General features: G+C 33.5%; 10 protein-coding genes and 3 pseudogenes across 13 annotated transcripts; 10 read left to right on the top strand and 3 right to left on the bottom strand.

Moving 5' to 3' along the window:
- Window positions 1–10,421: 10,421 nt before the first annotated feature.
- LOC120131660 (putative serine/threonine-protein kinase-like protein CCR3) lies at window positions 10,422–13,080 on the top strand. The gene has a single exon (XM_039148605.1). It carries the CDS (start codon window positions 10,551–10,553, stop codon window positions 12,957–12,959), a length of 2,409 nt encoding a protein of 802 aa, XP_039004536.1. The 5' UTR covers window positions 10,422–10,550; the 3' UTR covers window positions 12,960–13,080.
- A 20,003-nt stretch (window positions 13,081–33,083) lies between these two features.
- On the top strand, window positions 33,084–34,340 carry LOC120131634 (MLP-like protein 28). The gene is made up of 2 exons (XM_039148588.1): window positions 33,084–33,320; window positions 33,869–34,340. Exons 1-2 carry the CDS (start codon window positions 33,128–33,130, stop codon window positions 34,165–34,167), a joined length of 492 nt encoding a protein of 163 aa, XP_039004519.1. The 5' UTR covers window positions 33,084–33,127; the 3' UTR covers window positions 34,168–34,340.
- A 7,618-nt stretch (window positions 34,341–41,958) lies between these two features.
- Window positions 41,959–44,478, top strand: LOC120131643. 2 transcript variants are annotated; one of them, XM_039148597.1, is made up of 4 exons: window positions 41,959–42,168; window positions 43,558–43,651; window positions 43,862–44,086; window positions 44,173–44,478. In XM_039148597.1, the coding sequence occupies exons 3-4, from the start codon at window positions 43,979–43,981 to the stop codon at window positions 44,440–44,442; spliced, it is 378 nt and encodes a 125-aa protein (XP_039004528.1). In that variant the 5' UTR covers window positions 41,959–42,168; window positions 43,558–43,651; window positions 43,862–43,978; the 3' UTR covers window positions 44,443–44,478. The 2 variants fall into 2 exon arrangements, with proteins under 2 accessions (XP_039004528.1, XP_039004530.1); XM_039148599.1 differs by having other exon boundaries at window positions 41,959–43,381.
- Window positions 44,479–45,444: 966 nt separating this feature from the next.
- LOC120131609 lies at window positions 45,445–48,274 on the top strand. Of its 2 annotated transcripts, none has more exons than XM_039148570.1 (4): window positions 45,445–46,191; window positions 46,276–46,581; window positions 46,659–47,757; window positions 48,015–48,274. In XM_039148570.1, the coding sequence occupies exons 1-3, from the start codon at window positions 45,449–45,451 to the stop codon at window positions 47,689–47,691; spliced, it is 2,082 nt and encodes a 693-aa protein (XP_039004501.1). In that variant the 5' UTR covers window positions 45,445–45,448; the 3' UTR covers window positions 47,692–47,757; window positions 48,015–48,274. The 2 variants fall into 2 exon arrangements, with proteins under 2 accessions (XP_039004501.1, XP_039004496.1); XM_039148565.1 differs by having other exon boundaries at window positions 47,930–48,274.
- A 230-nt stretch (window positions 48,275–48,504) lies between these two features.
- Window positions 48,505–62,684, bottom strand: LOC120131402 (probable LRR receptor-like serine/threonine-protein kinase At3g47570). The gene is made up of 6 exons (XM_039148404.1): window positions 60,300–62,684; window positions 50,611–50,911; window positions 50,055–50,486; window positions 49,063–49,067; window positions 48,702–48,950; window positions 48,505–48,600 (listed from the first exon to the last, which is right to left on the bottom strand). The coding sequence occupies exons 1-6, from the start codon at window positions 62,682–62,684 to the stop codon at window positions 48,505–48,507; spliced, it is 3,468 nt and encodes a 1,155-aa protein (XP_039004335.1).
- Window positions 62,685–73,263: 10,579 nt separating this feature from the next.
- On the bottom strand, window positions 73,264–75,851 carry LOC120131625 (annotated as a pseudogene).
- Window positions 75,852–86,475: 10,624 nt separating this feature from the next.
- On the top strand, window positions 86,476–90,450 carry LOC120131392 (annotated as a pseudogene).
- A 3,200-nt stretch (window positions 90,451–93,650) lies between these two features.
- Window positions 93,651–98,156, top strand: LOC120131598 (mucin-5B-like). Its single transcript, XM_039148556.1, is given in 8 exon segments — window positions 93,651–94,022; window positions 94,170–94,296; window positions 95,557–95,576; window positions 95,579–95,667; window positions 96,299–96,410; window positions 96,413–97,009; window positions 97,012–97,391; window positions 97,668–98,156. Coding segments are annotated over 8 exon segments (1,731 nt in total). The 5' UTR covers window positions 93,651–93,874; the 3' UTR covers window positions 97,926–98,156.
- A 1,584-nt stretch (window positions 98,157–99,740) lies between these two features.
- LOC120131380 (LRR receptor-like serine/threonine-protein kinase EFR) lies at window positions 99,741–101,727 on the top strand. The gene is made up of 5 exons (XM_039148389.1): window positions 99,741–99,945; window positions 100,171–100,235; window positions 100,304–100,494; window positions 100,571–101,471; window positions 101,722–101,727. Exons 1-5 carry the CDS (start codon window positions 99,741–99,743, stop codon window positions 101,725–101,727), a joined length of 1,368 nt encoding a protein of 455 aa, XP_039004320.1.
- A 5,064-nt stretch (window positions 101,728–106,791) lies between these two features.
- Window positions 106,792–120,525, top strand: LOC120131370 (probable LRR receptor-like serine/threonine-protein kinase At3g47570; the record flags this gene model as incomplete). The annotated part of the gene is made up of 3 exons (XM_039148382.1): window positions 106,792–107,308; window positions 119,176–119,607; window positions 120,407–120,525. Coding segments are annotated over 3 exons (1,068 nt in total), but the record flags the coding sequence as incomplete, so codon positions are not given.
- A 9,296-nt stretch (window positions 120,526–129,821) lies between these two features.
- On the top strand, window positions 129,822–132,218 carry LOC120131582 (peptidyl-prolyl cis-trans isomerase FKBP13, chloroplastic-like). Of its 2 annotated transcripts, XM_039148539.1 has the most exons (5): window positions 129,827–130,245; window positions 130,348–130,440; window positions 131,499–131,559; window positions 131,635–131,703; window positions 131,984–132,218. In XM_039148539.1, exons 1-5 carry the CDS (start codon window positions 129,880–129,882, stop codon window positions 132,046–132,048), a joined length of 654 nt encoding a protein of 217 aa, XP_039004470.1. In that variant the 5' UTR covers window positions 129,827–129,879; the 3' UTR covers window positions 132,049–132,218. The 2 variants fall into 2 exon arrangements, with proteins under 2 accessions (XP_039004477.1, XP_039004470.1); XM_039148546.1 differs by lacking the exon at window positions 131,984–132,218 and having other exon boundaries at window positions 129,822–130,245; window positions 131,615–131,700.
- Window positions 132,219–137,676: 5,458 nt separating this feature from the next.
- On the top strand, window positions 137,677–138,368 carry LOC120131361 (WUSCHEL-related homeobox 7-like). Its single transcript, XM_039148373.1, has 2 exons — window positions 137,677–138,019; window positions 138,103–138,368. Exons 1-2 carry the CDS (start codon window positions 137,677–137,679, stop codon window positions 138,366–138,368), a joined length of 609 nt encoding a protein of 202 aa, XP_039004304.1.
- Window positions 138,369–141,231: 2,863 nt separating this feature from the next.
- On the bottom strand, window positions 141,232–142,622 carry LOC120131571 (annotated as a pseudogene).
- Between the last annotated feature and the right edge of the window lie 1,557 nt (window positions 142,623–144,179).

Genomic DNA, 144,179 nt, shown 5'->3' with positions numbered 1-144,179 from the left:
GACGTGTGTAATCGTTGCTATATGTGGTCATCCCTCGAGGTTAGCACGACTCTTTGAAAAATGCGTACACTCGAATTATCATAGTGGACAATGGTAGAATTGCTATCCTCACCCGATAAGGAAGAAACCTTTTGAGAAAATTTATAAAAAAGAAGAAATATTTGTTGATTGTTGGATGGTGAAAATGAGAGAAAAACCTCTCTATTTATAGGCTAATTAGAGGGATAAAATCATAAATTAATAAATTAATAATAAATCACATATTTAATTATGAATTTAAATATAGAATAATTGTTGTAATTTATCTGATGTAATTGGCTGAACCTGGCCCCAAAATCATCAAGGTTCATGCTTAAAATAGCTATTGAAATAACTTTTAAACCAACAAAACAATTTGCTAAAATTAAGCTCCGAAAATAAAGATGTTATGTATTGTAATAAAGATTCAAACATGGCCTCAAAACCATCTAGGTTCAATCTCTGGAATGTCAAATTCTAGTATTAACAACTAGCATAATTGTTAAAATACCAGCTAGCACAGTTGTTACAACATATTAATTTTCATATTACTAGCTAGCAAAACAAATATACAGATAATTAATCTAACCAATTTAAAATTATTTTAAAAATTCTCATTTCATTTTAATTTTAAAGAAATTCTTTTTTATTTTCTCTAAAAAGATACAAAGCGCGCAGACGTGTCGAAGACACGTACGACCACGACCACGAACTGAACCGATCGGTCGATCGGGTGACGTTGGTGGCGCGTGCTTGCGAGGGAGTTATATAACCACATTCAACAAAAGAGGGTAAAAGAGATCCTTTAAATACCCTTCCCAAGATATTTACCCTCTCAATGTGGGATATAACCAACAATCTCCTATAAATACAGAAAACATATTTGAAAAAGAGAAACTTTGATTAAAAATAAAATAAGAGCAATTACGAGATTAGCTGCTTAAGCACTAATGAACGTATCTAGAACTAGTACATAGTGATAATGAGTAATTCTTCTCTTAGATAAGTAAACGAATCTTAAACTTCAAAAATTAGGGCATACTCACAACACATAACGAACCTCTCATCCACCAAAGTCCTCAATGTGTCTACAAAGAGCATATACGAGAATATATGTATAAGTAAACCTTTTTCCTCAGGATTCTAGTAATTGTATTAGAAAAATAACCCAACATTTTTTTTATAGAAGGTGGCTAATTCTTCTTACTTACATAAGATATTTCATTAAGTTTATCTCAACATAAACCACCCAAAATCACACTATGAAATAATTAAGAGCTTTTACAACAACTCATTCTCACAAATAGCTAAGGTGAATTTCTTCAAGTTCATATTTAAATGAACCACCCAAACTCTGAGTTAAGAAATCATTAATGATAAATATTCAACCTCATTAATTGATGAATTCAATATGTCATTCTCACTAGGAACACCTAAACTCTTGGGTTTGAATTCATTAAGAGTTTTAAGAAAACTCATTATTTCTAGCGTTAAGTTCACCCAGTCCTTCGCGATTAGGACTACTCACTCAACACTGAGTTGTGAACTTATTAATAATAGATATTAGCTAAAAATCGAAAAATTCATCAAGTCTTTCTCACTAAGACCACCCAAAGCTTGGGCTATGAATTTATTAAGAGCAATTAAGCTCATTATGTGCATGAACATTATTCGTTATAGGTATATGTAAGAGAATGTACATTAGGAGTCTTTTAATGGGTTTGTCTGACCACACTGGGCTTAGATAACTAAGCTGGGTATCCATCATGAATTCCTCAACCAATGGGCTTTAGACCCATCCTCCTCGATGAATCTAGAACCAATTTCTGACTTAACCCTTTGGTAAGCGGATCAACTAGGTTCCTCTCCGACTTCACATACTCTAAAGAGAGTAATTCATTCCTTATTAAATGTCTCACTCATTCATGTCTAATGCAAATATGTCTCTTTTTACCATTGTAAGCTTGGTTTTGAGTCACACATATCGCAACTTGTGAATCACATAACTAGGGCATCGAAGGAATCAATTTTCCCTACAAGGGTATTTCAGCTAAGAAGTTTCTGAGCCACTCAACTTCTTGCCCAACTAAGCTAAGAGCAATAATGTAACACCCCAACCCAAATCCGACCCGGATATGAGTCTGAGGTGTCACATTGACTTTTCAAATCATTTATTTTTAAAAGATAGTGAAAAATTTTAAACTTTTATTTGTATAAAAATAGTGAAACCCTTGATCAAAGTAAATAAGAAGATTCAAACTTAAATTGAAAATAACAATTTACATAAATACCATAAAGTTTGTTTACAAAACAGATCAGAGTATATGTAATTCACCTTTACTTACATGCTAACACATTTATTACAACAAAATACATACTGTGTAAATTACTTCTGATATGATCTTTTGGTAGAGTTATGTTGTCCTGACTGAACCTAGCTTTACTCCTCCTGCTTCTTCGTACCTACGCGTGAAACACTCATAAACTAAGTCATTGACTTAGTGAGGCATATAAAATACAAAAATCAAACATTTAAAAATATATACAAAAATCAAACATTTAAAAATACTTAAGCATATTCTAAGCAATTCATAAAATTATATAAAGAAACCATAGAATACATCACATATCAAAAGCATATATGCATACATATATACATATCATCATCATCATCCTCATCAGTAACATCATTCTCATTATCATTATTAATATCACTATCATTATCGTTTTCATTCACTGACCATTTATATCTTTTCTTTTAATAGTCCATGGTACATCATTGAGAACTTAAGGTATGTGGGTGCATTGAGGTTGTGCACTAATGCTTTCACCACAGCTCGTATAAATTGCACCGAAGTGCCGCTTAGAATATGCACCAAAGTGCCACATAGAAATGTCCCTAAGGACCACATAGTATTATCCTGAAGGACCACGTAGAAATTGTCCCGAAGGACCGTGTATAACTCTCGACTCTTGGCATACCAATTATACCCTTAGCTCTCATATCACATACTTATGGGCTTTACCTTTTATACCATATCATATAGCTTATCACATAGGCATGTATTCACATATATCATTTTCACATTTCACATATTCTTATAATCACGTAGTTCAATATCACATACACATATAAGCACATAGATTATGGTCACATAGCATATATCACATTTCCAGGTATCACATAAGTAAATGTCACATAGCTTATTTTACCTTTTCATTTAATCACATAGACCAAGTAGAACAATACATATAACACATATACATATACTTTTATTCCGGTATACAAAAATCATATCACATCATATTAATATTCATAAATCATGAAATCCAAATATTGGAAATATACTCATCGCAAGTCTTATTTCCCATATCACCATATGTTATAGTAGTATGCACTCACATTAGCCTCACTTAGTCAAGCAAAACACTTAGCACTCTTGTTTGACCTTATATTTTTTAGTTGTCATGAACTTATCTTCGTTCGATATCTACACAATAATACGATTGGTATAAATATCGAAATTCATATCACTACAATCAATCCCTAATAACATAAGTTAAACAAATAACTAAATTCACTATTTCAATCTAAATAGTATCGGTACTCAAGGTCCAGTACCGATACTTCTACATTATGGTATCGATATTATACGTCAGTATCAATACTATACGTCAGTATCGATATTATATGTCAGTATCGATACTATACGTCAGTATCGATACCCATTCTCGATTCTGGAATTTCATCTCTCAAAATGATACAAATACTTATACCTTAGTATTGATACCCTTAGTATTGATGCCCTTCCTTTGGTATCGATACTACACTATTGATTCATACAATTTCACCTTATGATATCGATACTATTCTTACAGTATCGAAACCCAAACCCAGATCTCACCTATTTTTGTTTTGAAGTATCAATACTTTTCATCCAATACCGATACCCCTTTACCAGAACTTACTTATTTTATCTCAAAAATTTATCAAAACTTACATAAACTCCATACTTTTAACTTCTTTCAAACCTTTAAACTCAACTACACTTATTAAAACTAACTTATATCACTTTAATATCCCTTAACATCCAAAATCCCACTTCAATACTTGAATCTAAATATCACACCATATTTTCAAGAATGTTCTTAATCCTTTATAACACTTTAGATTTCTTATTTCAGCTTATGACAAGTGAAATATGTCTTAAAAATCCATTTATCAACCTTTTCTCACTAATTCACTTAAAAAACCTTTTTATTCAATCACCTATAACTTGTAATTCTTTTAGTTTTTACTTCTCTTTAAGCTTTCTTAAGTTTTCCTAACACTCCAACCATCAAAACCACTCAAAATCTTCAAGAAATAACAAACTTAAAGATCCCTAACCTTAGCTATAGAGTCACGGTGTAGAGGAGGAAGAAATATGAAGAATTTTCTGGATATCTTTTACTCTTTCTTTCCTTTACCCACGTGTATAAATAATACCCCACTATGAATTTTAAATTCATTTCCTTATCAAATGACAATTATGCCCTCTCCACTTCCAAGCTTAGCCATGGTGTTCGACATTTTACAGTTTAAAATTTATTTCTAAATTGTTGGAAATAGAAACTGCAAAATGAAATAGTTTGCACTGACTGGAAATTAATAAAATAATTAAGCAGTAAATCGAACAACCGTGTCACGGTATAGACCACTTCCTTATAAATTAATTTCGCCTCGATGTGTGTAATCGCTGCTATAAGAGGTCATCTATCGAGGTTAGCACGACTCTCTTAAAAATTCGTACATCTAAATTTTCTGAGTGGACAATGGTGGAATTACTCTTCTCAGCGGAAAACGAATAAAGCTTTTGAGAAAATTTATAAGTGATCATTTAAATAAAGAGAGTTATCTTGATGAGCACAACCACAAACTGGCCGAACAAATAGCGAGGGCAGCGTGCACGTGAGAGGGAGTTATGTAACCACATTCAACAAAAAAGGGTAAAAGAGATCCTTTAAATACCCTTATCAAGAGATTTACCCTCTCAATGTGGGATATAACTAACAATAACATATAAGTGTCATCTTGATCAGTCGTGACAATGTCAAATCAACCCTTAGAAAAGATATGTGAAAACAATGATCAAATGCCGAAAAACGCACCAAAAGACAAAAAAAAGTGTAATAAAGATAGCTAAAAATGTGTCATTCAAGTAAATTTATTGAAAATAAAATAAAAAATAAATGATAATAAAGAAATAACGATGATTGACAATCAATATTAAAATTGATGTTGCTGCCTATTAATAAAGGTAGAAAGAAAAGGGACGAACCGCTATGATTACTCCTAAACATGGTTAGGGTCCCTATGTTATTAATATAATAGAAAATTAACATATGTTATTAATATATATGTGAATGAATAAAATTTTTATATTATATATTTTTATGTTGTCGGGATTTGATTGGTGTCAAATTTTATTATATAAAATGTATCAAAATTTATATATAAATATAATAAAATATATTTTTATTATCTTATAAAAAAATAAATATATACACGTTTTGTACTATGCTTAATCTACCCACACTCCCCCACTACTTATAAATTAAATGATATTATATGCTTAAACATGTCTTGCCCCGTCTAACTCAGTTGGTAGAGCACAAGGCTCTTAACCTTGTGGTTGTGGGATCGAGTCTCACTTAAGGCAATTCATAACGGAGGTCTTCCACGAAAGCTGCTCTCAACCTGGCGTTGGAGGCATCCTACTACCATATCCCTCTTATCCTATTACATATGGGAATAGGGTCAGCTAATATATGCTTAAACATATTCGAGGACTCGTTCACACACAGACACACACACACACACAAGTTTACATATAAAAAATATTTGATTGAATCATATAAAAAATAAGCTAATCAAGTTTACAAGTACTATTTACCATTCAATCTTTATTTAAAATTTTATTCAATCGAGTTTACAAAATTCAAGATAAATCAAATCAAATACATTTGTATGTTCAAGTTTAAATATAATTATTTATAATATTATAGTACTAAGTGATTTTGATTGGAATGATTCTCTTTTTAATCATATGAGATATACACATAATTTTCATATTATTTTTCACATGTATCGGTAAGATTTGTAATATTATTTATGAGAGTATGAAATGAATCAAAATTGACGAAAAGAAAGAATTTGCACGTTACTGCTCGAGGACCAAATCAAATAAAACACAAATTTAAAATACTAAATTACACAAAAAAAGGAATTTTATTTTCAAAAAGATAAATTTATGTTACATTGATATTTAATTAAGATCGAAAAATATGTGATTCAATTTTGTTCAAAAGTGAACTTAAAACGAATAAGGAATCGAAGAAATAAAGAAATCAATTATCAAATCACAAAACAATCAAATGCATACTTGAACCAAACCCGAAATTCGAATGAAAGATTGAGTTACCTTGAATAACTCAAGCAATTCGAATAAAAAATATCAGTATTTTTAAATCAAATCGAATTTTATTAATCTCTAATTGTAAAAACAATAATATTAACCGAATTAAACTCGATATATATAAATAGTAGAAGCTTAACAACTTGTGGGCAAAGGCATAATAATAAAATTCAAAATATTATAGTGATGTAATCATAAATTCAATTGAGAAAAGGTCATATCCCTAAAAATATTCAATTTTTAATCAAAAATCATTTAATCTTTTCCACGTGGGAAAGTAAATGGAATCAATTAATATGTATAAAATAAAAAATATTATCATAATTAATGTTTCCATGGTTTTATAACAACTACAACTACTCTTTGAAGTTCTAAGAAAGAGAAGTCTTTGGTCAATAAACTATAACTCCGTTGAATGAATTCATTTGACCGTCAAATTATTCAAAAAGAAAAACAAATTAATACGAGCAGCAGCCACAGCCAACCATTTTTTATATAAAAGGGTAAACTTCATCAAATACCGTCGAACTCTAGACATTGTATCGTTTATATCACTGAACTTTCAATTTTACCAGTTATAGAGCTGAACTTTGATTTTTCGTTTCAATTATACAACTGAACCGTTAAATTGTTAACGGCACGATGGCGTGGCTGACGGCTGTTGACGTAGACACCTCACCAAAATGACGTTGTTTTGATCCAGTTGTCAACTATTTAACGACCCAGTGATATAATTGAAACGAAAATCAAGGTTCAGTGCTAGAATTGACATAAATAAAAGTTCAGTGGTATAAACAATATATTGCCTAAAGTTCAGTGGTATATGATATAGTTTACCCTATATAAAATTAATAAAATAATATTATTTTGAAGTTTTATAATGCATAGTTTGTGTTTATTATATTCACAAAATAATTATATTATTATTATTATTATTATAATATTTTCCATCACTTTCTCAACGAAAAGTACCCGTAAATTTCATGTTGTTTGACTTAGTAATTTAGACTCAAAGTTTGATTTGCTTTTGAACTTTTAGAACATGAAACATAATTTGCTTAATGTCATTATTTAATAAAATAAAAAATAGGCAATTATAAAATTTGCCTTGATTTGAAGTTTCTTGTAATGGGTTAAATACATATAGGTGATTATATAAAAATATAATTAAAAACACTAATTGAATTTCAACAACTATTAAAATAATATGAAATAAAATTTACTATAATCAAATCTAAATAATCATAGGGATGATAATGTGTCGGATTAGATCAGAGTGATTTGATGTAGATTTAGAAGGATCTCCACCTGATTCGAAAGTCGATATAATATTTTTATTAGTTAAAACGTGCACTTAACTCTAAACCTGGATTTGACCCGATTCAATCACGCTTTAAAAAATTTGATCCAATTCGAATCTAAATTTTTAAATTAAAAAAGTGACCTGATTGGGTTAGGCGAGCTAAACTCATCGAATTCGAGTAAAATGATCATCTTTAGTAATCAAAGATAAACCAAGATATATTAGAGACGGTCACACATTTTTAAATTTAAAATTTCATGTAATTCAAGTATTTTTTTTTAAATATAATCATCGATATTCAATCTATTAATCAATTATGTAAATCAAGTATTACAAAAGCCTAATATAAATGTGACTCTCATAATCCAGTTTACTATATTAATAAACACTAATATTCGAACTCTTAATCGTACTTAATAAATCTAATATCTCCCTCACTAAATCAACTAATTATTGATTTTTTTATCAATAATATAATTTTATACTCTTAAATTTTTAATATTTTTCTGGTATAACCAACTGTATCTGATTTATTGATCGATTAATTCGAATCAGGTACTGCAGAGGCAAGAGCGACACTCACAACCCAATTTACTTCATTCACAATCGCTAAGATTCAAACCTCTAACTTTACTTAAAAGATCTAGTGCATATATATATATATAATTACAAATTTGGACAAATTGAATATTATGTTCTTAAAATAAGTATAAAAAACTATGAATTTTAGCATTTAAATCACATTTGTTTGGTATTGGGAAATGCATGCCTAATACAATGTTAGGTAACATGTTTCACTAATTCAATGATACGTGTCCATGTGTCCAAAGTGTCGACCGTCGACCATTCAAGCATGTAGCATTCATCGCGTACGCGCGTGAGAACGTTTCATTTCTAACACGTGGTGGTCTTATACGGCGAGTGACGAAGCCTTGCGAGTTTCTTATTTATTATCTTCAATTCCCATAGCATGACTCCTTTGGCTTTTCCAAAATATACTGTTTTTATCTCAGCACACAAAAAGGGCAAAAGTTTAATTAAAATTTTAAAAATTATTTAATATCAAAAGTACACAAATGGTTCCTCAACTATAGAGTATTACTTTATCAAGTCTCTCGACTATTAAAAGTTATAAAATAATTACTTAACTATTTATTATGTTCCAAACTCGTCATTTTCCGTTAAAAATTGATGGTATTATGAGATGAACATTAATTTAATGTGATATGACAAAATCTGTTATTAGAATCTCAAACAATTAGCATATCTCAATCATCATGTTAATGTCCAACTTAGATAACCGCCAATTTTTAGCGGAAAAGGACGAGTTTGGAATATAATGAATAGTCGAGTGATCATTTTGTAACTTTTAATAGTAGCGGACTTAACAAAATAACATTTATAGTTGAATGATCATTTTGTATTTTTTAGTAGTCCATTAACTTAATAAAGAAGTACCCTATAGACAGGTTATCATTTGTGTACTTTATCCATTATTTAAATATACAAGTATATATAAGGTGTATAAAGAAGTATTCTTATGAGTTTCAAATTTTAAATTTAAAGCTATTTATTATTATTTTAATATATATATATAGTATTTAAAAGGTATAATAAAAACTACTTTAAAATTTTAATTTTGAAAAAAAATTGAATAATTCAAAATTTAATTTGGAAACCAAATCTAGAAATAACTTTTAGATCTCAAAGTATCTCACAATATTTGAAAGAATCTTATATTTGAATATTTCAACTAAAGAAAATAAAATTAAATAAAAAGATTAAATTATGGTTTTGTTCACTTTATCATGCTCGTAGTACAGAGTTAGTCCTATAATCTAAGAAAAAATGTTTAATTAATTTTATAATATTATTAATTAGTTTAAATTGTTAAAACTACAATATATCTTGATTAAAATGTTAATTTAAAATAAGTATGCAGATCCTTGACAAATATAGCTGAGGATCACCAGGAGATTTTAATTTGTTTCCAATTAAATTTATATTTTTCTAATTTAAAAACCTGAAAAAGTATATTTTTTAACATATGTAAAGAGATTAAATTTTAAATATATAGAAAATATAAATACTTGAAATATATATATATAAAACAAATATAATAGGAAAAAAGCATTAGAGGTCCCTGTACTTTTGGAAAAAAAATCAATGTGACCCTTGTATTATTTTTTTCTCTCAATGTGGCCCTCCAACTCATAAAACAAAACCAATGTTTTTCGGACGTTGACCATTATGGTGCTGTCGTGGCAATTCACAGTGATATCCGCCACGTTATTAATCACCATAGACTGTCACGTCAGCATTGTGAATCGTCATATCAATACAATGAACTTCCACGTCTGCTCTGTAATGGTTAACGATGAAAAACATTGGTCAAAGGGATGTATTATTTTTATTTTCTGAGTTAGAGGGTCACATTGAGAGAAAAAATAATACGAGGGACATATTAGTTGTTTTCAAAGTATAAGGACCTGTGATGTATGTTTACCAAAATGATATTATCTTCATAATATGGAAAGTAAAAAATGGCGGTTACATGTAATTAGTAAATTAATTAATTAATTATCCTCTGGTCCCCCTCATAAAACACACTTAAAAATTGAAACTTTCTTTTACTCTCTCTCTCTTGAAAAACTATTGATTTTTCATTTTCAAACATCTTTCCTTTCTATTCCTCTCTGATTTCCTTCTCGCCAAATGAAGCTGACGGGCGGAAACGCCACTTCCCCCACCGTTAATTTTGATTCTTTTAGATGACGAAACTAAGCTTCCCTCTTCTTTTCGCGGTTTTCTTATTCCCGACGTTAACTAATGCATTGGGATCCGGCTCGACACTCGCCGTCGTCTACGGCACCGCCACCGTTTGCGCCATCGTAGCATCGGAAGCGAACCAGCGCATTATCTGCTACCGAGCAGGAAGCGCGACCTCCTCCGCCGTCATCCCCATCGAACCTAACGTCTCTTACTCCGCCGTCGCCGGTGGTAGAACCAACTTTTGCGCCCTACGGTCCGGTGGATATAGCCTACTGTGTTGGGATACAAATACAAGTCTCCCATCTTTTCCCATTAAACGGATATACAATAACAACACCGCCCTCCTTCAATCACTCTCCATCGGCGACGAGCGGATATGTGCGACGGCGCAGAACAGCACACCGCCGGTAAATTGCTGGAGAACCGACGGGGGTAATCGAAATAACACCGGAGGGTTAACCAATGTTAATCTGGCAATGGATAAAATCACATCCGGGTTTGGGTTTTCGTGCGGGATCGTACCGAGTCAAAACAGCAGAGTAACGTGTTGGGGCAACTCAGTGGGACAAGAGATCGAAAGGCAATTCGGGAACATGTCAATGGCGAACATCGAAGCTGGGGTTTCCCATGTTTGTGGAGTTAACACAGCTGGTGAGTTAGTTTGTAGAGGAGATAACTCATCGGGTCAACTCGATGTTCCTTTAAACAGAGGTTTGGATTTCGCTTCAGGGTTAGCTCTTGGTGATGGTTTTAGCTGTGTAATTAGGAGAACGATTAGGACAGTTGTTTGTTGGGGTTCGATGAACGAAAGTTCTGTCGAAGGAATCGAATTCGAATCGATTGTTGCTGGTTTGAATTTCACTTGTGGATTGACCACCAGGAATTTTTCAGTGTTTTGTTGGGGTCCTGGTTGGCCCGGACCGAGTTCGAATTTCTCCATTAACGAGTTACCTTTGAGAGCTGAGATTTTACCAGGTCCCTGCATTGATTCTCCTTGTAGTCAATGTGGTTTATATCCTCAATCAAGCAGGCTTTGTTTTGGTTCTGGTAACATTTGTAGACCATCACCCTGTTTTAACTTAACCAACCCGTCGCCGCCTCCGCCGTTATCTCCGTTGCCGACACCGGATGTTCCAAGGCGGACAACGCGGTCCAGAGAGTTGAGTAGAGGGTTATTGGCTTTTGCAATAGTTGGATCAGTAGGAGGTTTCATGGGGATTTGTACTGTTGTTTATTGTTTATGGACTGGTGTTTGCTTTGGGAAGAAGAAGGTACATAATTCTGTTCAGCCAACGATCACTAGAGCCGGTTCGAATGGAAGTCCGGGATCGAACAACGGTCCGCCGTCGAGGTCGTTGACGATCAGACGCCAGGGTTCGAGATCGATGAAGCGACAAAGAAGTGGCACATCATCAAAACATGCTGATAAAGCCGAGGAATTCAGCTTGGCGGAGCTCGCTGATGCGACAAATAATTTCTCGCACGAAAACAAGATTGGTGCTGGGAGCTTTGGCGTCGTTTACCGGGGAAAGTTGTTAGATGGGCGGGAGGTAGCGATCAAAAGAGGCGAAACGGGCCAGAAGACGATGAAATACCAAGAGAAAGAGACGGCGTTCGACTCGGAACTGGCATTCTTATCCAGGCTTCATCACAAGCATTTGGTTAGGCTTGTTGGGTATTGCGAAGAGAGGGATGAGAGGCTTCTGGTTTATGAATACATGAAGAACGGCGCGCTTTATGATCATTTGCACAACAAGAACAACATCGAAAAATCCAGTAGCTTGCTGAATTCATGGAAAATGAGGATCAAAATCACGTTGGATGCGGCCCGAGGGATCGAATATCTTCACAATTATGCAGTCCCGTCGATAATCCATCGGGATATAAAGTCGTCCAACATTTTACTCGATGCGAACTGGACAGCAAGGGTTTCAGATTTCGGACTTTCGATGATGGGTCCAGAATCCGACCAAGATTACAGGCCAACGAAAGCGGCAGGAACAGTAGGTTACATCGATCCGGAATACTACGGTCTAAACATACTAACAACAAAGAGCGATGTCTACGGTCTCGGAGTCGTAATGTTGGAACTCCTAACGGGGAAGAGAGCTATATTCAAGAACGAAGAGAACGGAGGGAACCCGATGAGCTTGGTCGATTTTGCGGTGCCGGCAATAATGGCAGGTGAATTGGCTAAGGTTTTGGATATTCGAGTCGGACCGCCGGAGATGAACGAAGCCGAGGCGGTCGAGCTGATGGCATACACTGCAATGCATTGTGTGAATTTGGAAGGGAAAGAGAGGCCAACAATTAGTGACATTGTTTTTAATTTGGAAAGGGCTGTAACTGTTTGTCATGGCAGCCATGGGAGCATCTCTAGTGGTGGATTCGAAACTGTTTCAGAGTGAATTTTTTTTCACTCGCAGTAAATTTATTTTACTTTTATTGATTTTTTCCCCATCAGTGATTTATCCAATTATATTTGGAGTTGTAAAGATTTTTAGAAAATTTGATTTTGATCTTTGTGAACATTGACAGCAAGAGAAATGGTCAAATGTTTCACCATTTTGCCTTTCTCGTTTTAGGTCAAATTATGCTACTAATCCCTATATTATACATAAGTCACATTATTGTACTATAATTTGGTAATCTTTTATCTTTATATATTTTTATTTTTTGAAATTTCAATTTTAAATTAAATGGTGATAGCTAAATTTGATAATCAATTTTTGTATCATGCGTAAATTATAGATTTCGTCTTTATCCTTATAATAGGATTGGAATGTTAAAATTTGAAAAGTTTTAATCGAAATTAATCAGATATGAATTAGATCTTCCATTTATGTATAGGGTAAATTACAAATTTGGTAACTGAACTTTAATCTCTCTTATTCCACTAATTATACTTTAAATCTTTTCAATTTCTTTACTGAACTTAATATAATACATCGGAATTTCTTTGTTACTTATTCATTTCCTCACTAGCAATATTATAAACGAGCTTTCACTATCGGCATTATAAATGAACTTTTATATAGATGCAAAATGACGTTATTTTGGTGAAAATTTTATTTTTTTGAAAACAATGTCATTTTAACGTTGTTAACTATTTAACGACGGAGTAATAAAAAAACTCATTTTATTAAGTCCAGTGAATAAATTGTAAACTTATAAAGTTTAGTAAGCAAAATAAGAGAGAGTAAAGTTTAGTGATGAAATTTGTAATTTACTCGTATTTATAAATACAAAGGCTAATAACAAAATTTGGATCACTTATTTATTATTATTTTTCTCTATTATTTTGGTATAGGGTAAATATATATTTTGGTAATTGAACTTGACTTGAAGATTTGATTTGATACTTAAGTTTTATTCTTCTTTGAATTAGGTATATGAATTTGGCTTAAAGTTTTAATTTAGTATCTGAACTTGACTTTTCTGGTTCAAATTAGTGTATTTATGATTTATTAAATTGGTTCAAATAAAAAGTGTTAAAAGGCCGTTAAATGACCGAAATCGTGTTAAAAGGTCGAAGAAAACTAAATAAGCTCCACCTTGATCAGTTGATGCATCGTTAAATTCAATCCTGAAAGAAAAATAAAACCGAAATGACTAGCCAAATGATCGAAATCGTGTTAAAAGACCGAAGAAAACATGCCATAAAATTAGAAAAACGTGTCACAAAAATAAAAGTATTAAAAACTAAGAATTAAAAAAATAAAAATATAATATAAAAAATTAAACAAAAAATAAAAAATACTTATGATTGACAACTCACACTAAGATTAATCTCTGCCACCAACCAAACAAATACAGAAAAAGGATCAAACATATAATAGTATAGCTTTGCCTAAAGGTTTTATTAGCAGGGTATGTGATTAGCATATACCGATAGTTTGGGATGGATTAGAAATGTCCACAAGTAGGGGGACTGATTTATAATAAGGGTCATACTTTAGGGATGAATTTAAAACATTCAAAAGTTTGATAACTAAATTATAACGAGTCATAGTTTGGGTATGAAATTAAAGTATTCAAAAGTTTAGGGACCAATTTAAAATAAGAGTTACACTTGGAGTATGTATGATGCAATTAACACATTATTATATATAAACTAAAGGGTAAATTTCATCACAAGTCATTATACTATTAACAAATTTATAGTTCAATCATTATATTTTAAAAATCAAATCTAAATCAATCAATTGTAATGATAAAATTATTATAGATTTAATTTCAAACTGATGGTAACTTTTTATTTGTTTTGATCACTTAATGATGGGTAAATTTATGTTTCGTCGTCCGTCGTGTAAATACAATTACGCTTCCAATTGAGATAATCATCGGCAACAATGACGAAAATGTAACAATTTTCAAGAATAAAGTGTTACGATCCAAATAAAGCGTTACGCTTCCATGCCTGTTATGTGATATTAATCTTCAGTTGTTGGCATAACACCGCGAGATGCAACACAAAGGTTTCCACTTAAATTTTTAAACATATCATCTTAATTAAATATTTAATTCATAATGTAAATTTGATTGAGACTATTATATCTCAATCATCAAGTTAACGTCCAACTTAAACAGCCATCATTTTTTTTAGAAAAAATGATTTCCTATTTATATACTTTACCCTCATTTTAAAACGCTAAAAATAAACTTAAGGTTCAACTATAGACTATGATAAAAGTAAAGACAAGATATTTATTTATTTATTTCAAATTAAATAGCTTTATTTAAAATGGGTCAAAAAAGTAGTTTTATTTTGGGTTTGATCAACTTACACCGTCCTCAATATTTTCAATACATTACAGATTAGTCCCTTAGTGAAATTAGAGATCATGTTTAGGCTTATCAAGATTCTGTTCTGAAAAATGTTGAGCTTCTTCATAGGCTTTAGCCAGTTGTAAATCAAGCTCCGGCGTCAGAGTTTTTCCTCCCCCTGGGAAAAGTTTTTCGTACACACTTCGGCCCAACAATCCCGAGTTCACCATCTTCTCCACGGTGACTAAGAACGTTGCGACGAAAACTGCTTTCCCGTTGTTTTCTTTGGTTTTAGCCAATTCGTAAGCTTTATGGAAATCGACTTTGTTGATTTCGTCCTTGAGTTCCTTAGCGTCGAAGAATCCGGCTTCCGACATTTGCTTGAGGGCAATTCCGACGGCTAAATAGAAGGCTTGCTCTTCGTTCAACGACGAACCTGTTGCCGCTGCTGCTGCGTCTTGGCCTGCGACGAATTGGAGTGAGAGCACCGTGGCTAAGGAGAACACAATCAAAGCAATCTTCACCATCTTGTCTTCGAAAGGATAAGCTGAATGAGAATGATTATTATGCTTGTGATGCATTAGGATGAAACGGAATTTATATGGTTATGGTGAGGTGTTTACGGCAAATTTATTGGCCCTTTAGAGCGTTGAATGGTATGGTGCCCAATAACCTCCCAGATAATTTCTCTTGACATTTTCATAGTTCGCGTTTTTACGTGCAAACTGTTATTTATTTATTTATTTGTTTTTTTTTCTTTTGGCAAAAAGGCACCCAAAACTCTGGATTTTCGAAAAATCCTATTGTGCCCTTGTATTATTTTCGAAAATTTAAATAAACCCTTGAACTTAAAAAAAACTAATTTAGCCTTCAAACAAAATAAAAAAATAATTTAGCCATTTGTCATGTCATTTACCACGTTATCAGCCACAGTGAACTGCCACGTCAGCATTGTGGACTGTCATGTCAACATTGTAACGGTCAACGATAAAAAACGTTGGTCAATGGACCATATTGAATTTCTTTTCAAAATTGAAGGATCAGATTAAGAGAAAAAAATAATATGAGGACCACATTAGATTTTTTGAAAGCACATAGGCTTTTACTTCAATTTGCTTTACATCATGATGACTTGGGGTGATCAAAAACATGTTTTAAAGAAAAATGTTTATATAGTATAATTGATTTAGGAGTGAAATTATTTCATGAATCTTTTGCACTACGTTATTTATGGTCTCAATCAATAAAAACTATTTATTTCATCTGTTTTCGTGTCACTAATTTATTCATAGTTAACTTTCAAATAACCACTCACTTTCAAGAAAAAAAATAAAGATTTATATATAAGAAAATTGGAAAAAAAAGTGACATGAATAATTTTTACTGGTTGAAATCATGAATGATATAATGAACAGAGTTGATGTAATAATTATTTGATTTAGGCATTCAATTTATACAAAAAAATCTTTGTTAGGGTTTTTTCTTTAAAATTCCATTTTAACCCAAGCCAAAGAAACTCATATTACAGATGTCGATAACTGCATTGGATCAACTCTTTTAACCTGAAATTGTGAGTAAAAGAGTGAGCTTTGAGAAGCTGAGTAATACAGAACTACCAGATGAATGTAATAGGTCCTCAGGTATATGGTAAAGCATGGCTTTCTTTAGTGGGACATATATCATCAGATTCTATCGATGATTTCAGATTCTATTAGTCTTCCGTTACACACAGGGATTTACGATTTGAAAGAAGTATTCAGAGGGACATATTCAGAATATTAAATTGGGGAGTCTAGTGTGTTCCAACAAAATGTAGAAATGTGTGCAAGTCTTTAAAAACATTAATAGTTTAAAACATATTTTAAAACCACAATAATACCCTCCAACCAAACACCTATATGCAGTTTCCCCAGAATTGCATCCACAAGGATTTACCCTAAGCACACAGCAAAAGCGCCACCCTAAGTGAGTACCTTAGGGCGCATGATCCTACCCAAGGGTCTCCTTAGGTCCATAAGGAATTACCAGCTTGATCAGAGTTGAACTTCCATACTCCAAAATCCTACCCATATAGTATCCAGTAAAATCAGATTGAGCAGTAACTTTAATATAAAAATCATGATCCAGTAAAATGTTCTAAAATAACAATGTAGTTATTTAAATAGCATGAATACCCTCCATCCGTACATCAAAATACAGTCCCCATACTAAGGGAGTGTCTTGGGGCCTGAGAGCCTACCCAAGGAATACCTTAGCTCCGTAAGGAATTACCAGCTTGATCAGAGCTGAACCTCCATACTCTAGAATCCTACCCAGATAGTGTCCCAATAAAACAATTCAAGTAGTAACCAGTAGATTCCATGATCCATAAATCAGAAACGATTATCTTTTACAGTGAAAGCATGTATCCAGAGAGCACATATCAGGTAGCCATAGTTCATAAACACTAAATCAATACATCAACAAATCAGAATATCGATTAGTTAAAAGATTATGTAAAACAGTAACTTCAGAAAACAACATTTCAGGACAAGTAAAAAAATCATATAGCATATATGGAACACGCTAGAGGATTCAATGATTTTCCAGAGGTACTTGGTATTTTTTTCAGGTAGGGAACCATAAAACTTTTTTAAATTGATAGGGTTTCAAAAACAAGATTCCTATAATAAGGGGGTTTGATAGCTAACGGATTCATCGGTCATTCGAGAAGTGATTTATCAAGATTATATAGTATTTATATAAGTACTAAGTAATCAATAAGGTATTCAGAATCTTTTGCATCAGAGTTACTTGGGATTTCATATATGACATGGGTGATTCCATTATTAAGGCAATCAGATGCATTTTAGATATTTTGGTTTCTTTAAGAATTCTTAGTAATTTAACCTACTGAGAGTAAAACAACAATTTATAATATTTAGGATTTATATCGAATTATCATGATTTCGATTCAAATTAAACTAACCAATCCTAACATTGCGATACTTGCCAATCATTAAGACCGAGGTACTTCACTATTATTCATTTCTTAATATTGACTACTCTAGTTGAACTGATTACCTTCATATTCATCTTTGAATTGATCTTAGGGAGACAAACATGTATTTCGATGGTATTTATTTCATTTATGTATTGTAACAGTATCAGAAAATGTAGATGTGCTTGATTCTGGGGTTCCTAACCCTTATGGATGATACAACATATAAGTTCATCAACGTTTCCAGACTTATCCAAGTCATCCGCTAAATTCTAGTTCATAGAGGGTACTTAGGTTATTTAGTATTCATGTTTATCGCAGTAATTTTGGAGTTTCTTGAGTAATTCATTCATTTCAACGATTCATATACGTACAATACTTCAATTCAACTTTGTCATATAATATAGTCATTTCGAGTAATTTAGATGTGTAAAGTACTTTCAGTAATTTAGCATCCGGGTGTTCGCTCAGGAAATAGAAATTCTATGTCATTTTGGTATTTGAGGTTGATTTATTCATTTTTGAGCTTGAGGGTATTTTAGTCATTTCCTTCATTCCAGTCTTTCCATTTAATTCAACTTTCTGAACAATTCAAACATACGTAATACTCCCGATGTCTTAGTCTTTAGTTGTTTGATGTTAAATCAATAATTCTAGGTATTGTACCTTCTCGGATGTTGCGATCTGATTATCAACAATTTTCCGAACAATCAGGAATTTAACAGGTGAATCACCAATTTGTCGGATTAAATACAAATTATCATGATACTTTTACTATCAGGGTCAGTCCATATCATTTTTACCTCATAGGGGTAATTTCGTAATTTCTTAACCAAGTGATTTCGTATTAAAACTTTTAATGAAAATAATTAAAATCTAAAGATTATGAGGTTGATTACTTTATCAGTTAATCGCTAAACCTAAAATTATTTCTTATGACTCTTCTAGTGTCCTATACGTGTAATTTGAGTCTTATTCAGTTTAATTACTTTTCCTCGCATTTGGATCGAGTTTAGAAATATAATAATTACACTCATGTAACCAAACATATTCATCTATGCATTAACCAATGCCATCATGTTCCATAAAGCATACATAATGTAGTAATATATTACCTCAATTTTTTAGCCATATCGATTAACCAATTAAACTTCATTTGATCACCCTCGAACTTTAATTCCACATCCCATATTGTCTTGGATACATGGAAAAACTAATGAAACAAAACTTAAACTTGAAAATTTGTATTGAATCAAGAGATAAAATGGAGAAAACAACTTATATGGATTGAATTTGACAAAAAGAACTTCGGATTCAGACTCAGACTCAGGACATCGAAAAACATAAAATACAACTTCTAGTAAAATTTAACTTTTTGGTCAAAGTCAAACTCAATGTTGGTCAAAGTCAAAGTCATCTCTGGTAAAAGTCAACACTTTGACTCTATTCGAGTTGACTCAACCGGGTTGACTCATCTCGATCGATTCGGGTCAGACAGACCTAATTCAGACAGGGTTGGGCCGATTCTATCTACCTATATCATTCTAGAAGGCTTCTAGATCGGTAAAAGAGCCCCACGAGCACTGACGGTGCGTGTCGGCGTGTGCAGTGGTGGCAGGGGTTGTTAAGGATGGTCGATTACTTCCTGTTCAAGTACTCACCAAAATCATCCAAAAATATATCAACAATTCAATTAAAACACAGTGAATCAGGCTGAAGAAAATGGTCGGATCACTTACCACAACGGACGACAATCGAGTGATGGTGGGGCAATGAACCCGGTCGGGTTTTGGGCAAATGGCGAGTGAGAGTCTAGCTGAGGTAGCGGTGGGGTGAACCGATGCATAAACTGGCCGTAATTATGGAAAATATGGCAACGACGCTAAAGATTCGATGAACTTTGGCGAGCTCCCCCACGATGAACGACGGTAGATAGCACCGAACGTCCTTAGGGGTTTTGGTCAGGCTTCGACGACGCTTCACTAGAACGGGCGGTGATGCGCAATGCCGGCTAGAGGAGGGAAAATCGATAGAGGGAAGCGCGAACGGTTTTCCCCATTATTCTCTATGAACGGTTGCCAATCCGAGTAACCAAAGGATCGAGGTTTATTGTCGGGATGCCACTGGTTATGCTAGTGGTGGGGTGGCTGCTACGGATGGCCGGAGAATAGTGGTCGATGGTGGGGGTAGTTTTTGGAGGGAAATGGTTCGGGTTTGGGGTTGAATCACGAACACAGAGGGGATTTGAAAAAATTGGATTATCCCCTTTTCTTTTATATAAAAGAAACAATTATTATTTTAAATCCTAATTGTCGCCTAGTCCAAACAGTAGGGTCATGGGTTCAAACCTCCCTAACCACCTATTATTTTATTTTTGGTGTTAAGTGAGTTATGGAAAGTTACAGGGCTAGTCCCTAAACTTCCTACATATTCAAAATTAACCCATAAAACTTTAAAATTATTTAATTTGGTCCCTTAATTAAAACTAAATAAATTAAATGTATTTTAAATAAAAAAATTTGGAGTGTGACATTTTCTTTACCCATTTTATCACCTTTTAACTTTTTTTTTCTTTTTATCATCACCTTTCTGTTCTTCCTTACCCTTCACATCACCAGATGTCTTTCTCTTTTTAGCCTTTTTAATCATCACTGTACTTTTTTTTTACCGTTTTCATCATCTTTGTTCTTTTCTTCTTTTTCCTTTTCATCAGAGTCTCTTTCTCCTTATTTAGCCTTTACATGACCAACTAACTTTCTGTTTTTAGCTTTTTCATGATCCTCGCTCTCTTTTTCTGTAGTCATGTCATTACCCGCACTCTCTTTCTCTTTATGCTTTTCATCTTCCGCATTTCCATGGTGTTTATCATCTACTAACTAAACTTTATCATCTTTGCTTATCACAAATTGGAATGTGTGAACTAGGGCCAGTGAAAATATAATTACCAGAGCATTTTTTACCATCTTGTTCTCAAAGGACAAGTTGCTATAGAAAATTAACTTTTTATTAGTTGTGAATAAGAATGTAAATGAGATGAAATTTAAATAATTTATGATTAGGTACTTGCAGCAAAGTTTAGGCCGAATTAACTGGTTGTTGACTGATTTAATGCTCAATAATCACAAACGAGTTATTAACATATAACTTCTTTACTAGAAATAGAATGGTATTTGAGTACCAAAAAAGGGATGGTCAAAAAAGCCTTTAGAAAAAATTAATTTAGGGATAATTTGGTTCATAAAAGCAACCGTTATTAAAGATATTAATATAATGTTAGAATCTCAAATGACTATCATATATCAATAATCATGTTAACGTCCGACTTAAACAATCACCACTTTTTTTAAAAAAATGATTTCCTATTTATGTACTTTACCCTCGTTTTAAAACGCTAAAAAACCAACTTAAAGTTCAACTATAGACTATGATAAAAGTAAAGACAAGATATTTATTTATTTAAATTAAATAGCTTTATTTAAAATGGGTCAAAAAAGTAGTTTTATTTTGGGTTTGATCAACTTACACAGTCCTCAATATTTTCAATACATTACAGATTAGTCCCTTAGTGAAATTAGAGATCATGTTTAGGCTTATCAAGATTTTGTTCTGAAAAATGTTGAGCTTCTTCATAGGCTTTACCCAGTTGTAAATCAAGCTCGGGCGTCAGAGTTTTTCCTCCCCCTGGGAAAAGTTTTTCGTACACACTTCGGCCCAACAATCCCGAGTTCACCATCTTCTCCACGGTGACTAAGAACGTTGCGACGAAAACTGCTTTCCCGTTGTTTTCTTTGGTTTTAGCCAATTCGTAAGCTTTATGGAAATCGACTTTGTTGATTTCGTCCTTGAGTTCCTTAGCGTCGAAGAATCCGGCTTCCGACATTTGCTTGAGGGCAATTCCGACGGCTAAATAGAAGGCTTGCTCTTCGTTCAATGACGAACCTGTTGCCGCTGCTGCTGCGTCTTGGCCTGCGACGAATTGGAGTGAGAGCACCGTGGCTAAGGAGAACACAATCAAAGCAATCTTCACCATCTTGTCTTCGAAAGGATAAGCTGAATGAGAATGATTATTATGCTTGTGATGCATTAGGATGAAACGGAATTTATATGGTTTATGGTGAGGTGTTTACGGCAAATTTATTGGCCCTTTAGAGTGTTGAATGGTACGGTGCCCAATAATCTCACAGAATTTCTCTTGACATTTTCAATGTTCGCGTTTTTACGTGCAAACTGTTTTTTTATTTCTTTTTCTTTTTTGGCAAAAAGACACCCAAAACTCTGTATATTCAAAAAAACCCTTGAACTTAAAAAAAACTAATTTAGCCTTCAAACAAAAAAAACAATTTAACCCATTTGTCAAGTCATTTACCATGCTATCAGCCACATTGGACTGCCACGTCAGCATTGTGGACCACCATATCAACACTGTAACATTCAATGACGGAAAACGTTGGTCAATGGACTATATTAAATTTCTTTTCAAAATTGAAAGGCCAAATTAAGAGAAAAAAAAGAAAACCACATTGAATTTTTTTTAAGTACATAAGCTTTTACTTCAATTTTCTTTACATCATGATGACTTGGGGTGATCACAAACATGTGTTAAAGAAAAATGTTATACATAGTATAATTGATTTAGGCGAGAAGTTATTTCATGAACCTTTTGCATTACATTATTTATGGTCTCAATCAATCAAAACTATTCATTTTATCCTTTCTTCGTGTCACTAATTTATTTATAGTTAACTTTCAAATAACCACTCACTTTCAAGAAAAAAAATAAGATTTATCTATAGGAAAATTGACAAAGAAAAAAAGTGACATGAATAATCTTTAGGGTAAAGTATAGTAATGGTCATTGAACTTTTTTAAAGCTTATATTTAGGTCCCCCAACTTTTAAAACTTTCAATACAGTCCTCCAACATTTAGTCCGTTTGTAATATGGTCTCCGACGTAATAGGCCTTTTGACGTCGTTACACTACCGTTAGTACGTTTGCAATATGATCACTGAACTTTTTAGGAGCTTGCATTTAGGTCCCCTAACTTTTAAAACTTGTAACACAGTCCTCAATTTCATTCTAAACCCCAAATTCCTTTTTAATCTTGAATTTCCTTTTTCGCTTCTCTATTCTCATTTAGGCCTTGGGAAGGCAAAAATTCTAATCTAAATTTTTTTGATCTTTTTGTTTGGTTTTTCTTTAAATCAGGGAATTGGATGTGAATATCGACATAGTGAAATCGCCATACTCAATCAGAGAGACTGATGGTCCTAGTTTACTGGGAATTGTATTGATTCGACATGTGGTTTTTGGCATCCTGTGAGCTCGTATTCTTTTTAATAAGTTCATGTTGATTATGAGACTGATATATCATGAACGAATTGGATTTTTTACATGCTTTTGGAAATTTTATAGTTGAATCTGTATTGAATTATATCTTTAGAAGAAAATTATGCATGCACGTAACTCGAAAGACATCATGACAGGGTAGTATATTTGGAGCAGCTACTTGATATGTTTCCCGGTCATTGCACACTTGCACCTTCATTTCTGGCATATATATGTTTGTTTTGGTGTCCTATATGTTTTACAACGTGTTTTATTGCTGTCATGCCATGAATTTACAAGAATTATGGGGTCCTATTATTTTAGTTCCGCTATATGCTTTAGATTCTCATCATGTTTGGCTATTGAGGAACATTAAACATGGAGCATTAGAAACAATTATATGTTAAAATGGTAGGCCATTAATGTATTTTCAACAGGTAATGTTGTATTTAGCATTTAATATCTATCTTAAACAACCTATTTGACGCCTTAGCTTTTGGAGTGACTATGACCAAACCTCTTTCCCTTTATTTTTTAAGTCCTCCTTTTGAATGAGTTATTAATTGATATTGTTGGTTTATTTTAGTTATTGCTTGGTTGTATGTTGTAGTCCTATGAACTAAAACTCTTTACTGTTTTCGCAGCCGTTGGATGTGCATGCTCAAGTTCCATCCAAACCTATTGGATTGGCATACCAAAATGCGGCAGCTACGAACAAGATAAATTGACCTTGTTACTTTTACTTCAATGGTTTATGTAATAAACGTGATAGGTGCATTTTTCATATTCAAAGTGCTGAAGCCGTTGGATGTGCATGCTACAAACCTCAAATTTATATTGAAGTAAACACTGTCAAATAGCAAATTCATGTTCAAAATTCCAAAACACTTCAATTACATTCTAAACCCCAAATTCCAAAATACTTTAATTACATTCTAAACCCTAAATTAAAGTATTTAAGAATTTGGGGTTTAAAATGTATTTGAATTATTTTGGAATTTAGGGTTTAGAATGAAATTGAGGATTATGTTGTAAGTTTTAAAAGTTGGGGGACCTAAATGCAAGTGCCTGAAAAGTTCAGTGACCATATTGCAAATGGACTAAATATTGGAGGATTGCCATATCATCTTTTTCTAATGGCAGTGTAATGACGTCAAACGGTCGGTTACATCGGGGACCATATTGCAAACAGACTAAATGTTAGACCATTACTATACTTTACCCTAATTTTTAATGGCTGAGAATATGAATGATATAACGAACAAAGTTCATGTAATAATTATTTGATTTAGGCATTCACTTTATACAACAAAAAAACCTTTGTTAGGGGTTTTTCTTTAAAATTCCATTTTTAGCATTTGTTTTCCCTCAAATTATTTGTCTATGATTGTTTTTTCTTCTCTTAAAAGAGTTCTTCTCTTAGAATCACCCTCAAATGATAATTAGTTGTCTTAATTTTTTAAGGCTTAACTGAAAAAATAAATTTACAAACTATCTCTTATTTGTTTTAGATGTCTAAATCTTTTTTTTTTTTACAAATTAGATGGTTAATATTTTATTTTATTAGCATTATTCGTTAAAAATTAGTCATCCAACATTGCTTTACATGTGAGCTAATTTTTAATTTAATTTATTTTTTTAATTTTATAAACTTATAGTTTCTAATTTCTCAAAAACTCCTAAAATCTTTAATTTCTCACAAAAATCTCTAATATTCTAAGATAACCTTAAAGCCATTCCTCCTATGTCGTTTTTTTTAGTAATGTATGACTTTTATTTAAGGAAAAATGATCTTACAAGATCACACAATAGTCGGTCAAAGTTATAGAAGATACACCTATATAGACATATTCTCATAGCACTTGGTAGAGACGGAGTCGTGATTTTAGTTAAAGAGAACAAAGTATAATTAACAATAGAAAATAGGAGGTAAAATCAAAATTTAAAGACCTAAACAACTAATTATTTGTATATATTTTTAATGGTAAACAAATTTAGAGGGGAGGGCAGGGACCCCTCAAAGATCTACATGGCTCTTTCTCTGGCACACTTATTTTTATATTCAATCGTTATAGGGAAGTTTTCATGTAGCCTACATGTTTTCGGTAAAAGTGATTATGTGTTTTATAGCTTTTTAAGTAAATTACGTATTTAATATTTAAATTATTAATTTTGGTCTATTTTAATACTTAATTTTTTTTCTTCAAAATCATGTCTAACATTTAGTTTTTGTTTCGTTTTAGTACCTCACCGTTAAAAACTTAAAGGGTGACTTGCACGTGACACATTTTTATTGGTAAATCACATCATTCATCACTCAACTATCTTCTCAATCCTATTTTGATCACTAAAGTTTTTTTTAATTTAATTTCTAAACTTTCAAATTACTCTTAATTTAATCACTCAAACTTTCAAATTTAATTTTTTTAATTTTTTAATTATATATTAATAAAATAATAAAAAAAACATCACGTCACAAAAATTATTATAAAAAAGTGTATTTAAATTGAAATTTTTAAACTTTAGTACCAAAATAGGAGTGAAAAGATAGTTGAGAGATTAATAATGTAATTTACCCATAAAAAATGCACAGCCGTTGAAGTTTTAACGGTTAGATACTAAAATGAAACAAAAACAAAATGTTAGGTATGGTTTTAAAATAATTGAAAGTTTAGGCACTAAAACAGACCAAACTGATAGTTTGGGTACTAAAAGCATAATTTACCCTAAATTATTTTGGCTTTGAGCAGATTACACAGCCTTTAGATTTTCAAATACATTACAGATGATGCATGGCTTTAATGCAACTAGAGATCACGTTTAGGCTTGCCATCAACATTATGTTCTTCACGTGGTCGAGCTTCATCAAAGGCTTTGGCTAAAGCTTTTTCAAGCTGGGGTGTTAGAGTCTTCCCTCCACCCGGAAAGAGTTTATCATACACACCACGCTCCAATAACCTTGCGTTTAACATCTGTTCCATGGTGTTCAAGAATGTTGCAACGAAAACTGCTTTCTCATTGTTTTCTTTGGCTTTAGCCTCTTCAAATGCATGATGGAAATCCACTTTGCCGAGTTCGTTCCTCACTTCTTTGCCGTCGAATAATCCGGCTATCGCCATTTGGTCGAGGGCGATTCCGACGCCCAAATAGAACGCTTGTTCTTCGTTCAGTGACGAAGTTGGTGCTTCTTTCAGAGACGAAGTTGGTGCCTTTGCCTCTTGACCTGCAATCAGTTGGATTGAGAGCGTCAAGGCCAATGAGAATACAACCAAAGCAATCTTCTCCATCTTATTGTTTTGAAAGGCTAAGCTAAAAGAAGAATTTTGTTTACTTGTGATGTTTAGAGATGGAAATGAGATGAAATTAAATAGTTCATGACGAGGTATCTGCGGCAAATTCGTGGGCTCTTCAAGTTTCCAACAATCATACACTTGGAAGACAGAGATAACTTATCTCGACATTTTAAAGGTAAATGTTATATAAAGACATTTGTTTCATTCATTCTCAAATTATGACTTTCATTTTAAATTAATTCTTAAACTTTCGAGTATTTCAATTTCATCCGTAAATTATGACTCACCTTATACATTAATCCTCAAACATTTTAACATTCCATTCATCTCTAAACAATGACTCTCGTTCTAAATCGGATCCGGTGATTCCCCTTTTAATCATTCAACCATTGAAGAATAAATTAGAGTACTTAAAAGTTTGGGGACTAATATAGAATGAGGGTCATATTTTTAGATGAATTTAGAATGTTCTAAAGTTTAGAGAACAATTTAGAATGTACTTAAAAGATGAATAAAAGTTTACAGGGTTAATATTAGATCTTTATTCCTAGGATGCAACCCTATCACCAAACCTGATGAGAGTTTAATATTACATGTTTTTATTATTATTTACTTCTCATTTATCGTTTGAATATTACTGATTTATCTTTATTTTAAGTTTATTTTGGACAAAAACTTTATTGGATTAATTAGCCTAAAAACTAGTAGATTTCGACAATCCATTCAACATCTTATAGAAGACAAGCAGAACTTCCTTGAATATTTAATTTGGAATTTACCTGGGACAACGTTATCTAGAAGATGAAGAAGAACTCAACTAGAAGAATTAAATATTTATCTTTTGTGATAAACCTTTTAAATTTAGGATTTTTAGTTTGATTATACTATCATTATTTTATTTAAGAATTAGTTATTTTATTAGAAATCTTATTATGATTTTTAGTTTGATTATTTTAGGAATTAGTTATTTTATTTGCTTAGAACTATCGGGTTATAAATACCCATTAGGTTCAATAGTTGAGACTAAGGGGATGTTTGTTTGCTTCAGAATGATTAAGCGCTGAATGATTCAAATGCTGAATGATTCAGAGGCTCTGTATGAATGTGACATGTTGTTTGATAATGGCTCTGAATCATTCATAATGTACTTCTGTGCTAAATCAGTCAGCACTGAATCATTCAGATGTGAGAAACAAACGCGCTGAATGATGAACGGTTCAGCATTCAACGCTAAATGGTTCCATTAAGAGGCAAACAAACAACCCCTAAGATTATAATTTATTTTCCTTGGTTATTTATTGAAGTTCTACTTTTCTTTCATCTCCATCTTTCTTTCTTTGTTTTCTTCCATTATTTTCTTTTCACAATGCTAAGCATGATTCAATCCATGTTTGGCTAAACTTCTACTTAGCCAAAGGTTTTTGCGAAACTTAATTCCATTCTTGAGAATTGAATCTTGATCTTCATACATTCAAATCGTATTCTTGAAAAATTAGGAGTTGCTATCTGTCATTTTCTTAAAAGTTATTACATCTTTAACTCAAAAGGTGCACGTTGATTTGAAGACTGTTTTGCTTGAAGTTTGGAAGTTGGATCGGTTGGTCGTAATTCGGCTTTCTGTGAACAAACTTAGCGACGGTCTGTTAAGGGGAATCAAGATCGAGTTCAATTCTCGGTGAGATGATATAACTCGAGTCGGGCTTTTTCAGAATTTAAAGTTACTTTGGATCTAATGGCGATAGACATGGCTAGACCAACAAAGATCGGATTTCAGAGATAGACTTGGAAATTTCGATTAACCAGAGAGAAGAGTTAGCTGCAGGTTTTGGGCCTTGTTGACATTAACCGACATACATCACAAAGGGAAAATTTTTATTTTGATGGATCGATCGAAATTGAGGCTAAGCAAAACCTAAGGCTATATCATATTTATTGAATTCTTCTACTTTATTTATTTTCTCATTATTATTTTTATTCATTATTTATTTATTTATTTTCATTAATTTTAAATCCCTTTTTTATTTTCTTATAGTTTATTCAATCCGAGTAACAACATTATCAAACTTCTTCAATCTCTGTGGATCGACCATACTTCTCTGTATTAATTTATTTATTTATTTAAGAATTATGAATTATTTTTATTTGGCAAATTCGACGCTTGTCAAATTGGTGTCGTTGCCGGGGACTTCGATAAATTTACTAATATTGTTTCTTGTTTTGATTTATGATCAGGAAAAATCTAGGCGAACTAGTAGATTGGGTACCTGAGATCGAAGTACTATCCCGAAGAATACGCGCACGTACACTACGAGAAAGGCGACAACAACAACAATCACAACAACCCAAACTTAATCCGGAGATACCCTTTGACTCAGAAACCTTCTCTAACGCCAAAGATGACTTCAAAAAACCAATTTCAATGAATCAACCAATAATATGAGAATTAGCTTTGGTTTCTGCCGAACCAACACCGTTATGCATCACATTCCCTCATGAAGAAACATCGTTTGAGCTTAAGACAGGGTTAATTCATCTTTTCCCTACCTTCCACAGATTATCAAGTGAAAATTCGCATAAGTATCTCATTGAATTTCACATGGTTTGCTCTAACATGAAACCATAGGGAGCATCTGAGGATCAGATTAAACTTTGTGTTTTCCCGTTTTCCTTAGCCAATCGGCTAAGGATTGTTTATTTTTATTTAACACTAAATTTTGTTACTACGTGGACTGATATAACTCAACTTTTTCTTAACAAGTTCTTTCCTACGGCGAAAGCAAGCGAATTAAGGAGAAGCATCTTAGGAGTTTGCTTGAAAGATAACGATGTACTATATGATTATTGGGAATGGTTCAAGAAGCTATATGCTAGCTGCTCGAAGCACAAATTAAATGAACAAAATCTTCTCCAGTACTTCTATGAAGGCTTACTTCCTATGGAGATGAAGATGATTGGCTCAGCAAGTGGATGAGTTCTCATCAACATGACTCCCGGCGCAGTTAGAAATATGATATTTACTATGGATGCTAACTCTCAATAATTTTTCCCATCCAGTGAACCCTTAGGATGGGTTCATGAGATAAGTACTCATTCTCTAGAGGATAAAAATTGATAAGGTAACTAATGTGGTTCAATCTCTCATTGCAGATAAAATTAGACTGGAAGGGTTGTGTAGAATCTACACGATGTCGGATTATCCCATAAACTATTGTCCAATGCTTCAAGAAGATACTACGACTTATGTGGATACAATGGGAAATTCTCCGAGACCTCCCTAGAGACCTCACAATCCTTACGCTGATACCTATAATTTGGGGCGGCGAGATCATCTGAATTTTAACTATGGGCAGAATCTGAGACCAAATCAAGCTTATCAATCGAGGCCACATCCACCTCAGCAGTACTAGCCGCCAAAGTCTGTAAATGATCATTTTGTCTGAGATTTTCCCCTTCGAGTTTTCGTTTGTGTTTGTATATATTTAATTAGTTCGAATTGTTGGGTTGGGCTATTTAATTATATTTGGGTAGTTAATTATATAAATATCCATGTAGTGTGTATATTATATTTGGGTAGTTAATTATATTTTACCAACATTTAATGAGATTAAGGATGTTCAATTATTTAAATACATCAAGACGAGACCTTAGATCCAATCTAATAGTCTTTTCTCGGTGAACTTATTTAAAAGAACATGATCTTTTTATCAATCTACCAATTTTAAAATGGATTTAATTTAATTTATGTCACTTAATGTGATAGACTTTCATTTTAAAACTATCGAAAGTAATTTTCTTATACGTTAAGACAATCACTTTACGATAATATTAAAATGAACGAATATTACCCTTAGTCAAATTATTTTGATTCGAGTCAAGAAATGCTTATGAGGGTATCATGCAAATAAATAGAGAACAAAAATAATTAGGGACTAAAATGAAATAACATAAAAGTGTCATGCAAAAATTAAAATATAACAACATGCAAATATGACTAAAATAAAAAAAATCATCATGTCAAAAATTAAAACAAAATAAAATACAAAAGTGAATAAAATGAACATTTTTAATATTAAGTGTTAAAATTAAAAAAGATAAAAATAAATAAAACATGGGGGCCAAATTAAAATAAAATAAAACTGCATGGTTAAATTAAAATAAATAAAAAAATAGATCGAAAGCCAAAATACAAACATGTTGAAACTACATGGACCATTTCATAATTATTCATTTTTCTAGATTAAAACATGCTTTGAAAGAAAAATAGGTAAATTACTACATCAGTCCATAAATATTTAAAAATAAATAAATCATCACTACACATGACCAAAATGTAAAAACATGTCTAAATAGGGGACTAAACAATAAATAACCCAAAAATATACAATATGCATAAGAAACAGGTAAACAACAATTTCAGTCCCTACAAGTGACCAACATGCAAAAACACGCTAAACTATGGGGGACTAAACAATAATTATACCAAATATATATAACATACATAAGAAACGAGTAAATAGCAGATTTGGTCCCTACAGATAACTAACATGCAAAAACGTGCAAGAGTTAAGGGGACCTAAACGTGATTTTACCCTAAAGTTTTTCTATAAATCCAATTTTTCTGTTTTTTTTTTCATTTTATCGAATGTTCAAAAAAACCTAAAATCTCTCCTCTCTCTCTTATTTTCTTCGGCCGACCCACTGTCGGCTGCCTCACCAAGACCCCAATCATCGTCCGGCCGCCATTCCAATCACCACACACGATGGTTAAAAACCCTAAACTGAGTAAAATATTTCTCTCAGTCCGATATACCCACCTAAACCTAGATCTAGGGCTAAAACCACCTAAAATGACCCCAAAAAGATCTCGACCCCTCGGTTCTCTCACGCTCCAGCCGTTGCAAAGACGAATCGATCCTCCGGTTTGACTCCCCTATTTGAGGTAATCGTGGATCTACCCTTCCTATTCTAGTTTTTTGTTTCATGCAAATCTAGGTTTTTTATTTTAATATGCTTTTTGTTTCGAAATCGGAAGAAAAAAAAAGAAATACCTTGAAGTTTTATTTTTTTTATTACTTCTGAAAACCAAAGGGATAACCCTTCTCTTTACATTTTTTTTTCGGGTTTTATAACCCCTAATGTATACATATTTTTCTTCTTTCAAAACAAATGAAATCATTACAACTTTGGTATTTGTGATGGCTTGTTGCGGAGGTTGCAGTGGCGTGTTGGAGCTACTGACGCGTGGTTGGTAGAACCAGTGGTGGCGGGGCTAGGGTACAAACCTAGTCAGGAGTGATTTGGACCGTTGGATGGGGTCCAGATCCGACGATCCATGACGAGTGACGGCTAGAGCTAAGGGTAAAACCCTAGTTCGTGATTAATCTGGGCTGTTGGATCTCTCCCAGATCCAACGACTATGATCGTGAGGCGCCAGGAACATGAGGAAACCCTAGATGTGTGGGTTATGTCTGGGTTTGGTTCTGTTAGGCTCCAGGTTTGGGCCGAATGACCCTCTGTTATTGGGCTCAATTTTGTGCTGGTTGCATAGGCCTGCACAAATTAATAATAATAATGTCGGGACGAAAATGGGTGTCGACGTAGCTATTAGACAAAAAACGATCGAGTGAGCAAAATGATTCGATTGTAAAATTCAATGAGCAAAATGATCAAATTAAAAGTTGGGTGAGAAAAATAGGAGAGAGAGTATAGTTATGTGAGGAACGGTGTAATTTATCCTAGGATATTATTACTGACGATATAGTCCATTGCACACAATCTTCTTCGAATAATATAGACTAAAATTGTTATTATATCATACAAAATCATGAGTTTTATTAATTTTTTAGTGCTCCGTGATTAAAATAGAAACAAAACAAAAAGTAAGTATGCTTTTGGATGAAAAAATAGTTACATGATCAAAATAAAAATACGAGAATAAATGAGATATCAGTACCAAATAAATTTTGATTTTTTCCCAATAAAAAGATGCCAATTTTCAATTATTGAAACAAAAGGCAACTACAAACTCTATTCTGATATATATTCCGTTGGACCATTGCGAGAATCCATCCCACTAGGCTAAAAGATGAATAAAAGTAAGGCCATTGCCCCAAATGTTTGCCTATATAAGGCACTCCCCTATGGACAACATTTACCCCCGAGTCCACTCATTGAGTTATCAAGTAATAGTTTTCATTGCTAGAAGAGACAATGGCTCAAATTAGGAAGATGGATTGCCAAGTTGAGGTCAAGTCCTCAGCTGAAAAAATCTTTGATGCTTTCAACACCAAAGCTCACCTAATGCCAAAGATGTCGAGTCGACTTATTTCGGATATAAAACTTCTCGAGGGCGAATGGAATTCTCCGGGGTCGGTCCGGTTATGGCATTATGTTGTTGCCGGCGGTAATTCATCCTTTCTTATTTTTTCTTGTTTTATATAGGCTTAATGAAAAAAAATAAGTTTCCAAATTATACTATTTGCTCATTTTAGGTTCATAAAGTATTTTCCGCTCAAAGTAACTGTCTAACATTTTGATGTTACTTTTCTATGTGTTTGGATTGCCACAATCGTTTAAAAAGGTATCAATTGCTCAAAGTGCGATAAGTGTCGTGTTTATATTTTTTTGAATATTTTATTTTAAAAAACTCAAAACCCTAAAAATTCCTAAAATCCCTAACCCTAATTCCATTCTCCCTTACCGACATCGTCGCCCTTTACTTTTGTTTATAATATGTGAGTGATTGACGATTTTTTTCAAGGATGTGATGAACCAGACACTTAAAATGTTAAAGTTAAAAACATTAGGTATCTACATTGAGCGAAATATACTTTAAGCCCTTAAAGTGAGAAAAGGGTGTAATTTGAGTACTACATATTTTTTTAATTAAGCGTTATATATATGGATTACAATGATTTCTTCTAATGGCATTTCTCTGTTGCTGTCTTCTAGATAAGCAACTTCAAGAGAACGTGGATGAAAAAAACAGTACAATTGTGGCTAAGGAACTTCGAGAGAGCGTGGATGAAAAAAACAGGACAATGGTTTACAAATTACTCGATGGTGAAATCAAGAATTCTTACAATTCATGGAAAACCATCCTTAGTGTCACACCCAAGGGGGAGGGCAGCTTGGTGAAATGGACCTTCGAGTACGAAAAGAAAAACGACGACGTCCCGGAGCCCGTCGAGTACTGCGATTTTCACACTGCATGGGCTAAAGATGTTGATGATTACCTTCTCAATGCCTAAACAAGTAATTAAAAATAAAAAGACATATATCAATAAATTGATTATATGTCTCGTTCGTAATTAAATAATATGGAAGGTAAGTTACATCATCTACCATCCAATTTTAGGCGTTGTATCGTTTATATCACTGAACTTTCAGTTTTACTAATTATAGCATTGAACTTTGATTTTTATCTCAATTATATCACTAAACCGTTAAATCGTTAACGGCACATTGACTTGGTTAATGGATGCCGATATGGTTGTCGACTATTGGCATAGAAGACTCATTAAAACGACGTCATTTTGATCCGACTACTAATTATTTAACGACCCAATAGTATAATTGAAACGAAAATCAAAATTCAGTTCTATAGTTAGTAAAATTAAAAGTTTAGTGGTATAAACGATACAATGCCTACAATTCGTTGGTATCTGGTGTAGTTTACCCTAATATAAATTATCAAAATAAAAACTCTTATTGTCAAATAAATTTGGTTTCCTAAAAAAGATGAATAGTTGGGAAATTGAAGCAGAGGAAGAAGAAAAAGGATGAAAAATTTGGGGCTTGAATTAAATATTTAAGGAGATCAAACTATAACCAAAATATAAAGTCAAGTATGATTTTGATTAAAAAAATAGTTAGATGATCAAAATAAAGACACGGGAATAAGTGAGATACCAAATAGATAGTTTACCAAAAAATTAATGAGTTCTTGTGTACCAATATCTTTTGATTTTTTAATAAAAGATGCCAATTTTCAATTATTGAAAAAAAGGTAATTACAAATTCTATTCCGATATATATTCTGGTGGACCACTGCAAGAATCAATCCCACTTAATTATTGAAATTTGCAATCACGAACGTAAGATTTTATACTATGGAACGAATTTAAACTAATAAAATTTTAGGGGACGAACTTAAACTTATAAAATTTTAGGGGGCGAAAATAGATTTTCAATAAAAAATACATATAAAAAGTTCAAAATAATAATTGAGTGACCAAAATAGAAACAGAACAATAAGTGGGATACCAAATTGGTAATTTACCCAAAATAATGAGTTGTTAGATACCAAATAGCTTTCGAAAAATTTTCAATAAAAATACGTTAATTTCTGATTATTGAAACAAAAGTCAATTACACGAACCAAACGATCTGGATGATAAACGAAATATTGTTATTCATTGAGGTCTCGGGTTCGAGTACTAGGAATGTCAGGAGTGTGAGCGTATAATATCAAATGGTTAAGAGTTATCTTTGAACACGACAAATTACAAATTCTCTTCCGATGTATATTCCGGTGGACCACGGCAAAAATTAATCCCCTTACGCTTAAAAGAGGAACAAAAATTTAAGGTCATTGCCGCAAATGTTGCCTATATAAGGCACTCCCCTAAGGACAGTATTCACAAACGAGTCCACTTAGTGAGTTATCAAGTAATAGTTTTCATTGCTAGAAGAGACAATGGCTCAATTTTGGAAGATGGATAGCTAAGTTAAGGTAAGTCCTCAGCTGATAAGTTCTTCGATGCTTTCAAAACCAAAGCTCACCTAATGTCGAAGATGTCGAGTCGACTTATTTCGAACGTAAAACTTCTCGAGGGTGATTGGAGTTCTCCGGGATCTAATTTCTTGTTCAAACTACGCTCTTTGCTCAATTTAGGTGCATGAAGTATTTTTCGTTCAAAGTAATTGTCTAACGCTTTGACATTGTTTTTTTAAGTGCTTGGCATGTCACAGTCGTTAAAAAACCTTTCAATCGCTCAAAATATGACATGTGTCACGTTTATATTGTTTTAAATATTTTATTTATTTATTTATTTAAAAAATCATTTTTTTCTGAAATTATATTAGAAAAAACTCATATCTCTAAAAGTTCTTAAAACCCTAACCCTATTTTATTCTCTCTTATCATCTCCTCATTGGTCGTCGTCGTGGCCCTTTCCTTTTATTTTTTATATGTTTCAGGGTTTGAGGAAGAACTAGATTTCCCATCGCCCTCTCCTTCACGTGTAGTTGAGGGAAGGCAGCTTGGTGAAATGGACCGTCGAACATGAAAAGCTAAACGACGACATCTGTCGAATACCATAATTTACGTATCACGTTGGCTAAAGATATCGATGAATACTATCTTCTATTTTATTCACTGAATTTTTAATTTTTTTAATTTGTTCATTAAACTTTATAGATTGATTTTTTTATTAATATTTTGTTATGACTTGACATATTTTAATATTTTGTTATGACATAACATATTTTATTAATATATAATTCCATGTAATATTTTAAATAAAAAGAAAAACTAAATTCTTAAAATACAAACCCTAAATCTCAAGTCAACCACCCAAAATCCAAGTCAAAAGAAAGCCCCCAAACCCTCTGTCCACCACCGGTCCTTCTCTTTCCGACCATCCTCTATCCATCGTTCCTTTCCTTTCTGACCACCCTTTGTCCACCGGCTCTTTCCTTTTCGACCACCCTCCGTCCACTTGAATATAATGGTTATTTAGCAGGTGATTCCAAAAAGATTGATGAAGCACCAGGGAAAGAGTTGGAGCACATGCTTTTACAAAATACTATGGACAAAGAATTACACGAGTTGAATAGACGCTTAGACTTCATTAAAGAAAAAAAATATGCATTCTAACATTTCTTAACCTTTTTACTCACTGCAGCAAGAAAGGAATTGGTTATTAGTTGAATTTGAAAATCTTTCTACCAGTTCTGACCAGGGTTTTAAATAGCGTTCAAAGCCGCGTCGTGTTTATCACGGTTGCTAATATAACGGATGTTATTGCGGTCATTACGGATATCGCGATCGTCAATTTTTTTCGAATAAGCTGATTTTTTTAATAAAAACCTATATTTTTTTAAATTAAAATAATGGAATAATAGCGGAGCCGCAATCCGCTATTGCCGCGATCTGTTATTGCCGCGATTGGCCGTGATCCGTTGCTATTGGTGTGATCCCACTTCACACCGTTATTTTCCGCGATAGCGGCTTCGGACACCTCCGCGATCGCGATATAACTTCCGCGACACCGTTATTCGACCGCTATTTGAAACCCTGGTTCTGATGAACAAAAAGTACAAAATATTAATGCTTAAAAACTTAAATCTCTTGAAGCACATGTGACAAAGAGCTTTAGATAAATGGCATTATTGTTGGATTGAAGAAAAGGTCTAATATTGTAGGATTGAAGCACAGATTTTGAAATTCAAGTAGAAACAAATGAACAAGTTTAACTTTTAAAGCAGAAATAGAAGAGAAACGAACCATCAAAATGACAACAAAACGGAGTTCATTTCATAAAGATACAAACCAAGGGTTGTCGGAAAGAACAGAAACGATGGACGAAGGGCGGTCGGAAAGAAAATGGCCGGTGAACGGAAGGTCTGGGGGCTTTCTTTTGACTTGGACATTGGGTGGTTGATTCGGCGTTTAGGGTTTGTGTTTTAAGGATTTTAATTGTCTATTTTATTTAAAATAATACATGAAATTATATATTAATAAAATATGTTATGTCATAATAAAGTATTAACAAAATATATCAAATTGTAAGAAAATATTAATAAAAAAAGTCATGTCGTTCAATTTAATCTATAAAATTCAGTAAAAAATTGAAAAAACTGAAATTCAGTGAGTAAAATAGAAGGGAGAATAAAGTTCAATATGAAACCATGTAATTTACCCATTTATTTATTTAGTTAAACCGTTCAATTTTGGAGTTTTGGTCATTTAAGAAGCATTTAAGGAGCAAATCATCACACAAGGAACAAGTAGGGATTAGATTTGTTTTTTTGTTTTTTATTTTATTTATCCCTAAAACTATATAGATAGTTAACATAAAACACGAATTATAAGAAAGAGAAAATATTACATCAGACCAAATCAAATCAAAATTTTTACTTTAAATCCAAACTCAACTTTAATTCACCTTAAAAAAACTCGACCGAAATCTAATTTTTAAAAAAAAAAATTCGATCCGATCGAATCGAATAAAAGTCCACTAAATTCGACTCGGAAAACACATCCCTAACTATAGCAACCGCGTGGCCACGGCGTCTAATAATTGACTAAGACACAACGCCGAATCTTTTGACTTCGGATGTCCTGTTCTCATTGCTTTATTTGCCAACGAAAAGTAAACTACCTCTCAATTTCATTTTAAGAAAATGATACAATTAGTCCCTGAATTTTTTTTTTACTTTTTGGTCATTTAACTTTAAAATTTTCAGATCTTGACATCTAACTTTTGAAATGTATATTTGGAATCTCCCAGTTGTCGGTTGTATAACAAAAGTGCTGAAATGTTGATTTTTGGACGTCTTTATTTATGAAATTAACTTGATACGTTAATTATATTTTTTTCTCATTTTTGAAATTATTTTCTACTATTAATCGACCAAATTTAATCGTCGTTTGCAATATAATTGGTACTAAAAAAGGATATATGAATGTTTCGATTTTTCTTGATATGATATACAATATTCGATATTTGACCAACGTAGAATCGGGATATATATTACTTTTTTCCTTTTCTTGATTTTCATACTATTCGAATTTGAAAAAAAAATACTTTGATACTCGTGAATAAAAAAATTAAAATCATGGGTTTGAGAGGAAAGTTCTAAGAGGTTTCAGGTTTTGCATAAATTAATTACTAGAAAATTAAATGACATCAAAGACTTAAAGGTCGAGCTACCGAAAAGAACAAAATTTTAAAGTTCTAAGAGGTTTGAGGTTTTGCATAAATTAATTAAATAAATTATTGTTATTTTTTAATCTCGAGTTCAAGTAATGTCTTCTTTTTAATGTCTTTGTAGTTAATTTCTAGGACTTCTACTTTATATACGTTTATGTCATAGGAATTTATGAAGGCTTATAATTAGGGTAACGGAGTAGTGTTGCATTAGTTTAGGTTTTAATCCATTTTATTTTACTCCTTCTCGTAGCTTGATATCGTTGACTTCTGTGTATCCTTCTAACGTTTTCTGTCTATAAGCAGAGATTTTTATGTAGAGATTTATTTGCAGGGATTACTTCCTATTACAGACGCGCATATAAAGACTGCATATGAAAACTGTTCAACTATATATTTATTGATTTATTTATACATGCATTGTATTTTATCTTTATTTTTATTTTCTCACTGCCGGAGGTCTTCTACGGAAGCTACTCTTAACCTGGCGTTGGGGGCAGCCTACTGCCCCCACCTCCCCCTTATCTCATTGCATATGAGAATATGATTTTGTTGTTGTTGTTGTTACTAACTTGGCCCCAATAATTCAAACAACTTCATATTATATATTAATATAAATTCTTTCGAGATATTTTAAAAATTTTAAACTAATATTAAATAGTTTGACAAATCAATTAAATCAATCCTAACATTTAAAGAAAAAAAATATATTTTTATATATTTAAAATGAATAAATCATCAAAATAAACATATGATTTTATTTATTTTTAATTGGATTATTTTTCCATTTCTAAGTTTGCTAGAATAGAGATGCACTTGTTTGTGGTACTAATAAATATTTGACTGATTAATGAAAAATCATCTTAATTTTAAAATAGTAAAATTTAATTAAAATATATAAAACTATTTTTTAATTGGCACCCCCAAGATAGCTTTTCCATTTATTTTCTTCAAATATATCTTTTAAAACTACGTTGATAATTAATATAAGACATAAATTATAAGACAGAAAATATTATGTCATGTCAAATAAAATTAAGATTTTCACTTTAAACCCAAACTCAACATTAACTCACTTATAAAAACTATCTTCTCTTCAAAAACAAAATTCGATCCGGTCAAATCGAATAAAAGTCCACTAAATTCGATTCGAAAAACGCATCCCGAACTATAGCAACCATGGGAAAAGTCCCACGTACGACAGTTTTAATATATGACTAAAGAAAGACGTTATCATTTTGTAATTATTTTTTTAATAAAATCGGTAAAAATTTAACGAAAATATTATTATTTCTACCGATTTTGTTATTATTGGACGCTTTATCGATTTTGTTAACATATCCGGTAAAACACTATCGATTTTATTATTTTTTATCGATTTTATTATTATTGTTTACTTTATCAAAAATATTAAAAAACATTAATAATTTAGATAAAAAATAATATTTTAAATAATTTCTTTTATCAATTTTATTAAAAAATAATAACAAAACTTGTAACTCTTTATTTAGGCTGCTGCAGTAGAACTTACCAACCGCGTGGCCACGGCGTCTAATAATTGACAAGACAAAGGCCGAATCTTTTGACTTCGGGTGTCCAGTTCCCATTGCTTTTTCGCCAATGAAGAGTTGTAAAGTACCTCTCAATTTCATTTTGCGAAAATAATACAATTAGTCCCTGAATTTTATCTTTACTTTTTGGTCATTTAACTTTAAAATTTTCAGATCTTGACATCTAACTTTTGAAATTTATATTTGGAGTCTCCCAGTTGTCGGTAGTATAACAAAAGTGCTGAAATGCTGTTTTTTGGACATCTTTATTTATGAAATTAACTTAATACGTTAATTTTCTATTTCTCATGACTGGAATTATTTTCTACTGTTAATCGATCAAATTTAGTCATCGTTTGCAATATAATTGGTACTAAAAAGGATAAATAAAAGTTTCGATTTTTCTTGATCTGATATACAATATTCGATATTTGACCAACGTAGAATCGGAATATATATTACTTTTTTTATCCTTTTTCTTGATCTTCGTACTATTTGAATTTGAAAAAAAAAACTTCGTTACACGTGAATAAAAAAATTAAAATCATGGGTTTTGCATAAATTAATTACTAGAAAATCAAGTGACATCAAAGACTTAATGGTCGAGCTACCAAAAAGAACAAAATTTAAAAACCGAGGGATAAAATCAACTTTTCTTAAAGTTAAATGGTTAAAATTCGATTTTACTCGAATTAAATTTTATATAAAATTTCAAATAAAGTTTGAGTTATAAAATAGAACTCGTCAACTTGTATAACTTAAAATTTGTTGACTTGACTTAATTGAATACACCCCTAGAGATGGGTATTATAGAAATTATTCATAAAGAAAACATTATATTATTATCCCGAGTCTGCTAGAGTCAAAGATTTTTCACCATAAAATCGAATCCAACCTGGCCCCATCCTTTACAATATTTACTCAATCCTGATTTAAAAAATTACCCTATCAAGTCAGATTAGAATCATTAAATTCGAATTAAATACCGTCCTTAAACATTACAGTAACAATTTTATAACGATTTGATAAATATAATGATTATTTTATAACTTATAATTTTTAGTGATTAAACAATATTTAGATACAATTTAGTGGCACAAATCAAGTTATTTCGTTGGTAAAAGAAATTGTTATTATTTCTCAAGATCCCGAGTTCAATCACTAAGAATATAATGAGTGGGAGTTTATATTTACTTCAGATTAATTAAAAAATACAGTTTTAGTGACCTATTATATATATTTTAACCATTTATTTTTGAAACCATGGTATTTGGGGGGTAAATTATGCGTTTGACACCTAAACTATCAATTTTGGTCTGTTTTAATATCTAAACGCATTAAGTTTTAAATCACAATGTACTAAAATAAAACAAAAATTAAAATGTTAGACATTATTTAAAAAAAGAAAAGTTTAAATATTAAAATAGATCAAAATTAATAGTTTAGATACTAAATGTGTAGTTTACCCTGTTTTGGTCAAGGGCAAAATGGCCATGCAGTTCATCTAAATAAGTCTACATAGAGGCCAGTGTTGGTCCAATTCGGCTAGCCCTTTGACGCCTTCCGCAGACCAGAAACAAGAAGAACAATTTTGGATTAGATCGGCGAATTCGAAGCTCCAGATCGTCATTTTGAAGCCCCGGTGATAGGGTTTTTCGTTATTTATTTGATTTAGATATCGAAATTCAACGAAGTTCTTTCTTTCAAGGCTGAATTTGTTTTTGTTGTTGTTGGCGTTGACGGATTCTTTTATTCGAAAATCTGGGTAAGGATTGGCTGGGGCGATTGTTATTTCTTTATTTGATTTTATTTGAATTTCTACCCTTTGTTTGTGGTTGATTTTTCCCCTTCATCCAAGATCGGACTTGGCGTTGTTTAGATGTCAAAGAATCTTATTCAGAGGATGAGCAGATTTGGGGGTTTTGTTTTTTCGTTGATGAAAGTTGTTGAAAAGATGGGGTCTTCTTTTTCGGATTCTCCTATATCGACCTTTCGCATTGAATATAGTAAAATTTCTTCTGGGATGTTTCGTAAGTGAGGCGATCGGCATCGATTGCTGCAGGAGCTTCGGTGGAAGGGGTTTTTATCGCTAATTTTAGGATGTTTGTCTACTTTAGTGCAATATATCGAAGTCAACAGAGCTGATTCTTTAATCAAGACTTGAAACACTATTCTGGGAGCTATACCGATGCATCGATAGGCTGATTAGATAGAAATTCTAAGGTGTTTACTTTTTGTTAGATGGATTAATTGTCATTTAGATGCGTCGAAAGGCTGGTGTTCTTATCTTCTGATGATAAATTTGGTATAATGTTTAGATGGATTAATTGTTCGTTTAGATGCGTCGGAAGGATGATGTGCTAATCTTCTGATGATAAATTTGGTGTTTTTACTGTTTATATTATTTGGATCTTTGGACCTTGGGGTTACTTTTTTCTGATTTAAGGAGCCTCATGTTCTTGTTTGTGAAATTCAAAACACCTTAGCTGCAGAAAAGTGTAGGGAAATTGAAGGAAGAATAATATGTCCTTCAAAGGAGAAATGGAGACCTTTACTGATGTTTTTGGCTTTTGTTCAGATTGACTGTCGGATAGGGACACGATATTTTACGTTATGGGCGAAGCGAACTTATAAAGCTTTAGGGTGAAGACAGATTATCAATAGAAAATACTTGCCCTGCTAGCCCCCCTGGGTCCATCCTGCTGTTGGATAGTTTGACACAAAGTAGCTAGGTTGCCATGTCAATTTTTGGGCATAGATAAAAACAATTGTACTTATTGCCCAGAGTTAATATGCAGAAATAATGCATAGAAAATAACACAGTTTGTCAAAAGTCAAAACTGTATGCTTTGATGATGATTGATGAAACTTTTACTTTATATATTCTATTGTATGTGAAGAACTCAAATGTGTCCAATGGTGACATTGAGAAGGGAATTTTCCTGGACATCAAATGTGTCACCCTGATCTGCCTCAAGGTAAATGGCATTCGGAGGCATATGGTGATAGTCTCTTTATTGGTTATGGCCTTATGGGGCTGAATATGTGATGACAATAAGTGCATTGAATGGATGCTTAAGCTTCTTTTATATGAACTTTTGTTCTCTTTTTATGTGTACATATGCTGATTGTGTTTGTTGATGTTGTTTTGCAGGAAGGATAGACACTTCTCTCGTTGATTTTTTTTAGCTGTATAATAATCTGTGTATTTTTAAATATCTGAAAAGATTGGAGGAACCAAATTAACTGTAAGTCTCTTGGCCTTGTAGTTTGTTTGACACCATGACTTAAAAACTAAAAATTTCGTAAAAGAAAGTCTTCATCAGTTGAAATTTTTTAAATCTCATACCACTAGTGGAATTTTTCTGATACAAGATTTCTATACACCAGTTTGTGTATTTCCTTTCAGTTTAATATAGATGCATATTTTATTGGATCTGTGCTTTAATTGTTTCCAGAACCATATTTTTGCTTGCACCGGAAGTTTCTCTTCTACACCAGTAGGTCTGGAACGCAGAAGTTTTGTAAATTCCGACTTTTTTTGGAAAACAGTTCCAAAGAGGAATAGGAGTGGGATGAGTCGTAACAGGAAGCCAGTTGCTAAAAGCTTGACAATGGGATTGGAGCTAGCCAATAATAATTCCAGAGAACTGGAGAATGTTACTGATCCAGAATCGGAGAAGGTTAGAATAGATTCGTTTGTACTTATAAAACTACCCTCAAGGGTTCTCACTTGTTCCATCTAATTTTCCATTTTTTTTATTTGCAGCTTGGTGGGGATGTTCTAGGTCGGCGCTTTAGTGAAAAAGTTGAGAATGTTCCAATTAAGAAAAGGTGGTTTATGTTCCGGTCTCCGTCACCACCAACCCCAATTTCCACTTGTCTGCACCTTGAAGCCTCTGAAGAGCATGTAGGTTTTCAAACTACTGCAGATCAGAATTGTGGTTCAAGTGCTGAGCAGTGGCAACGGCTCATGAATCTGATTGTTCTGTCAAGTCATATGCTCCTAGTACCGATGATGAGAAGATTCCAGAGGTAATAAACGGTGTCGAGGATCTCTCAGGGATTGAAATACTTGCAGCTGCTGCTTGCAGTGATAGCTTCTGTAATGAAGTTACTGAATATGAGGAAAATCCAGTAGTAGAAGAATCAACCCAGGAGAGAATTCAATCCTCTGTGTTTTCAATTCATTTTGAAGAAACTACTGCATCACTGGAGACATTGAGTTGCTTTCCAAAAGACTCGGTAAATGAAAAAAAGTCTGAGGGTTCATCTTTCCAAGACAATTCCTTTGCTGTTTTGCATGAATTTCCCATCAATAGCGGTACGACACCCAAAAGGGTTGTTCCCCTGGTTGAATTTTCCAGTGGCAAGAGAACAGATCTTTCAGTAAATGAAAGTAAGTCTGAGGGCTCATCTTTCCAAGACAATACTGCTGTTTTGCGTGAAATTCCTAATGAAAAGGATACAACACCAGAAAGGTTCAGTCCCTTTCCAGATGATAAATTTCTCTGGGATTTAAATGTTTCAATGGATACTTGGCCTTGTGATGGAGGAAATGTTGATTCTCAAAAGGATTCTTTTGATAATACTACTGTTAGAAGCGAAGAGTTGCAGACTATGGAACCTCAAAATATAAAAATTGATACTACAAAAGAAATGGTTTCATCCGATGTTGGTGGGGGTAATGGGATGACTTCAAAGTTGAGAAGCATACCTGCTGAGACTGATGATTTGGGTACAGAGAAACAGGAATCTGGTTATGGTTCACAAGACATAATAGATGATACTTCAAACGAAGTTGTTTTATCTGAGGTTGATGGTTGTAATAGGATGACCTCAGACTTGAGAAGCATGCCTGCTGGGACTGGCGTTTTGAGTGCAGAGGAACAGAAATCTGGTTGTGATTCACAATGTATAAAAAAAGATGCTACAAAAGTAGTGGTTTCCTCTGATTTTGATGGGGGTAACAGGATGACTTCAGAATTGAGAATCATGCCCGTTGACATTATTGATATGAGTATAGAGGAACAGGAATCTGAAGGATGCTCTGGTTTGATTCGAACTTGCAGGCTCAGGAACCTCAAGATATGAAAAATGGCACCTCAATTGCGGTGGTTTCATCTGATGTTGATGGGGGTAACAGGATGACTTCAGAATTGAGAATCATGCCCGTTGACATTATTGATATGACTATAGAGGAACAGGAATCTGAAGGATGCTCTGGTTTTGATTCGAACTTGCAGGCTCAGGAACCTCAAGATATGAAAAATGGCACCTCAATTGCGGTGGTTTCATCTGATGTTGATGGGGGTAACAGGATGACTTCAGACTTGAGAACTATTCCTCCTGAGACTGAGCGCTTGAGTACAGAGAAACTGGAATCTGAAGGATGCTCTGGTTATGTTTCCCAATTTGAGGATGGTAAGTTGAGGGAATCAGATGCTCAAAGTTGGGAGGAAGCCGAACAGGTGGATTATGACACTGAATTTGAGGAAGAAAAATCATTTGTCTTGGAAGCTGAGAGTGGTGAGCAGGAACTAGAGGTAGAAAGAATATCGAAATTGGAACCTGAGAGCTCAAAATTTTGTAAAACGGGGGAGGCTTTGGGGAAAAATTCAGTGAGCTTGAAGATTAGAACGGTGGAAGTGTCTGTTGGTGAAACTATGAAATTTGATTGCTTGGATAGGTCTAATTATGATCTTAGAGTAGATTTATCCAAGGAATCAGAAAAGGAATCTCTTTCATGTGTTGAAGGATCATTATCCTCTGATGTTCAGAAAAGCATGTAAATTTTTTTGACATAATTGTCTCTTCTTTTCTATATGCATTTCTAGGTTTGATTTATGCTGTGATTATTTGAATATTTCAGGTCCGACAGTTTTAATGGTTCATATCCCGGAACTGAAAGAGACTCTGGTTCTGATAAATTCATGTGGAATGGTAGATCTTCACAAATGCGTGGCAGAAGCCCAGAAAGTGCACAATTCATCAGTCCCTCGGCTAATTATTGGGATTCATCTAAGCGGGATCCTCCACATATTTATCACAGCGCTTACAATTTTGGGCGCCCTGGACTGAAAAGTGCTTTTGGGAACCGAGAATATCCTATCGGAACAGACCAAGCACCCTCAGATGCTGCTGCTGGTGTTGCAAGACCTGACCACCGAATTACCAGGTGAAATTTTTGTACATAATTGTCTCTTCTTTTCTATATACATTTTGATTGATGCTCTGATTATTTGAATATTTCAGGTCTGACAATTTTAATGGTTCATATCTCCGAACTGAGAGATGCTCTGGTTCTGATAAATTCGTGTGGAGTGATAGATCTTCACATATTCATGGCAGAGGCCCAGAAAGTGCTCAATATTTCAATCCCTCGGCTAATTGTTGGGATTATTCTAAGCAGGAGCATCCACATATTTATCACAGCCCTTACAATTTTGGGCGCCCCGTATCAAAAAGTACTTTTGGGAACCGAGAATATCCTATGGGAACAGACCAAGCACCCTCAGATGCTGCGGGTGTTACAAGACCTGATCACCGTATTACCAGGCAATTTATGGATTCTTACAGACCAATCCTTAGAAGGAGATCACCAATTGAAAGAGATGAGTTTTACAATATGCATCTAAGGAGGCCAACTGTGAAGGATACTGTAAGAGATACTAGTACTGATCGGAATAGGTTTAGAAGATATCCACAAGGGGTTAGTAGAGGCATCAGGGATGAATATTGCAGGCATGTTCCTGATGATGACAGCTCACAATGCATGAGCCGGATTCCACATCGTTTAGACAGGAGAGAAAGAAGCATTTCCCCCCATGACAGAAGGCCTCATCATGCTTTACCTTACAAGAGAGCTCGATCAGGATCAAGGAGCCGCTCACCCATAGATTGGTTGTTGCAGAGGGATCGAAATGCGGATTCAAGACGTTGCAACAGGCCACCAGATTTTCGGTCTGATGCTAGAATAGATGGGGTTAGGTTGCCATTTACAAAGCGATTTGGTGCGGGTCATGGAGAATTCATTTCCTCACCTGGTAGTCATGTTTCACCGCAACAAAACTCCAGGATGTTTGAGGATCGTAATCCTGGTTTAGACCATTTTAGCGGACGGAAGTCACATGTGAGGATGCAGGACCAAAGGTTTGATCAAACTCGCCCCGTTCGGAGATTGAATTCAGATGATTACTTCAACCCCATGATTCGACCTAGAAGATTTCCTGATCGGGCAGCAGATGGAAAAGGGTGTAGTAAATATGAAGTCAGTGAAGATATGTGAATATTTTTATTGAATGCAATTGTCAGAGGATTTGGCTGGAAAAGGGTGATATGATATCTTGAAGAGGTAAGCTCTCTCTCTCTCTCTCTCTCTCTCTCTCTCAATATATATATATGTGCTTGTATTTGGCTGGCGGGTGGGGGATTTTGTTTTAGTTTTAGCTTCCCTTGGCAAAGAATTTTTTTTTCCGCCTTTTTACTCTCTTTCTACATAGCTGAAGTTTTGCTTCTTTTTCTAGTTTGATTATATTCTCAAAGCAAAGGGATTCATGTTGATGGGGAGTATTTTGCAAAAGATTAATGCACATATTTTCATTGGCATAGTTACCTGTTGATTGAGCAATGCTATGAAAGTTGGATGAAGCTCGGCTATTCGACAATGTCGTCAATCACATTGCGATCATGGATATAATGGATGCTCTTTTCACGGTCAATCTCGAGCAAGCTAGAAGATATAAGTGAAATGAGATGGCAGACAAGACGAGAATAATTTCGTTGTAAAAAAATGTCGAAGGGCATCAATATTTTTTGAAATTATATTAATGTTAACTTTTAGAAAATGAGTGTTAACTCTTTTTTTCGTTTCTTTTTCTTTCAAATGATATTACAAAATGATTACCTAATTGTAATGATAACAAAACTAGTGGTATCATCAAGGATAAAATTACAAATGCAAACAAATAACAACCCACCAATATTTTATATATTATAAGGTTACTACAAAAACATATTTCAAGGGATTGTTATCGGTTTATGATGATATTTGAGCGTTTATTGTCAAATGATTGAGAATCTCTGAAACAAACATTATCGATCAGAAATGGTTGAGAATCTCTAGAACAAACTTTATCGATTGGAAATGAACATTGTAATAAGTTTTGGCTAGCAATGTCCAATGGCTATCCTTCACCTGAAAACGCCATGAAGAACACAAATAACCAAGCATTTTGTAGAGTATGAAACATGCCTTAGTTCTTTGCATTCGTTATTGATCAAATTCTTTTGTCACACTTTTTGAGTTTGAGATGCTGAATACAACATCCCGTAAAGTCCGGTGCATGTGTAATGGTGAAGCAAACAATCTTGGTTATATGAGTGCAGTGAACTCTTTGGTGTTGTATTCTGCATTTCGGGCAAAAAGAGTGGTGACAGACTTGCGAGATCGATAAAGATCGATACAGCCGGCGCATCATCTGTGTTTGTGATCGAGTCAAGATTCGAAAGAGGGGCGAGGGATGTTCTTAGAAATTGAGATGGTGGCTGGAAGTATCAATCCAAGACTAGCTAATCTGAAGCATTGTAATTTGACGTGTTGAGGCTAAATCTTGAAGGCTAGATCAATGGGGAGCATTAACTCGTTATTAGAACTTACAAAGACTGGAATCATAGAAGAAACAAGGAAAAAGATCTTACAAGACAGTATTGCAAATTCCATGTTAAAGATTTTAAACAAATATCACTAAGAAGATTTAAATAGGTATTTTTACTTTTGTCTTTGTAGTAGACTCAATTTATCATTTTCGTTCTTATGGTTTTTTGCATCAATTTAGCCATTGAAGTTGTTTAGGGGCATTATCCTACTTCACGAAATCCGTTTTGACTAATAGAACCGTTAGTCTTCTGTGTTTATCGACACCAGCATTTTTCAAGCCAACCTATATTACTGACGTGACATTTATTAAAAAATAATAAATAATAAAATATTTACTAAATACAACGCTTGGAAAAAATCTCCAAAAATTTGACCTAGCCCTTTAATCTCACTGAAATAAATAATAAAATTTTAAGAATTTTTTCTAATCAATGTGTTTAATAAATATTTTAACCTAATCCACAGACGTAGAAGACTCACAGTCTTGTTAGTCAAAACGGTTAATGGACTTCGGCTAGGTTGATGCCCTTAAACAAATTCGAGAGCTAAATTGATGCAAAAAAATCATATAAATTGAGTCTACTACAGAGCCCTTAATCCTTTAAGATTTTATACAAATATCACTAAGAAGGTTCCAAATTTGTAGGTACATGAAACTTCAGATTAAGAGAATTACATCATAACTAAATATTTGGTGGAAATATGTAAATATTACATATTTATTCTCTTTCCTCAAAACAGTGTGTTTTTAGGAGAAATAAGACCTGCTAATACCATATAGAATGTGTACAAAAGAGACAAGCCAACACCTTGTCTGATCTAAGCCTCTCATGTTCATCAATACGGCACCTTATATACCTGCAACTTGCAAACATGGAAATCTCTTTTACTTTTTCATATATCTAAACACGACAATTATCTTCAAAGTAGTGGAAATCTGCCTCGAATGATGAAAAGATTTTGTGTTTGTTAAGATAAGAAGACAACATTACCTGCTGGTTGAGCAGCTTTTGGAGTTCGAATCCCACGATGTAATCGAGTTGGACGAAGAAACTCGTCTAGAATAGAACAAAGCTTGGTAACAACATCACTCATGTTCATCCGTTCACTCGGTGAATCAGCAGAACAAGTAAGTCCTACTTCCATTATCAAACTCAAGCACTGAAAATGTTTGTCATTTCTCTGGCTGTTTTCATTGAGAGTGATGTCCGCGATTGTTCTTCGTTGTACGCTCTCTTCAAGAAGAATGGGATCTATAATCTCAACCACTCGTTCGGGCAACGCTGTCTCAACAAAGTTGCGAAGACTTAGTCCTTCTTTAAATCTTTCATCAGTCGGCCTTTTCCCCGTGAACATCTCTAGCAAGAGTATGCCATAACTATACACATCACCTTTTGTCGATAACCCACTTCCCATGCCATATTCTACAATTAAATTATAAAAAATTACGTATAGAAATAATTGCAGAGAAAATATAGGGAAACCTACTTTTAGATTATATGTTTTGGTTTTAAATAATGGAATAAATTAAAAAAATAAACAACATACCAGGTGGAGCATAACCAATAGTTCCTCTTAATCCAAGGGAGCTTGAAAGATTAGTAGAACAGTTGAGCGTATCTGCAGAAACAATTTTTACCAAGCCAAAGTCACCTACATGTCCAACCATTTCCTTATCGAGCAGAATATTGCTTGGCTTGAGGTCACAATGTATGATCGATGTTTCACAATGATGGTGCAGATATTCGAACGCATGGGCAATATCTATGGCCACACTTACTCGTTGGAAAAAGTTCAAGTGTCTAACTGTCTCCGGTCCATTCGCGGGGACAGATGGATGCAGCCAGTCCTCCAGGCTTCCATTTTCCATGAACTCGTAAACCAAGGCTTTAAAATCGTTGCCTTGATAGTCGACACCTGAAATGGCTGTTAGTACCTTGACAAGATTTCGATGTCTGATGTTCTTCAACGCTTCACATTCAGCCACGAAACTCCTAGAAGCTCCACGATTCAAAAGATCAAGCACCTTTACTGCAATAGCTGCTCCACTCCCTTCAAGAATTCCTTTGTACACAGAACCGAAGCTTCCAGAACCAAGCAAATTTTGCGTAGAGAATCCATCAGTAGCCCTTAGGATGCTTTGGTATGATAGCTGTAAAAGAGAATTTTCTACAGAAATTGTTGTTGGCTGCTCTTTCTTCTTTCTAAACCTCAATATGAGGAGACAAGTAAGAGCCAAAGTCACTGCCAAAATCACAATAACAATTGCAATTTTTACTCTAAGAGAAGTGTTTGATGATTTTTTTGAAATGCATATAGACAGGTGTAACTCGGGAATGCCTCCGCAAAGCTTACGGTTTCCCTCAGCGAATGTAGCACTTGCATTCTTAAAGACTCCTTCACTTGGTACCACTCCTTCAAAATCATTGAATGAGAGATTCAAATACTTCAATGCCTTAAAGGTCACAAGAAATTCCGGAACACCACCCGAAAGATTGTTGTCAGATACGTCCAACGCCTCAAGTCCTCTCAATGAACTCAAAGATGACGGAATAGACCCTTCAAACAAATTGTCGTTTAATAGCAGCTTCACCAAACTTACACAGCTATCAAGATTGTTCGGAAGCAAGCCAGATAGCCTATTTTGAGAAACATCCAATACACCTAGATTTTTTAATTTTCCTACTTCAAAAGGAAGCTCGTCGGTTAAAAAGTTTGATGATAGGTCTAAGCCAATGGACAGCGATGAGAGTCCAATTACTTGTGGGGGTATCGGTCCACTAAGATTGTTATGTGAAAGACTCAATCTAAGCAAATTTTGACACTTACCTAGATTTGAAGGAATGTTCCCTTGAAGATTGTTAAAATCAAAAGTAAGTTCTGTTAACTCAGTCAAATTTCCAATAGAATGTGGAATAGTTCCAGACAAAAATTACTATCAGTCAAAAATATCTGTAGCTTCTGAAGCCTCCCAATATCAAAGGGAATGGGACCTGATAGATAATTTTGACCTGCCATTAGCACCTCCAAGTTGATGAGATTTATGATACCATCTGGGATTCTTCCCAATATTTTGTTCTCGTTTATTTCTAATTGCAAAAGGTTCTTAGAAAGATTGCTAATGCATTCAGGCAATACCCCTCCAAAATTATTTACAAATATTTCTAGAGTTTCTAGTTTGGTATTATTAACTAAAGTACAAAGAAAGTGCAAGTCACCCTCTCCCATGTCCCAAGTGGTTTCCATCTACTATAAATCTATATAATTTGCCAAGCTTTCCTAATGAAGGCACATTTCCAGTGAGTCTGTTCTGAGGCAATTGAAGTATACCCAGATTTGAAGCATTTGATATTGAAACCGGGATTTGTCCGGAGATTTGATTTCTCGTTATGGAAAAGAACTCAATATATGGCATATTGATTGCTAAGTCAGAAGGAAGAGTACCTTGAATCTTGTTTCCACCAATGTCGAAGTCTCTAATATTTGAGAGATTGAACATTGTGACGGGAACAATACCAGATATTGCATTTCCGGCTATGGAGAAACCTGAAAGATTTGCCAACTGCCCCAAAGATTCAGGTATAGTCCCAGTTAATCCATTCATCAACAAAGCAAGTATCTCCAGGGATGACAAGTTCCCCAACGAAGGTGGGATACTCCCTCTTAAACTGTTGTTGTACAAAACCAAGTATTTCATGTTTGACAAGAGACCTAGCAAAGCAGGTATTCTCCTGTCAGTTGGTTGCTTCTCATATCAACTGTTGTAAGCTTAGAACAGGCAGATAGATTGGAAGGGATTTCACCACTGATGGAGTTATTGGTTAGGTCTAATTTTTCCAATCTTCTTAAACGACCAATCTGTTGAGGGATCTCATTGTAGAAGCTATTGCCCGCAAGACTCAACTCCCTGAGAAAGCTCAAATTTCCAATGAATGGTGACAAAGATCCCGAGAGTTCGAGGTGTTGCAGTTCCAACTTGGTGACTCTCTGATGCTTGCGACCGCATGTAACACCACGCCACTGACAGAAGTGAATGGAACTATTCCACGACTCCATAATTTTGAGCTGATCACCGGTTATCTTTGCTTTGAACTGGAGTAAAGCTTGCTGGTCAGTGCCATTTGCTCTAACCACAGGGCTTGCGGTTGCTAAACCAAGCAAGTTAAGACCCTGCAAGTTGAAGCATGAGAGGAGAATTATAACTTCAAAGTAAAAAAGGAAAAGAGAGGTGGATGCTACCATATGAGTTTTTGATAGCTCCATCAACTTGAATCAATTTCTTAGTGTGGAGATTTATTGTATTTGAGAATGCTTTGTTCATCAACAAGAACCAGAGTGCAATTTATATAGTTTCCTGACCTTGAAAGTCCTGTGGCTACGATTTTCAAGTTTCCCAACTTTGAAAGTCGTGGCTACTATTTATATCGGTCCTGCTTTAACTAGACGAATCTTCTTGGGTTTGGTTTTTCCATAACTGAGTCATGCTTGCTGTACTTCTCCAGCACTTTCGGCATTAATTTCTTGTACAAGAAAATAGAGGGAGACTTCCCAAGTAAACGAATCCATCCCCTCACTCCGTCATCCAAGACTTTGATAACTGATTGGGTTTGTGGTGGATGCGTACATTCTCGAGCCAGGTCATTCATTTCGTGTCTATACAGCTATATACAAGTACCTAGAGATCATTTCGTAATACGAGCTCTTGAAGATTTGAAATACATATCTCGCGGCAATAGATGCTAAAGATAGTGAGATCATAGGATATCCTAGAATAGAAGCTCGGAAAAATCGAAAAATAAAACAAAATAGAACAGAAACCCAACTCATGCACTGTGTTAATGGCACAAGACATTGGATTGATAGGTGGTGATGATTGTGAAAGTTTGCAACTTGGAAAATGGGTTGGTGGTCCAAGTTGAATAAGTGGCTATCCCAAGTCTTGCACTATAAAAAAGAGTTGAAGAATCTGTCAATGGTTGTGGAAGTCTGCAAATTGGACTGATGGATTGGGAACTTTCATCATCAGCTCCTTTCACCAAGCTTCCACAAAGCTTGTAATTTAAAGCTTTTTTTTACAAAAAAAGAAATGCAGTTTGCCAATTTAGTACTTTCCGAAAGATGAAAATTTTTGACAACAAATAGTATGATTAAAATGTATAGTTAGTACCTCCCGTTGTTATCGATCTACTTGGAAGATCTTGTCTCTTATAGAACAATGCTTAGCAACAACATTATGCATGTTCAATTGTTAATTAATCGTCTATGGTGATGCATGAGTAGCACTTGTCTCATCGAGGAACACTTGACTTTAGTCCAAATTACTACTTCAAATTTGGGGCAGTGTTTCCTTCTGCAACAAAAACAAAGAGGCTGTAATAAGAAGGATATATAACATCCGGTAATATTTGAGAGATTGAACATTGTGACAGCAACAATACCAGATATTGCATTTCCGGCTACGAAAAACCTGAAAATTATGTCAACTGCCCCAAATATTCAGGTATAATCCCAGTTAATCTATTCATCAACAGAGCAAGTACCTTGATTTTTAGGTGGTTTATTTAGTTATCATTTTGCCTTTAAATTGCTCCTTAGTTGTTGGTTTTTGTGCCTGATTTGTTCGTTTGATTCATTTTCTGTACAAGACACTAGATTCTGAAAATTACACTGAAATGACATAATTCTGCATTATTTTATTTTGGAATCCAGGCTTAATTAGTGGGCATGACTCTAGGCATGATGCATCTGACGTGGCGTTAAATCAGCACCTTCCAAAAGGTCCAGTCAACGCTTCTAGAAGGACGAATGGGTCTTCCACATTTTCGAAATTTGAACTCAAGTTAATCTCATGTTTTTAGGATTTTAATTTAAATATTTTAAGAATTGCCTTTAGAAATTATCTCTTATTTTTAGGAATTATCTTTTTATTATTTTTAGGGATTTTGAAGGCTATAAATACACTCTCAGGATAAGCCTAAAACACATTCAAATTTTATTCTTATTCTTTACTCTGAGTTTTTATAAAAGCACTTTTTCTTTATTTTCAAAACTTTTATTTTTTTTTATTTTTAAAATACTAAGTATGATTGTCATACTTAGCTATTTTCTCCATAAGCCAATGACTAAAGCGATACTCAATTCCTATTGTAAGGATTGAAAAACACTTAAAATAGCTTCGGGTTATTTTCTCAATTTTCTGAAGAAATAGGATAGGTAATCGACATATCCTTTAAAATCAAAACGCTTTTAAATCAAAATGTCGACTTTGGTTTGGATGTTGTTCTGATTTAAAGTTGGGAGGAATAATCATTTGGTAGCAAGTTCGACTTCCTGTGAACACATTTGGTGGCGGTCTGTTAAGGGAAATTGAGATCGGGTTTTTCCAAAGTTTTTAAAACTGAGTTGGTACTGACGAAGATAGTCATAGTTAATCCACATAAGGGCTGGAATTCAAAAATAGCTTTTGGATTTTCGGTTTACAAGAGAGAAAAACATGTTACAGGGGTTGGGTCCTGTAGACTGTAACCGACAAATATCCGAAGTGAAAATCTATTCCAATGATCAATTTGAATCGAGGCAAAAGCTTAAGCTTGAGGCTGTTTTTCACTATAATTTTTCTTCATCTCTATTTATTTTTCAATTTATTTATCTTATTTTTATCTCAAATTATTATTTTTAAACAATTTAAAACTCCCCTTTTTCTCTCATCCCTATCTTTTCTCACGTTTATCTAAATCTATATATTTTCTCATCTTTATCCAGATTTAAATCAAAAAAAAATTTGATCATAAAAATTTCAAAGTCTCTGTGGACCAACCTTACTTCTCTTTACTACTCTTTCTTTTATTTTATTTTTTTTATAAGAATGAATTATTAGACAGTAATATGACGATGACAAGTTCCCCAACGAAGGTGGGATACTCCCTCTCAAACTGTTGTTCATCAAAATCAAAGTTTCATTGCTTGGCAAGAGACCTAGCGAAGCAGGTATTTCTCCTGTCAGCTGGTTGCTTCTCATATCAACTGAAGTAAGCTTAGAATAAGCAGATAGATTGAAGGAATTTCCCCACTGATGGAATTATTGGTCAGGTCTAATTTCTCCAGTCTTCTTAATTGATGAGACTGGTTCATTATTTGAGAATGCTTGGGGTTCATCAACAAGAAAAAGACAATTTATAAATTCCTTTTAGTGGAAGAAGCATTTGCTTGAGTTGGTTTTCATCATGGATTTCGGGATTCCTCAAAGTGGAGATCGACTGTTCCAAGTCTTCTGATACATTGATTATGACTGAAAGTTTGCAACTTGGAAAATGGGTTGAAAAATGGCAACCCCAAGTCTTGCACTATAAAAAGAGTTGTTTTCACTAATTACTTTTCCCCCCACTTAGTATAATGGAAGTTGACTGGAAATTTAAACCCAAGGCGTTCAATTGGTCAATTGTTGTGGAAGTCTGCAACTGCACTTTGACACCACTTTCTACATTGATCTTTATATTCAGAAGAAATATATAGTATTAATTTCTTGTAGAAGAAAATGGTCAACCATTTTTTTTAGGTGAAATAATTATTTATTGTTTTTAAAAAACAGTTACGACTTTAATTTAGAAAAATTGATATTTTAGATTAAATTGGATAGAGTCATCATTGATCTTTGGGTTAGTTAGGTCGAATACCTAAAAACGTATTTTAAAAATAATTTTAAGAAAAATCATTTTTTAAACAAAAGTTGGTCTGCGTCACCAAAGATTTGATTAAAACGGGTTCGGGAGTTGGTTATGCGTGGGGAATGATTAGCACCCCACATCACCCAGAATTGATACTGTGACACTTACATTTTATCGTAGATGGTGGAAACGATGAATCGAATATAAAGTTAAATTATGATCCGATTATTGAGATTTAATTAATTTGCTTCGAATTAACTAATTAGGGAAAATTCTTTAACTTGAAAAGAAACCTCGAGATTAGCAATTCATCATCGGGAAAGTTATATCGTCTATTTCTTATCTTTAAAGAATATTCTTTCCTCATTTATTAAGAGACACGAATCGAATATAAATGGAAAATCGATATTTGCGTAAAATAACATAAATTGCCATTTAAGGAAAAATGTCTTGCAATATTTGATAAAAAAAATTAATTTAATGGGTAAAATAAACTAGATTTATTTCAAATTTTCATTTCGTTAAAATGCCATATCGGATCGTCACTTCGATCAAGTGATAATTTCCACGCTCATTCCACAAATAGATTCTTGAAAATATTAGAATAAAATAAAGGAATATAAAAATAATGATGAAAAAAATTACATGCATGCTCGTAATAAAATATATAAAGAATAATGTATTTAATGTAAATAGGGTTAATAATATTTATTTAATTTATGCGTGTATGTGTGTACTTATTTAATGCATAAAAGGATGCATAAAATATAACATGGCTATATATATATATATATATATATATATATATATATATATATATATATATATAGTTTAGTATATAAAATACATTTTTATTACTTATGACATTCCACTTGATTAATGTTTAATTCATGTCATTTTTGTGAACTTGGTTTTCATGATTTGCTAAAGAATGCAATGGTTTGGGGGAGAAGGAAAATTAAGCTCTTGATTAATTTAATTCGAACATACTGGAGGACAAATATGAGGCAAGTGAGGGGGAATTTGAGATTGACTCCTTCTAATTGCTAAATTCTTCATTTTACAAACATATCACTGCTAAATTGGGTTGTGTTTGTTTATTTTCTGTGCAGAGGTCAGCTTACTGGAATTAGCAGCAAAAGGATGTATTTTGCACCCTTTTTTATTTTTTTGGTCACGGCTGAAGATATGGGCACGACACGGGTCTGACATGGCAGTTTCTAGAAGGTCCAAGTCAACGCAAAGAATATTGTGGAAACAACTTAGCACGATATGTGGAGGCTTTTTAAGGAATTTGGATTTAATTTTCAAAGTTTAAAGAATTATCTTTTAATTTCCTTGTTATCTTTAGGATTTGGAAGCCTATAAAAACCCTCTTTTGGGTAAGGCTTAGGATCATCTTCTTACTTTTGTTTTTCGGCATTTTCTATTTTAATTAAAGTCTCCATTTTCCTTTTTATTTTATTTTACTTTTCTAAGTTATTTTTATTTTACAAACCTTGCTAAGTATGATAATCAATATCATGCTTAGCTAATTTTCTCACAGAGAGCTAGTAATGAATCGATTTTATCGTGAGAATCGAACAAAGTGCTTAAATCCCTTCATGATACATTCTCGTTTTTCTGGATAAAAAAGCTTGGCAATCGGCCTTGCTCATAAATTTTAAACGTTTTCGAATCAAAAAGTCAACGTTGGTCCGAACATTGTTTGAAAATATTGTTGGGAGGAAGGATCGGCCTGTGACACTTCGACTTCCTGTGAACACGCTTAGCGGAGATCCACTAAGGGAAAACGAGATCGGAATCGATTCTCGACGAGATAACATCCGAGTTGGGCCTTTTCAACTTCTAATATGAATGTTTTAACGATAATAGATGTGGTTAATCCACTCAAGAATCGTCTTTCAAAGATAGACCTGAAAAGATCGATTACATGAGAGAAGGACAAGTTACAATGGATTGAGCCTCGTAGACTGTAACCGACCTGAATCCCGGAACAAAAATACATTTCTATGATCAAAGGAATCGAATCAAAAGCTACCTCGACGCGATCTCTCTCTTATTGTTATTTCTCAAAATTCACTTTTATTTCCTCTTGATTTACTGTTTTCTTCTGATTCACTGCTTTTGCTCAACTATTTACTTTAATTTCTATTTAGTTTTCTCCATCCCAAATTTGCCTACCACCCCTTTTTTCATTTAATTTGTTACAGCTTCCTGGACTGAAATCAGCATAAATCGCATAAGAGATTCTAAATTTCCCTGTGGATCGACCCTCTTCCACTATTCTACTTATCATTTACTTATTTTATTTTCGAAGAGGTTTATTTTATTTTGACAAGTGAAACGACGCTTGTCAATGAATGTCAAACATTTTTTATTATATGTTCATCTAATGATGGTTCTTGTTTTATTATAACTAGTTTGATACACAAAAGGGATATCAACATGTTTAATACAGATTACAGACATACTATATGTATATTTATCCTCAAAACTGAGTTTCCTTGGGAGAAATCAGTAGCCCTGCAAATACCAGATACCAGATACCAGATACCATTGATTTTATGGCATCTTAGATACCTGCAACATATGAAACTAAGGAAACATCTAAACGACCAAATTTATAGAACAAAATGTATCCAAAATGAATTTTACCTGTTAAAATCATATAAAATAAAACATAAGACATTATCGTATACCTGCTGATTGGGCAGCATATAAAGTTTGGCGCTCTCGAGGCAAGCGAGTTGAATGGAGTAGCTTGTTTCTAATCGGACAAAGCTTGGAAACGACATCACTCATGTCCATCCGCTCACTAGCTGATTCGACAGAACAATCGAGTCCTATTTCGAATATGGAATTCAAGTGTTGAAGATGCCTGTCATTGAGAGTGATATTTGCAAGTGTTCCTTGAATAGCTCTCTCCTGCAGAAGAATGGGATCTATAATCTCAGACGCGCGATTAGGCAACGCTGCGGCAACAAAGTTGCGAATGCTGTAACCTTCTTTGAACATATCATGAGTTGGCCTTTTCCCAGTAAACATCTCTAACAAGAGAATGCCATAGCTATACACATCACCTTTTGTTGACAACTCACCTCCCATGCCATATTCTACAATTAATTTATCACAAGTTATGCAGTAATAATTAAACATATATCAATGCTTCAAATCTATAAAAGCTGCTTCCGGAATATATTTTATTATATGATGAAAGTACATAACTAATGATCATAAAAATAAATAAATGAGTGAAACGAACTGCTGACCTGGTGGAGCATAACCGATAGTTCCTCTCAATCCAAGGGAGCTCGACTGATTAGCAGAATTGTTAAGTTCATCTTCAGAAAGGATTTTTGCTATGCCAAAGTCACTTAGATGGCCAACCATTTCCTTGTCGAGTAGAATATTACTTGGCTTGAGGTCGCAATGTATGATCGATGTTTCACAGCTATGGTGCAAATACTCCAGGGCATGAGCAACATCTATGGCCACATTTACTCTTTGGATGAAATCCAGATTTCTCATCATCTCTAGTTCATTAATACATGTCGACGGATGCAACCAATCCTCCAAGCTTCCATTTACCATGAACTCATAAACCAAGGCTTTAAAATCATTTCCTTGATAATCTGCACCTGAAATTGCTGTTAATACCTTGACAAGATTCCGATGTCGAATGTTCTTCAAGGCCTCGCATTCAACCATGAAACTCTTTGGAGCTCCACGATTCAGAAGATTCAGCACCTTTACTGCAATAGTTGCTCCACCCTCTTCAAGAATTCCTTTGTATACAGAACCGAAGCTTCCCGAACCAAGCAAATTCTGCTGGGAGAATCCATCGGTAGCCCTTAGGATGCTTTGGTATGATAAATGTAAAAGCGAATTTTCTGGACCAGTTGTTGTTGGTTGATACTCTTTCTTCTTTCTAAACCATATGATAAGGATAAAAGAGAATACCAAAACCAGTCCTAAAATCCCAAAAACAATTGCGATTTTTAGTTTAAGAGAGGTGCTTGACGATGCTTCCGAATTACATCTCGACAAGTGAAACTCAGGGATGCCTCCACAAAGCTTATTGTTCCCACTAACGAATGTAGCACTTGCATTCTTAAAAACTCCTTCACTTGGTATCTCTCCGTCAAAACCATTGAAAGATAGATTTAGATACTTTAATGCACCAAAGCTCACTAGAAATCTTGGAATCCTGCCTGAAAGATTGTTGCTAGATACATCCAATGCCTCAAGACCCCTCTCTGAACTCAAAGACGAAGGAATGGATCCTTCAAACAAATTGCCATCCAAGAACAGCTTCGTCAGACTTACACAACTACCAAGGTTATTCGGAAGCAAACCAGATAACCTATTTTGAGAAACACGTAATTCGCCTAGATTTATCAATTTTTCTATGGTAACAGGAAGGTCGCCAGTCAAATAGTTCGATGATAAGTCCAATCCAATGGACAAGGATGGGAGTCTAAGTACTTGAGGGGGTATTGGTCCACTAAGATCGTTATGAGAAAGAATCATAACGATTAACTTTTGGCAATTACCTAGAGTTGAAGGAATGCTATTTTGAAGATGGTTAAAATCTAAAACAAGCTCAGTTAACATTGTTATATTTCCAATAGAATGAGGAATAGTCCCGGATAGATAATTACTTTCGCCGTAAAATCTCTGTATCTTTTGAAGCTTCCCAATATTTAAGGGTATAGGGCCTGATAGTTGATTTTCTGATAACCATAGCTCCTCTAAATTGATGAGATTTCCAATTCCTTCTGGGATTCTTCCTGATATTTTGCTCTCTGCTATTCCTAAATTCAAAAGTGTGTTAGAAAAATTGCTAATGCATTCTGGGAATATACCTCCAAAGTTATTTTTGCCTATTTCTACAGTTTCTAGTTTTGTCTTATTGACTAAAGTGCAAACAAAGTTCAAGTCACCTTCTTTGCCTTGTCCCAAATGGTTTCCGGAAATGAGAAATGTAAACAGTTTATCCAGCTTTTCGACCGAAGGCACATGTCCACTGAGTCTGTTCTCGGAAAATTGAAGTATATTTAGGTTTGAGGCATTGGATATCGAAATCGGGATTTGTCCGGAGATTTGGTTTGCCGATACAGCAAAGAACTCAACGTATGGCATAGCAATGATCAAATCAGAACGAAGGGTACCTTGAATCTTGTTTGAACCGACATCGAAGACTCTAATGTTGGAGAGATTGAACATTGCAGCAGGAACATCACCAGAAATCATATTTTCTTCTATGAAGAACTCTGAAAGATTCGTCAATTGTCCAAGAGTTTCAGGTATAATCCCTGTGAATTGATTAAGTGACAAACCAAGTATCTCCAGGGATGACAAGTTCCCCAACGAAGGTGGGATACTCCCTCTCAAACTGTTGTTGTAAAAGATCAAGGATTTTAGGCTTGACAAGAGACCTAGCAGGGAAGGTATTTCTCCTGTCAGCTGATTGCTTATCAGATAAACTGATGTAAGCTTAGAACAAGCAGATAGATTGGAAGGAATTTCACCACTGATGGAGTTATTGGTCAGGTCTAATTTTTCGAGTCTTCTTAACCGACCGATCTCTGGAGGCATCTCATTGTAGAAGCTATTACCAGCAAGACGCAACTCCCTGAGAAAGCTCAAATTTCCAATGAATGGTGACAAAGATCCCGAGAGTTTGAGGAGTTGCAGTTCCAACTTAGTGACTCTATGGTGCTTGCGACCGCATGTAACACCACGCCACTGACAGAAGTGAATGGAACTATTCCAGGACTCCATAATTCTGAGATGATCACCGGTTATCTTTGCTTTGAACTGGAGTAAAGCTTGTTGATCAGTGTCATTTCCTCTTACCACAGGGCTTGCGGTTGCTAAACCAAGCAGGTTGAAGCTTGAGAGGAGAATTATAACTTCAATGTAAACAAGGAAAAGAGAGATGGATGCTACCATATGAGTTTTTGATAGCTCCATCAACTTGAATCGATTTCTTAATTGTGGAGATTGATTTGTATTTGAGAATGCTTTGTTCATCAACAAGAACCAGAGTGCAATTTATGTAGTTTTCTGACTTTGAAAGTCATGTAGCTACGATTTTCATGGGTCCATGCTTTAGTTAGATGAGTCTACTTGGGGTTGGTTTTTATGGTCAATATTATTTTTCCATAACTGAGTCATGCGGCTACAATTCATATGGGTCCCTGGTTTAATTAGATGAGTCAACTTGGGGTTGGTTTTTATGGTCAATATTATTTTCCATAACTGAGTCATGCGGCTACAATTCATATGGGTCCCTGGTTTAATTAGATGAGTCTACTTGGGGTTGGTTTTTCCATAACTGAGTCATGCTTGCTGTACTTCCCCACCATTTTCTGCATTAATTTCTTGTACAAGAAAATAGAGGGAGACTGTAACATCCGCAATACCGGGTTAGTGACCAAATTGTAAAGTTTCAGAATTGGTGACTAAAGTAGAAGAATGAAAGAATTCAATGATTATTTGAATATATGTTGAAGGTTATTTGGTAATTATTAAAGGAAATTAAGGGTATTATGGTCATTTGACCAGAAGATTTTTTATAATTTTTTTAAGGGTAATAAGCACGTATGAAGAGTCCAGAGCATTCTTCAGTCTTCTTCTTCCTCCTCTCCACCGTGAAGCTTGGTATAAGGTAAGTGAGTCTTTAGTTGGTTAATTCTTTCGTTTTAAAGCTTGTTTTGATTCTTGGGATATTAAGAAAGATTAAGGAAAGCTTTAGGGGGCTTAAACCTCAAAGATTAACAAGTTATGAGAAATTAAGAAAAATGAGTTTTAAGTGAATTTTTGATATGGAAGGAGTTAATAGATTGTGAAGTTGAATTTGACTTGTCAAGGATTAAATTAAGAGGTAGGAAGTGTTAGAATTGGAATTAGAACACATTGGAAATTTGGTATGATTTTTGAATCTTATATGGAAGATAGAATTTTGAGGTTTAAGATGAAATAAATGAATATAGATTGGTTTAAGTATGTGTACTAGAGTTAAGGATGAAAAGGGGATGATATATGAAGTGTTTGAGAGGAAATGAAGTAATTTTCGGGTTGAAAATATGATTTCTGGGCAAGGGAATCGGTACCCATTCAAGGGGAACCGATACCCCTTCAAACGAACAAGAATTTCCAGTATGTCATAGGGGAACCGATACCCCATGGGGGGGGGAACCGATTCCCCCTAAAGGAAAATTGGGGATATGGATTTAATAAGTTCGTTTAAATTGATAGTATCCAATTACAAGGTGTAAGTATCTAATGATGGTCTCGAAATGTACATTATGTAGATTCTACGCATAAAGCAATTCCGGAACGTTTAGCAAGTAAGATCGATCAAGGGAAAGTAAGAGATTGGATTTGGCTAGTGAGGCCAGGTGAGTGCATATTAGTTAGTTTATGGTGCTAAATGGAAACAAGACTTGCGACAAGTCTATTTCCTATGTTAGAATGCATGATATATGATTATACGTATATGAATGACATGAATTGTATGTATGCATGAATATATGTGTTGACATGCTTTGAATGTAATGTTATGAGAAGTATGCTATATAAGGTATATATATATACATATGTGAAACTGAACTATGTGACTGCATGAGAAAGATATGAGCCATATGACATGATATAGGTGAACATGAGAAACAAAGTATGAGATATAAACTATGTGATCATAGTAAAATATAATTATATTTTATATGATAAGTGAAATAAACTGGATAATATTGATCTATAGGATGAAGTGAAAATAGTACACCAACTAGGGGATTTGAACATAAATGATAAGATGAACGTATAAGATAAGCTAGATGGGAAAGATTCATAGGTTTAAATAAACTATAACACATGGGTTGAATGATAGAAATTTGTGAAGTTATATGAGAAGATTATAAGAGCTATAAGAAATTGAATTAAGTAACAGATTAGATTATATATAGAAATAATAGAAGTGAGATATGTTTATAAGTCTGCCCTAGATGAATACGAAATATAAGAGTGCTATATGATTTATATTAGGATAATCTTGAGGATATATATATATATAGATAGATATGAAATGAAATGAAATGAGTTATATGAATACCCAATTATGTGATGAAATGGTGAATTACCTGAACATGTGAATATATATGTTTAAGAGAAGGCATACGATTAAGATATAAGCAATGTGACTATAAGTATATGTGCTTTAAGTGATATGACTTATAAGTATTTCTATTATAATGTTACATGATATGTTATGTATGTTAAAGGAATTATGTGATGGCATAAGAATTGATAGGAAATATATATGTGAAAACAAGTATATGATACGAGACAAACTTATGACTATAAGCTACGTGAAAGTGTTCTAGGTGTTTCGATATATTATATGAAGTATATGATTTTAGGTGAACAAGATATGATAAGTATGTTTATATGAATAAAGGTGATTGGGTGAGAAATGATAGAAATTATAGGAAAACATGACATATGTGACATGTGAATTATATGGAAATGATCTACGGGTAAGTGAACTACGTGACTATGTGATCATATGAAAAGAAGCTATGTGATACGTGATATGTGAAAGTGAATTACAAGTTATGTGTATATTTGAAATGAAATAAATGATAACGCCCATGTTATGTGTCATGAGAGCTAGGGGTATAGTTGGCATGCCAAGAGTCGAGGGTTTATTCGGTTCTTTAGGACATATGTATACCTTTGGAACCTGTGTGAAGTCTTGAAAGACACATACTTGATCCATAGTATATGTATATGATTCTTAAGGAATTCTACGTGGTCCTTATGGACATCATTCTACGGGCACTACGGTGCAATTCTACGGGCACTTCGGTGCAATTCTACGGGGCACTTCGGTGCATTTATACGAGCTGTGGTGACAGCATAGTGCACAACCTCTATAGACTCACATATCGATAGTTCTCACATATGTACATGGGCTAATCCAGAGATATGAACAAATATAAGTTAGTGATAGGATAAATGCTATAGAAATTATATGATGTTGTGTGTATAGTGTTTGATTGAAAAGTATGTGATTATATGATAACATATGAATGATGAATTATGTGTATGTATGAATTTACTGCGATTAATCTGATATGATTCTATACGATATGAAAAATGCCTGGAATTGCTATAATATGATAGAACAGAACATGCATGTATCAATATATGTTTTAAAGTGCATTATAAGTGGTTATGCCTCACTAAGTCTTCGACTTAGCGTGTGATTGTTTCACACGTAGGTTTCGAGAAGAGTAAGGAGTGATGCGGAGCAAGACAGGTCAGTTTTCCTTACCAAAAGATCAGATCAGAAATATTTGATAAAGTATTTTTGGTTATGTATAAAGTGTTGGCATGTAATAAGTCATTAAGTACGAGCACTCTGATAAAGTCTGTATTTTGTTTTAAATAAAATTTTAAATTTCCCGGGATTTTTCTGAAGAGTCAAGGTTTGAAAAGTCAATGTGACACTTCGGACTCGTATTCGGGTCGGATACGGGTTGGGGGTGTTACATTTAATGGTATCAGAGCTATGGTTTAGCCGATTCTCGGCATAAACCGAAGTCCAAAAGGTCATAAAAGGTGTACATGCCAACATAGATTGAAAAATTTCTGATCTGATAGTGTAAGGAATACGTTGTCTTGCTAATAAAATAAGAATAGTTTAACACAGTAGAAATTCGATCGTGATAATTTCGAAGTAAGTGAAAGGTGATATTCCTGATTGTGATAGCTATTCACTTGCCCTGGCCAGGCAGGATGAAGAGCGGACACCTCAGGAAATGCCTAGTAAGATCAAAGGTTGATTTCAGAAAGCTGAAATCATATCTGAATAATGATAGAAAATTTTCATCGTTTGGAATCGGAAAAACGATGTAGAGTAGTTTTGCTATTATGTGAATAAGATAGAATATGGTGAACGGGTGTCACCATAAGAATGTTAAAAAGATCTAATGACGTGATGATTACATATAGAAGAACTCAAGGATAAGTGCATCAGTGACAAGTGTATAAGATGTATATGTCAGAGCTTATGAGTTCGAAATGAAGGAATAACATTGTGTATAAGCCAGAGCGTTTATATGATAAGGATTTGCAGTTAAGACGGAAAAGTTAGCGTTGGCTAACTAGAGTATGCGATAAAAATGTACTGGAATTATAAGATTATAAGATATTTTCTGGATATGATAACCAGATCTGCAATGGATCTGGATACAGTTGCATATTTGGGTCATAATAATGAGGTATAGTAAAGGAAAAGGAAGTAAGAATTGGTATCTTTAAATAAAGCTGAGGATTGATAAGAAGAGTTTGAGAATGTGTATATCGATGATCAGATTATAAGACACAGGAAGTCAGAATGTTGAGTTTGAGCAAAAGAAATTTCAGGATGTATGAGAATAGAGGTGAAATTGATAAGTTGAGTAAGTGAATTTTTAAGATAATTTCGATTTGACAGGATGTATGTGTTTGGTTGATTAGGGTTTGTACCCTAGATTGAACATATATTATTGACTAGCTGTCAGAGTAAAAGGGATAGAATAATAGGATTGAAGGAAAAGATAAAGTTGAGTTAATTGATTATGATGTGAATTTGAATATGGTTGTATATTCTGAGCAGATAGCTATGATGTAGAAACTGAGATAAGTGTTTGCATGGAATCTTCAGGAAGAAAAATACAAGTATAAGAATGATAAAGAATGAAGTTATGTATAAGAAATGGGTTATTAAAGTAATGAGGATGCAATGAAGATTGGTACATAAAGATGAGTATAAGTAATAAGACAAGAGTATGTGAACATGAAAGGAAATATATGATTAATGTATAAGGAATAAGGAATAAAGAAATGAAAGGGATTGATTTAAAGGATCATATACGATAAATATGGAAGTACAGAGGACAATTTTTGATATGGAAATAAGACCAGTGTGCAAGGTGATGTGAAAATATTGTTTGACTCCTTAAAGTATATGTTTAATCACATTGAAGAAGATTTAAAGTTGTATTTTGGTCAAATGATGACGAAATACAAGTTTGGTATGGTTATAAGGTAATTAAAGATTGATAAAGAATTTGATTGATTAAGGATTTTGAGTGATAAGAACTGATGCTATTGGTTATAGGATAAGTAACATGATAAAGATGTATAAAGGAAAAAGGTAGTTGAAGAACTAAGAGAAAGAAGGATTAAGTAAAAGAAGTAACATAAGAACATTAGAAGATATGTTCTTACTAAGTTGTTTAGTGAAAAATCCGAGGACGAATTTTTTTAAAAGGAGGGGAGATTTGTAACATCCGCAATACCGGGTTAGTGACCAAATTGTAAAGTTTCAGAATTGGTGACTAAAGTAGAAGAATGAAAGAATTCAATGATTATTTGAATATATGTTGAAGGTTATTTGGTAATTATTAAAGGAAATTAAGGGTATTATGGTCATTTGACCATAAAGATTTTTTATAATTTTTTTAAGGGTAATAAGCACGTATGAAGAAGAGTCCAGAGCATTCTTCAGTCTTCTTCTTCCTCTCTCCACCGTGAAGCTTGGTAAGGTAAGTGAGTCTTTAGTTGGTTAATTCTTTCGTTTTAAAGCTTGTTTTGATTCTTGGGATATTAAGAAAGATTAAGGAAAGCTTTAGGGGGCTTAAACCTCAAAGATTAACAAGTTATGAGAAATTAAGAAAAATGAGTTTTTAAGTGAATTTTTGATATGGAAGGAGTTAATAGATTGTGAAGTTGAATTTGACTTGTCAAGGATTAAATTAAGAGGTAGGAAGTGTTAGAATTGGAATTAGAACACATTGGAAATTTGGTATGATTTTTGAATCTTATATGGAAGATAGAATTTTGAGGTTTAAGATGAAATAAATGAATAGATTGGTTTAAGTATGTGTACTAGAGTTAAGGATGAAAAGGGGATGATATATGAAGTGTTTGAGAGGAAATGAAGTAATTTTCGGGTTGAAAATATGATTTCTGGGCAAGGGGAATCGGTACCCATTCAAGGGGAACCGATACCCCTTCAAACGAACAAGAATTTCCAGTATGTCATAGGGGAACCGATACCCCCATGGGGGGGGGGAACCGATTCCCCCTAAAGGAAAATTGGGGATATGGATTTAATAAGTTCGTTTAAATTGATAGTATCCAATTACAAGGTGTAAGTATCTAATGATGGTCTCGAAATGTACATTTATGTAGATTCTACGCATAAAGCAATTCCGGAACGTTTAGCAAGTAAGATCGATCAAGGGAAAGATAAGAGATTGGATTTGGCTAGTGAGGCCAGGTGAGTGCATATTAGTTTTATGGTGCTAAATGGAAACAAGACTTGCGACAAGTCTATTTCCTATGTTAGAATGCATGAATATATGATTATACGTATATGAATGACATGAATGTATGTATGCATGAATATATGTGTTGACATGCTTTTGAATGTAATGTTATGAGAAGTATGTGCTATATAAGGTATATATATATACATATGTGAAACTGAACTATGTGACTGCATGAGAAAGATATGAGCCATATGACATGATATAGGTGAACATGAGAAAGCAAAGTATGAGATATAAACTATGTGATCATAGTAAAATATAATTATATTTTATATGATAAGTGAAATAAACTGGATAATATTGATCTATAGGATGAAGTGAAAATAGTACACCAACTAGGGGATTTGAACATAAATGATAAGATGAACGTATAAGATAAGCTAGATGGGAAGATTCATAGGTTTAAATAAAACTATAACACATGGGTTGAATGATAGAAATTTGTGAAGTTATATGAGAAGATTATAAGAGCTATAAGAAATTGAATTAAGTAACAGATTAGATTATATAGAAATAATAGAAGTGAGATATGTTTATAAGTCTGCCCTAGATGAATACGAAATATAAGAGTGCTATATGATTTATATTAGGATAATCTTGAGGATATATATATAGATAGATATGAAATGAAATGAAATGAGTTATATGAATACCCAATTATGTGATGAAATGGTGAATTACCTGAACATGTGAATATATATGTTTAAGAGAAGGCATACGATTAAGATATAAGCAATGTGACTATAAGTATATGTGCTTTAAGTGATATGACTTATAAGTATTTCTATTATAATGTTACATGATATGTTATGTATGTTAAAGGAATTATGTGATGGCATAAGAATTGATAGGAAATATATGTGAAAACAAGTATATGATACGAGACAAAACTTATGACTATAAGCTACGTGAAAGTGTTCTAGGTGTTTCGATATTATATGAAGTATATGATTTAGGTGAACAAGATATGATAAGTATGTTTATATGAATAAAGGTGATTGGGTGAGAAATGATAGAAATTATAGGAAAACATGACATATGTGACATGTGAATTATATGGAAATGATCTACGGGTAAGTGAACTACGTGACTATGTGATCATATGAAAGAAGCTATGTGATACGTGATATGTGAAAGTGAATTACAAGTTTATGTGTATATTGAAATGAAATAAATGATAACGCCCATGTTATGTGTCATGAGAGCTAGGGGTATAGTTGGCATGCCAAGAGTCGAGGGTTTATTCGGTTCTTTAGGACATATGTATATCCTTTGGAACCTGTGTGAAGTCTTGAAAGACACATACTTGATCCATATATGTTATGATTCTTAAGGAATTCTACGTGGTCCTTATGGACATCATTCTACGGGCACTACGGTGCAATTCTACGGGCACTTCGGTGCAATTCTACGGGGCACTTCGGTGCATTTATACGAGCTGTGGTGACAGCATAGTGCACAACCTCTATAGACTCACATATCGATAGTTCTCACATATGTACATGGGCTAATCCAGAGATATGAACAAATATAAGTTAGTGATATGATAAATGCTATAGAAATTATATGATGTTGTGTGTATAGTGTTTGATTGAAAAAGTATGTGATTATATGATAACATATGAATGATGAATTATGTGTATGTATGAATTTACTGCGATTAATCTGATATGATTCTATACGATATGAAAAATGCCTGGAATTGCTATAATATGATAGAACAGAACATGCATGTATCAATATATGTTTTAAAGTGCATTATAAGTGGTTATGCCTCACTAAGTCTTCGACTTAGCGTGTGATTGTTTCACACGTAGGTTTCGAGAAGAGTAAGGAGTGATGCGGAGCAAGACAAGTCAGTTTTCCTTACCAAAAGATCAGATCAGAAATATTTGATAAAGTATGTTTTTGGTTATGTATAAAGTGTTGGCATGTAATAAGTCATTAAGTACGAGCACTCTGATAAAGTCTGTATTTTGTTTTAAATAAAGTTTTAAATTTCCCGGGATTTTTCTGAAGAGTCAAGGTTTGAAAAGTCAATGTGACACTTCGGACTCGTATTCGGGTCGGATACGGGTTGGGGGTGTTACAGAGACTTCCCAAGTAAACGATGGATTACATAGATGGAGGATATTCTCTGCAGGGTCAAATCCTGTTTAAATTATGAACGTCTAAACAAAGTTAGTTCATTTGTGGAAAACAAAGAGGACAAATTGCAATAAACTTAAATAATAGTACTAATTAACAAGAGATGGTTTAGACTTCAGAGATGCAAGAACCAGGACAAATTGCAGTATTCAATAGTACAATTTCACAACCGACAAGCATCCGATATTTAAAGAAAACACAAGAAATGAAGAGATCGAATGGCCTAAACATACCTTGCATTGTTCAAATAATGCTATTCATGGAAATTAAGTCGAAGAACCGCCATGAATTTCACCATCTTGGACTGCATTCTTAGACTGAATTTCACCTTCACCATCCATATGCAGACCATTTTTCTTAAGTTGCAACACATAGATAACTTGGAGAGGATCAGCTACGGCTCTTTTTCAAGAAAGAAACTCTGGAGACAAACACTTTGCCACCAGTTTCTACATTAATTTTCATGGTTCAGTACTTTTCGAGATGAAAAATTTTGACAATAAATGCATGATTAAAATATGCAGTTTCTTGCCAAACACTTTTCCCCTTTTAATAGACACTCATTGATAATGAGGCATGCTCGATAGACACGCCAAGCACTTAAAAAAAATCAGACAGTTCTCTGGACTGTCATTTGGCAAGAGCCCGAGAACCAAGGCTCTGAAACTGTTGTCTTCAAAATCCACACTCAAACAACTTATGATCTTGGCAGGAGTTCGATGTCGAATCGACCTCAAAGCTTCACATTCAGCCACGCTGACCTTGATTGCTCCCTTCTGCTGAAGGTTGAATACGTTAAGAACAATAGTTCTGCTATCATTTGAGAATCCCTCTGAACACCAAGCCAAAGCTCCTAGCAGAAACGAGACATTGCCACTCCTAAACACTAGTTTGTGAAGTCTCCTAAACACTATAACCAATTGACCTATTCCAGCCTTGATCTTAAGTTTTGAAATAGATTATTCAAATCTCTTTTAGATTTGTGGTTTAGAGATTGTTGCTTTGGATTGTATCCGAGCAAAAATTGCTTGATGCATCAACTTAGTCCCTATGAGACATCAGCTCCAGGCCAACTTCAACATAATTTGTCTTATGGAATCAAACCATTATTCATCAATTTATGAATTTTCAACAATGAATATTTTCTATATAGAAACTAATTGATTGATGCACAAAGGGATGTGATTATGTTAAATACAGATTGCATTAACTATATATAATTTTCCGCAAAGCCGAGTCCTGAAAATACCAGATAGAGTGTAAATAAAAATATAATAGATGCACTTTGCCTGAACTTAGGCACCCCAAGCCATTCATATTTATCACCTTCTGCAACATAAGAACACAAGGACCTTGTGGTTAACAGCCACAAGCTCTAACCAACCGAGCTATTCAAGCCTTGTTATTGAATTTGGAAATAGAAGAAGCTAGTTGCTCATTATATATATGAACAAAAATTTTATGTTCATTCAATAAATTAATAGATGTGTGCTCGGTTCGTTTATGTTAATGAACAAACTCGTTTGAAAGCCCATTTATTTGGTTCTCCTTTCTCTTATATTTTTTTTACATTTTAAATATCGGTGAAGGTATGGACTAAATTAAACACAAGTAAATATTGGAGTTCAAACTATGGAGCGTAAGCTTGAAATGAAAAGTTTTAGGTTTAGGCACAACTCTTGATCCACTATACTATTCTCGTAGTAGAAAGATGAGTTATATATATTTACTACTGCTTCAATGTAGTGATTTGTCTATCACTGTCGCGCATCGAGAGAAGAAAGCTACTACATCTTCCGTGGAGCGTAACGACTAGTGGCGTAATATCATCATTTTTTTTTAGTTTGCAAATAAAAAAATAAATATAAAACAGACAAATATGTTGACGAACAAATAAACGAATATATTCATAAACATTAAACGAATAAAGAGTTATAGAGTATAATTTCATCCAAAACAAAATTATACCAAAAAGGCCTTTGGCCTATTTCATCTTTCTTAAAAAATATTTTCTATATGCAATACAAAATGTACACTCAAAATCATGAAAGAATGTTGAATCTGTCCTAGAAATCTACTCACTATCAAGTGATAAACAATCGCCAGCTACGTAAATTTGCATGCTTGTCTATATTTATCTATCTATATATCTATGCATGGATTTATCGAATTCTGATCTGACCCGATCTTATAAATACCTCTCGATAATGATAAGTTCTTTTACTTCACTCTTTCTTCTTGGAGGATCTTTTGATACCTTGGAAAGCCATTCTTGCAAGCTGAAATCTGTACACAAATACTATTAAAATCCATCAATAATGATTTAGGTTACTACATGTTATTATCATCTTCTTGTACTTCAATTATTACTTATAAAAAATAATTATATTTAAGTATATTTGAATTTACGATTTTAAAGATATTTTTAAACAGTTGAACTTTCCTCATATTAATCAAAATAATAATACTAGTAATAAAATAAAATCTAGTTGCGTTAATGAATAAAAAAATAAGGGGACGTGATTTTAAAAATATGAGGAGTATAGGGACTACATGCATAATTAGACCTATAAATATAATATATTTTTTATTAATCTATGTTGATTATAAGTGGTATTATTTATTCTAAAGACTCTCAACCATTTAACAACATACCCTTAAATATCTACCGTCTCTAGTACTCAAATTTAAGACATCTAGGAATAACAATCATTCCTTTAACCACGAGGACCTCCAATACCTATAAATATAAGGATAAACTATGCATCTAACACTTAAACTATCAATTTTGATCCGTTTTAATACCTAAACTTTCAATTTTTCTAAAACCATACCTAAATATTAGTTTTTATTTCATTTTAGTGCCCACCATTAAAAAACTTAATACATTTAATACCTAAACTATTAGTTTTGGTCCGTTTTAGTACCTAAACTTTCAATTTTTTCAAAACATAACATTAAATTTTGAATGAGATACTAAAATGAAACAAAAACTATTTTTTTTAATAGAAGGATAATAAAATAAATCAAAAACTAAATTTTAGGTATTATTTACCCATAAATATAATATTCAAGATGTGGCCGACCATATACAGGATAAACGTGGGCAGACAGCTGAAAATGGCGTGTCAAATTGACAAATATAGCCCAAGGCGGCTGCCTTGGCTAGCAGCTCAGATTCCATGTACTTCGTTTCCACTTGGAATTGGAAAAATCAAATGTAAAATGAAACAAAAACCATGGACCATGGAGATTAGGTAAATTACACCTTTAGTACCTAAATTACAGTTTTGATCTATTTTAATACCCAAACTTTTGATTTTTTTTCAAAACTTAACGTTACATTTTGAACAGTGGTACTAAAATGAAACAAAAACTTAAGTTTTTAATGTTGGAGTACTAAAATAAAATAAAAACCAAAAGTATAACTCTTATTCTAAACTAATCCCCAAACTTTTAAATATTCCAAGTTTATCCTCAAATTCATCCAAATATGTACTTAGTTTTAGTTATAATTTAACCTAAAATTTATTTTTTTCAAACATGTATCAATATAATTTGGTCTAATGATTTTATAAACAGGGGATGTTATTAGTATATACATATAATTTGTGATGAAATTGAAATGTTCAAAACGTTTTGGGACCAATTTAGAATGAAGATCGTATTGGGGATGAAACTAAACTATTCAAAAGTTTGTGGACTAGTCTAGAATGATAGTCATAGTTTAGGGATGAAATTGGAATGTTTAAAAGTTTAAGAACTAATTTAGGATGAGGGTTGTAATTGAAGGACATGTGATGCACTTAACCCTTAGGTTAATTTAATGAAAAAACAGAGAAAGAACTTACTGATTCAATGTCAATTTTGTAAACAAGGAGTTTCCTTCTTTCTCTACAACTCGTTCTATAGGCCACAATCACATGAGCAAAGGCAAATGCAAACGAACAAACGAAAAGAGCAATCTCCACGGCCGTAACACTCGACCCTTCGTCTCGAAGGCCACTCGAACTGAACAAGAACGAAGCTTTTATCGAGACGAAAATCAACGACGACAACGAGCACATCGTCGTGATTCCCAAGTAAGGCCCCCTCGAAAGCCTCGGCCCATCACAAAAGCTATAGACACCTACAAAAAGTAAAAAACCTACAAGTTATTAACATCATGTCCGAAGGTCTTAACATAATGTCCCGTTCGCTGGCGAACTTACAGATTATAACAGCTGATCTGATAGCCGAGACGAGCGGGATATCGACGAGAGAGTATCTGAAATCGTAGCTTCCGAAACTCGAAGAGAGGGTTTCGAGCAACGAAGAAGACGAAGGAGAAACCGAAGCGGAAAGCAAAAGCGGAAGGCAAGAGTGTGTCGACGATAACAAAGAAAACAGGGGCAGAGAACACGAGAAACGAAACCGCCATAGTCATCACGAAGAAGACTGTTTTAAAACCTCTGAGAATTCTTCTTGATTTCTCTTCTTTTGAGAACCCCATCTTCTTCTTCTTCTTCTTCTCTGGGTTTTCGAAAACCAGAGATTTTTTTATGAACAAAGAAGGAAGATGAAGCTTTGTTTTTTTTCTCGAAGAAATGGCGATGAAGGTTCGATGTGTTGGCTAGACTTGTCTAAAGTGACGACAAAGACTACGAAATCTGTACGCGGAAGCAGCCGGTCAATGGGATTTGGAAGAGCCTTTCTTAACTGAAATACCTATATAAATATCACGGTATTTTTAGGGCTAAAAATATGCTATGAGTCCATGTAATTTAATGTATTTTGACTTTAGTCCTCTTAATTTTATGGATAAATTACACAATTCCTCATTGAATTTTACTCTATCTCCTATTTTACTTACTATACTTTTAGTTTTTCTAATTTACTCACTAAATTTTCGAGTTGCTCCTGCTTTAATCAATCCGGATTATTTTATTATTATTATTCTTTGATGTTGTATTTTATTATTATTATTTATTATAAAATAAATTTAAATATAAAATAAGTATGGTCCCAAATTTCGTGGGTTGCTTTATTTTGACACCCTGAGGCCGAATTTGACCTCTATTTTGTCGGAACTTGCTTCGAATTTGAGGAATTGGAGATCAAAAGTGAGGAAGTCGAAATGTTTTTAACCGACCCATGAAATTTGGGACCGAATCACCACTATTTATAACGGTCAATGGTGTCCGACGGTGGTGTCCGACCACCTTCTATTTTTATATTATATTTTAAAAATATTTTTAATTAATAAAAATAATAAATACCATGTCATATGAAAATAATAATAAAATAATTTAGAGTTATCAAAATAGGAGAAATTAAAAAGTTCATTGAGTAAATAAAAAAAATTAAAAGTTAATGAGTAAAATAAAAAAGAGTGTAAAGTACAATGAAAAACGGTGTATTTTACCCTAATTTTATTATGGTTAATACCTATATAAATTTTAATAACCAGAGATGAATGTCGGGTTGACAGGTCGGTTGTCTCTTAAAATTTTTAAATTTTTATATAAAGTAAATATTTGGCTTTAATTTTATTAATAATATATTTTTATCTCTTAAATTTTATAAGTCAAATGGTAAATTTTGGTCCATCCATGCGTATAACGGAAGGATACAATATGATATTTCAAATTAACTTATAATATTTTATTATAATTTTAAAAATAATCATTGAATAATTTATTCAACTAATTAATAATTTAATTAAAATATATTTGACTGTATATATTATTAAATATATAAAAGTCAAGTTATTCATTTGAATTAGTAGGTTTGATTTGTACATGTTCAATATTACAATTATATTAAAAAAATATCAAAGTCAAGTTATAAATATATTTGATTTGATTAACACCATATAATTATATCTTAACCCTTCATGTCACGTTCAATAATATTTTATAAATATATAATCATATACATTTAAATTTTAAAATTATTATTATTATAAAAATGAGGAGTATAATTATGGGTGATTACATTAATTTTTATTTTTCTCTTTGAAAATTAAAATATATTTTATTCTACAAAAATTACAAATTATGATTATTATCCAAATATATCTAATTACACTTTTTTATTAGTACATGTGTGATGATTACAAGATAGTATTTGTTGAAAATTCTCTTAATTAATTGACAATGAATGAACACACACCCTGCAGACGCCGGTATTCAAACTCGAGACTTTTAAGAAAAGCAACAATTCTATAATTATTGAAATCGCTCACTAAATTTTACATCTAATTATAATTAAATTTAATTACAATACAAATTTATGTATAATTAATAGAATATATCAATATGTTGTAATAAGAAGCTTGAAACGAAGCTATTTCCTCTACTGGCTGTCCATTTCCTTCTAGAAACTTTAATTGGAAAAGACTAAGAAAAATTGTTAATGTGTTGGGTAAATTACAAATTTGGTAGCCATACTTTACTCTCTCTCTTTTCCACTCATTATACTTTAAATCTTTTCAATTTTCTCACTAAGCTTAATTAATTGGGGTTTTTTTGCCACTCAATCGTTTCTTCACCAACGGCGTTATGATGTGGCTTTTTTGTTGTTAACAAGGGAGTGACCAAAAAATCCAATGCAAAAAAGTTTAGTTATTAAATTAAAAATAATTAAAAGTATAGTGAGTGAAACAGGAGATAGAGTAAAGTTCAGTGATTAAATTTGTAAGTTACTCATTAAAAAATAAAATAAAAAAGTCACATCATTATGATGTTATTGAGGAAATGGCTGAGTGACCAACAAAACTCAAAGTATTAAATTCAGTGGGAAAATTAAAAAATTTAAAATATAGTGAGTAGAATAGAAGAGAGAGTAAAGTTTAAATATCAAATTTACATTTTACCTTCCACTTGCTGCTTACATTCTTAATAGGCATAGGAACATAGGATTAGACTTCCCTTTGTACCATATGTACGGCAAATTCTAGATATTCAACAGCTTTCTTAATACCTCTAGAAACATAATAAAAGTCACTTTACATAAATCATTATAAATACATATTACGTAAATTACACTTTAGTATCTAAATTATTAATTTTATTTTATTTTAGTATTTAATTTTCATTTATTTTAAAATTATACATAACATTTTGTTTTGTTTTGTTTTGTTTTGGTATTTCGTTGTTAAAAACTTAAGGGAACTATTGTGCGTTACACATTTGCATGGGTAAATTGCATCCTTCATCACTCAACTATATTCTCATTCCTATTTTGGTCACTTAAGTTTAATTTTTTTATTTAATTACTTAACTTTCAAATTACACCTAATCTAATCACTCTAACTTTCAATTTTTTTTATTTTAATTATATATTAATAAAATAATAATAAAAATGTCATATCACAAAAACATTAGTAAAATAAATTGAAGTGGTTAAAACATGAGCTACTTGAAAGCTAAGTAGTTAAATTAAAAAATTATAAACTTTAGTGACCAAAATAGGAGTGAAAAGATAATTCAGTGATGAATGATGTAATTTACCCATAAAAATGCAATGTCATTAAATTTTTAATGGGTAAGGTACTAAAATGAAAAAATTAAATGTTAGCTATGATTTTGAAATAAATGAAAATTTAGGTACTAAAATGAAACAAAACTAATATGTTAGGTACTAAACAGGGATTCAAATTATGGTTGTGGTTGCATTTTCAGTCGCGTTGCGCTTATCGCGATTGCGAACATAGAGGACTTTATTACAATGATTGTGTGTATCACTGTCATACAATAACGGTCGCATACGGCAACCACTATCGTTATACAACGGATGCTATTTCGGATACAGACTGCTATTTAAATCCATGCTCCTAAAAGTGAAGTTTACCCACATATATTTTAGAATCTAAATTTAATTTTGATATATATTGTAAATTTATCCTTAAATTTATATTTAGTTTAATTTTTAATCTAATTTAGTACCTGAATTTGACTTATTAATTCAAAATGGTACATAAATTTTTATTTTTGTTCTAAATGGTTACTTAATTATAATTGACTTACTTGAACCACCAAGTCAAATTCAATAATAATTTGAATATAAAAGTTAAGTTTAGGTTGCTAATTATACTATAAAAACTTGAATATCAAAATGAACCTTAGATCAAATTTAAGTATGTAATTTGAATAAATTTCACTTTAAAGCGAAGTTCAAATGTCAAAATATATATTTATATTATAAATTATGTTTAGAATTTTGATCAAATTTATTATAATTTAAATTTTATTTTGTTTGAAGTTTAAAATATTTCAATTGTTTGCCTAATTATTTTTTACAATAATTATTTCTGATTATTCAAATGTATTATTTGTGAATACAATTATAAAAGAAAAAATTATGAAAGAAAAACTTTGGGGTATGCATTACCCCAAATTTTGGTTAGTAACTAAAAAGCAAGCTTTGAAAGTTTAGTAGCTAAAGTATAAATTTGTAAAAGTTTAGGACTAAGAATATAATTTTTAAAAAGTTATATATTTTGGTATGTAAATGAATAGTTTGTCCCGACATAAATGTTTTCCATATTTTAGAGCAGTGAAATTTAATATAGATCAGTGGAATTGAAGTTAATTTTCTTTATTTAGCCAAAATTGGGAAAGTTTAGTGACTAAATTGCAATTTTTTGAAAATTGCAAGGCCAAAGTAGAAAATCAACTACAAGTTGGTTCATCTTTGACTATGAGATATTTTAATGGGAGATATTCCAATGACAAATGGTAATTATCAAGATTCATTAATGGCAAATTTGGGATTTCTCATAAAATGATTTTTAAAATTCGTTTAAATTTGGATAAAAGCCATGTTTTTAAGTGATAATTAGGAAGAAAAAAAATAAACTTCTTTTTCCTCAAACCATGAACTCCATGGAATGTAAGGAAATGATTTTTCAATTTCATTTTAAGGCTTATTTAATTTATTTTTTTGATTAAGTTGTTAGATAGAGAATTAATCTCCTTGGAATTCTCTATCATTTGATATAAAAAGTTCATGGAAACATGCTTGGATGATGAATTTTATGATTTGGGTGGTTGAAGAACAAGTTGGGTTTTGGTGATTTAAAGCTTAATTTTTATGTTATTGATGTTGTAGATTAATTTACAAGTGTTGGTGATGAATAAAATCAAGTATAAAAGCTTATATGGATTTTGGCCAAGTTAGGGATTACTGGGAAAATTGGTTGAATTTTGATTTAATTTGATATTATGATGATTAGAATTGCATGAATTTGATCTTAGGAGCTTGAATTAATGCTTGAAATTGAAAGAAATCATTGCCCTATTGCTTAATGAAGATTTGGCCAAAGGGGGGGAAATAAGGAAAAAATATTCAAAAATTTCCTAAGGTTTAGAATTAATATCGGAATGATTCTACATGCTTTGGAAATTAATTTGGATCAATTTGGAACCTTGAGATAGAAAAAGGGCTAGTTTGCAAGTTTTGAGAATTGAGGGACATTTATGCATTAATGTGTAAATTGGAGTATTCAATGTTGAGATTTAATTATAGAATGCTGGAATTTTAAGTCAAATAAGAAATTTGGGATCAAAGTGTAAATTTGGGTAAATTTGGTGATGGAATTCGAATAGTCTCAGTAGTTGGACTTAATTATGAATTTTCAAATGTGATGGTATTATTTTAGTATGAAATTTTAATGCTGGAAATTTTAGTAATTTATGTGAAATGATCATAATGGTGAAGGATCATTATGAATTAAATAGAAAGGTTAATATCAATTGAAAAAGGGAATTCATAATTAGTGGTTTAATTGTGAAATTTGCAAAAGTTGAAGGGAGGATGATGAAAATAAATGTTTATGGAATCAAATGAAGATTTTGGGAAGTTGAAATTATTATGGATTTATGATTTAGTTTTGTATCAATTAAGTATTGATTTTATTTATATAGACTTTTATATTATTTAGTTTATATTATGTTAGTACGATACTAACATATAGTTTGAATATTTTATGTTATTAAATGATGTTGTCAGACCATGATAAGTCTAGTTTATGAGTTTGTTTATAAAACTCGTTTATGAGTTCGTTTTTCAACTTGTTCATTTATGTTCACGAACAAACTCATTTACTCGTTTACTCGTTTACTCGATTCTGCTTTTCTTTTTTTCATTTTAAAAATTGGTGAAGATAATGATTAAATAGAACACATGATAAAAGTTACATTTTAAACTATGAATTTTAAGGAGTTTAAGCACCAGTGGCGTAATTTTATCATTTTTTTAGCTTGCAAATGAAATTAAAAATCAAATATATAAACGAACGATAAACAAATAGTAAAAAACCACTAAATGAACGCTAAACAAACATGTTCATGAACACGTTCATGAACATATAAACGAACACGTTCGCAAACGTTAAATGAAAATGTTCATGAACAATAGATAAACAAACACGAACACCTTCAAAAATAAATAAACGAACATGAACACAATATTGAAAATTTAAACAAACACGAACCGAACACGAACATCTTCAAAAATAAATAAACGAACACAAACATAACTTTGTTCGTTCAAGCTTGGTTCATTTACACCCCTAATGCTAGTCGTATATAAGGGGCCGTTTGGATGGGGGAATGTGGGATTCCCCGGGAATGGAATCCACATTCCCCCGTTTGGTTTGGCTGGGAATGTCATTCCCGGTAATGTTTTATTACCAATAGTTGATTTTTTGGGGTATATTACCAGGAATGTGATTACCTCCCTTCCCTTAGGTATTGTAACATTACCGACTTTTTGGACTAAAATGCCCTTATTATTTTTTTCAAAAACATCCTTCTTCTGTCATTGAATAATAAAAATTATACGAAGGTTAAATTACAAATTTATCCTTAAATTATTTTAGATTTACAAAAAAAATCTATAATTAAAATTGTATATGAAGTTCAGGGGTTAAAATAAAATTTATCCTTTCATTAAACCTTTTTTTATATTTTTAATTTTGTAAAAAAATTATATAAATATTATGAATTTAATTTTTTAAAGAAAATATATAAATATTTTACAACTTGTAATATTATACAAATATATGATAAGGACAATTTGGTCAAATATACATTCCAATAATCTTTTATTCCTTTAACCAAACACGCTAATCTTACATTCCTGCTAAATCAACCAAACACAAAATACAACATTCCCAGTAATTATATTCCCTGATAATCTTTTATTCCCTGAACCAAACACACCCTAAGGGTATCTTAAATTGCTAATTTTCATTATAAAATAGGGTAAACTACACGTTTAGTACCTAAAATATTAGTTTTGATTCGTTTTAGTACCTAAACTTTCAAAAAAAAAATTAAATCGGATCTAAATTTTAATTTTTGCTTCATTTTAGTATTCTATCGTTAAAATCTTAACACATTTAGTACCTAAACTAAAAATTTTGGTCCGTTTGAGTACCTAAACTTTTATTTTTTTTTCAAAACTTAACGTAATTTTTTTAACGGTGGTACTAAAATGAAACAAAATTAAACTTTAAGTATGATTTTGAAAAAATTGAAAGTTTAGATACTAAAATAGACTAAAACTAATAATTTAGATACTAAACATACAATTTACCTATAAAATAATCAGTTTTATTAGATACGTAATCTTTCCAATTACTAAATTCCAAATTTGGTTTGTTTGACTTGTATTAAAAAAAATATATTATGATAATAGTTTCATTAATTGATATAATTTCATAAAAGAATATAAATAATTCATTCTTTGATACAAGTGTGAATGGTTAGGTCGATGATTATATTGTATATTCTAGAGAGAGGTATATGCGTTCCTTGTTGGACTTGTACGACAGCCGTCTTCGGCCGGGGGCTAACAGTACAATACTTGGATTGAATCATGTACAATTTCAAAGATTTTGTGGGTCCATGAACCGGTACTTTATAAAACAACCCTATTAGTTTTCAAAAGTTGAAGATATAGATGTAGTGATAGGGACGATAAACGGGTACAATTTCGTGGATTTCACATCGTATCAATTTTGATATAAGTTTAGTGGGTAGTGAGCGGATGTGAATGTAAAAAGTCATATCAGCTATGAGTAGTGGGTAGCTGATGGGTTTAAGACCTTACCTGATTCGCATCCGCCCATCCATTAGTTACACACCATGTAAATTTTGGACTATTATGAATTTATGTATAATTTGAGAGATTATTCTATAAATCTTAAGATTTTATAGGACATAACTTGTAATTCAACCAAATATTAGTATATAAACTCAATTAATCCTTAATTAATTTTATTTTCCTTCTTAATGGATGTATATGTTTTATATTTTGTTGCTCATGTAATCTGTGATGTTGCTACTAGGGGAGTATAGATAGTACATATGAGTACGAGATGAGTGGTGGGCATCTAGTTGGGTAGTGGATGTAGAGGTGAATTTGAAAATGTACCTGCATGGGCAGGTGTGGATTTAAAAATTGCATGTCGTGAATGGTGGGTAGGTGGTGGATACGAAAATATTAAGTGGGTATAAGGATGGGGGAAGGGGTATCGACACTCGCCCTGCCCATTTGTCATCCGTACGCACGAATTAAACTACTTTAGTGGTAATGCATTGTTGTTATTATGTGAGATTTTAGGTTTGAGCATTATGAATGTTAAGGGTGTGGGCGTTCAATGTTAAATGGTTAAGAGTTATCTTTGAATAGATACTACATTGTACTTATCTCATATTAATGAAAAAGTTGAAGATATATATTCAGAAACTGAATATCAATTATTTGAGGAAATATATTTTTTAAACAATTATTATTTAGGGGTTGGGGAAGGGAAATTTTATTTCTAATGACTCTTGAACCTACAACTTAGAAGAGACGAAAGATTTCAATTAATAGTTTTTAAGTATATGTTATAGAGATTGTTTACATTTGTGAAAATATATTAATCGGTAAAAGATGAACCTTGATAATATACTTTCAGTGTTATTTAATTATTTTATATTTAAATTAAATTTTTAATGGAAAAATAAGATTTAATAAGAACTTTTAAATTTCTAAGAGAGTTTAACTAAAATATTTAATTTTTAATTAATAATAATAATTTTTAAACTTTTGAAGGATTATATATATATATATATTTTTTCAAAATGTAGAGGCAAAGTATCCTTTGTCCCCTTGGAAAGATTGAAACCTATTGAAATGTACAGGATGACCTTAATGGTAAAATAATGTTATTTTCTTATAAAATTTAGATTAAAACAATTATATTTACAGTTCAATGAAAATAATTAGACTATATTATATAATTAGAATATATTATATTAAAAGATCACTTTAATAAAAAAAATATTTATAGTAATTAGTCTAGATTAATTAATCAATTGATAAAGACCTATGTTTATACTAAAAACAAGATTTCAAATAATAACATCAATGTAATATTAACTATATAAGACAATAATAATATCTACAAGTGATACTAAAATAAAAAGGAAACTATGATAAATGGATTGAGAAAATTGTACCCAAAGAAGAATTTGGGCCTATTTGACCCAAAATCAAAATAGCCTCTTATATGGTTACATAACATTGCTCACTTTTATCAATTTTGTTTTTAAAAGGCTTAAATATAAAATAAGTACCTAAACTATATCATTTTTACGTATAGGTGCCCAAATTATTTTTTGAATGATTCTGGTGTCTAACGTTATAAATGTTATCATTTTAGGTGTTCAGGCCGTCAACGACGTTATTTCTTCTGTTAAGTGACACATGTCATAATATGGTAATTTTGAAATTTATTTCTTTTAAAATATTAAAAATATTATTATACTTATAAAATATACTCAATTTTCTCTCAAACTACAAAAAAGCCATACAATCCCCAAAATCCCCAAATCCTAACTCTAACTCACCATCAATGCCATTTCCGATCACGATCACCATTGTTAATCTAGTTTCTACCATTCTCCTAGTCATACGCCACCATAGTTGCCGTCGAAATCATGTGATATCACAATTTTCATCATAGGGTTTGTGAGTATAAAATGGCTATTCACCGTTGATCGACCAAGATTTTATAGGGTTATCGGGAGATTTGAGGTCGGGTGGAACTTCGTCGACGACAAAGTCAGCGACCGTCGTGCATTTAGGGGTTGAAATGAAGATTTTCAAAGTTTTTAGGTTGTTTTGACTTTTTTGTTTTTTAATATAAATTTATTTTTTAATTTTAATATTTTTAAAATTATCATATTGTTACACATGTCACTTAGCGGAAAAAATTAACGTCATTGACCGGCTCGGATACCTAAAATGATAATGTTTGTAACGTTAGTTATCGGGATCATTCAAAAAATGGTCTAGGAACCTATTCGTGAAAAACACTATGGTTTTAGCACTTATTTTATAATTAATCATTTTTAAAAAGTTTGAAATAGAATAACAAACGACGTCGTCTCAACTTTCCCGCATTTCTTCTGTGGCCACAAAACGCAGTCGTTTGAGTTCACCTTTTCCTCCACCTCCTCCTCAACATCCATAATAGCAGAAAGAAAGCTCGACTCTTCCACTCTCGCAAAGCACTGCAAAAACAAAGATGAGATTCAACTTCGACTAGGCGGAACCGACCGAGGGAGATTCTCGAAGGTCCTCAACACCTAAAGAAGAGCTCCAGTGGGTCCCGCTTCAAAACCACCCGATTTTCACCTCCGCCGACGAAGGAGCTACGACCGCCACCGGTTCCGCATCTGCTCGAGGTGTTAAGAATCTCCTAGCTTGGGACGGAGCCTCGAGACTCTATTATTGGGACTCCGATAAGCAATGACTCCATCGAATCTCCATTCGCTTGCTAATTTTGCCACTGGAATATTGTTTGAAATCTTTGAATTTTGTATCTTTGAGTGGAAAGGGAATGAGTTTGACGAGATTATTGGGTTTTTTTAATTTCGAATGGTTATCTTATCTCTGTTTGGCTGCTGTAAAAGGGAATAGTGAGAAGCAGAAGAAAAAGAATTGATTAATAGTTGAATAAATAATCATTGTGTAACATTTGCAATAGATTTAGTACATATATGAAAGTAAAATCAAGCATTTTGGTATTTAAAAGGATTACTTTCCCCCCCCCCCCCCCCGTTTCCTTCGTATGAACATATTTGGCCTTTTTCTCCTGAAAATCTGATAAGTTTGAGCAAAGCATAGCTGCATAGGAGTTTAAGAACCTTGGCATGTTTTAAAAGCTTAGGATGGGCAATGGTTGCCTTTATGCAATGTATTTGGTTATCAGATTCTACCCGTATGCTTGAATAGTTATGTCTTTTATAGTTGAATGATACATATGATTTTGGCGTTTGAATGCAAAAGATGTCATTACGATAATTTATAGGTGTTGCGAGCAGACGAGGAGCTGGATTTTGTGGTTAATAAAATCTCTATCAACAGGAATGGGTCAGCTTTACTCCTAGCTGGTTCAGATGATCTATGTGTCATGTATCTTTATGGACGTTCTTCTGCTAAAGACAACGCCATTTGCAGGTAATGGTGCGAACTAACATGTTTTATGTATTATGCATGCTGGATTTTGTTTCTTATTAGTACTTTAATTGAGGAGCATGTTGAGTTAGCTGCATGTTTTTTTAAGTTGATATGTTTGAACACCGGTTATTGCAATAATCTATGGTTTTTGAACCACTAAACATTAATATACATAACGTGTCTAGACTGTTGTTTGTAGAACCTCTTGCACATTCAAAAGTTTGTACTCTGCTTGTGGTGTCGGTCTTCCTCTTTTCCTTGGATGTTTCAGCCAAAATGTTGACATTTTGTTCTGCAGGACTGTTTCAATGGGTTCTCAAGTTTATTCTAGTGAAAGCAGTGCAATACACATCCTTCAAGTGTCATGGCATCCCTATAGTGACACTCATGTTGGAATTCTCTCTTCTGATTCGGTTTTCAGGTATAGAATATTCATACTGTGATGTTCAGTTTGTGTTAATTGATCATGGTTTGGGGGCTACTTATCAATTATCATATTACTTTCTCTGAGATTATACCTTGGTTTAGGAAGAGAGTTGAAGAATTGCAATAAAACTTAAGGATAAATTTATTTTTAAAAATTGATGCTTGTTTAAATAAGGATGCTGCCATGAATGCCTATTTATGTTTATTCATATTTGGTTCGTTGCTTTCTAACTCCACAAGATTTCAATTCCATTTGAAATTCTCCCACTCTCACTCTTTATCTCTTGTGGAGTGTGTTTGAGTTTGCAGATATAGCATGTAAGTTATTTTGATGGTTTGTCACACTGGTCACATTCCTTCATTGGTTATATTCTTCTACACCTTGTAATGCATAATTTATGGCAGTCCTGTTAAAGCATTAAATGAATGGTTATTGACTTTGATTGAAGCAGTGTAACTTCTTATTTTCACTTCTCCACAGACTTGATTTATCCTCTGATGTGGTGCAACCGGAACAAGAGTATTATCTGCAGCCTGTTGAACCTGGTCGATCTAGGAATGCTGCATCAATCTGTCCTGTTGACTTTTCTTTCGGGGGTGACCATCTGTGGGATAGGTTTAGTGTAAGTTCATATATTTCTAATATTTGGAAATATTTTTATTGCTGTTGTATGGCTTCGCTGTTATGAGTAATGCAATCGTAATGGTATAATTCACAGTGACAATGAATTTAGGGAAATCCTTTTACTTGATTCATTATTCCTATAAATGACTATTTTGTATCTCCTTTTGAGTTCAATTGCCAAACGAACTCGAGATTGATGGATTGCAGTTGATATTCCTTTGCTCTGTTATCGAATCTGCCTATAATTTGATCTGCTGGTGTATGCTAAACCTTACAATTCTTATTTTACGGTCCAAATGTGGCTAAATGGTTTGTTGCCTCATTGATCTTGCTTCTCTATGCTTAATGAAATTGCAAACATCTCTTTTGATTTTTATAAGATATCCTTTACTTCTTTCCCATGTTTATTATATCTTTATAGTATTGCTGAGCCTGAGCTTGTTACATCTTGGAATTAATTACTATTCACGTATTGCGACAATCACTGAATATAACTTTTATGTCATTTAGGTTTTTGTATTATTCAGCGATGGATCTGTTTACATCCTCTGTCCAGTTGTTCCGTTTGGAAGGTATTCAATTTTTTTTATTCTCTCTTTTTACTTGCTTTTCAAATTCTTGAATTTAAACCATCTTCATAAACACTGCTGTGCTTATAAATTCATTTGAACTGAGTCAGTTGTGATGTTACCGTTAACCCTTGCTATGTTTGACTATGCTTTAAATAACCTGGAAATCAATGGGATTAAATTTTGTTTATTTCCATGTTTGCCACATGCCATAGGTCATGGGGCTGTACGGTTTAATTGTTTCTCCATGTTGATGTTGTTATGATTGTTGCTGCTCATTTCTACCCTATGCTGTCTGTGGCCTAGAAATTTACGTATGCCTTCTCTTGCATCTTGCTATTATATAACGATGTCATTGCCTATAAAATGATTGATGCTAATTTGCCTACTTTTTTCTTGTCATACTTATTTTTGGTATATCCGATGATCTATTTCTAAACAGCGTTTATAAATGGGAGTCAATATTGGAGATATATAGTGATGCTCATACTTTTGGACTGAACTCGGCCAATTCGGCAGCTGTTTGTAATTCTAATATGGCAATCTCTTGGTTAGAAGCAACGTTTCTCGAGCTAGTTCAACAAACAGCAGATGAGGAAAATCCAGCTATCGTAAAAGCTCATTCACATGCTTCATTTGATGCATCACTTGCTCTGCAGGTACGTGATATAATGGTATTGTACCCTATCTGAGGGATGCATTTAGTTTTGACTGGAGATTCTCATTTTGTTTGGATGTGCAATTTATGCTCTTTCCAGGAATGAGGAATTTAGGGTTGATCTGTGTATCATAGCATGAAAATTTCACTGAGAATATCAAGGCTTTGTCATGTTATAATTTCAATATCATTTCGTTTGATTTGATGACCTTTTTCAGGGTCAGTTACGTAAAGTATGCCATGCCGAGGAGGATGAAGCTGTAGCAGTTAGGGGTGCCGAATGTGAAGGCCCTGCAGTCAGCTTTCTCTATAATTTAGTCAGCAAAGACTCAATTCTGGTGACTGCCTGGAGTGGTGGGAAATTGCAAATAGATGCCCTAGCCGATGAAATCCAGCCAGTCTGGATAACTGGTAGTGCACCTCGTCTTCGTGTCGACTCCCATGATTATGTTCGTGGGATTGCTAATATCTGTGAATCAATCACTGCCGAGCATTCTATAGTGAAGCTTGATCAACCACTTGATAACACTGTTTGGTTGGGGCATCCACCTCCGTTGGTGAGACTGTCAATCGTGGATTTGGCTTTGCCAAGGAAGACAGAAGGCAGTTCTCTTATCACAATGTTTGCGGATCTGCTTATGCCCGAAATAATATATTCTCTTCATGAGGGAGGGGTAGACTCGATCGTCTTGCATTTTCTCCCTTTTACGTCTCAGATCAATGGGAAGGATGAGAATATCAAAATTCCCTCTGTGCATCCTGTACTGAGTACATGACAAGGTGAAACATCTTCACCCTCTCCTCTTTTTGGCTTTGCCTCACTGTCGGATTCATTCGGATATTCATGGGTTGTGGTAGTCACTTCAACCAAAGAATGTGTTGTGTTAGAGATGAAAACTTGGAATTTGTTGCTTTCCGTTCAAAATGACCAAGAGAAGCCCGTTAGCTCAGAAGAGCAGAAAGAGAAAGATACTCTGGATATCATAAGCAAAGAACTCCTCTTTGGTCCTATGTCGGTTCTGGTTCCTCAGGCCTCGCCTAATCTGCGTTCTATCTCTGCAGATTCCATCGAAGGTCGATCTGCTCTTCAACAGTACTACAAGCTTTTCCATGAAAATTATGTCGAGTATGCACATAAGGTGAGAATCCATCATCTAATTGAAATCCATTTACTGTCTTTGGTTTCCATGTAACTGGAATTGAAAGTGTCGAAGCTTTATTTTTCTTTCTGCTTTTACAGTAACCGCAGGAGCTTCTCCGGCAGCCGCAATTGACCACCAAGCTTTCTTCTCTGATGTTGTTGCTGCTCGCTGCGTTCTTCATTTTTCGATTCCTTTTGCAAATAAACAAAAAGGAAAAGAATAGGACTTTTTAATCCTATGAATTTCAAAAGTTTTCTTTTTGCACCTTTATAGTATAAAACGACACCGTTTTACTAGAAGAATCTCTAACTCCTTTCTCGCCTAGTCCTAATTAAACTATTAATTTATGAGGGGTTGAATGTGCAATTTTTTTTTGAAAAGGGACAATACCACCTGCATGTAGTTTAGGTTTACGCTTGTCCGAACTCTAATGATATGAACTCGAAATAATTTTTTATTGGTTTAAGATAATTTTTATTTTGAAAAATAGGTCTCGTTAAACATCCTTTTATTTCTAGTGCTATAAATGGAAAAGAGTACTTACAGAAATCGTCTTATTTACAAGAATCATTCAATACAGTAGTAATAATTTCGAGATAAATCGAGTCAAAATACATAATTAAACCAGATCGAAATGTCCAACTAGCTAATTTATGAGACAATGTGTTACAATCACGATTAACATAATTGATACTAAACCTAGTAACAGCTCTTTGCCTCTGCCAAATGAATTCCTAAAGTGAAAATGTCAGCTATCGTACGTTGAAGTTTGTTAACCACAAGCTTAGGCATCAAATTCAATTCACACGTGTGTCCATCTGTACTCCCTAGCCAAATGTAAACCAACAATAATAGCATGGATTTCAGCTAGACCAGCCTTCACACAAGCTGGTGATGATGAAGTAAGACCAGAGGCGGGGTTAGGACATGGACAACATGCACGTCAGTAAGGGCTTAAAAAATTAGATTTATTATTATTGTTACAATAAAAAGCAAACAAAATATTATAGATTAGTGGTAAAATTGAGATTTAAGGGTCTCTTTTTAAGAATTTACACATGGTCTCCAACGTCCTAGTTCCGACCCTGAATAAGATCACCTAAAACCTGGCCCTCTGAATCCCGGGTTATGAACTCAGCTGCTGCCATGTGCGTCGTCGAATCGAAAGCACCATCAACATTAAATCTTTACAACACCTTGTGGTGGGAGACTAATGAATCGGCGAAAGCCACACTATGCCGATCACGTTGGCCATGTAATCCCGACAAGCGATTGTGTTGTTGGGCATGTAGAAACTCATCCTGAAAAGTTTTTGCATTGGTAACTATGACCCAAGGAGGTTGGAGATGCCCTTCATGAACCAAAGTGTTACATCAATTCCATATATTCCAAAGAAGCACAATAAAGTCTGTTAATCCGGTACCTAAACTATCGGTAATTATATATAATATTTAGGTAAATTATTTGTTTAGTATCTAAACTATTAGTTTGGTCTGTTTTAGTACATGGGGTTTTAATTTTTTCAAAATTTTACCTAAAGTTTAGTTTTTGAATCATTTTAATACCCTGTTGTTAAAAACTTTAGTTTTTATTTCATTTTAGTACCATCGTTCAAAATTTAACGTTAAATTTTGAAAAGATTGAAAGTTAGGTACTAAAATAGACCAAAACTGATAGTTTATGTATTAAACGCGTTAAGTTTTTAACGGTGGGGTATCAGAATGAAATGAAAACTAAACATTAGGTATGATTTTGAAAAAAATTAAAAGTTTAAGTACTAAAATAGACCAAAACTGATAGTTTAAATACTAAATGTATATTTTACCCTAATATTTATTTAGAATTCTATTAATTTTATTGACTATGAACTTATATACATCCTAATAGACTTTGCTGCTCATACCTAGGCCGAAACTTATGCTAATTTTAATCAAATCTCTAAATCATATAATATCATATCAAAATCTATAGACTATAATTTTTTACTATCCATATTAAGAATTCAAGTATTAAAATCAAATCACTTGATTCAAAATTATCCGAATCTAAAAAATATCAATGATTACACATTTAGTACCTAAACTATCAACTTTAGTTCATTTTAGTACATAAACTTTTAAAACCATATCTAAAGTTTAGTTTTTGTTTCATTTTAGTATCCCACCGTTAAAAACTTTAATTTTATTTCATTTTAATACACATTCAAAATTTAATGTTAAGTTTTGAAAAATTGAAAGTTTAGGAACTAAAATGAACCAAAATTTATAGTTTAGGTACTACATGGGTTAAGGTTTTTTACGGCGAGATACTTTTTTTTTATAAGAATTTCAGGCCTCGTTAAAAATCACATTCTTGATTAATGGAGCTAGTAGGGTAGCTCCTTAATTAGCGGAAGGAGGAAAAAAGTGTCTTAGGATTTTATTGAACATAAGAAATTACATAAGATACAACCTGGTAAAAACCCTTAACATAAACAGATAAACTGGGAACAACCCTAAACCACCCATAAAACTAACAGTAGTTCAACTAATCTGTCCTATTAACCCATCTAACAACCCTTTCTAAATCAATAAAAACTAGCATTTACAACCAAAAACTAAAATAAACGCCTCTGAATACAGCTGTCGAGCAATTAAGAATCAATTGTAGGAACAAGTTCTAGTGAAATATCGCAATCTTCGGGGACCCAAGAGTTAGGTTTGAAGGAAGGATCAACTTCGTGCACCATGATTTTAAACAAATTATCACTGACCTTTAACTCCATCAACTCATCAAATCTCCCTTGAGCCTTTGTGAGTATTTGAATTTTAGCCCGATCAAAAGACGATGGGAACTCACAACTGTTGTCGATTGCTACTAATTTGCCCCACTTAGATGCAATGTTTTTGAAAGTATTCCAATTCCAAGCGTGAAAAGGAATACCTTCGCAAACTAACCAAACGCGACGACACTCCACCACTAGGCTCTTTGACCAAGTTGTCACTCTGGAAAACCATTCTGCAAGAGTCTCTAGTTTCTCATCCTTCACTAATCTCAATGAATCGGAATCTCCAAAAACCATTAGAACCGCATTTCCAACAGCTCTCATTAGCGTGAAGCCAGCTAGTCCTTTGGCTTGTATTTGGTTAGCAAGATTACCAATTTTGATAACTAAACGTTAGTTATGGTTTTGAAAAAAATGAAAGTTTAGATACTAAAATAGATCAAAACATATAGTTTTAAGTATTAAATGCGTAATTTACCCAAAATCAAACTTGAAAGTAACTTGAATCCAAAACTCAATCAGACCTAATAGATTTAGTTTAAACGGTTCATGGATGAATCAAATAATATTTAAAGAATTCAATGGAATAAATGCAAAATTTCCAAAAAGAAAAAAAATTCAAAAGGAGGGTATTATCGTAATTATCCATCAACCTAAAACAAGGAATCTGAAAACGTAGCTTTTAAGTGAGGAAGGAATAGAAAAAACAACGGGAGCTCTCTAGTTTTTTCACTGACAATTCCCCGTTTTCTTCCCATTTTACCCTTCCCTTCTTCCCCTTATTTACACTCCTCTGCCACTCTCCGCCATTGTCGTTTTCCTCTCCTCCTCCTCCTCCATGTCGTTTCGCATTCCCAGCTACTCCGAAGCTCTATCCAACTCTTTAAAACGTTGCGTTTAGGGCTCCTTTTTGATCCGCGTTGAAGATGAATCGGAGCTTTAGGGCTCAGCAAGAGACGGCAATGCAAACTGCGGCGTTGAAACAACGGCAGCAGCTGAGAGCTTCGTTGATGAAGGAGAAAGAGGAAGAGCTCGCATTGTTTCTCGAGATGCGTAGACGTGAGAAAGAACAGAGTACGCTTCTTAATCACCCCTCCGAAGACTTTGATGCTCCTTTAGATAAGTTTTTTTTGTTGAATTTTTCTAGGTTTTTTTTCTTCGTGATTAGTTTGGCAGTTTTAGTTGCTGGTGTGTTAATTTGGTAATTTCTGAAAATCTTAGGAGCTAAACCTGGAACTTCTCCGATATTTAATCTCTCGGCACCGACGACTACGGCGGGGAGAAAGACGGGTGCTGCTGCTGCTGACGATTTTCTTAATTCCGAAAGTGAAAAAAACGATTATGAATGGTAATTTCTTTGTTTGTTTGCCTATTTCCTCATTTAATTTAATTTATTAATTTAAGCTATTATTTTAACTGAAAGCAGAATCCAAAAAGCTCTCTTTCAACTTAGAAGTTAACATCAAATGTTTATATGTCGGAAGAACTACGTTGGAATTGGCTTAGTTCTTTAATTTTAATTAGTTGTAGTATCGGTTTGTATGCCATATTGATGCATAGCTTATGGTTGCATTTGAACGTTCTTTCGACCATTTTCCGGTAGATTTTGGTTAATTTACTTTATGTTTGCCAAAACAGCAGGAAGAGAGAGGACAGGAACAAGAAAGTGGGATGATAATTATCGTTGACATGTGTTTCATTAAAGTTAATATTTGATGGTTGTGATGGGCAGTTTTAACATGTGCTCTGGGGTCACTAGCTGCATATATATTAGCACTTGTATTCTCTAAAAATGGTGGCTACTTTTGGGTTTTGTCTGCTCTGAAGCTAGTAAAGTATTGATGATGACTTGTTATGATGTCCTTTGAATTGGTTACAATTCCGTTCTGGGAACTCAAACTACAGTTTCCTTTCTATTTGAATTAAATCACATTTCAGTGTTAATAGCTTGGTTCCATTTATTTCTCATGGTTATATCCTTTTTTGTTCCTATATTATCAGATTCAGATTATTACTCGTGATTCATGTTATAGTCCTTTTACATGTTTTCCTTTCCTTTGTTTATCTGAAAGAGGCTGAAAAGTTGGTAGATTCTATCTGCATATCTGTGGATAGATTTAGGTTAGTTGCCTCAAAATTTTAAGTTTCAGATTTTCAAAACAAGCCAATTGTTAAATATCGACACCATAAGTTAAGTAGAGAATTGATCCCAAAAAAAGGACTGGAACTCTGATATATTATTGTTGGTCTGTCAGGAATGTTAGACTTTCAAATTGTAATAAATTCAGGAGAAATTCTGAATTTATTGTAACTTTGGAAATAAACATGATTCTTTGCTTCACAAAGTTTTCTGTAATGTTATGTTGTGAATCTTAAGATAGGAATCCTTGGTGTTAAGAATGGTAAAGGATTTTGAATTGCGGGTTTTGATTCCATAACCTTTTAAACGGAAGTTTTCAGATGAATTCCCACAATCTAACGAAAGATGTGTTGAAAGCTTCCACTTGCTTGAGCTTTGTGCTAATCCTTGGCTTTTCTCACATGAATACAATTAAGTGATAAATATTTCTATTAATACGACTCTATCATGAATTGTCTCATATTACAGGCTTTTAACACCTCCTGGTACTCTTTTCCTTCCTTGGAGATGGAGTCACAAATGACTGTAATGAGTCAGATTGGTGTTCCTAAGGCTGGCTCAACTACCCTGAAATCTAGGGTATGAAAAGTTTTCTTAATGCTATAATATGGATTGCATACCTTTGGAAAGTTTGATTATTTAAGTACATCATATAATAGTTGCTGGAAGCAGGAATTTATCCCGTTCAACATTTGTTAAATGAGTTGGATTTTATTGAAGATCATGTTTGAACAGAACATAGCCCTGTTTTGGCCAATTTGCTGTGAAATTTGATTATTTCCTGTAAAGCTTTTAGATTCAAGTGTGGTCAAGAATCGGCAAAACTGAAGGCTCTTTGTTTTTGTAACTATACATTAACTGATTAAAGAGCCGTTTTTAACTAGGACCAAACATGGATGTCTGTCTGTTATCTTGGAACTTGTTAATCTTTCTCTATGTATGTTATTGACTTGCCATAAAAAACCAATTAGTACTATTTGGAAGCTTAGCAGGAATAACTCTCACTGGTCCCCAAATTTAAGCACTTAGAAGTTTGAAAAACTGTGTACCTGTTAAAATATCATCGATGATATATGTTCTCAGATATTTTTGCATCTTAAAATTGCAAAGGTTATTTCCATGGTTTCGTTTGGTTTTTGGACCTTTAAGTGTTTTGATAATTGGATTCATGAACTTATTTGCAATAGCTATCTGTTCATTGTTTTATTAGCTGGCGAATTCCCACCCAGAGTCTGCTGCCAGGAGCAACTTATCACCAAAGCAACCGGCTTTATCCCCTGGGTCGAATTCTATAGGTGTTCGCAGGCCCTCATCATCAGGGGGTCAGGTTCAAGACCAGCAACACCCACTGGGCGGCCTACATTGACTGGAGCATCTAAACCTACAAGATCGTCAACACCCACATCTCGGGCCACATCATCAACCAAGCCCTCAAATCCCTCAACTAAGCTTGTAACATCTGCAGCAAAGCCTGTAATTTCTGCTACCAAGTCTGCAACAAAACCCGTAACTTACACAACTAAACCCACGGTTTCTGGTGCCAAGACTACAGCTTCTGCTACTAAACCCACAGTTTCTGCAAGATCTGCCACGCTGACAAGGTCCACAACAAGGTCTTCAACACCAACAAGGTCCACAACAAGGTCTTCAACACCAACTGCAAGACCTTCTATACCTTCATCCAAACCTGTATCAAGAGCAGCCACACCGACTTGTCGTTCATCAACTGCTGCTAATATATCTGCTCCTTCAATCAAACCATCCCCATCTGTTACAAAGTCAATTCTTTTAGCATCCAGAAATTCTGTTCCATCACGTGGTGCCTCTCTAGTGGTAAAATCTAAGCCATGGAAGCCTTCTGAGATGCCTGGTTTCTCACTTGATGCTCCACCAAATTTACGAACAACACTACCTGATAGACCACTTCAGCAACAAGAGGCAGGCCTGGAGCACCAAGTTCTCGATCTTCTTCTGTTGAACCAGGTCCTATCGGTAGACCAAGACGGCAATCATGCTCACCTTCAAGAGGACGTCCCCCTCATGGTTCTATGCTGCATGTCAGTGGGAGCTCCGTGCCCGCAATAAGTCGTGGATATTCAAAAGTTAGTGACAACGTGAGCCCTGTTGTGATTGGAACTAAAATGGTTGAGAGGGTAATAAACATGCGGAGACTGGCACCTCCTGGGAAAGATAATAAACATTCTCCTCACGGTAACTTGTCTGGGAAGTCTTCATCACCAGATAGTTCAGGCTTTGGAAGAACGCTCTCAAAGAAGTCATTGGATATGGCTATAAGGCATATGGTGAGTATCTCCTAAAATTTTATGAGGGATATATTTTAGTTAATAGTTTTATTCGTAGTATATCGAATCATTTAGTTATCAAGGTAAATATGTTTGAAGATATCACGGTATCATGAATCATTTAGTTAATAGCTATATTCGTAGGTAGCATGGTTAACCCTCATTTATCCCAACAGTCTCAACTTTTAAGTTCTTAAGAGTCAGCCAATACACTAACAAGTTGAAGGTTGGGATGTGGCTATTTCATCTGACTTCATACTTGTTTGTCTTTATCAGGATATAAATCGACGCATTCCTGGTAATTTACAGCCATTAATGACAAATATTCCAGCATCATCTATGTACAGCGTGAGATCAGGTCCTACACGGAGCAGAAATATTAGTGTCTCGGATTCCCCTCTTGCTACAAGCAGCAATGCTAGTTCAGAGCTTAGTGTCAATAACAATGGCGTTTGTTTCAATGGGAACGAAGTAGAAGATGATATTGGCAGTGAGGTAGGTGGTCGATCCCCTGCCAGCATGCATGCCAGATGATTGCCAGGGTTAATAAGGTACGAAAATACATTACTTGTTATTTTTTAAATCTGTGGTATTTGACATTCAGAAGAGAACTGATTTCTAGGAAGAACCACGAATCGAATCACTATTCTAATATTAATGTAAAGCTAATTAGATTTGCTTAATGTGTTGTAATTAACAATCATTGTATTATTAGGGCAACCAATGTAGATGGTAGACATCTTTTCTTCAGCTTCGACACAGTGGGTTGTTATGAACTAGCTTTGAAATGGATAGATATTGTTAATTGAAAACCAGGGTAGATGCTAGATGTCTTTCTTCAACCTCCCTACTAAAAAATTTACCCTATCAAATCGGGCTGTAACTCGCTGATTTCGGGTTAAATTGTCATCCCTAGTTAATTAATTAAAATATAAATTTATTTATAATTACGTGATTAAAATATAAATATAAATAATGTGTATTATATATAAACCGATAAAGTGATCCGATTGTATCGGTTGATAAATAGAATGACTCCATTGTGTTCTCTGAAACAGATCCAACTAATTTGTATGAATGGATCCATTAAAATTCACCACTCACTGATCTAAGCATTAGAAAGTTTTATTATCATTACAATTAGGTAATCGTTTTGTATTATTTGAATTTGACAAAAAAAAAAAAAGGAAAAAAAGAGAGTTAGCAATAGTTTTCTAAAAATTAACATTAATATAATTACAAAAATATTAATTCTCATTTCACGTATATCTTCTAGCTTGGTTATCGAGCAAAGCATAGTGTGAAGATAACATCTGATATGTCCACGATCACAATGTAATTGAAGACGTTCTCGAATAGAAAAGCATCGTCCAACTCGATCACATCGAGAAACACCAACCTTTATAGCATTGCTCAATCAACAGGAAATATGCCAATGAAAACAAATATGTGCATTAATCTTTTGCAGAATGCTCTCCATCAACATGAATTCCCTTTGCTTTGAGCATATAATCAAACTAGAAAAAGAAGCATAACTTTAGCTATGTGCAAAGAGAGTAAACAGAGGAAAGAAAAACTTTGAAAAAGAAAAGAAAACTTTTATAAAACCGGAGGATAGAAGAAGAATGAATTTTGAATGTGTTTTGAGGCTTATCCTGATAGGGTATTTATAGCCTTCAAAATCCTAAAACCAAGGAAAAGATAATTCCTAAAATAAATAAGAAATAAATCCTAAAGGTAATTCTTAAACTATAAAATCTAAAAACATGGACAATATAAAAGACAACTCTTAAAATATTTAACTAAAACCCTAGAGATAAATATGGAATAAAATAATCCTAAAGATAATTTCAAATGTTTTATTCAAATTCAACTTTAAATCTCCTAAGATATCTCTTCCCGTCCACCTTCCAGAAGGTGCTGAGTAGATCTTCTAGAAAATTGCTGTTGACTGGACCTTCTAGAAACTACCACGTTAGACCGTGTCATGCCTAGAGTCATGCTCATGTCTCAGCCGTGACCAAATAATAAAAAAATACAGAATGCACCCTTTTTACTGCTAATTTTGGAAAGTAGATCATGCACGAAAATAAGCATAATACAACCAAATCAGCAGCAGTAAACCCACAAGATCGAAGAATTAAAGAGCAAATATTATCGATTTAGAACACTCATCATGGAGCTATCAAAAAAACATTTGGAAGTTATAGTTCTTCTCATATGCTTCAACTTGCAGGGTCTTAACTTGCTTGGTTTAACAACAGCAGCCCTGCAAACAGAGGAAATGAGACCAATCAACAAGCTTTACTCCAGTTCAAGGCCAAGATAACAGGTGATCAACTTAAGATTATGGAGTCTTGGAATAGTTCGATTCATTTCTGCCAGTGGCACGGTGTTACATGTGGCCGCAAGCATCAGAGAGTCACTACGTTGGAACTACAATTTCTCAAACTGTCTGGATCTTTATCGTTGAATCTTGGGGGCAACAACTTCTACAACCAGATTCCACAAGAAATCGATCATTTAAGAAGACTAGAAATATTGGACTTGACAAGTTTCCCTATATCATTTTCTTGTACAAGAAATTAATGCTTTCTGAAATATCAACCATAAAAACCAACCCCAAGTAGACGCATCTAGCTAAAGCAGGGACCCATGGAAATCTTAGCCACATGACTTTCAGATTTTGAAAGTTAATGAGAGATAGAAAAAAAAAATCAGAGTTCAAAAACTACATAAATTGCGCTCTGGTTCTTGTTGATGAACAAGGCATTCTCAGATAAAAAATCAATCTCAACAATTAAGAAATTGGTTGAAATTCATGGATCTATCAAAAAGCATATGGTAGCATCCGCCTCTCTTTCCATGTTTGCATTGAAATTATCACCCTCCTCTTATGCTTCAACTTGCAGGGCCTTAACTTGCTTGGCTTAGCAACAGCAAGCCCTGCAGTTAGAGGAAATGAGACTGATCAACAAGATTTACTGCAGTTCAAAAGCAAGATAATCGGTGATCAGCTTAGATCTTTGGAGTCTTGGAATAGTTCCATTCATTTCTGTCAGTGGCGTGGCGTGGCGTTACATGGGGTCGCAGGCATCAGAGAGTAACTAGGTTGGAACTGCAATTCTTCAACTCTCTGGACCTTTATCTCCCTTCATTGGAAATTTGAGCTTTCTCAGGGAGTTGAATCTTGCGGCTAATGGATTCAACAACCAGATCCCCCAAGAAGTCGGTCGTTTAAAAAGACTGGAAAGATTGGATCTGACCAATATCTCCATCAGTGGTGAAATCCCATCCAATTTATCTGCTTGTTCTCAGCTTACATTTGTTAGTATGTTAGGCAACAAGATAACAGGAGAAATACCTTCTTTGCTGGGTCTCTTGTCAAACCTGAAAATATTAACTTTTTCTAACAACAGTTTGACAGGGAACATCCCACCTTCCTTGGGGAAATTGTCATCCCTGGAGGTACTCGATTTATCATTAAATGGATTAACTGGGACTATACCTGAAGCTTTGGGGCAATTGGCAAATCTTTCATATTTCTTCGTAGGAGTTAATGCAATTTCTGGTATTGTTCCTATTGCAACCTTCAATCTCTCTAATATTAGAGAATTTGATATTGGTGGAAACAAGATTGAAGGTACTCTTCCTTGTGACTTAGCAATCATTATGCCATATCTTAAATTCTTTTCTGTAGGGCGAAACCAAATTTCTGGACAAATCCCGATTTCAATATTCAACGCCTCAAATCTAAATGCACTTGAATTTGGTGGAAACAGACTCAGTGGGAACGTTCCTTCCTTAGAAAATCTGAATGGACTACGTGGACTTCTTCTAGGAACAAATTACTTGGGACATGGGAGAGAAGATGACTTGCATTTTCTCTGCACTCTAGTTAATAATACCAAACTAGAACAATTATATATAAGCCAAAATAATTTAGGAGATGTATTTCCAGAATGCATTAGCAATTTTTCGAGCACCCTACTAGGTTTAGTAATGGAAGAGAACAAAATATGGGGAAGAATTCCAAATGGCATTGGAGATCTCATCAACTTGGAAGTGCTGGTGGCTTCTGTAACACCCCAACCCGTACCCGACCCAGATACGAGTCAGAGATGTCACATCGACTTTTCAAAATAATATAATTGTACAAATGGTAGAAAATTTAAACTTATATAATAAATCCCATAATTTACATCAGTTTAATACGAAACTTACAAAAATAATCAGAGCATGTACAACTTAAATTTTTAGTTACATGCCAACATTAACTTTCATAACAAAATAACCTACTGTTTAAGTTGCTTCTGATATTATATTGCAGGAGTGATGATGTCCCAGCTGCTTATCCTTGCTTGTATAACTTCTCGGATCCTACGTGTGAAACACTCACACGCTAAGTCATCGGCTTAGTGAGGCACAAAAATATATATACTAATACTATAATGAAATCTATAACATGAAATCATACCTTTATTCAATGCAAAAGACTAAATCATGCATTTTACACATAGTAACTTGTCATAATATTTAATGTTATTTCATATTATATTTTCATTAGCCCATGATACAATACATAGAACTTAAGGTATGTGAGTGCTTGAGGTTGTGCACAATTTTGTCACCACAACTCGTATAATACATCGAAAATGCCACGTAGAATTGCACCGAAGTGCCGCGTAGAAATGCACCGAAGTGTCATACAAAATGTCCATAAGGACCACATAGAAATCTCCTTAAGAACCATATATATTCCAAAGGACCAAATATGCGTCTCAAATGACCACATATGTTCCAAAGGATTATATATGTCCCGAAGGACCACATAGACCCTCGACTCTTGGCATGCCAATTATACCTATAGCTCTCATCTACATAACATGGGTTTTTCACAATTCACATAGTTTATTTTTCATAGACATATAAATTCTTAATTTTATCACATAGCTCATGTAAACTTCTCATACATATTCACGTAGATCATTGTCACATAATGCAAATATGAGTTCATGTCATGTATCGTATCCTATAATGCAATCTTTTATTAATTATGTTGGAACTAGACTTATCACAAGTCTAAAGTTTAATATCCTACTATAATCATATTATGAATATGCACTCACCTATATCTTTTTGTCCTTCCCTCGATCAATCTTACTCGTCACTTGTTCCAGAACTAGTTTATGCTCAGTATCTACATAAATATGATTACCAAAACAATCATCAGAATCCTAACATAACTCAATCTTAATAACTTAAACCATTTAATGAACATAATTCATATTTTCCTTCTTAAGTAGTATAAGTACCCAAGGTACAGTATCGATACTTCCCTATTAAGTAGTATCGGTACTCAAGGTACAGTACATATACTTGCTTTATAATGGTACCGATACCATACTTGAGTATCGATACCAAAATTAGATTCGATGTTTTAGGTCCAAAAATGGTATCGATACATGCCTTCTGTATCGATACCCATGGTATCGATACTACCCCTTTCGGTATCGATACCTCATGAAGATGTTGTCTAAAATGGTCTTATGGTATCGATATTATTCATGTAGTATCGATACCTACACAATAATATAGCCTATACTAGCTGTGTAGTATCGGTACCAACTCATCTGGTACCGATACCACTTGCTCAGAACAAACTTCTTTCACCCGAAAATCATCAACGGTTTACTTAATTTTCACCTTTAAAGTTCCTTTCATACCAACAACCTCAAATACAATCATTTTAACTTTCTTTTATCATCTTTGCACCTTATAAACTTCAATATCTTATTCCAATTCTTGAAATTAAGAATTTTACTAAGTTTTCCATATAATCCAAACTTAACTCTAGCACTTGTTACTTCTTATTCACACCTATGACAAGTCAAATCCAGCTTCTAAATTTATTTAAATCTTCTGATTCAAATTTTCACTTAAAAACTTCATACATTCAATCGTCCATAACTCATCATTCTTTGAGTTTCTATACCTCTTTTTGTTTTCATACTCTTTCCTAATACTTTATCAATCAAAACCACACCTAACTTTCAAGAATTAACCAAATAAAAGCCACATCACCTTAGCTTATGGGGCTTCACGGCTAGAGAAGAAGAGTGAAGAAGAGTTTTCTAGAAGACTTTCTTTTATCCTCCACTTCCCACGTGTATATATATATCCTTACCATATTAAATTTTAATTCATCATTAGGTCAAATAACCATTTTGACCTTCTATCCATCATTCTTTACAATTTGATCATACATAAAATTTTCATATAAGTCCCTGAACTATTCAATTTATCTACTTTAGCCAATCAATTCTGAAGTTTTTTAATTTAGTCACTAGCCCAGTATTATGGATGTTACAGCTTCACAAAATCAACTTTCTGGTCCCATTTACCATACCATCGGGAAGCTTCAGAAGCTAAAGATATTTTTCGCCCATACTAATTTTCTATGTGGGACTATTCCTCATTCTATTGGAAATTTAGTAGTGTTACTCAAACTTGCTTTACATAGTAATAATCTTGAAGGAAGCATTCCTTCAAGTCTAGGTAAGTGTCAAAATTAGCTTGCCGTAAATCTTTCTCATAACAATCTTAGAGGACCAATACCCCCTCAAGTACTTACAATCTCATCCTTGTCCATTGATACTCTTTCCTAATACTTCACCAATCAAAACCACACCTAACTTTCAAGAATTAACCAAATGAAAGCCACATCACCTTAGCTATGGGGCTTCACGGCTAGAGAAGAATAGGAAGAAGAGTTTTCTGGAAGACTTCTTTTATCCTCTACTTCCCACGTGTATATATATATATATATCCTTACCATATTATATTTTAATTCATCATTAGGTCAAATAACCATTTTGACCTTCTATCCATCATTCTTTACAATTTGATCATACATAAAATTTTCATATAAGTCCCTGAACTATTCAATTTATCTACTTTAGCCATCAATTCTGAAGTTTTTTAATTTAGTCACTAACCTAGTATTGAGGATGTTACAACTTCACAAAATCAACTTTCTGGTCCCATTTACCATGCCATCGGGAGGCTTCAGAAGCTAAAGATATTTTTCGTCCATACTAATTTTCTATGTGGGACTATTCCTCATTCTATTGGAAATTTAGTAGTGTTACTCAACTTGCTTTACATAGTAACAATCTTGAAGGAAGCATTCCTTCAAGTCTAGGTAAGTGTCAAAATTAGCTTGCCGTAAATCATTCTCATAACAATCTTAGAGGACCAATACCCCCTCAAGTACTTACAATCTCATCCTTGTCCATGCTCTAGACTTATCCTCAAACAACTTGACTGGTGAGCTTCATGTTGAAGTAGAAAAATTGAAAAATTTAAATGGCTTAGGTTTTCTCAAAAGGTTATCTGGTTTGCTTCCAAACAGCCTTGGTAGTTGTGTAAGTCTAGAGTACCTGTACTTGGATGGCAATTTGTTTGAAGGGTCGATTCCTTTAACCTTGAGTTCACTGAGAGGTCTTCTGGCATTGGATGTATCTAACAAAAACTTTGAGGCCAGGTTCCAAATTTCTTGTGAGCTTTGGAGGATTAAAGCATTTAAATCTCTCTTTCAATGATTTCGCGGGAGTGATACCAAGTTAAGGGGTCTTTAAGGATTCATGTGCTACATTTGTTGAGGGTAACGACAAGCTTTGTGGAGGCATCCCTGAGTTAAACTTGTCCAGATGTAACTCAAAAACATCAATCAGAAGATCAAACACTTCCCTTAAACGAAAAATTACTATTGTTGAAAATGATTGTGCAAGTGGCACCGAAAGTTGCCACTTATCTCCACCGAATTGGAGTCAAAAAGGAAGATGAAATTGTTGAAAATGTGCAAGGGTAAATTACTAAATTTAGTCATTGTATTTTAGGATATTTATAAGATTAGTCCTTAAGCTTCAACTATAAATACCATGGCTCATTTAGCTTCAAAATCATCCCAAATCATTCTAGCTTTCTCCCAATACTAGAGAATTTAGAGAGTTTCTTGAGAGTTGTTTTCTCCTTTTTATCAAGAGAGAATTATCATTGTTTCTCCTTGGTAGATCGAAAGAAGTTGTAATTCCTATTTTCTCATAGTGAAATTCTTCTACCGTTGCCTATGGTTTTTACCCTATATTATTTAGGGGTTTTCCACGTAAATTTTGTGTCTATTTTATCTTCATTTTTATTTTCTCAAATTATCAGTTGTAATTTTTATCTATCCGATAGCCGTCTTTCGCAACAATTAGTATCCGAGCCAGATTTGAGTGTGTAATATATGCTTATTGTCTTTGTGGTTGCCACCAAAAGGTGGATCCTCCAACATAAGAAAGTAAGAAGGTATTACCCATTCTTTGAAGGTTCCAGAGAACTATTCACGATAGTGAAATAGTGGGAGTTATCCGTAATAGAAACTATGACAACGAAATTTGATATTGAAAAATTCAATGGGAGAAATTTCTCATTGTGAAAATTGAAGATGAAGACCATCCTGAGGAAAGACGGGTGTCTAGCAGCTATCAGTGAAAGGCCATAGATTTCACAGATGACAACAATGGATCGAAATGGACGGGAATGCCATGTCAAACTTTCATCTAGCATTAGCAGATGAAGTATTGTCAAGCATCGAGGAAAAAAAGACAGCTAAAGAGATATGAGATCATCTCACCAAATTGTACGAGGCCACATCGTTGCACAATAAAATTTTCCTTAAGAGGAAATTGTACACTTTCCGGATGCCAGAATCTACTTCAGTGACGGAGCACTTAAACACGCTGAACACTTTATTTTCTCAGCTTACATCTTTAAGATGTATAATAGGAGAACAAGAACGTGCTGAACTTCTACTTCAAAGTCTACCTGATTTGTATGATCAACTCATCATCAACTTGACAAACAGTAATGTCACCAGTCTAGTCTTCGATGACGTTGCAGCTGCTGTTCTACAAGAAGAAAATCGGCGCAAGAACAAGGAAGACAAACAAGTAATCTGCAACAAGCAGAAGCGTTGACAACGATGAGAGGGAGATCAACAGAACGTGGCCAAAGTAACAGTCACAAACATGGTAGATCGAAGTCAAGAAGCAAAAAAGAATTTAAAGTGCTACAACTGTGGAAAGAATGGTCACTTGAAGAATAGCACATGACTCTGGTTTTGATCAAACACTTCCCTTAAACTAAAAATTGCTATTGTTGTTGCGATTTTGGGAGTGACTCTGGTTTTGACTTGCCTCCTCATTGTGTTGTTTAGAAAGAAGAAAGAGCAGCGTCCAACGGCAGCTTGTGAAGAAAATTCCCTTTTACAGTTATCATACCAAGCATCCTAAGGGGGACTAATGGATTCTCCATGCAAAATTTTCTTGGTTCAGGAAGTTTTGGTTCTATATAAGGAATTCTTGAAGAGAGTGGAACACCTATTGCAGTAAAGGTGCTTAATCTTCTGAATCGTGGAGCTTCCAAGAGTTTCTTGGCTGAATGTGAGGCATTGAAGAACATTCGACATCGAAATCTTGTCAAGATATTAACAGCCGTTTCAAGTGTCGATTTTCAAGGTAATGATTTTAAAGCATTGGTTTATGAGTTCATGGCAAAAGGAAGTTTGGACGAGTGGCTGCATCCATCTATCAACATGATTGAATCGGATACTGTAAGAAATCTGAGCTTCTTTCAAAGAGTTAATGCGACAATAGATATTGCTCATGCACTGGAGTATCTGCACCATCATTGCGAGCTATCCATCATTCATTGTGATCTGAAGCCAAGTAATGTTTTACTCGATGAGGAAATGGTTGGCCATTTAAGTGACTTCGGCTTAGCAAAAATTCTTTCTGCTGATGGACCTACCTATTCTACTAATCAGTCAAGCTCCCTTGGATTAAGAGGAACTATTGGCTATGCTCCACCCGGTGAGTTCACTTTAGTCATTTCTTCTATTTTACAATCATTCTCTTACATACTTATCTTTTCGTAGCATAATCTAAAAAAAACATATAATCTCGAAGCAAATTTTCAGAGATTTAAAGTATGGACATGAAAGGCTTATCTTTATATTTTGCGCGGTATCTCCTTTTTTTATTTTTTCTCTCTGTAATTTTTGATACACAAATTGTAGAATATGGCATGGGATGTGAGTTTTCAACAAAAGGTGATGTGTACAGCTATGGCATTCTTTTGCTAGAGATGTTTACTGGAAAAGCCGACTCATGATATTTTCAAAGAAGGTTTCAACATTCACAACTTTGTTGTGGCAGCTTTGCCTGATCGAGTGACTGAGATTATAGATCCCATTCTTCTTCAGGAAAGAGCTATTCAAGGAACACTTGCAGATGTCACTCTCAATGATAGAATCTGCAACACTTGATTTCTATATTTGAAATAGGACTCGCTTGTTCTGCTGAATCATCTACTGAGCGGATGGACATGAGTGATGTCGTTTCCAAGCTTTGTTCTATTAGAGACATGCTTCTTCATCCAACTCCCATACATCGCTAGCACCAAACTTTATATGTTGCTCAATCAGCAGGTATACTATAACGTATTCTCATGTTGCGGCAAATATATTGCATTGTTCTTAACAAGATAACCAATCACTACATGACTTAAGACATAAAATTGCACACTTTTTCAGATAAATGCTTTATTCAAATGATTTTGGTTACATTCGACGAAATAAATCTGATTTAGACACTTTCTTGATTTCATATGTTGCAGGTACCTAAGGTGCCATAATATATATCGATGGAGTTGAGAGGCCTAGGTCAGGCAAAGTGCAGCTATTCTCTTTTATTCACATTGCATTTGGTACCTGTAGGACTACTGTTTTCTGCTAAGAAAACTCTGCTGTGAGAATAAATATCGTTATATAGTGTGTGTCTGTAATCTCTATGAAGCATAAATCACATCCTTCTGTGGATCAATAAATTAGAATATTGTTATGTAATCTCTATGAAGCATAAATCACATCCTTCTGTAATCTCGTTAGTGCAGATAATACTCGAGGATTTTGAATTGCGACCCTGCTGAGAGTCTCCCTATATCATTTTCTTATAGTACAAGAAATTAATGTTTTCTGAAACATTGACTGATAAAGGTGAAATGCAGACAAGAAATTACCCCAAGTAGACTCATTTATGGATAGTTGCATTAATAACCCTTTATGTATTATTTTTTCAATTAGATCCTATTTTATTAAATAAAAATAATATTTTTATAAATATATTTATTTCAGGACGGATCGTATCGGGGTCTGATTTTATCTCAAAAGGTCGGATCAGGTTCAACTCGGGTGAAGTCATCCCTAATCTCGGGTCGGATGAAAGATAAATATCTCCGGGTTGGGTCGGATCGGAATGACAGAAAACCTGACCCAACCCAACCCATACTAATCCCTAGATGGAGATATAAAAAAACATATGGAAGCATCCATGTTTACATTGAATTTGAAGCTATAATTCTTCTCTTATTTGTGGAAAAACGTACATTTTTCCATTTCTTTTCCATAAAGAAATTGCAGGGTAACTTAATTTAGACGTTCATAATTTACACAATAATGGTCAACGGGGGCTCCATAATTGTGACCCTGCTGCTCCATAGAATTTAGCTTCTCCTCGGCGTTTACTTCATAGTACAAGAAACTGACGTTTTCTGAAATATTTAGCTCAGTTATGGGGACAAAATGACCATAAGAACCAACCCTAAGTAGACGCATGAAATTAATGCAGATCCATGCAAATTGTAGCCACGTGACTTTTTAAAGTCCGAATACTTGAACCAATTGACGGGTGATAAAATATTCAAAAACAATTTATATAGGACTCTAATAAATTATATGCAAATAGTATTCACGTTGCTTTGTTAAGTTTTCTGATTACTACAAGTTATAAAATAGTCTCCGTATTATTTTATTGAGTCTTCGACTATTAAAAGTTACAAAATAGTCATCCAATTATTCATATGTTTCAAACTCATCATTTTTTATTAAAAAATTAATGGTCGTCAGAGCTAGATGTTGACCTGTTGACTAGGATCTGATAAAATCTAGTCTCATAATAGTTTGAGTTGTATTTTATAGATTGAATCTCCGTTTACAATATGTCATCGAGACATTGCTTGAAACATTATATCGTCGACCCATTGCTTGAAAGCAACGACAATGCTAGTAGGTATCATTAGAATATGATTTATTATATCAGTCAGCATGTTAACGTTCAGCTCAAATGACAACCAATTTTTTAACGAAAAATGACGATTTTGAAACATATAACATTATCTTGTTGAGAGGATTATTTTGTAACTTTTAATAGCCGGGGATTCAAAAAAATAATATTGTAATCTCGAGTGGACAAAGATAATGTTTTTTAATGTATAAGATCTTTTCTTAATAACTCAAAGATACATATTATTTTAAATAATTACAATTTTTACAATAATATCATTTTTCACCTCATAAAATTATAAATGATTAATATATTAAATATTAAAATTATAAAATAATTTTAACTATTCAAATATTTTACTAAATTAAACACATTCTATATAACGTTAACACATTAAATTTAAGCACATTCTATAGAACGTTAATACATTAAATTATTTTACTAAAATAATTATAAAATTTTATTTTATTTTTTTAAAAAATAATGGGTATGCAATTTTTTTATTTTTTTCCTTAACACATTAAATTAAATTTAATCATTTTTCTAAAAACTATAGAACGTTAATACATTAAATTATTTTACTAAAATAATTATAAAATTTTATTTTATTTTTAAAAAATAATGGGTATGCAATTTTTTTTATTTTTCCCTTAACACATTAAATTAAATATAACCATTTTTCTAAAAATAATGGGATGTACTTCGCCCCTATGGAGGCTTAATACATCTGCCCTTGAGTCAGAGGACTCAACAAAACAATACCCTATAATAGTAAAAAACTCAATAAAATAATATTCTATAGTTGAGAGACCATTTCCGTAATTTACCCAAATATTTAGTACAAAAAGTATGACCCAGTTATGAAGAAAAAATATTGACCATAAGAACCAAACCCAAGTAGACGCATGAAATTAATGCAGACCCATAGCCACATGACTTTCGAAGTCCGAAAACTTGAACCAATTGACGGGTGATAAAATATTCAAAACAATTTATATGCAAATCATATTTAGATTATAGAATATTGCTTTATTAATTTTTTTTGTTATTAAAAGTTATAAAATATTCTTTTAATTAGTTGTCATTTTATTGGCTCTCCGATTATTAAAAGTTACAAAATAATTATCTGACTATTTTATGTTCTAAACTCGTCATTTTTCATTAAAAAAAATAGTAATCTTCTGAGCTAGATGTTAACTTGTTGACTAGGATCTAATAAAACATGTTCCCATAATAGTTTGAGCCGTATTTTGTGGATCGAATCTCCGTTTACAATATGTAGTCAAGCCAGTGCTTGAAACATTATATCGTCGATCTATTGCTTGAAACCAACGACAATGCTAGTAGACGTCATTGAAATATGATTTTATTATATCGCAGTCAGTATATTAACGTTCAACTTAAACGACCATTAAATTTTTAACTAAAAATGATGAGACCTTGTTGAGAGGATAACCCCAAGTAGATTTTAAGTCCCTAAGAACCAACCCCAAGTTGACGCATGTAATTAATGCAGACCCATGCAAATTGTAGGCGAACAAAGAATTCAAAAACAATTTATATATACAGCACTCTGGTTCTTGTTGATGAACAATGAATTCTCAAATAAAAATCAATCTCAACAATTAAGAAATTGATTCAAGTTGATGGAGCTATCGAAAAAGCATCTGGTTTACTGTGAAGTTATAATTCTTCTTCTCTCATGCATCAACTTGCTTGGTTTAGCAACAGCAAGCCCTGTGTTTAGAGGAAATGAGACTGATCAACAAGCTTTACTCGAGTTCAAAGCCAAGATAACTGGTGACCAGCTCAGAATTATGGAGTCCTGGAATAGTTCCATCCACTTCTGTCAGTGGCGTGGTGTTACATGCGGTCGTAAACATCGGAGAGTCACCAAGTTGGAACTGCGATTCCTCGGACTCTCGGGATCTTTATCGCCATACATCGGAAATTTGAGCTTTCTCAGGGAGTTGAATCTCGAAGCCAACAGATTCTACAACCAGATTCCTCAAGAAATTGGTCGCTTAAGAAGACTGGAGATACTTCAACTGGCCAATAACTCCATTAATGGTGAAACTCCTTCCAACTTATCTGCTTGTTCTAAGCTTACATATGTTCATATGAGAGGCAACCAGCTAACAGGAGAAATACCATCTTTGCTGGGTTCCTTGTCAAACCTGCAAATTTTGAGTTTTAGAAACAATAGTTTGAGAGGAAGCATTCCACCTTCTTTAGCGAACTTGTCATCCCTCGAGGGTCTTGATTTGACGATCAATGGATTAACTGGAACTATACCTGAAGCTTTGGGGCAACTAACAAATCTTTCATATTTCGCTATAGGCGGAAATGCAATTTCAGGTATTCTTCCAGTTGCAATGTTCAATCTCTCAAACATGGTTACCTTTGATATTGGTCACAACAAGATTCTGTTGGATCATAAACTTGATCCATTATGGGAGCCTAAATCCAAACCCAAACTAAATTGATGTCATTACTTACATCATTTAATTAAAGATGTCATTGCTTACATCATTTAAGTAATGATGTCATTGCTTACATCAATTTAGTTAGGTGAGAGTTAGATATTTGTTGAATTTGTAATGATTTAAATTAGTTTATTTGTGTGGTGTAGGATTGTTCTTGAGTAGTAAAAATACCCCTCCCCATTTTAGTTTTAAGTATCAAGAAAAATTAAGAGCTTCTAAGTGAGTGAAGAAGCAAAGTCTTATAAGAGTGAGTTGTAGTTCTTGTTTTTGAGTGAGAGTACTCTTGTAATATTTGTTTGAGTTTCAATAAAAGTTGTTTGTGTGAGTGTTTTATTTCCAACAAAGTGGCATCAGAGAGAGTTGGAAAGATCGAAGGTCTCGACGAGAGGAATACGACGCCGCCAGAATTTTCTCAATCTGAGTTCTGACGCACCGCCACGCACCGCCGGAAGACTACTGCCAAAAAATCGAGTTGACTCACCGAGTTGAGCCGATTCAGCCGAGTTGGAGCCCTTGACCGAGTTGTCCAAGTCCCTCCAAAGTTTTTTTTTCATCGTTCTGGATTCATCCGTGCAATCGGATTTTACAAAATCTCATTATATTGAGAGATATGGCAAATGGTATGGCACCATTCCAAGTTCCGACACTCAACAACAACAACTACGACAATTGGAGTATCAAAATGAAGGCACTTCTTGGATCACAAGATGTGTGGGATATCATAGAGAAAGGCTATAATGAGCATGCGGATGATGATGTTTTTGCTACTCTTACACCAGATCAAAAGACAACTTTGAAGGATTCAAGAAAGAGAGACAAGAAGGCTCTCTACCTCATCTATCAAGCATTAGATGATGATGGTTTTGAAAAGATTTCAAGTGCAAGCTCTAGCAAGGAAGCGTGGGAGAAGCTGCAAACCTCTTACAAAGGATCCGAGCAAGTGAAGAAGGTTCGTCTCCAAACATTGAGAGGTGAATTCGAATCCTTAAACATGAAAGCATCTGAGTCTATTTCAGATTATTTCTCAAGAGTAGTAGCTGTTTCTAATCAATTAAAAAGAAATGGTGAAAGTTAGACGATGTGAGGATAATAGAGAAGATACTCCGTTCGTTGGATCCCAAATTTGAGCACATCGTCGTGACGATTGAAGAAACTAAAGACTTGGAAGAAATGAAGATCGAACAGCTCCAAGGATCATTGCAAGCATACGAAGAGAAGCATAAAAAGAAGCATGAGTTTACTGAGCAACTCCTCAAGCTGCAACTCAAGGATATGCATGAGAGCCAACGCAATGATAGAAACCAACGTGGCCAAGGCAGAGGTAGAGGCCATGGACGAGGTGGAAGTCGAGGTCGTGGACGAGGCTGGAATTACAATAATAACAATTCCAACAACAACTATGAGAAAGGAGAAAGCTCAACACGAGGCCGTGGAAGAATTAATCCAAACTCAAAGTATGACAAATCTCAAATTCGATGTTATAATTGTCAAAAATTTGGGCATTATGCTTCAGAATGTAGAGCTCCCAACAACAAAATTGAGGAGAAGGCCAATTACGTGGAGGAAAAGACAGATGGCAAAGAAACTCTTCTTCTAGCACGAAAGGAAACTGATGGTGTCCAAGCAAATTCCTGGTATCTTGACAGTGGTGCAAGCAATCACATGTGTGGAAGGAAAGACATGTTTGTGGAGCTAGACGAGTCAGTAAGTGGAAATGTTTCGTTTGGAGATGATTCCACAATAGCAGTGAAAGGGAGAGGTAACATTCTTATCCGTTTGAAAGATGGGAGACATCAATTTATTTCAAATGTCTACTATGTGCCCAATATGAAAAGTAACATTTTAAGTTTAGGGCAACTGGTAGAGAAAGGTTATGATATTCATATGAATAATTATAATCTTTCTATAAAAGATGATAAGAATAACTTCATTGCTAAAGTGCCGATGTCAAAGAATAGAATGTTCTTGATCAACATACAAAATGATGTTGCAAAGTGCCTGAAAGCTTGCTACAAAGATGCATCATGGCTTTGGCATCTTCGATTTGGGCATCTCAATTTTGGAGGTCTAGAGCTATTATCTAAGAAGGAGATGGTGAAAGGACTACCTCACATCAACCATCCTGACCAACTCTGTGAAGGGTGTCTAGTCGGGAAACAATTCAGGAAAAGCTTTCCAAAGGAGTCAGAGACAAGAGCTAAGAAGCCACTTGAGCTCATCCATACGATGTGTGTGGACCGATCAAGCCAAGCTCTCTCGGTAACAATAACTATTTTCTTCTCTTCATTGATGATTTTTCAAGAAAAACCTGGGTATATTTCTTGAAACAGAAGTCAGAAGTTTTTGAAGTCTTCAAGAAGTTCAAAGCAGCAGTGGAGAGAGAAAGCGGTAGAAAGATCAAAGCCATGAGATCCGATCGAGGTGGAGAATTTACTTCCAGGGAGTTTCAAGAGTTCTGTGAAGCAAATGGAATTCGTCGACCAATGACAGTTCCTAGATCCCCCCAGCAAAATGGTGTGGCAGAAAGAAAGAATAGAACAATCCTCGACATGGCACGAAGCATGCTCAAAAGCAAGAAACTACCCAAAGAATTTTGGGCGGAAGCAGTATCGTGTGCAGTCTACTTGTCAAATCGATCTCCAACAAGAAGTGTATGGGGAAAGACACCGCAAGAGGCATGGAGTGGAAGAAAGCCTGACATTTCCCACTTGAGAACCTTTGGAAGTATAGCCCATGTTCACGTACCAGACGAGAGAAGAACGAAGCTTGATGATAAAAGCGAGAGTTTTATCTTCATCGGCTATGATGCTAATTCGAAGGGCTACAAGTTGTACAATCCAGACAATAAGAAGTTTGTGATTAGTCGAGATGTGGTCTTCAACGAAGAAGGAGAATGGGATTTTAACTCTCATACAGATGACTTCAATTTCTTTCCTCAGTTTGAAGAAGATGAGCAGACAATGAGGGAGCAACTAGATGAATCTCAACAAGAGCTTGCAACTCCACCCACTTCACCAACATCAACCACTCAAGGAGACTCATCACCTTCATCATCGTCAAGTGGGAGTCAAAGTGAAAGAGTTGTGCAACGCACAAGAAGCCTTAGAGATCTCTATGAGGTAACTGAACGACAAGATAATCTTACATTATTTTGTTTGTTTGCCGATTGTGAACCAGTGAGCTTTCAAGAAGCGGTACAAGAAAAGAAATGGAGAGATGCGATGGACGAAGAAATCAAGGCTATCGAGAAGAATGACACATGGGAACTTACCTCACTTCCCAAGGGACATAAGGAGATAGGTGTCAAATGGGTGTACAAAACAAAGCAAAACGCCAAAGGAGAGATTGAAAGGCACAAGGCGAGGCTAGTTGCTAAAGGCTATAGTCAAAAGGCTGGAATTGACTATGATGAGGTATTTGCTCCTGTTGCTCGATTGGAGACTATCAGACTAATCATTTCTTTGGCAGCTCAAAACAAGTGGAAGATACAACAGATGAATGTAAAGTCCGCCTTCCTAAATGGAGTTCTTGAAGAGGAACTTTACATTCAACAACCATCAGGCTATGAAGTCAAAGGGCATGAAGACAAGGTGTTGAAGTTGAAGAAGGCTCTTTACGGGCTAAAACAAGCCCCAAGGGCATGGAATAGCCGAATCGACAAGTACTTCCAAGAGAATGGCTTCAACAAATGTCCCTACGAGCATGCTCTATATATCAAGATCAAAGATGAAGATATTTTGATCGTGTGCCTCTACGTGGACGATTTGATCTTCACTGGAAGCAACCCAAGCATGTTTAATGAATTCAAGGATGTGATGATGAAAGAATTCGAGCTGACAGACATGGGGCTCATGGCGTACTACCTTGGCATTGAAGTTAAGCAACAAAATGATGGAATTTTCATTTCACAGGAAAGCTATGCAAAGGAGATACTGAAGAAGTTCAAGATGGAGAACTGTAAGCCAATAAGCACACCGGCAGAATACGGGATCAAGATGACCAAACATGAAGAAGGCGAAAGTGTAGATCCAACATTCTTCAAAAGTTTGGTAGGAAGTCTACGCTATCTAACTTGCACGAGACCCGATATTCTTCACGCAGTTGGATTGGTTAGTCGCTACATGGAATCCCCAACAACCACCCATTTTAAAGCCGCAAAGAGAATTCTTCGCTATCTGAAAGGTACAATTGACTTTGGCTTGTTCTATTCAGTTTCTAATGATTACAAGCTTGTTGGATATAGCGACAGTGATTGGGGTGGAGACATAGATAATCGAAGGAGCACTACTGGATTCGTATTTTTCATGGGAGATATTGCATTCACATGGATGTCAAAGAAACAACCGATTGTCACATTATCCACTTGTGAAGCGGAATATGTTGCTGCTACCTCATGTGTTTGTCATGCAATTTGGCTTAGAAATCTATTGAAGGAGATTGGTTTGATACAAGAAGAGCCTACCAAGGTTTGTGTCGACAACAAGTCAGCCATTGCCTTAGCGAAGAATCCAGTATTTCATGATCGAAGTAAGCACATTGATATTCGCTACCACTATATAAGGGAGTGTGTTGCAAGAAAAGATGTGGAAGTTGAATATGTGAAGTCACAAGATCAAGTTGCTGATATTTTTACCAAGCCACTGACCAGCGAAGACTTCTTAAGATTAAGGAACCTACTAGGGGTCACGAGATCAAGTTTAAGGGAGGGTGTTGGATCATAAACTTGATCCATTATGGGAGCCTAAATCCAAACCCAAACTAAATTGATGTCATTACTTACATCATTTAATTAAAGATGTCATTGCTTACATCATTTAAGTAATGATGTCATTGCTTACATCAATTTAGTTAGGTGAGAGTTAGATATTTGTTGAATTTGTAATGGTTTAAATTAGTTTATTTGTGTGGTGTAGGATTGTTCTTGAGTAGTATAAATACCCCTCCCCATTTTAGTTTTAAGCATCAAGAAAAATTAAGAGCTTCTAAGTGAGTGAAGAAGCAAAGTCTTATAAGAGTGAGTTGTAGTTCTTGTTTTTGAGTGAGAGTACTCTTGTAATATTTGTTTGAGTTTCAATAAAAGTTGTTTGTGTGAGTGTTTTATTTCCAACAGATTCAGGGTACTCTTCATTCTGACTTAGTAATCAATATGCCGTATGTTGAGTTCTTTTCCATTCAGGGGAACCAAATTTCAGGAGAGATCCCTGTTTCAATATCCAATGCCTCGAATATGAATATTCTTCAACTTTCGAGTAACAAACTCGGTGGATATGTGCCGTCGTTAGAAAAGCTGAATAGACTATCTAGATTGCGGCTATTCGAAAACCATCTGGGGAATGGGAGAGAAGGTGATTTAGACTTTCTCTGCACTTTAGTCAATAGTACCAAACTAGAACATCTATACATAAGCGCCAATAATTTTGGAGGGGAACTTCCTAGATGCATTAGCAACTTTTCGAGAACCCTTTCTCATTTTGTAATTGATGCAAACATGATAAGTGGAAGAATCCCAAATGGGATTGTAAATCTCATCTATTTGGAGCTGCTATTTCTGTCAAACAATCAACTATCAGGTCCCATTCCCTTTGATATTGGGAGACTTCAGAAGCTACAAAGATTTTTCTCTGAGAATAATCTTCTCTCTGGTACTATTCCTCATTCGATTGGAAATATTTCAGTGTTAGCTGAACTTGATTTACATTCAAACAATCTTCAGGGAAGCATTCCTTATCATCTAAGTAAGTGCCAAAATTTAGTTGGGATAAGTCTTTCTTATAACAATCTTAGTGGACAAATCCCCCCTCAAGTACTTGTGCTCCCATCCATGTCCATTATATTAGACTTATCATCAAACTATTTGACTGGTGGCCTTCCTGTTGAAGTAGAAAAACTGAAAAGTCTAACTGAATTCCGTGTTTCTCAAAATAGATTATCCGGTTTGCTTCCGAGCAGCATTGGTAGTTGTGCAAGTCTGGGGTACTTGTTCCTGGATGGCAATTTGTTTGAAGGGCCCATTCCTTCATCTTTGAGTTCATTGAGAGCTCTTGTGGCCTTGGATGTATCTGACAATAAACTTTCAGGTGAAGTTCCAGAATTTTTTGTGCGATTTAAGTCGTTGAAGTATTTAAATCTTTCTTACAATGAATTCGAGGGAATGATACCAAGCGAAGGAGTCTTTAAGAATGCAAGTGCTACCTTTGTAGAGGGAAACAACAGGCTTTGTGGAGGCATTCCCGAGTTACATTTGTCAAGATGTAACTCAAAAACATCATCAAACACTTCTCTCAGAGTAAAAATTGCAATTATTGTCGTGACCCTGGCAGTGATTTCGGCTCTCACTTGTCTCCTCATCTTGTGGTTTAGAAAGAAGAAAGAGCAGCCACAACAACTTGTGCAGAAAATTCTCTTTTACAGCTATCATACCAATGCATCCTAAGGGCTACTGACGGATTCTCAACGCAAATATGCTTGGTTCTGGAAGCTTCGGTTCTGTATACAAAGGAATTCTTGAAGAGAGTGGAGCAGTTATTGCCGTAAAGGTGTTTGATCTTCTGAATCGTGGAGCTTCTAGGAGTTTCCTGGCTGAATGTGAAGCCTTGAAGAACATTCGACATCGGAATCTTGTCAAGGTACTAACAGCCATTTCAGGTGTCGTTACAAAGGCAATGATTTTAAAGCCTTGGTTTACGAGTTCATGGAAAATGGAAACTTGGAGGATTGGCTGCATCCATCCCCATGAATGGACCGGAGACAGCTAGAAACTTGAACTTTTCCAACGAGTAAGTGTGGCCATAGATATTGCCCATGCACTCGAATATCTGCACCATCGTTGTGAAACATCGATCATACATTGTGACCTCAAGCCTAGCAATATTCTACTCGATGCAGAAATGGTTGGCCATGTAGGTGACTTTGGCTTGGTGAAAATTGTTTCTGAAGACACGCTCAACTATTCTACTATTCAATCAAGCTCCCTTGGATTAAGAGGAACTATCGGTTATGCTCCACCTGGTATGTTCACTTTTTTAATTTATTCCATTATTTAAAAGAAAAAGATATTAAACTAAAAAGTAGGTTTCTCTATATTTTCTCTGCAATTATTTCTATATTTAATTTTTGATGATTTAATCGTAGAATATGGCACGGGAAGCGTGTTGTCAACAAAAGGTGATGTCTATAGCTATGGCATACTCTTGCTAGAGATGTTTACGGGGAAAAGGCCGACTGATGAAAGGTTTAAAGAAGGTTTAAGTATCCGCTACTTTGTTGAGGCAGCATTGCCCGAACGATTGATTGAGATCGTAGATCCCATTTTTCTTCAAGAGAGTGTAAGACAAGGAACACTCCCAAACATCACTCTCAATGAAAACAGCGAGGGAAATGACAAACATCTTCAGTGCCTGAATTTGATAATGGAAATAGGACTTACTTGTTCTGCTGAATCACCGAGTGAGCGGATGAACATGTGTGATGTTGTTACCAAGCTTTGTTCTATCAGAGACAAGTTTCTCCGTTCGACTCGATTACATCATGGGATTCAAACTTCAAAAGCTGTTCAATCAGCAGGTAATGTTGTCTTATTATCTGAACAAACATGAAACCATTTCATCATTCGAGGCAGATTTCGTATACTTTTGAGATAATCGTTGTCTTTAGATATATGAAGAAGTAAAAGAGATTTCCATGTCTGCAAGTTGCAGGTATCTAAGGTGCCGGATCGATGAACTTGAGAGGCATAGGTCATACAAGGTGTTGGCTTGTCTCTTTCGTTCACATTCTATATGGTATTATCAGGTCTCCTAAAAACACACTGTTTTGAGGAAAGAGAATAATTATGTAATATTTACTGTTTCCCACCAAGAATGTCAGTGTAATTTGTATTCATGTTTTGTTTCTCTCTTTGCATAATGAACTACTGGATTGTCGTCAGATCAGAATTCATGATACTGCAAACATGCTGTGTTAAGATATATATGATGTCCCAGACAAGTCTCTGCAGACAATCAGTTTTTGAAAGCATAAAATTATACCGAAACATATCATTTCTTGATAATAAGTTGGTGCAGTGTTGATACTTTAACATGGATTTTGCAATGTTGTCTTGTATAAATACAATTATATACAAGGTTGATATATATTAGACCGACCCAAACCAAACCACATACGCCTCTAATGTAAGCCTAAGGTGGGGCATTTGTTAAAAAGGTATATAAAATACAATTTCCATGCAATGTTTTGACACATATAAAGATTCAAAAACCTTTCTCCCATCAATAATTTGATTTCCTCCTAGCTCCAAGATTACCTTCCCAGCCCACTTCATCTTCTTGGCTTGTTCTTTTCCTTGTTTCTTCTATAATTCCAGTCTTTGTAAGTTCTTCCTATAACGAGTACACGCCTACAATGCCGAGCCCCTTGTCCCTTTCCGAGCAAACCCACTCGGATTCGTCACCTCGTCCCCGTCCAATCGTCGTACGTCATTGAGGGTAATCTCGATTCTCTTTTCTGTTTATTCTACATCGTTTTGGCTGGATTATTACGCTGATATGGTTTGATTGTGGTAAGTTGAAGCTTCTGGAGTGATCGGTCGTCGTCCCTGACCCTTTTGCCCGTCGCACACACCGCCACATGTCATCTTGGTGCGTGGGACTGCTTCACCGGTCGAATTATCTAGAAATTGAGTCAACTCGTACTGAGTTGACTCAAATCGAATCGAGTTAACTCGAACCAATTTGAGTCAACCTGAATCGATTTGGATCGTTGACTTTTACTAAACTATTGACTTTGACCCAGACTGTTGATTTTAACTTTAACCAAAAAGTCGAAATTTTCGAAAAATCATATTTTATGTTTTTTGACATCATGAGTCCGAATCTAAAGTATGTTTTTTCAAATTCTAACTCGAAAGTCTCCGAATCAAACGCTAAACCTCAGGCATGCAAATGTATTTAATTATTTTACTTAATTGCATTTAATATAAGGTTAAGTATTGGTTTATGGCGTTGTTTATTTAAGGTACTCTAGACTCTTCTGACCGCTCGTCAGCTCGACCCAACTCCTCTCGATCCGTCCGACCGCGTGAGCCCGTGATTTCTTGTATAGTCATGTGATCTATGTAAATGCTTAGATTTGATTATTTATTTCAATGGTAACCTGAATTCGTTATGGTTTAGGGTCAAGTACTTTTGTAGAACGTAACGATGTTGGTGTTTAGTAGACCTTCTAGACTGATATTTTTTAGGTGTGTTCCTTGTGTGCTATATAAATCTTTTATCTTTAATGAAATATGATGGGTTACCTACGTTGATTTATAAACGTTTTACTTGTTCGATATCATATTTTTCTAATTTACTGATTATGAATTATGTTTGTCCGATACATGTTCTATGGTTATTTTGTCGAAATTCAAGCAAGCAAATATCGAAATTCAAGATCGATCAAGCAAGACATAACCAATTAGGTGTAAATCAACCAAGTCATTTCAATCATCCATCAAATTTCAAAGAATTCAAGACTTAGTTCCTCATGGGTTCACTAATTTAATAGTAAAAAATTTAATATAATAATACACTATAATTGGGAGATCATTTGCGTTATTTACTCATAGTTATAAAAAGTTTGTAACTTCTTTTGCAAGTCTATATATATAACAATCACTATCTAGGGGTGTAAAAAGCTGACTCTCCCTATAAAACAAGCTAAAACTGACTTGAGTCAAAACTATTTTTGACTTGCGCTATGGAGATCCGAAACTGACTCGAGTCAGAACTAGTGTTGACCTAAACCCGAATTGGACCTGGAAATTGTAGATCTGAACCCATCCTGCACCCGACCTGAGAACGACCTGAACCCGAATTGAACCGAAAATATGATACACAAACCCGAACTGCATCTGACTGATATGAACCCGAACCCGAGATTGACCTGGTAAATAACTGATATTACCCTACCTGTTTTCAACATGATCTATTATGAACCTGACCTGTAATTGACTCAACCTGTAAATGATCTGACATATTGTTGAACTGATATGATATTTACCTGACTTATAAGTAATAAATTACAATTAATATAATTATGTTATTTTAAATTTATAATAAACTTATGATAATTAAATTAATATGATTACTTTTTGAAATTTAGTTTTTATATTAATTATAATTTGTATATTATAAATTTGGTTTTTATATTAATTCCAATTCTTTACATTATTTATAATTCTTATATTATAAATTTTATTTATAATCATTAAATTAAATTTAGTTATTATCTTATTCAACATGATTTTATTAGATTATATAAATTGAATTAAAATATTCATAAATCTAATTTGCTTTTAATGTGAAAATTGATTAATAATTTAAGTATAACTTATTTTAAAATTTTAAAATAAATATATATAAGATGAAATGATGAACTTATTAAAGATTTGAAACTTGAATAACATAACAAATACTAAAACAAAAAAATATAAATGAATATGTTAATTTTATCCCACTTGAATACACTAAAATTACAATAAAATTAACTAAACAAAATAAATTTATGTTAAAATAAAAGTCTAACTTTACTACCAGAAATATCATCATCGAGCCTTTATACCTAAATGTTGCCAACATGTTTAATTATGAGCCACTTTCTAGTTTTAAAAGCCAAAATGCCACCAACATAATTTAAAATGAGTAACTATTTAGATAAGAATTTACAAGGTACAAAAATTGGTTTAAGTCATACCAACAACAATAATTTACAAGGCACAGAGAGTAATAGACAGCAACAACTGGCAAGCATCACTGTATCAATTCAGCAAGCATCATTGCATCAATTCAGCAAGCATCCTGCATTCAGAAAGCATACAATCAGTGGTAAAGCCAAAGGGATTTCGATAGCCAACAGTGCCAAACATTTCCGACTTTACCAAACCCTTACAAATATCAAGTAGAATCAAGCAATATCAAACAGAAGCAAACAATATAAAACATAATCAAGCAATATCAAGCAGAATCAAGCACCAACTATTGCTTCTTGTAAGGCACTCTAAAAAATAGAATTATTAATGAACTATTTGAAACTTTTATTAAATAAACATAATAAATATAAAATATTAAGTTACCTTTGAAGGGAAGAAACTTGACGAAATCTCCAATTCCAATGGTTTCAGTAACCATTAGACACCCTAAAAAATTAAAAGAAAAATTAAAATAATTAATAAACAATTTGAAATATTAATGACATTAACATAAAAAAACAATTTGGCATACCTTTACATAGAAGACTCATTAAGCACAACAAGGTATTCTTCATCCTTATCTTCCGACTCAAAACCATACAACCAATTACGGGTTGTTACAAAAATCTCAACATTTTAAGGTAAGAGTTTAGGTCTTAATTTGTTCAAAATTCGACCCCCATACTAAAGGACGTTTCAGATGCAACTAGAGTAATTAGAATAGCCAATATATCTCTAGTCATGAGATAAAGTACTGGATATGAAATAATTTGATTTTTCCAATACTCTAAAATATCAAAGTCAGCTTCTCCAGTATGAGGGACAAGGGGTAAACTGATGTAAGAATCAACATCAGATCGTTCACTCCTTGAAGTAGCTAAATTGGCATCAAAATTCTGAAAAATAAAAGACAAAAATTAGTAAATGAAAACAATATATAAATAAGATAAAATTCAACTCAAAATTGTAATAACTAAACTGAAATAGATATGATTTTATAAATGTTCGAGGCCGATTGGAACTTGAGTCACTTCTGCCTAAAGATGTGTTACTTTGAACAGAAGAAGAAGAGGAAAAACCACAAGGTGCATTTTTTTTGAATAAAATACATATAACTCAATAAACTCATTATAAATGAGACTTACTCTCTGTTGAACCTCATCCTCAACATAAAAAATATTGTACAACTCTTTCAGAATTTGTAATTTATATCGAGGATCAAGTAAAACAGTAAAAAATAGAATCATTGAGTGATTAGACTAATATTTCTCATATAGTTCAAGCATGGGTCCTACCATTGCAGAAATACCTTCATATGGATCATTATGAGCATCACACAATAATTTTTCAATTGAAACAACGTTAGCCAAATACAAGTTAGAAGTGGGATACTTAGAACCAGAGAACAAAGTAGTAATTTCATAAAAAGGCTCAAGAAAATCACAGATTGTTTGAACAATTTCCCACTCATGATCAGTAATGAAATCCAACTCATTTTCCCTATTAATAAACAAGTTAATTGCTAATCTATCCTCAAGTGCCCTATGAATCATCAAGTAAGTAGAATTTCATCGAGTTGAAACATCTAATACTAACTTACCAAAGAAAGAAGAATCACAGTCTTTAACATCTAGTTCAAATGCACAAAGTCAGTAGTCAGAAGAATCAATAAACTTAACAATCTCACGCAGTTTAATAACAGAAGAATAAATTACATTCAAACCTTTTTGAACTATCGAGTTCAAAATGTGGGCAACACACCTTATATGGAAGTACTTACCATTGCAGGGAAGAGGAGAAATGACATTCAAATCATCTTTCAGTCTCCTGACCATTTTATTATTTGTAGAAACATTATCAAGTGTAATGGTAAATGTTTTTTTTTCAAGACCCCACTCACATATCATCTTTTTAATAAACTTAAAGATTGACTCACCATCATGAAGAGGAGGAAAATGATAAAAATTAAGTATTTTAGACTGAAGTTTCCAGTTATTATCAACATAATGAGCAGTAAGAGCAAAATAAGAACGTGAAGTGCAGACAGACCAACCATCACATGTAAAACAAACACGACTTGAAATAGTATGCATTGAATCAAGTCGCAATTTTTTATGATTTTCATGCTCCAACATGCAATACTTAGTAACAATATACCTAGATATATCCTCAACAGAAGAATTAAGGTAATGATGCAAATCCCTAAGTTTTTCATGCTCAACAATACTATATGCATAACCATGACACAAAATAGCCACAGTAAACAATTCACAATATTTGTTTTGATCAAAAGAACTTACCAAAGCAGATTTTCAACAAGATATTCCTTATACGATTGGCATTTCTCAGTATGCCTTCTAGGGTTAGATGTACCAATATAAGAATAAGCTTTATACCTTTTATTTTTGCAATACTTACACTCGGCATAAACAGAACCATCGACAGATTTGATAAAGGTGTAATGCTCCCAAATAGGAGAAGTTCTTTTCCCGAACTCGGCTGAACATTTAGCCTTCCTCTTAGATGATTTATTGATATCAACTGCTTCTGACAGTAGATCATTTACATCACCTTGTAAAAAAACCAGAGTTAGTATACAAAATTAATTTTTTAAATATATATATATATATATATATATATATATATATATATATATATATATATATATATATATATATATAAAGCATGTACAAAAAAGGAATGGACAGTTTACCTCTTTCAGAATGTTCTTCATTTGATCTGTTGGGTTTTCTCCTATAAAAAAAAATAAAGAATATATTAATTTGAATATTAAAATAAAAAAAAAGAATGAAAAATACATGGATAATTCAACTCGTAAGACAAACTATCCATGAAACCGTAGAAAAAATAAAGGTTTCAGATAGTTTAGATTCAGATTTGGATTTGGGTTCGGATTTGGATTCAAATTCGGGTTTAGATTGGGTTCGGGTTTGGATTCGGGTTCGGGTTCAGGTTTTGGGTTTGGGTTTGGTATCAGGTTCGGGTTCAGGTTTGGGTTTGGTTTTAGGTTCAAGTTCGAGTTTGGGTTTAGGTTTGGTTTCAGGCTTAGGTTTGGGTTTGAGTTTGGGTTTTGGTTCGAGTTAAGGTTAAGGTTAGAGAAGATGAACAGTGGTGGGTTTGATCTAAACAAACAGTTTGAGTTTCGATTTTTGGTGTTTGTAGGGATCAAATAAGGGTTTTGGGATGAACATAGATAAATTGATGTTTGGGTTTGGTGTTTAATCGAAAAAAATAAGTTGGTTTTAAGTTTTGGGTGTTTGTAAGGGTTTGGGGAAAAACACAGATGAACAAGGGTTTAACTTTAGGGTGTTTGATCATAAAAATAGGAATGAGTTTAGGTTTTGGTGTTTGTGAATATCAAATAATGGTTTGGGGAAGAACTGGGATGAACACGGATGAACAATGGTTGAATTTTCTGGTGTTTGATTGAAAAAACACGAAATGGTTTGGGTTTTGGTGTTTGTGAAGATCAAATGAGGGTTTTTGAGATGAACAAGGGTTGAAATTTTGGGTGTTTGATAAAAAAAATAAAATGGTTTGGGTTTTGGTGTTTGTGAATATCAAATGAGGGTTTTTGGGATAAACACAGATGAAAAAAATATGAACATGGATGAATTTCTAGAGAGAAGTCAGAGAATTTTGATAGAATCGGAGAGTTAAATAGAGCAAAATAACAAAATGAGAAAAAAAGAAAGGAAAATGACTGAAAAATGATTTTTTTGCCTTTTATACGGGTTCGGTTGGGTTTTGACCCGCGTGTTTTTTAACTTTATTTGGTATTGTAACGTTGTCTCCTAGTTTTAAATTTTTTTCAATTTAGTCCAAATTTAATGATGCAATATATTAATTTAAGCTTCATATTTAAAATTTGTTCAATTTAGTCCAAATTTAATGTTACAATTTATTAATTTAAGCTTCATATTTAAAATTTGTTCAATTTGATCCTTATATATTTTCCATTTCTTTCAATTAATATATATGTTTATATTTATAAATTAATATACAAGTTATATATACTAATGAACTATATAATATATAGTTTATATATACTATATAATTTATATATACCACCATATAGTTTATATATACTAGATAGTTTATATATACTAATGAACTATATAATATATAGTTTATATATACCATATACTTTATATATATAGTTTTTATATATAGCTCATATGTAAACTATATAGTATATAATAACTATATAGGTAGTATATACTATATAAATATTTTATTAATTAATGTATTCAACTATATAGTATTCATACATATAATATATACTTTGAATTTTTATAGTATAAATTATATAAGTATAAATTATATTATATAATATATAAATATCAACTATAGTATATAATATATAAATATCAACTATAGTATATAGTTTATATATAAAATATAGTTTATATAGTTTTTATATATAGTTCATATGTAAACTATACTATATAGTATATATAATTTATATATATAATATATAATATATAAATATCAATAGTATATAAATATAAACTATAGTTTATAGATATAGTATATACTATATAAATAGTTTATATAGTTCACTAATAAACTATATATATAATTCATATGTAAACTATATAGTTTATATATAATAATGTAGACTATATATATTATATAGTATATAAATATCAACTATAGTATATAGTTTATATATAAATTATAATTTATATAATTTTTATATATATATAGTTTTTATATATAGTTCATATGTAAACTATATAGTATATATAGTTTATATATGTACTATATACTATAAAAATAATTTATATAGTTCGTTAATAAACTATATATATAGTTCATACGTAAACTATATAGTTTATATATATAGTTCATATGTAAACTACTAAACTATATATATTATATAGTTAGTTTATATATAGAGTTTATATAGTTTATACATATAGTTCATATGTAAACTATATAATATATATAATTTACATATAGTATAAGTTAGTATATATTGTTTATATATAGTTTAAATACTATTATCTATAAACTATATAGTTTATATATAATTCCATAAATTAATCCTAAATCATAAACCCTAAACCTTAAACCCTAACCCCTAAACCATTTATACTATATATATAAACTATATAATTTATGTTAATAAACTACATAATTTATACATAGTATATATTATTTATAATTATATGTAATATATAAATATAAATTGTATAGTTTATATATAATTCATTTATAATTTATATATAAACAATATAATTTATATTAATAAATTATGTAGTTTATATATAGTTCAATAGTTCATATATAAATTATATAATTTATCCATGGTCTATATAGTTTATACATAATATATATATATATATAGTATATAATAATATAAATATAAACTATATAGTTTATATATATATATATATATAATATATATATATATATATATATATACTTTATATATAAACTATATAGTTTATAATATATATATATATATATATATATTATAGTTGTTTCAATTTTTTCTCAACTTTTGAAATGAATGCGATTAGTCCATTTTACATATTTCTTCACATTTTACAATCATTTGATTTGATCCCTTGTGTTGTTTAATTTATTTAAATTTTATTTGTAATTTCATATTTGTTCAATTTAGTCCTTAAAATTATATTTGCATTTAAAATTGGCCCATACTTATTACTTATTTATATTTTTTAATTGCCTCATAACTTTTTTTCATAAAATTGATCCATGATTATTTATTTTCTTATTAATTTACTCTAAATCATATACAATTACAAATTGCAATTCAACGTTCGCGAAAGATGAAAATAATTAATCCAAAAATAAAAATTAACTCGATTTAAACTCAATCTGTATTTGCTAGAGATCGACCTGAATTTTATCTGCCAATGATGTGACCCGATCTGAACGAGATCCGCCTGAAGTTCATCCAAACCTGAATTAACCTGGTCTTTAACTGATCCAAACCTGAACTGTTTTGACATGAACTGACATCGATCCAAACTGAAAGTAACCCGACCTGAATCCGAACTGTACCTAGTGTCAAATCAACCTGAAAATAATCCGACCTGATATGACTTAGACCCGACCTGATCCAAGTCGAAACATCAAATTTACCTGATTTGACATGTATTCGATTTTACCCGACCTGATAAGATTTGACTGAAACCTAAACGATTACATGATTTTACATCCTACCACTATCAAATAACAATGTCACAATTAATTGACGACCATTCAGAAGAGCTTCGTGCGCTGCTTTCCAACCAAATAATCGTATTTTCGGAAAAATACTAGTAAAAGAGGAAAAGCCAAAGAGAAGATACTTTGAAAGTTGAGTGATTTTAGTATTAAAATAGGAATGATATAATTTATCCATTAAAATTACAGTGTCGCTCAAAATATAGCAACGAGATAGTAAAATAAAACAAAAAAATTAAACATTAAATGTAATTTTGAAAAAAAAAATGAAAATGTAAATATTAAAACAAACCAAAACTAGGGATGTGTATGAGTCGAGTTTGGGTCGGGTTACCTGACCCGACTTGAAAATTATACATCCTCCACCTGACCCGAAGCCTACCCAAAAATAATATACCTTCCACCTGACTCGTATTTTTGAAATAAAACCTAAACCCAACCCAAAATAATATATTTATATTATTATTTTAATAAAAAAATAGAAAATTAATTAAAAATATAATAGAGGGTCTTATTACAATCATCCCTAAATATAAAAGTTAAAATTATATTTTTGAGTTGAGTCAGAACGAACATTTTTTATCCCAAAACTAAATCGAACCTGACCTGAACATAATTTCTAAAAAAATATGACCCAATCCAAACTCGATTATTTTAAAAAAGAATTTGACCTTATCAAATTAAATCAAATAATCAAATTCATATCTCATATTCATATCAAACTAAAGTTAATAATTTAGATACTAACTACTTAATTTACTCTATAGTAAATTCTTCTTATCCACATCCCTTGGTTGGAAAGTTCTACCTCTTTAACTTCTCTCGACAACTGTGCTATAAGCTTATCTCCTATTCTGCCCAGAAAAAATAACTTATCCAGTGAGCAGATGAAGTCACTGCCATTTTCAGCAGGAGCTTACATCCCCAAGATCCCCAACCCCAAAACCCCAATCAAAAACGCTCTAAACCCAGTAATTAGATGCTCAAAAACCAACCCAAAATTGGGTTCCATACACTTTGTCGAGCAACAAAATGAGAATTCGAACAAGGTGTTGTTGAAGAGAAGAGAAGGAATCGGTCTCGGTTTATGCATTGGGATTGCTGATGTTTTGTTGCAGTTGCTGCCACAACCCGGTCCTAGTGTTGCGGCCATTGAAGCAGCTTGTGAATTGACTGTTAGCCCTTCGGGCTTGGCCTTCTGTGATAAAGTCGTGGGGAAAGGCCCTGAGGCTGTCAAAGGGCAGCTCATAAAGGTTAGTTTTCCAATAAATTTCAGCAAACTTTAGCTGTGAATGAGTATGAAAGTGTGAAAGCATGATTGTTCAAATCTATATGTGTGTATGTGAATGAAACAGGCACATTATGTAGGGAGATTGGAGAATGGGAAAGTGTTTGATAGCAGCTATAACCGTGGGAAGCCTCTTACATTCCGAGTCGGTGTCGGAGAGGTACTTCGAATTCTTCTCTTGTTTTACCCTTTTTCTTTAATTTGAAGATCCTAGTAGCTTTATGTCGAAATCAGTTATGAGCTAAATGAGATTGTTTAAGTACTAAAATATAAGAGTAGTTATGAGGATAGATTCTTCCCGGATGGCGACAAAGTGTGCTGCAGTTTTCGTTCGGAATGTCCCGACAAGGATGCAATGGTAGGGTCTCCGGACTATATTCGAATCTTATGTTGAAGTTATCGAATTGATTATACCTTGAAAGAAGAACAAAGATTTGGTTTTGTGAGTTTTCATTGTGTAGCTGATATGCGAAGAGCCATACAATGATTGTATGTAGCATTGGTTTTGGAGTGGAGGATAAGGTGTTTGACAGTGATGAAGTAAAGGTTTCCCGATCTGATGTCGTGGTGAAGAGTCTGATAAGAATCCATGGAGTTGTTGAGAATAGTTCAGGTTCGGAGGGATAAACTTTTAAGAACATCCAAACCCTGAAGCGGATATGTTACTTGTACAAGAATAGAAAGTTGAAGATGTCTCGGATCAGTTCATTCTGAGAGTATGGCCTTATGGCCGAACAATGATTTTCAATTTCTGTTTACTGCGCCTCAAGGAATATCTGCTTATTGATAAGGGCTGCCTATTGAGTCCATGATGTAATAATTCGCTTGAGACCACTGATCATCTATTGATGAGACTAAGGATTCGCTGATGCTCTCAATAAAGCCGAAACTGACACGTTCAATCGGTTTGTTGCATGGACTTAGACTTGATAGCGGAGGTGTGCTTCTGATACATGTCGGTATTGGTTGTTGCTCTTGCCCTGGTTATTGCAGCGAATGACAAGGATGTGAAATGCATTGCTTTTTATATGTTTTGTTCGGGATTTTGCCGGTTTGTTTCTTAGGGAATTAGTGTTCTGTTTGATATTCAGTTTGATGCTTATGAGATTGTACTCGATTGTCATTTGCTCGTATTATGTTCCGGTATCACCTTTCTAATTCGAATAAATTATTTGCCAAGCAAAGAAAGAAAACGATATTTAACGGGAGTTGCCGCAGGTGATCAAAGGCTGGGACCAGGGTATTTTAGGTGGTGATGGAGTTCCTCCCATGCTTGCTGGTAAGAGATAGAAATCTTAATCTTAATTCACCATACTTTCTTAATAGTAATTTAGTTTTTTTCAACATAATTTAGGGGGGAAACGATCGTTACGGCTTCCTCCAGAGCTCGGATATGGTATGAGAGGTGCCGGTTGCAAAGGAGGTAAGCAACTAAAGAGAGCTTTCTGCACTTCTTATTTCGACACAAAAGAGTCTGCATCCTGAGACGTTAGGATTCGAATCTTCAAATAATAACTATATTAATCAACCTAGTTTTATTTGTCGAGTTATATCGGTTAAGAAGTATAAATTACCTCTATTCTCTTGAAAGAGTACCCTTTTATTATCGACCCGAGTTTGATCTTAAGATCAGTCAGAATGTGGATTAGATTCAAACAAAACTCGGCATCGGACGCCATATATATAATGGATGTGTTTTGCAGGTTCATGTATTATACCCCCAGATTCAGTTCTCCTATTTGATGTGGAATTCATTGGCAAAGCATGAAAAAAAGCATGGAAGCATCTTCTTTGTGAAGAATGGGGATTTTTACAGGAAACTACACTTGATTCACTTTGTTTTAAGTTTTTTATTTTCGAAAGAGATCAATCGAATATATTGTTATACCATGAAAAAACTCCTATCCCTATTACCCAATAGTATCATATATATTGTCTTAAAGCTTGCGTGTAGGTTTTCTTAGCCTCACCTCAAAAGTAGGGCATTAGTGTCCTTTGAAGTTTTTAAATCACCATATTCATGTTGGATCCTTAGTCGAACTCTCTTCTAATTTGAAGGGCAAGAACAAAACCTGACCATATTGGCTTGAATATGATGATTGGAAAGCCAAAAATATCCAACTTGTTTGCAATGTATCCCCCAAATGCTACATAATTCAATGAACTCGTCAATTCTTCATTAAATTTTAAATATAATGTCTAGATTATTCAGATTTCTCTTCGCAATAAATCAAACGATATTAAGCATTTAAGCAAACTTGATCCTACACCCTCTTGTATTCGCACCGAAAATAATACTAATTGAGTTATATTGAATGGATAGGGATGGGCATGGGACTCGAACCCGACAGGTTTCGACCCGATCGGGTTGGGTTTTTTTAATAAAAATTTTGGTTTCGGGTTCAAGTTTAGGGTGAAAAATATCCGACCCAAAAAATATATAATTATACCCTGTATATTTAGGAATAATTAATAATACATTCTATATTTTTTTCTTCAATTAAGTCATTGTTTTTATTGAATAAAAATATTTTTTTATTTTGGGTCGGATCAGGTTTTTAAGTTATATAATGGGTCGGATTCGGGTTGGGTGAATTCTTGTTTTGGTTGGGTCGATTGGATCTTGGGTGGAAGATTCCTTGTTCTCGGGTCGAGTCGGGTGGACCAAAAATCCGACCCAACCCGACCCATGTCCATCCCTATGAAAGGACAAAACTTATTATGAGATAAATCTTCTTTAAGGAAAGATAAACTACCCCATCGAAGGAAATATGGACAACTAAGTTCAAGCCACTTATATTCAAAAACAAAATTAAATTAAAACCCTTAGTAACAGTGGTGGATATAAAAATTAAAAAATAGATATTTAAAATTTTAATATTTTATTCTAAAATAATAGATATATAAATTTTCTTTTTTTTATTCCCATTAACGAATTAAATTAAATTTGATACTTTTATCGAAATAATGAATGTATAATGGCTCCCTCTGAAGTCACATCATCCATCCCATCTTAGGAGAGTAGCTATTATTTTTCTTATGTTTCTATCGATCATCTCCTAAACTAAGCCAGAAAAAAAAAACTCGACTCAAACCGAAACTAATACGAGAATGCAACCAGAACAATCGAATTCCACCCGATAGTCCATGTAAAGATGCTAAGAAGAAAGTTTGTCGGCATCTTCCATCGGCTTTTCAAGCTGGATTTATTCGTTTTCAATGGAAGAAATCAAGAAAATTATCTTCAATGAAATTAGCTTTTCAATACTGATCTTCATCACTTTGAATAAGCTATTTCAGAACACTTTATGGCACGGCTGGAATAGCCCAGTTGGCTAGAGCGTCAGGCTGTTAACCACAAGGTTGGGAGGTTCAAGCCCTCCTTCTAGCGTGCAATTATATTAAAGTCACTTGCCTTTTATTTAAAGGAAAATATCTTTCATTAGTGTTTATTATTAATAAATTTAATTATATCACATGTCCCTAAATTATGACTCTCTTTTTAAATTGGTCCCTAAACTTTTGAATATTCAAGTTTCATCACAACATCCAAATATATGATTAGTTTCAATCATAGTTTAACTCAATTTTTTTCAAACATATAATAATATAACTTGGTCAGGACGATTTCACTAACAAGGGACATGACTAGTATATATGTAATATGTATAGTTTGATATTATCATAACCATTTTTTAATTTATTTAAAAACATATATAATATATAAATTAAAAATAATTATGACTTTAATTGGAAAATTTTGGATTTCTCGTTTGATTCAAAATTCGGAGTCACCATCGACTTTTGGGTTGGGTAGGTCGAATACCTAAAAACACGTCTTTTAAAACAATTTAAAAGAAATCGTTTTAAGCCAAAAAAAAATTGGTCTGCATTTACCAAAGACTTATTTGAAGGAGTTCGGGAGTCATTTATACACAGAGAAGGGTGAGCACCCCCACAACGCCCTAAATTGGTACCATCGATTATTTGTTGTCTAAAACAATGAAATTTTACATGTTTGAGCTCAAGATTTAAGTTACGATCCCTTCTTTTTTTATGAATTTTGAAAAGAGTTAATTTAATTTTTTTTGAAAATATTCGACTCGATAAAATTGCTTAATTCACTCAATATTATTTTAAACAACATTGCCTTTGAATTTTCAAAAGGATGAGAAAGTAAATGCATGATATATGAATGTGATAATAATAAACAACACATACAAAGAACAAAGAAAATATCAAACACAAGGAATAAAAAAAAATAAAGATAACGTAAAATAACTAAACGATAAATAAAGGGGACACATAAAAAGAAAATTGAATATTTATAACTATGTGAAAACAATGTATATAATTTAAAATATTAAGAATATAAATAACATACTAATTAGCAAAGAGTTATTTAAAATATATTTGATTAACCTATTAATTAGCAACTAATCATATCAGAGTAGTTTTATTCAAATAATATGGTATTATCCGATTACTAAGGGTCAGTTTGGTATAACTTTTAAAAAGTATGGTGAAAGGTATTTTTAAAAGTAGTTTTTAAAAGTATTTTTGTTTGTTTAGTTTAAAATTTTGAGTGTTTGGGATTACGATTAAAAAGTGTTTTTAAGTAGGTAAATAATCATTTTTAGACATTGTAAATGAATGGAGCCTACGTGATATAAGGGTAAAAACATAAATATGCTTTCAAACGGAATTTAAAAATGAAAAAGTTGGATTTTTGGTTGTTTGAACGCAATTTGTTAATGTAGGGAGGTTGGTTGTCTCGTTTTGTAGTCGCTGATTTAGTGTACTCTTTTTCTTCATATATGTTTAAGGAGGTTTTTAACGAGAGTCACTGTGCGGAGGTTGGTTATCTCGTTTTGTTGTCGCTGATTTAACATGATTCTTCCATGGTTGTTTCTTTTTTTAAAAAAATCAAATTTGATTCAAGTCGAGTTTTTTGAAGGATGAGATCAACTCGGGTTTGATTTTAAGGTGAAAAATAACTAATTTGACCCGACTTGAGTTATAATATAATTATACCTTATATATTTAAGGATAATAACAATAATACACTCTCTATATTGTGTTTAATTATATCTCTAAAAAAAAATGGCTGTCCCTTTTTTCCCATATATATGGGGTAAGGGGGAGGTAAGATAGTATGCTACCCCCAACACCAGGTTGAAAGCAGCTTCCGTAAGAGACCTCCAAATTATGAAATGCCCTCTGTGGGACTCAATCCCACGACCTCAAGGTTAAGAACCTTGTGCTTTACCAACTGAGCTGGATGGTCATTTCTGTTTAATTATATCTCTATTTTACTTAATAAATGTATGTGTGTGTTTGATCAGATTTGATGGTTTTACCTTAAAAATCAAATCGGATTTCAAATCAAGTATAGCCTCATAAATCTGAGTCAAGTTGGATGACGGGTGAAAGAATGTAATACTTAGGTTGGGTTTAAGTAGACCCTTTTAATCTAGTTATCGACCTAACCCATGTCCGTCTCTAAAGACGATTCTCTTAGTTTAGTTATCTCTAATCATAGCGTTAGAAATTAAACTTAATTTTCACTTTAAAATATATCGAACCTCTCATCCTATAAGATCAATGATAATTGATGATATGATCTATACATATTTTCATTAAGCTTACTTTTTATTCAGTTATAAGACTACTAGTTTTCAAAGTAATTTAATCAAAAGAAACTTCAATTTATTAATACTATTATTTTTAAAAGACTATATATATTTGTTGTTGATAATATTTAAAATTGAAAGTTTTCGGTTGACACCTATTTCTTTTTCTTAAATTGTAGGTTCGATATCTTTCTAGAGCAAAATTCCCCTTTCTCTTTCCTTTCCCCGGGATAGAAATTATTTAAAAAAATAATATTTATTAAGTTTTTATTCAACTTTTTCTTGCTAACGCTTCTCTTATCCCTAAAGGGACTTTGATTTTGAAAGGAAATGGATGCCTAAAGACAGGAAGCACAATGACATAAGAAAAACCCTAGTTGCTGTTAACTTTTTGGCTGGTCGTGAGTTGTCTGTCGGTCCGAATCTCAATCTTGGTGGGCTTAATTGTCTTCTAGTTCGTGTTCCCACACGGCAGTCGCCAGGTGCTCCGGGCGACATCCTTGTTAGATGGGGTAGGTCGCCATGCACGCCCAGCGACCTAGGTAGGTCGCCATGCAATCCATGCAGCCCTGTTAGATGATATTAGTATTTTCGGTTTTCTAGGGTTGAGTGGGTAGAAAACTTGAGGAGGGACGACGGTTTATATAGAGAGAAAGTGGTGTGATTATTTTGACGTGTGAATTTATGGAAAGTGATAAGGAAACTAAGGTTGGGTCATTTTGAATTAATAACTTTGATCCTAAAACTTTGGTGACTTGACCGTTTAATCCCTGTTTTTAAACTAAATCACAAGGTTTTGAAGAAGAAACAATGAAAAAGAAGGAAGAAGCGTAACCAGTCTTGCATGGGGCTAGATATTCCCCCGATTTTCTATTGCACCTCATAAACGGTAAGCCTCAACGTGTAGGTCGCTGGGCGTGCATGGCGACCTACCCCATCTAACAGGAACATCGCCCGGAGCACCTGGCGACTTATATGGGGACTGTAGAGATCACCTCATCTGAGTAATTAATCTGGCGAGGGCACTATCTTGTGAAAAAAAAAATTCAACGCATTATCTCGTTGATTTTGCCGTTCCCACACGCTTAAAAGAAGGTTTTTTTTTTACAAATATTTACAAACTACTAAATCCCTCTTTATAGTATTGTTTTTTTGACTGACAAGTTAGATGTGCTACTCATTGAGTCAACTTAACTCAGTCTATCTTTGTCAGTAGTCGATCACAACCCTCCAAATAGGATCCGAACAATGTGAACTTTGACTAAGGGTTATTTTAAAATAACCCTCCAAATAGGATCCAAATAATAAAATTGATGTGGCCGATAAAGTTACTTTAGAACATGAAAATAGCAACGACGTTGGTATGTTATTAAGGGTTATTTTAAAAGTTTCTACAAAATGATTAAGGTTGAGTTTAGTAAGATCACGATGTTCAAATTAATATATATATATAGTGGAAAGTGTATACTTTACTGAAAAACACAACAAAGCCTCTTTCGATACGTGCAGAGTGTTTAAACAGTGGCAGCTTTTGCGCATGTGCCTCTTTCTCTCTCTGCACAAAAAACCAGACATGAACCCTAAAATCAAAGCACAACTCCTATAAAATAATCCAACAAACCAAGTAGAAAAAAAAATGTTAATGTATTCTGGGTTCATCTGTTTCTTCCTGTATATATATATGTAACACACGAGCTACTGTGTTTTCAGTTCATATTCAGAACTGCAGAAAAAAGAAACAGAGAGATTTTAGGGTTTGGAAAATGGAAGAAGGGTTGTCGGGTTTCTGCATTAAAGGGAGTGTTCGTGGCAGTGGGAACAACAACAACAACGGAGGCGGTGGAACAAAGTGTGGGAGATGGAACCCTACGACTGAACAGGTTAAGGTTTTAACCGAGCTGTTCCGGTCGGGACTTCGAACACCCAGCACCGATCAAATCCAGAAGATTTCGACTCAGCTCAGCTTTTATGGGAAGATCGAGAGCAAGAACGTGTTTTATTGGTTCCAGAATCATAAGGCTAGAGAAAGACAAAAGCGTCGAAAGGTCTCCGTTGATGAAAACGACAACATCAACAACATCAACACCAAGATCTCCTCTTCGAAACGTAAGTTCAGGGTTTAGGGTTTTTGGGTATCTGCCTATATAAACTTCCATTAAATTTGATGTTTTCTTGTTTGATTCTTGTAGGGTTTTTTGAGGTTAAGGAATACCAGTCCGATCAAAGGGTTATTGAAACCCTACAACTGTTCCCATTAAATTCCTTTTACGAAAACGAGCAGGAGAAGCTGAGATTCCATGCAAATGAACGTAGGGAAACTTCATTTTATACAATCAATAACCAAGAAATGGATTATCCACCACTGGATCTTCGTTTAAGTTCCCTGTATGATTTAGCCATGATTAGGGATGGACGGAGGGTGATAGTCGGAGGCAATTGCTCCCTAAAATTTTAAATTATCATATATTTTAGATATTTTCTTTGTATTTTCTTTAACAATATATTTTGGTCCCTAGAATTTTATAACTTCATCTCCTCCTAAAATTTTAAAAGTTCGCCTCTCTAATATAAATTCCTACACACACACCTAGCCAAGATGAAACTAGGGTATCGTAGTTGAAAATTTCACCTTGTAATGGTAATTTATCTTCTTTTTTTCATGAAAAAAACTTTGTTAAATATTGGGAATTATATCTATGCTTAGACATTCCTCCTCTATATGCTCATAAAAAGATTTTAGTTTTCTTACTCTCCATGTTTTACAATGTTTGATTTGGTTTCCAATGAAATTAATTGCTTGGAAATTGAAATTCGCTTCATCTCGTATAAAATGTGTCTTCTTCCTTGAAATCCATAAAAAAAATGCAGGCTGTGAGAATAGATTCTGCCTTGGTTCTGCTTCCAATCTTTGAATTTCATGTGTGTGAACATAAATAAACACATGGATTGTCCTTGATGTTCTAATAGTTTACTTCATTATCTTTATAAATAAGATTATGATTGTGAAACTATCAAATGTGTTTTCATTCAACATATATACAGGGACGGACACATAAGTTTATGTTAGGGGACAAACTTCTAAAATTTTTGAAATATAGAATTTATAAAACTCAGAGAGAAAACAAATTTTCATTAGAAAATACATAAAAAATCTAAAATATATAGTTATTTTAAAGTTCCGGGGGCAACTGCCCCCACCCACTGCATAAATACAACGTATAAAATTGAGGTATGATTTGGTCAATTTCAGTCAATATTAATCTATACTGATCTTCATCATACGATATTTTAATATTTTAAATTAGTTTTTAGTTTATTATCTTAATTGTTTTATTTTTTGAATTAAATTTAAAAATAAAATATAATCATTTAATTAAGTTATTGTATATAATTAATATTTTTAAGATTTATATTTGTTTATATATTTTAAGTATGGAACTGAAGTAAATTTATATCATATATAGTATTTAAAAATGACAATAAATATCAAAAGATACACCCAAATATGATTATATATATGTATGTATTGTTCAATCTATCGAGTGGACTCAATCACTCAATGATAAAAGAAAATGTTGTCCTCTCCAAAAGATTCGAGTTTGAGCAGTTGTGTCTACAAGATATGTATCCGTTGTCAATAGACTAAGATTATAAACATATACTAATATTATGATCATCTCAAATTATTAAAATTGACGTGTACCCGTTGGTAATTTTAAAAAAATAGCTATTAATCCTATTTTTATTAAAATAAAATATTAGTTATACAATATAATATTTTTAGTGTTATAGACCATTTGATAAGTGAAAATAGACAACATAAATTAATAGTATAGAAAATGAACAAATATTCACTAAAGAAAAAATTAATTAATCTCAGTTGTCTATTTTCACTCCTCTAACAATCTTAAATATATGCAAACTAAAATGGTTTTTGTATTATATAAATAAATCCTAAGTCTATATGAATCATTTAGTAATTTTAATGTGACAAAAAACATCAGAGTTCCCTATACTTTTGGGGGGAAACTAATGTGACCCTCGTATTATTTTTCTCTCATTGTGGCCCTCCAACTCAGAAAATAAATACAATGTGGCCCTCCAACTCAGAAAATAAATCCAATGTGGCCCTTTGACCAACGATTTTCATCGTTTGACCATTATGGTGCTGACGTGGTGGTCCATGGTATTGACATGGCAGTCTATCTATCATATTTGAGTTTCCAATTTATCTCATTTGTCATGTTATATTTGTCACTTTATCAACCACCATAGTTTGTCATGTCAGTAGATCATCACATCAGAACTGTGAACTGCTACGTCAACACCGTAACGATCAACGATGAAAAATATTTGTTGAAGGTCACAATAGGCTTATTTTTTTTGAGTTAGAAGACCATATTGAGAGAAAAATAATACAAGATCTACATTGATTTTTTTTTTCATAAAGTAGAGATACCTCTAATATCTTTTTCTTTTAATATTTATTATTATTTTTAATTTGAATTAACCTAAATCTAAAGTTGAAATAATCTAGTTGAAATGATAACTTTATTTAAGTTCATCCATTCCATCCATTTACCATCTTTACATTCATATTATCATTAGGTAATTAAGTCTTGACCTTAATATTTTTTGGGTAAAGTACACAAATGGTCCCTGACTATAAGATATTATTTTATTGAGTTCCTTATTTTTTAAGTTATAAAATGGTCTATCAATTATAGGAAATTGCTTTGTTGAGTCTATATATTATTAAAAGTTACAAAAGAGTCACTCGACTATTTATTATATTTCTAACTCATCCTTTTCCATTAAACAATTAGCGGTCATCTAAACTAGACGTTAACATGTTGGCTGAAATATTAAACAATTAACGGTCATCTGAACTGGACCATTTTATAGCTATTAGTAGTCAAGGGACTTAATAAAACAATATCATATAACCAGGTGACCATTTATATACATTATCCTATTTCTTTTTTTTAATTTACTAACTTTCTAGGGCTGAACTAGTGGAAAACAACTAGCCCCCTGGCTTCACTCTGCTTTCACCTCTTGTCATTAACATAAGATCTACCTTTTAACATTTTGGATTGTCATAGTTAACAAGTCAACTATAAGGATGGAATCTTGAATTTAATCAAATAAAAGGACCAAAACCATCATTTGACCAATATTTCAACATTATCCGTCACTGCAACTGCTCTGCTGAAGTTTATCGGCAATTGTATGAACAAAAAGAGTTTAAATTTACTGATTAAATGATTCAGACTTTAAAGCAAATTACAATTCCGACAACATAAAAAAAAACCCCATTAATTCATGACATATTGCATGAATTCAACATCGGATTCAATGGCGGCCATAGTTTCCGGCGCCAAAACCACGTCCAGATCCACGCTGCCGTTGCCTTCCCGCCTCGGAAAAGCCGAGATCTTGCCGTCGAATTTGTTAGCGCCGCCGATCCTGACAGCCAACGGCCGCCCCCACCCGAAATCGTTGTCGTACATCGGGAACCTCGGTGAACTCCCCATCGTCATGCACCCGCCGTCGAAGTTCCCCAAAGGGAAACACCGCGGATCCTCCTCCCAGTTACGGGCAAAAAGGCGCACCGTTTCGTAGTCGTGGGCCCTCACGCGGTCGTTCAACTGCCGCGAGCACCACCGCAGATCACGCGACTTGACGTCACCAGCTGACGCGTACGTCGGGATGCTTTGAATCGAGTTCCCGAAAGCTTCGGGCTCAACCTGTGACGGCAATTCACCGCCATTCTAAACGTCGTCGTTTTGGAAGCCGGCAGCTTCTTCGCACGCGTCACTGCTCGCCAGAGAAGAGCCGAGAGTGACTGGAACGACGAAATCTCTGCCGTTTTCGAAACCGGAGCGGCCGTTTCAGCGTAGTACTTGTCATTACTTTGTTTCCCCAGAATTTCAACGGCGTTGAAGTCGCCATTAACGACACTGTTGTTAACCTTGGCTTTGAGTTCCAAAATTGCTTCTCGGCTGAAACTGAAAATTCTCTCCGATAACGCCTCATTTTCGTTAAACGTAACTTTGGGTCTGCCGTCAGGGACTTGTAAAATTGCCGGCGAAATCAACACCGAGTCTCGCGTAAAATCCGGTTGCCTCGCGATTCTTTCGATGCTTTTGTCACTATCATCACCGATTCTTCTGCAAATTTCAGCGAAACTGTTGAAGAAGTTCCAGAACGACGTACCGTCAGTCACCGCGTGGTTAACCGAACAACCGATGAAGACACCGTCTCCGAGCTCGGTGACTTGAACGCCATGATCGGTTTAAAATGGCCATTGTAACTCACCGTCTTGTCGAAACAGAAGAACCCCTTCACGAACCGCGGAACATGGAGTGGACCAATGACGTCACGGATAAACGAATTCTTGCACATTGCATGGTGGAATTCAACGCCGGCGTCATTGCAGGTGATGTAAATGTAACCTTTTCCGTCGGTTTAAAGACGGCCGGCGAGGGGAGGGAAGAACGACAGCGTCTTGGATAGGGATTGTTTGAGGAGAGAAATGAGTGAATTGGTGGGAATGGAAGGGAGTGAAGAGACAACCTTTCTGGATGTAATGACATGACAACATGGGGAGATCAGAAACTGAAAGCTTGAGATCTTCCGGGCTTGATTTTTGGTCTGGGAAAATCATGGTTTTTGAAACCAAAGTAACAGACATGGCTGAAGAAGAAGAAGAAGTTGGTCTGGGAAAATCATGGTTTTTGAAACCAAAGTAACAGACATGGCTGAAGAAGAAGAAGAAGAAGAAGAAGAAGAAGAAGAAGAAGAAGAAGAAGAAGAAGACATGGTTTTTTCTTTTTTTTGGAGGGGATGCTCTCGTTCTTTACACAAAGTGAAGGGAATGGGAAGAGCATTTGAAAAAAGTGATTGCCTATAATCTTATTTTATTAAATTCAAGTGATGATTCTTTGGCTTTATTATATTTCTCTACTCTCATGTGACAACAATTTTATCTTCTATTCTTTTTCACTATTTTTTTTAAAAGTGTGAGAGACCGTAATTTAATTTAAGATTAAGAAACGATAAAAAAATAGGTATAATCGTAAATATTATAAAGATATAACACTTTTGGTTAGACGCATTTTAAAATATTAAATTTTTTTAATATTTTTGTTTGGAAACCGAAAATGCTACTTTTTCATAACATTTTCGATTGTGTACATTCCTATTCATTCCCATTGAACAAAAAATGTTATGTTTTTTTATCACATTTTTATATTTCATCCATTCCTTAGCCTTAAGTTAGGATGCGACACATAAAAATTACCCCTTCTTTTTGGATAATTTTGCGGTAAGACAATTTAATTTAAGGCTAAGGAATGGCGAGGAATGGAAGCAACCGAAAATGTGATAAAAGCATAATATTTTAAGTTGGGTGCAACCTAATATGTTAGCTCTTTTTCTACATTTTCTGTTGAACTAAAAATATTACGAAGAATATAATATTTCCGGTTGCGATCGAAAATGTCACGAAGAAAGTAACATTTTCGGTTGAACTGAAAATATTAGGAAAATGTTAAAATTTTATGTTGCCCCAAACATAAATTGTTATACATTTTTATCATTATTTTCAGTTGCATCTCTTTCTACCATTTTAACCTTAAATTAGATTGTCGATCGTTATCCTCTACCCTTCCTGCACAACAATCATTTATATCTTTTTTTTCTTGAATAAACTATTTATATCATTATTAAGACTAGTGTTGGGCTGTTGGCATACTTGTAATTTGTAAATATATTATGGTATGGTTGACGATAAGGCTAGAGATTATGATTTTATTTAAATTTGTTGAGTTTTGATTTAATTCAATTTAATAGATCATATTTATGCTCGAAAGGTAAATTTTTTAATTAAATTCGATTTGAGATAATAATCTAATTTTTTATATTTTCTTTGCTCGACAAATATGATTTTATTAAGGATTTAATCGAATACTCTTAAAACTTAAGTTGTGTGACTCGTTAAAAATCTCTTAAACCTAAATAGAGGGAAAGAGTACAACAAAACCTAGAAAAAGCTACAACTCAAAGAAAGATAAAACCAACAACCATCGACCAAAACCAATAAAACACCCTGAGACATCCAACTCAAGCCGAAACAATGGAAATCACTACAACCAACAAATCAACCATTATACTCCTACACCAATGAACTTAAAGGTCAAAGAGCTGGTGAGATTTGGGCTCTGAAATATAACTTTTTCGAGTTGTATCCGACATAGGTATG

Source organism: Hibiscus syriacus, unplaced genomic scaffold, assembly GCF_006381635.1.
Source record: "Hibiscus syriacus cultivar Baekdansim isolate YM2019G1 unplaced genomic scaffold, ASM638163v2 tig00001695_pilon, whole genome shotgun sequence".
Taxonomy (NCBI): Eukaryota; Viridiplantae; Streptophyta; class Magnoliopsida; order Malvales; family Malvaceae; genus Hibiscus; species Hibiscus syriacus.
This window is presented reverse-complemented; position numbering and strand designations above follow the sequence as displayed.

Coding starts and splice junctions, on each gene's coding strand:
- LOC120131660 (XM_039148605.1), top strand. CDS start 10,551: ATGACGAAACTAAGCTTCCCTCTTCTTTTCGCGGTTTTCTTATTCCCG.
- LOC120131634 (XM_039148588.1), top strand. CDS start 33,128: ATGGCTCAAATTAGGAAGATGGATTGCCAAGTTGAGGTCAAGTCCTCA. Junction 33,321..33,868: donor GCATTATGTTGTTGCCGGCG/GTAATTCATCCT, acceptor GCTGTCTTCTAG/ATAAGCAACTTCAAGAGAAC.
- LOC120131643 (XM_039148597.1), top strand. CDS start 43,979: ATGAGTCGTAACAGGAAGCCAGTTGCTAAAAGCTTGACAATGGGATTG. Junction 44,087..44,172: donor CTGATCCAGAATCGGAGAAG/GTTAGAATAGAT, acceptor TTTTATTTGCAG/CTTGGTGGGGATGTTCTAGG.
- LOC120131609 (XM_039148570.1), top strand. CDS start 45,449: ATGCTCTGGTTTGATTCGAACTTGCAGGCTCAGGAACCTCAAGATATG. Junction 46,192..46,275: donor TCTGATGTTCAGAAAAGCAT/GTAAATTTTTTT, acceptor TGAATATTTCAG/GTCCGACAGTTTTAATGGTT. Junction 46,582..46,658: donor CCTGACCACCGAATTACCAG/GTGAAATTTTTG, acceptor TGAATATTTCAG/GTCTGACAATTTTAATGGTT.
- LOC120131402 (XM_039148404.1), bottom strand. CDS start 62,684: ATGGTAGCATCCATCTCTCTTTTCCTTGTTTACATTGAAGTTATAATT. Junction 50,912..60,299: donor TGGTAAATGGAAGCTTGGAG/GATTGGTTGCAT, acceptor GGAAGCCTGGAG/GACTGGCTGCATCCATCTGT. Junction 48,601..48,701: donor CAGCATCTCAAACTCAAAAA/GTGTGACAAAAG, acceptor TGGCGTTTTCAG/GTGAAGGATAGCCATTGGAC.
- LOC120131380 (XM_039148389.1), top strand. CDS start 99,741: ATGGAGTCTTGGAATAGTTCGATTCATTTCTGCCAGTGGCACGGTGTT. Junction 99,946..100,170: donor AGAAATATTGGACTTGACAA/GTTTCCCTATAT, acceptor AGGCATTCTCAG/ATAAAAAATCAATCTCAACA. Junction 100,495..100,570: donor GGGGTCGCAGGCATCAGAGA/GTAACTAGGTTG, acceptor GAGCTTTCTCAG/GGAGTTGAATCTTGCGGCTA.
- LOC120131582 (XM_039148539.1), top strand. CDS start 129,880: ATGAAGTCACTGCCATTTTCAGCAGGAGCTTACATCCCCAAGATCCCC. Junction 130,441..131,498: donor TCCGAGTCGGTGTCGGAGAG/GTACTTCGAATT, acceptor GAGTTGCCGCAG/GTGATCAAAGGCTGGGACCA. Junction 131,560..131,634: donor AGTTCCTCCCATGCTTGCTG/GTAAGAGATAGA, acceptor AACATAATTTAG/GGGGGAAACGATCGTTACGG.
- LOC120131361 (XM_039148373.1), top strand. CDS start 137,677: ATGGAAGAAGGGTTGTCGGGTTTCTGCATTAAAGGGAGTGTTCGTGGC. Junction 138,020..138,102: donor CAAGATCTCCTCTTCGAAAC/GTAAGTTCAGGG, acceptor TGATTCTTGTAG/GGTTTTTTGAGGTTAAGGAA.